The sequence below is a fragment of the Giraffa tippelskirchi genome, chromosome 13 (genome assembly GCF_054371585.1).
Source record: "Giraffa tippelskirchi isolate mGirTip1 chromosome 13, T2T-mGirTip1v1.2.pri, whole genome shotgun sequence".
NCBI lineage: Eukaryota > Metazoa > Chordata > Mammalia > Artiodactyla > Giraffidae > Giraffa > Giraffa tippelskirchi.
The window spans coordinates 3,293,406-3,412,449 of record NC_137287.1 but is presented as its reverse complement, the minus strand read 5'-3'; the positions used below and the strand labels follow the sequence as shown (position 1 = coordinate 3,412,449).

Sequence of the window (119,044 nt, the reverse complement as noted above, 5' to 3'; positions counted from 1 at the left end):
AAGGTCAAGGCTGCTACAGGACCCTGTGCGGCTTGTAGCCTGAGCTCTTGGGGGTCGCATCTCCCCAGGCCCAGCGCACAGTAGGTCCTGTGTGGGGCTTGGGGGCCTGGGTCATGGACCCTGGGATGGCTCTGAGCCAGCTGCTGCCATCTCCTCTGGAGATGAAGGAAGCCGGCTCAGACCAGGCCCCTGGGCCCAGGGTTGGGGGGAGGCAGCCGGGCACCCCAGCCTGCCCACTGCCCCAAGCCCAGCGCCCCCTGCAAAGGCCCCTGAGGCCCTGGAGCGTTTGTTCTCTGGTTGCAAAGCTTTTTTTCTTTTCCCTCTGTCCCTCGCCCGTGATTTTTTTTCTTTCTTTTTGGAAGCAGCGCTGTGCAGAGATAATAGTGCTTCTGGGAAACGAGGCTGAGAGTCTTGTTTGTTCAAAGAAAGTGTTTTTCTTCCGCACACAAGTGCTGTGTTTACGCCGTAAATCGCCCTCCTCCGCCACTGTCCTCCTGCCCCCCTTTCGTCTGGCTTCTGTCCCTACTCGAGTGGGGCCCAGGCAGGGGCTGGTGGGGTCTGCAAGCCCTCCTTCCTGGAAGCGGAGTCCTGAGCACGCTCGCCCCCACCCCGCTGTAGAGAGGTTAGGGGCCCGGGGATGCTCTGGTTGAAGGGGGTCTGTCATGGGTCCTAGAGGGCCCCCGCTGACTTATCACAGCCGGGTCCCCCACCCGGGGAGGGGCTCCCCAGCCACAGGCCTGCCCGTGAGATGCTCCGCGTACATATTTGAGATGCTCCAGGCCTGACCGCCCACAGGGCAGAGCCCTTGGGGTGGGGGGGGACCCTCGGCCTCTGTCGTCAGCCTCGGCTCTGGGGTCGCTGAGGCTGGGGTGATGTGGTGGCAAATCCCGGGGGTGTCATGGCCCCGGCCCCGGAGCAGCTGCCCCTCCTCCCCCCAGAACTCTCGGGACTCTTCCTGCTCCCAGCCCAGGCCTGCCCGGCCTACGAGGCACAGCTTCCGATTCTCTTGACCCACCAAAGCCACAGAAGGCTGCTGTGCAGTCCCGCCCACGTGCCCCACCCTCACACACACACACACACACACACACACACACACACACACAGGTCCTGCCTGCCCTGACGCACCTGCAGAGCCTGGGGTCCCTCTGGCCGTGGCCTCTTCCTCCTGAGTGCCCCCAGGCCACGTGCCATGTCACCTGCCCACATTTGTCCCTCTGTTCACCTGCTGAGGCACATTTACCTTGGTTCCAGGATTTGGTCGTTACGAATAAAGCTACTCTGAACAGTCATGTGCAGGATCTCCTGTGGATATTAGCTCTCATTTCTCTTGGATAAATAAATTCCTTGGAGGAGAATGATTGTATCACGGTAGGTGCCTGGTTAACTCCGTAAGGAAACTGCTGAACTGTTGTCCAAAGGGATGGCGATATTTGCACTCCTCCCAGCCAACTGCGATGCCATCCAACCATCTCATCCTCTGGATGGCATCACCCACTCCATGGACATGAGTTTGAGCAAACTCTGGGAGACAGTGAAGGACAGGGCAACCTGGTGTGCTGCAGTCCATGGGGTCGTAAAGAGTTGGACTCGACTGAGCGACTGAGCCACAACAACAGCAGCTGACTGTGAGATTCCTGCTGACTCATATCCGTGCCAGCACTTGGTGCAGTGACTCTTTCATTTTAGCCATTCCAGTGCCCGTGTGTTTCCACATGCTTTCCATTTGCATTTCCCTAGTGACTAATGATGTTGAACATCTTTTCATGTGCTTATCTGACATCAGTGTATCTTTGGCGAAGTGACTGTTCAAATATTTTGCCCATTTTTTTCCAGCTGGGTCTTTGTCTTACTATTGTATAAAAGTTGTTGTTTCCCAATAGCCAAACAAATCATTTGTCAGATATATCTTTTCTCCTGGGCTGTAACTTGACTTTTTGGCTTTTTAACATAATGTTTTTTGAAGAGCAAACTTTAAAAATTTCTTTTGATGAAGTCCAATTTACGGATTTTTTTCTTTTATAACAACTTTTTGTGTTGTTTTTTCAGAACTTTTGGCCAAACCCAAGGCCACTAAGATTTTTCTCTTATGTTTTCTTCGAGAAGTTGTGTAGCTTTAGTACTTGCTTTTAGTCCTGTGATCCATTCTTTTTATTGAATACATTCACATTGTTGTGCAATCATGACCACCCTCCTCTCCAGAGCATTGTCATCCCTCCAAACTGATCTCTGTCCCCATTAAACACTAACTCCCCCATACCCCCACCCCAGCTCCTGACAACCACTGTTCTACTTTCTGTCTCAATGAATGTGATACTCTAAGGACCTGACTTAAGTAGAATCATACAGTGTTATTTTGTGATGGGTTTAATTCACTCAGGCTAATAATGTCCTCAAGATTCATCCATGTTGTAGTGGGCGTCAGAACTTCCTTCCTTTTTAAAAGGCTGAAAAAAGCATTCTACCCTATGGGTGGACCACATTTTGTTAAACCATCGATGGACACCTGGATTGCTTCCAACTTTTGGCTCTTGTGAATAACGTTGCTATAAACAAATATCTCTTCAAGGACCTTCGTTCAATGCTTTTGAGTGTAGATCCAGTAGAACTGCTGGATTGTGTGGTAATTCTATGTTTAATTTTTGAGAAACCTCTATACTGTTTTCCACAGTGGCTGTATTCACCATTTTAAAATGATTCCCGCCAACAGCACACGAGAATTCCGATTTCTCCGCATCCTTTCCAACGCTTGTTGTTTTCTGTTTTTATTTGTGTTAGTGGCTATCCTAGTGGGTGTGAAGCGGTTATCTGTTTGGGGTCTTTTTTTTTTTTATTAAGTGAAAGTTGCTCAGTCGTGTCCAATACTTTGCGACCCCATGGACTATACAGTCCATGGAATTCTCCAGGCCAGAATACTAGAGTGGGTTGCCTTTCCCTTCTCCAGGGGATCTTCCCAACCCAGGGATCGAACCCAGGTCTCCTGCATTGCAGGTGATTCTTTACCAGCTGAGCCACCAGAGGAGCCCTGTTTGTGGTCTTGATTTGCATTTCTGTGATGCTTAGTGATGTCAAGCATCTTTTCATTTCTTTACTGGCCATTTGTCTGTCTTCTTTGGGAAAATGTCTATCCAAGATCTTTGCCCATTAAAAAAAATTTTTTTTAAAAATTTTTATCTTTTCCTTTGCCCATTTTTGAATCCGGTTTGTTTATGTTGTTGAGTTGATGATCTTTTCCTAATCCTACTCTTGACCATCCTCAGCTGTCCAGCCCCCAGGAAATCATCACCACCGCACTGAACACCCCTCCCTCCTTCCTCCTGAGGTTGCTGGCTCCCCAAACCTCAATTACTGCCGCCTTGTTCACCCACAGGAGTCACCTTCTCCCTGCTTCATGCAGGCATGGGAGACTTCATCTTCTGCACCTATGGAGGCCAGGTAGGGTTTAACTGGACGATATACAGTCAGCCAGTGAGGGGGTATTTCTGTCTTCATTGTTTTTCTTTGCTTCATCTAGAGTGTTTTTAATGTCAACTAGGTGTAAGATACAGTCAAAGCTATGGTTTTTCTAGTAGCCATGTACAGAGATGACAGTTGGACCATAAAGAAGGGTGAGCGCCAAAGAACTGATGCTTTTGAACTGTGGTGTTGGACAAGACTCTGGAGAGTCCCTTGGACTGCAAGGAGATCCAACCAGTCCATCCTAAAGGAGATCAGTCCTGAATATTCATTGGAAGGACTGATGCTGAAGCTGAAGCTCCAATACTTTGGCCACCTGATGCGAAGAGCTGACCCATTGGAAAAGACCCTGATGCTGGGAAAGATTGAGGGCAGGAGAAGAAGGGGACGACAGAGGATGAGATGGTTGGATGGCATCATTGACTCGATGGACATGGATTTGAGCAAACTCTGGGAGATGGTGAAGACAGGGGAGCCTGCTGTGCTGCAGTCCATGGGGTTGCAGAGTCGGACGTGACTTTGTGACTGAACAACAACCAGATGTTAATGTTGAGCCGGGATTTCAGTTATGTACTAGAGTTTATGTTCCAGAAGGAACAAAAAGAGGCTGTGTTGGCCGGCCTCCAAGATGGCCCCCAATGATCCCAGCCTCCTGGTATTTCCTCCCATGGGGACCCCTCCTGTACTGGGTAGGCCTGACCTAAGTAACAGGATATTGCAGAAATGATGGAGGCTAAGTCAGAAGGACAGTGAGGCCTGGCGTGCTGCAGTCCTTGAAGTCACAAAGAGTTGGACACGACTGAGTGACTGAACTGAACTGAACTGAAGTCAGAAAAGACATGATAGCTCATCTCCCTCCCTTGGATCACTTGCCCTGGGGGACGCCATGTGCCGTGTTGGCAGGATGCTCAAGTAGCCTTGTAGATCCGTCCACGTGGGAAAGAACTGAGGCCTCCTGCCTGCAGCCACGAGAGTTACCCATCTGGGACGTGGAGCCTCCAGCCCAGTCTAGCCTTCTGATGACTGAAGCTCCAGCCAGCAACCTGGAGGGAGAACCTGGGTCAAGAACCACACAACTGAGTTGTTCCTGGATGCCTTCTGCACCGGAACCCCTGTGAGGTAACAAATGCTTACTGTTAATTTTTCTTTGTTTCTGTTTTTTAAAAAATATTTATGTACTTATTTTTTTTAATTAGTTTATTTTCCATTTTTTAACTTCACAATATTGTATTTGTTTTGCCATACATTGACATGAATCCACCATGGGTGTACATGTTTTCCCTTCCAGAACCCCCCCTTCCACCTCCCTCCCCATCCCATCCCTCCGGGTCATCCTGGTACACCAACCCCAAGCACCCTGTGTCATGCATTGAACCTGGACTGGCGATTCGTTTCACATATGATAATTTACATGCTTCCATGCCATTCTCCCATATCATCCCGCCCTCGCCCTCTCCCACAGAGTCCATAATACTGTGCTATACGTACTTATTTATTTGGCTGCGCCTGGTCTTAGTTGCAGGATGCGGGATCTTCAGTTGCAGCAAGTGGGATCTACTTCCCTGACCAGGGATTGAACCCATGTCCCCTGCATTGGGAGTGAGGAGTCTGAGCCGCTGAGCCACAAGGAAGTCCCTGCTTATTACTTTAAGCTGCTAAGTTTCGGAGTAATTTATTGTCCATCAACGAATAATGCCTGCAGGTCTTCCTGCAGGTGGTACAGTGGATGGAAATCCACCTGCCAATGCAGGGGACACAGGTTCCATCCCTGGTCCAGGAAGATTCCACACGCCATGGAGCAACTAAGCCTGTACACCACAACCACTGAAGCCTGCATGCCCTAGAGCCTCCACACCGCAACCAAGAGTAGCCCCTGCTCGCCCCAACTCCAGAAAAGCCCGTGTGCAACTAGAAAGACCCAGTGCAGCCAAAAATAAGTAACTGAAAATTAAAACAAAACAAAACAAATAATGCCTGCAGATTTCTATATAAATAACTATTCCAAGACAGGGAGTGACAAAGTTCACCAGAGAGGGACAGATTAAACCCTTACAGGATTTGAGTGGTGGGAGAAGTGTTTTCCATGTGCAGGAATCAGGAGAGGCTTCATGGAGGAGGTGAGATGACAACTACTACTCAAAGCCGTGAATTGAAGCGTCACTTGGAGGAGAGGGCAGGGTGAAAGGAGAGAGAAGGGAGAAGGAGACAGGTACCCAGCTGACAGAGGTCACCCATGTATCCTCAGCTCTTGGCCTTTTTGTTTTGGGAGTGTTCTTATGATTGTGTGCGTGTCTTCATGCTCAGTCATGTCCAACTTTTTGCAACCCGCTGGACTGTAGCCCACCAGGTTCCTCTGTCCATGGGATTTCCCAGGCAAGAACACTGGAGTGGGTTGCCATTTCCTTCTCCAAGGGATCTTTCTGACCCAGGGCTCCAACCTCCGTCTCTTGTGTCTCCTGCATTGGAAGGCAAATTCTTTGCCACTGAGGCACCAGGGAAGCCCTGTTCTTATGAATATGTTAAATTTAAATAGCTTATGCATATGATAATAGTAGCTTATATTTATGAGTTACTCAGTACGCATTAGGTGTCCTTTTAGGCCTTCTCTATTCATGCATTTAACTCTCACAGCCTGTGAAGCGGATGACATGGTCTCCCCCATTTTTAACCAGCTGACCACCAGCTTTCACAGTAACACAGTCCATGGGGGCTGAACTGTAGGCCCCCCCGTGATACTGAGTGCCCTGCAGGTTGGCTTTTGCATTTTGTCTCTCGGCTTTTGGGATCAGCTGTACCTTTGATTAGGCGGCTTCTATGCCCTGGTGCCAATTATTCAGTGGGCCAGACCTGGATCAAGGTAGAGCCCAGTGGCCCATCTCTGCAGACCTGTCTCCAGAATGTTCATCAGTAGCCCCTGGTAGAATCCTGCCCCCAGTCTGAGATTCCAAGTCAGACAGGCATTTGCTTGTGAATGCTTTCTAAGTGCCCTCCCCTACCCCTGGGAGGAGTCAGTGTTGGCATTTCTGCTCTGTTTAGAGTTCAGGGACTTCCCGGTGGTCCGATGGCCAAGACCCTGTGTGCTCAATGCAGGGGGCCTGAGTTCCATCCCTGGCCAGGGAACTAGATCCTACACGTGGCAACTAAAGATCCCACATGCCACAACTAAGACCCAGCAGGGCCAAATAAATAAAAATAAAGAAATAAATAAGTGTCTTTTAAAGAAAGAACTTAAATATCTTCCCAGGTGGCTCAGTGGTAAAGAATCCACCTGCCATGCAGGAGACACAGATTCAATCCCCAGGTCAGAAAGACCCTCTGGAGGAGGAAATGGCAACCCACTCCAGTATTCTTGCCTGGGAGATCCCATGGACAGGGGAGCCTGGTGGGCTACAGTCTACGGGGTCACAAAGAGTCAGACACGACTTAGCGACTATGCAAAGAAATTATTTTTGCACAGGTGGGTTCCCCTCTTCGGCTCCCCGCCTCTCTTGACCTCTAGCTACTTAGGGGTGCAGCCTCTCTAGAATGAGAGAGGCCTTGAGGAGCCCATGGGCCTGTTCATGCCCAGTTGTGTCCTCGGGGGGCCGCGCAGATGCCCCGGAAATGCCAAGCACTTGTCCCTGTTGGCTCGCTGCTGTGTCGCCCGGCAACCATGGCTGCTTCTTATCAGCCCCCAGACGCACTCCAGCCAAATCCTGAAACGGTCCCACCTGGTTTTCAGTTTGTGGTTTAGGGTTTTTTTATTTTATTTTAGGAAGTGAAATGAACAACACTCGTTCTGGAAGGGGAAGATAAGGCTCGGATCCGCCAGCGTGGTGTCTGCTGGAAAGAAATCTCTTTTAACTCATGGGCAGGTTTCCAGCACGGCTCGGGTGGTGCGGAAGCTGGCGGCACCGTCGCTGCGAATTGGCCGGCGGGCAGTGGGCGCGGGCCAGCCAGGCACGGCGGCCAGGGTGGCATTCCGGGGGCCGGGGCCTGGAAGTCTGGTGAGCAAGGGGCCGGACCTCATTCCCAGGCTAGCCACCTGCTCCTCCCCTCCACCCGCTCCCGGCTACCTGGGGCATTTGTGGGGCATTGCCGGCCTTTGCTATCCAAGGGTTAAGTTTTCCAGACCTTCATGTTGCTTTTTACAATAGAGCTTGAGCCTCCCTGACACTGGAAAGTCTTTTATTGCCTTTATTGCCATATGGAAACTGTTTTGCTGTCTGGCTTCTGAGGTGGTCTCATTGCTATGTTGAGTCTCTGGGGGAACTCATTCCCACCCTCTGTGTCAGGATGCATTTGAGAGCAAACAATGGAAAAACCAAGCTCAAAATGACTTCACAATAAAGGGAATTTATGTAATAAAGAAATGGCATGGTAGACTTCAGGTCAGGATTGATCCAGCAGCTCAGTTGGTATCTCTGAAGCACTCAGTTTGGGATAGCTACTGGCAAACTGGGCTGTGGGATTCCCTATTTATTCCTACTCCTGAACTAAGCCTAAGGGCATGTGGATGAGAACACCCTGGTTTGCTCAGACCAGTCAGGGCCCGCTCAAACCATGGGGCTCCCACAGAATGGGGGTTGGACAGGTTGCATTTCTGGATCACACAGCGTTTCCTAAATCCTTTTCTGATATACAAGCATCATGACTTTTGTGGATCTGACTTGAGTGGAGCTGATTTGAGCTGCTCTCTGTCAACCTGCTAGTCTTTGTGTTCTCAGAGGGGACAACCCTGTTCTGAGCCTCACACCCCATCTCACACCCCACCCCGTACACCCTCCTCCACCATGCCTGCCTCCTTTCGGGTCTCCCAATACTTGACCCACCACAGGGCCTTTGCACAGGCTGCTCCCTTTGCCTGGGGGGCCAGAGACAGAGAGAGACAGACCAGGAGGCAGAGAGAAGTCAGATTAACAGGTTAACAGGGGCCGAGAGAGGAGGACAGAGGCCCACAGCGGGAGAGAAAGTGAGAAGTAGAGCCTGGGAGGCCGGGTCGCGCTGCGGACCAGAGCAGCTCCGGGCTTGACGTGTGGCCGTGGCTGTGGCCAGACTTGGCCTGATTTGCCTGACATTCGGCTGCTTCTCTGGGTGGGGACGACGGGGAGAGCGGCCTGGATATGCTCAGGGTCACTCATTTGAATGATGACCGGGTGGGTCCGGTTCCAGCCCCTCCTCCCGCTCCACCATGGGACCAGCCTCCTCTTTGGGGCCCGCTGAAGTTGGAGGCTTTCAGGGCCTTTCTGAACACCAGTGCAGGGGCCACCACCAGGCGGCCGGGGCAGTTGCTGGCCAGACCCCCGGGGTGGCTGGGCTTCCGCACCTCTGAGGGGTCCCGGGGCTTGGTGGCCGTCGGAGGAAGGGTGGTTCTCCCCCGGCCTCCAGGGTCTCTCCAGGGATCACTGAGTCATCAGTCAGATGGGCCCCACCTGACAAGTGCAGATAGCAGACCAGCCTGAGACTCCAGGGACCTTGGAACAGGACCGGGGCTCCAGCTTCATGGCGCTGCCCCTTCCTCTCTGCCCCTCTGGCCCACAGCTCCATCTCGAGGGATAAGGTGGCCCAACGTCCATCAACAGACCCTGCCTCTCTGAGAAGCCACCTCGGGGGTCTCCAGAATGGCCCCATAGGCTCCTCCTCTGTGTGTATTGAGGTCCAGCGCAAGGACTGGGGACAGTGGGCTCTGGTCAATGTGGTGGCTGTGCAGGGCGTGCAAGGTCAGGCTGATGGCAGGGCGGGCTGAGTCTCCCCGTAATCCCACAGGGCAGGGTCAGCAGGCCCAGGGAGACCCCTGGAGCAGGGGGAGGGGCCAGGGAAGGTGGGACTGGGCCTGGGAGAAGGAAGGGGCTGAGAGGGTACCGTGCCGTCCAGGGCGCAGCTCGGACATGGCAGGGACCCCACAGTCACGACAGTGCCGGGGGGCATCTGGCAGGGGGTGGGACAGCCCCCAGACAATGCAGGACCCGGGGAGGTCACAGCCGGTGGAATATTCTGAAAGGCTTAGCTGATGAGCCAGAGGAAGCTGGGAAAGCCGTCTGGAGTGTGGCGTGGCCCAGCCTGGGGCAGGGATCTGGGCCGTGACAAGGCATGTGTGTCTGCAGGGCCACAGAGGAGCTGGGGGTCAGCGCTGGGCAGTGACCGCCGCCCAGGTGAGGGCGTCAAAGAGGAGATGGAGTGAGGTGGGCACTGCAGAGGGGAGCCCCAGAGGAGCGGGGAGAGGGGGGAGACCGCCTTCTGAGGGGGTCCAAGTGGGGTGGGAGGGGTCACTGTGCCTGAGAGGGAGCCCTGGAAGCGGGGGGAGATGGTGACTCAGCTGGGAGTGCCGGCTAGGAGTTGGGGTAAAGACCCCCTGCACTCTGGAGAGTAGCGGTAGGAGGGGGAGGTGGGGGGGCGGGGAGCCAGGCGTGGGGGTTGGTGGGGGAGGCAGCCGGCATTTAATGGGATGAATGGGGGCTCCCTGGAAGAGGCAGGCCCTGCTGGCAGCCCTCCTCTTGGGCCTCCGTGCCCCCCACCATCCAGCCTGGGCAACCCCGCCCCATTGGCCCCTTGCCGAGGCCTGGGAAGCACGGTTGGGGTTGCTATGGTGATGGGATAAGTGGCCGGCAGGGGTCAGCAGAGCCTGTAGAACTGGGAGGAGAAGGTGTGGCTGGGGGGGGGGCCTCTCCCAGGGGCCTCCTCCAACTGTGCCAGGAGAGACCCCTTGAACCTCGCCAGGCCCGGGGGGGCCCTCAGAGTCCCCTCTGTGGGAGCCTGGCACAGCTGTCCCGCCCTCGCCGTGGTGGGGTGGGGAGGGTGCTCTGCTGGGGACAGCAGGATGCCGGGGGTGAGGTCCCGGCACCCCCTGGGAGATGGGGCTGGGAGCAGTGTCTCCCCTCAGCAGGCCAGTGAGAACCCAGGCTCCACCAGGGCTCCTGGGCAGAGTGCCCTGCTCCGGTTTGCCCACCTGTAAAATTGCCGAGGAGGGTGGTCAAGGGTTTGCCCAGAGCAGGGCCCAGAGCGGGGCTGCTCTCACTGCCTCTCGAGGCCTGGGGGCCCCTCTGGGTCAAACACCACTCTGCCCCAGGAAGGAAGGTGCAGGGGGTGCACACGCAGGGCACACACCCTGTGCACACCTGTGGGCGGCCACACGGGCATGGTCGGCCATTCACTTCCAAGGGCCCCTGCTGTACGGCAGTGCCAGTCACTGAGGCCTGGGGGCCGCCTGGCTTTGCTGCCCCTGCTGTGCCCTCGCTGAGCCTCAGGTGGGTCTCCGCCCCAGGGGCTCTGTGGGAGGGGCCCCGGAAACCCCTTCCTGCCAGCTCAGCCACAGGACCAAGGCCACATGACCGACGCATGGGGAAACTGAGGCGGGGCCTCTGGGGGGTGGGGGTGGGGGAGCTGCTCTGCTGAGCTGGAACTGGGTGAATCCTGGGGTCTTCCCCCTCTACTCCCCCCTCACCCCGCCCCCAGCACCCCCAGGAATGCTGCCAAGGCCGGGAAGTGCTGAGGCCTGCTCTTTTCCTAAACAATGTCTCCGCTGCCTGCCTCCATTCGCTGATTTTATACAGAAACAAATCAAAGAGGCTGCGGGGGGGAAGGGGGATGGGTAGGGGTGGCTCCCCCCAGTCTCTGCCCTTGTGGGGGTTGGCGCGGCGGCCTGAGGACCTCTGTGTTCCCTAGGACCCCCGTGGGACCCGTCTGGGGCCGGGAAGACCAGCTTGGCCCGGTTTGGCCAAGGGGATCAACCTCTGGATCCCCGGCCAGAGTCCCAGGGGTCAGAGGACCACGTCCCCCCCTCCCTGGCCAGGCAGGGGGGCTGAGCGCCTGGGGGTCTCAGGCTTCCTGCTGTCACCTGCCTGGAGTGCCGCCTCCCCTCTCCCCAACCCCATGCCCCTCCAGGTCCTGCTTCCTTCCCAGTGCAGTGTCCATCCCTCCAGGGTGCAGACCTTGTCTCCAAGACTCTAATTTTTCGGTTATAGAGACAACTGCTTTCATTGTAGAAATGTTGGAAAACACAGAAACCTCAGTTGGTAAAGAATCCGCCTGCAATGCAGGAGACTGCCTGCAGGAGACCTGGGTTTGATCCCCCGGAGAAGCAAATGGCAACCTGCCCCAGTATCCTCGTCTAGGAAATCGCATGGACAGAGGAGCCTAGCGGGCTAGAGTCCATGGCGTTGCAAGAGTCAGACATGACTTAGAGACTAAATCAGCAGAGATACGTATGCACAGGAAAGTGGACACCGCTGTGTCCTCTCCTGCCTTGCTTAGCTTGTGCCTGGGTGAGGTGGGAGGGGGCCCAGGGGCTTCTGGAGGGAACCATCCCCCCTTTCCTGACACTTTAGCTGCCTGAAGCCCCTGCAGAGCCGGGTGGGAGCAGCAGCGTTCTCTTCTCCCTGACCTCAGCAGGTGGAAACATTCAAGCATGTAGAGTTTGGAGGGCCCTCCCTGAAGCTCCAGATCATGGTGGGCGTGGGAAGCTGCGAGGGAGTGAAAAAGACTCAGAGGGCTCTCCTCTGTCTCCTGCCAGGGATGGGGCTCTGGGGGTGGGGGGTTGCCTACAGCTCCACCCAGCCCTGGAAGTGCTTGCAGGCTCAGTCCTGGGCAGAAAGGACTGGTCCAAACACCCCCCACCTATCCACTCATCCTTCCCCCAACCCACCTTTCTGCCCACCCCCCACCCCCGTCACCCCTCTGCCCGCCCCCCACCCATCCACCCATTCACCATCCATCCATTTTCCTTCCTTCTTTCTCTCCTTCCACTCACCCATCCAAGGCTGACGGACATCTACTGTCTTATGTCAACTTTCTGCAAGGGCTCCAGTGCGGAAGGGATCTCAGGGAGGCAGGACCGGGCAGGGGTAATGCCCAGCAAGAAGGTGACCTCGGCTGGAGCCTTCTGTCTTCACCGGGGAGCTCTGGATCATGAGTGGCCTCATGCTCAGAGGCTGGGGGTCAGCCTTTGAAACCCCCTATTAGTCCATGGTTAGCTGTAGGAGTTTCCTGGGGCCACGATGACAAAGGACCACAAAGCAGACGACTTGAAACAACAGAAACTGATCTCACAGCTCTGGAGCGATGAATCTAAAATCAAGGTTTTGGCAGGAATGCTCCCCTTTGGAATCTTTTGGGGAGAATCCTTCCGGCCTCTCCCAGCTTCTGTGTAGTGGTGGTGGTTGTTTAGTCGCTTCAGTCATGTCTGACTTTTTGCGACTGCATGGACTGTTAGCCCACCAAGCTCCTCTGTCCATGGGATTCTCCAGGCAAGAATACTGGAGTGGGTTGCCATTCCCTTCTCCAGGGGATCTTCCCAACCCAGGGATTGAACCCAGGTCTTCAGCATCGCAGGCAGATTCTTTACCAACTAAGGGCTTACCAGGTGGCGCTAGTGGTAAAGAACCCACCTTCCAATGCCGGAGACGTAAGAGACAGGGCTTGGATGGAGATGTGCTGGGTAATGATGGGGTGGGGGGGCCTCTCCAGTGTGGGGCAGCAGTCATGCCCCAGTCCATCCCTCCCGGAGCTGTTTCCTCATCAGCAGAGTGGAGGGGCCAGAGCGTGGCTGTCAGCCTCCGGGATGTCCAGAGGGACAGTCCTAGGGAGGGACAGAGGCTCCTTGCTGGCCAGGCAGCACAGGACTGGTGCTCATTTTTTTTTTTTTGGGTGCACTGGGTCTTTGTTGCGGCCCACAGGCTTAATTGCCCAGTGGCACGTGGCATCCTGGTTCCTCGGCCAGGGATTGAACCCATGTCCCCTACCTTGGAAGGAGGATCCTTAACTGCTGGACCATCAGGGAAGTCCTGGGCTCCTGCTCCTGAAAGGTGTTTTATTTTTGGAAACTTCCAAGGAAACAGGTCTCCCATGACTTATTCCCAGAGCACCTTCTTGGGGGGGGGGATTGGGGGGCCCCAGGGCAGCTCCTGGGACAGCCCCTGCATGTCCCTTCCAGTCAGGCCCTGGGTGGGGGGGGGGCCCTGGGGGAACCTACCACCTCTCTCCTCTGCCTCCTGCCCTATCCCCCTGATCTCAGAGCCCCCTGAGGGGGCAGGAACCCACTTTCAGAGGCCGCCGCCCCTGTATTTATTACAGGAAAATCAGAAAGGACAGATAATGCCAGTAAAAACGGGAAAGAACCCTCAGCCGACCACAAAACATCCCTCTGCCCCAACGCGCTGCGGCCCCCGTGCCCGCGTGTTCTCTTCCAGACTCTTTCCTTGGGTGAGAAAAATGAAATTCGGTTCAAAAGACTGTTTATGGAAAACAGATTCTGTGCCCAGCGCTGGCTGAGCAGTGGGGAGCTCAGCCCGGGAAACCCTGGGGCTGGGGCGGGAGGAGGCGCCCAGACCCCTGTCGCCCGTTCCCCGCCCCCGTGGGGTCAGGCCGCGTGCATGGTGCACGTGGGGGCCCCTGGGGTTTCCTGGGGCTGTGGTAACACATGACCACAAACCGGGTGGCTTAAAACCACAGACGTGTGTTCTCTCGCACTGTGCACGCCTGGAGTCCGAGACCAGGTGTCGGCGGGGTTGGGCCCTTCTAGAGGCTCTAGGGAGAATCTGGTCCAGGTCTCTTCTCAGCTTCGGTGATGTCCAGCATCCCTGGCCTGTGGAGGTGTGACCCATCTCTGCCCCTGTCTGCACGTACCCTGTGTATGTGTGTGTGTTCTGTCTCTTAAGTCTTTTTTAAGGATACTCATCACTGAATTCGGGCTTCCCAGGTGGCACAGGGGTAAAGAATCCGCCTGCTGAAGCAGGAGACTCAAGAGAGGGAGGTTCGATCCCTGGGCTAGGAAGATCCTCTGGACAAGGAAGTGGCAACCCACGCCACTGTTCTTGCCTGGAAAATCCCATGGACAGAGGGGCCTGGTGGGTTACAGTCCATGGGGTAGTGGAGAGTTAGACAACTAAGTACGCACCCATGATCGTTGAATTCAAGACCAGCCCTCATTGAGGACAATCTCACCTTGAGATCTTTATCTTAATTATATCTGCAAAGACCTTATTTCCAAATAAAGTCACATTCTGGGCTTCCAGGTGGACATGTCCTTTGAGGGGACACCACTTGACCCGTTGCCCGGCTTGGCTGTGGGTGGCAGGGGGACCAACTGGCCCAGGTTGAGAGGTGGCCTGGATGTGAGATGCTCAGGGATAAGAGGAACGGTCTTGGCCGACTAGCTGGGTAGATCCCGTTGGCTGGGTTTGGGATTCGATCTGATCAGCGGTGGGCTTCAAGTGTAAAGGGCTGGGCTCCAGAGGGGAGGAGGGGCCTCCTGCCTTCCCAACAGCCCCTCAAGGAGGGACATGTACTGTGGATGCTTACCCACTGAGGTCCGGGGTGCCCCACCTGTAGAGCAGGCAGCCGGTGGAGACATTGGAGATAAGAGGTGGGGGAATGGGAGCCCCAGACTCAGGCAGGCACACGTCCATTGTTCCCGCGGGCACTGTGGGAGAAGCCCGGGAGTTTTGAGACCCCCCCCCAAGGGGCTAAAAATGGTCCCAATTATAGCAGGAAGCTGGCATCGCATCGCCTCGGGCCAGGAGCTGGCCTCTTCCTTGGCAAGTCAGATGCTTTTAGAACCCCACGGGAGATTAGGTCTCCAGGGACAACTGATTCCAGGAGGAAACGAATCAAATTAAAGTTCCCATGCTGCCCCTTCCAGGCAGCCAGATGCCTGCCTGTACTAAACCTGACCCCACATGTTAGCCCCGTGGGGGGCCAGACCAGGGCTGAGGGTCAGTCTGTGCTCCGGGGACTCCTGGGGTGGAGACAGGGTGGGACTAGCACAGCTGGCTTCATCTCCAGGCCCTGGAGGCTGCCAGGTGCAGGCCTGGACAGGGTGGAGGGTGTCCAGGCCGCCGGCCGGGGCTGCTGCTGAGATTTTGCGTGGGGCATCATGGGATGCTGGTGGGGTGTCGGGTGGAGCGGTGTCACGGAGGCAGAGTGCCTGTCGTGGATGGTGTCCACGCCCACCCAGACTCTAAGCGATCTGAACCATCATCAAGTGTGCATCCGGGGGCAGCCATCACCACCATCATCTCCAGGAATTTCACCTTCTCAAAGTGAAGCCCTGTCCCCATGAAACCACAGCTCTCCACGCCCTCCCCCGAGCCCCAGGTCACCTCCAGCCCATTTTACGAGTTTGAGCTGAGATCCCTGTGACACCTGTGGTTTTCTCGGAGGCCTGCCCCTAGGTTACAGCAGCTGCTCGGCCCTGGGGCGGAGCCAGGTCCCTGGGAAGGTCCCCCTACCTCCAGGGCCTCCTGAGCCAAGTATGGGGGCTGCCCTCCCTGGGTCACAGACAAAGCAGGCTTTTGCGTGCAGCCTCACCCTGGCCTGTCTTGTCCAGTGGCTGGCTGGGGAGCCGAGGGCGCCTGAGTGTACACAGGTCAGAGACCAGGGTGGCTTGGCGCGGGCCTCATTTGGGGAAAGGTCGGTCAGTCTGGACATTCTAGGTGTCAGGGCTTTAACCAGCCTCTCCCTCTCACGGAGCCGGCTTGCTCCCTTCCTGGGCAGGGAGTGGCCTCCTCGAGGCCTAGGGGTGGGGTGTGGGGGTCAGGCCTCTGCAAACACACCTGCCCTGTGACTGTTAGTGTCCATGGCTCTTCCCTGCCTACCATGGCCCCTTGGTGGAGAGCCGTGGGGTCCCGCTCACCGCAGTGCACCCCCTCCCCGTGGGGACCGGAGCTGGAGACACATTTGCTGCAGGTGGACTGACTAGGGAGTTCCTTTACTCTGGGGTGCTCCCACTTTACAGATGGGGATACTGCGGCCCTGAGATGTGGGGCAACTTGGAGGCAAATCAGTGAGCCCAGAGCCGTGTAGCCCTGGCGGCCAGAGCTTTAGGCCCCAGGGTGGAGCCAAGATGGAATTTCAGGCAGGAGGAGGTAGCTGGAAGGCAGTTTTAGAGGTGGGAGGAGTGGGGAGGGGAGGAGGGAAGAGCAGGAGGAGGAGGGAAGAGGAGGGAGGGGAGGAAGGGGAGGAGGAGGTGGAGGAGGGAAGAGCAGGAGGAGGGGGAGGAGGGAGGGGAGGAGGGGGAGGGGGGAGGAGGGGAGGAGGGGGAGGAGGGAGGGGAGGAGGGGAGGAGGGGAAGAGGGAGGGGAGGAGGGGGAGGAGGGAGGGGAGGAGGGGAGGAGGGAGGGGAGGAGGAGAGGAGGGAGGGGAGGAGGGGGAGGAGGGAAGGGGAGGCGGAGGAGTGCTGCTGGGGCTTTTCTCTAGTTGCCATGCGCAGGCTTCCCACTGCGGTGGCTTCCCTCCGTGCAGAGGTGGGCTCTAGGGCACGCGGGCTGAGCAGCCACTGCCTCAGTAGCTGTACGGCTTAGTTGCTCCTGGGCATGTGGGATCTTCCTGGACCAGCGGTTGAACCCATGTCTCCTGCGGTGGTAGGCAGAGTCTTTAGTGCGCCCCCAGGGAAGCCTTCACCACCCTCTTAGGGTATCATTGCTCCCCCCGCCCCACTGTCCCCAATAAGCTCTCAGGTAGGAGGTTGGGCAGGTGGGAGGGAAGGAAGACAGAACCGGCAAAGTTGTTAAAATCATGCATTTCATTCATTCATTCATGTTGCTACAGCCTCAGCTGACACCAGGGGCCTGTGAGGGAAAGGAGGGTCCGCAATGCTCCGCTCCCCAAAAGCCCTGCATCTTGGCAACATTTTCTGCAAGCCCATTCCAGGACATCAACTCCCAGAGGTGGTACCATTTTACAGATGAGGAAACCAGGTCCCAGGGGAGCGGAGGCCCATATCCCTTCCTCCACAGCCTGGCTGGCCTTTGCAGGGACAGCTTGCAGACTGTGGCAGAGGAGTTGAGTGAAAGTGACGGAACCCCTGTGGGGAAGTGGGAAGTGACATAGGAATGGGAAGGAGTGTAAGTGAGCAGCTGACCACCATGGGCAACCAGCATTCAAGCCCCCTGGGAGAGAGCAAAGGTCACATACCTTCGAGCTCTGCCACCTAAAGGCTAGGGAGCAAAACACTGATCTGACCCACTAACTCCCGTTTGTCAGGATGTTAACCCTCTTCCAATCAAGCTGTGGGTGCTGAGAAATCCCTCAGATGCACTGATGCTGGAAGTTGAAAGTTCAACTGGAGCGATGTACACCAAAATGGTAAAGATAAGAGGATGTGGGATAGAATGTCTGGAACTTCAGCAACCATATTGTGATTGTGAGACAGTGACAAAGAGAATAGCATTAAAGTCTGAGGTGAATAAGCTCCTGAGCTAACCTGCCTCCCCACCCCTGCTCCTCACCAGGAACATTTCTGGGTACCATGTAGCACCTGGAGGCAGAGAGGAACACGGCCATTCCTGCCCCAAGACTCCTACAATGGGCAGGGGACACCTGAGTCCAGGCTGGGATTGGGCATCGAGGGGCCTTAGGAGTCAGGAAGAGGCACCCACAGAGGAGGGGAAGCCTGGACTCAGAACCATCTGAGGAATGTTTCTTGTTTTATTATTAATTTTTTTTTTACAATTTTTTTGATGTGGACAGTTTTCAAAGTCTTTTTTGAATTTGTTATAATATTGCTTCTGTTTTATGTTTTGTTTTTTTGGCCAAGAAGCATGTGAAATCTTAGCACCTTGACCAGGGTTTGAACCCTCATCCCCTTCATTGGAAGGCAAAGTTGTAACCACTGGACCACCAGGGGAGTCCCTGGAGAATGCTTTTGTGAGTTGAACTGTGTCCCCACAAAAAGGATATAGTGAAGTCCTAACCCCCAACCTGCTGCTCATTACCGGTGAGTATGATCTTACTGGGGAGTCAGGTCTTCAAAGAGACCATCCAGTTAAGATGAGGTCGTTAGGGTAGGCCCTAATTCAGTGTGACTTGTGTCCTTAAACAAAGAGAAGGAGGCAGAAACACGGCGTGATGACCAGGGCCGAGACTGGAGTGACTCCACGCCACTGAAGGGGCGCCGGGCACCCCCAGGAGCCGGGGCAGAGGCTGGGAAGGACCCCTGCAGGTTTCAGAGGGAGCAGGCCCCGCTGGCACCTTGATCGCGGACTCCTGGCCTCTAGACTGGGAGTGAGCTCGTTTCTGTCCTTCGAAGCTGCCTAGTGTGGGGCTGAGTTACCACGGCCCCTGCACACCGACCCAGATGTGCAGGGTGGCTGGGCGGGGGTGGGGGCTGCTCTGGAGTGACCCCTACTGGCTTCTTGGAGGATCAAGTGTGTGTGTGGGGGTGTGCACGCACGTGTGTGCACATGGGTCTTGGCCATGCTCTGGGAAGGCTCAGGTTCTCCGCGTGATGTTTAAATACCAACATCAAAGCAGCCTGAGCGGAGCCAGGCGGGCAGAGCCACGCTGCAGACACAATAAAGGCCTGCTGGCGGCTATTTTTAGCCAGGGCCCCTGGCCAGGCTCTCTTGGCCCCACTGCCCTGAGTCTGAGATGCTGTGGGCCGGGCGGGTGTTGGTGTGGTGGCGGCGGGCGTGGACATGGAGAGAACCTGGGGTAGTCGCTTGCCTAACAGGCTCCTTGGCTCCCACCGAGGCCCTGTCTGGGGTGAGGGTGGGGTCATTCTCCCAGGAGCAGCACCTGCTGAGACCCAAGAGAGATCCCCACCCTGCAGGTGTCAGCCTTGTGGCTGGCTCTCTCTCCAGGATGCTAGCAAATCAGACTGGTGTGGATTCACCCAGCCAGGGAGTGGCAGAAAGGCACTTGACTTGGCCTGGCCACCTTCGTGCTCAGTCGTGTCCAACTCTTTGCGGCCCCACGGACTGTAGCCCACCGGGCTCCTCTGTCTAAGGGATTCTCCAGACGAGAATACTGGAGTGGGTTGCCATGCCCTCCTCCAGGGGATCTTCCCGACCCAGGGATCGAACCCACATCTCTTATGTCTCTTGCATTGGCAGGCGGGTTCTTTACCACTTGGACCACCCTCACCCAGTTTTCTAGGCTGAGTGGTATGTAGGATCTTAGTTCCCTGACTAGGGATCGAACCTGTGCCCCCTGCATTGGAAGCGCAGGGTCTCAACCAGTGGACCATCAGGGAAGCCCCACCCTCACCCCATTTTCAGCCTTATCCTACACTGGGCACAGCGGTCTCTCTGGTTGCCATGGCTGTGCCACCAATCGGTGCAAAGCGTAGCACGCAGCCCAGTCTTTACTAGACTCAGGATTTTGTGGATCAGGAAATCAGGAAGATGCTGGGCAGTTCCCAGCAGTCATCTGACAGCTCTGCGGGCTGGACCCAGGAAAGCCGGTGGGGTAGGCAGGTGATGCTGGCGGAGGTGGGGGCCCAGCAGAGGCTCCGAGCTGGGGCTCCACTTTGTGGCCTCTCCATGCGGCCGGGGCTTCCTTGCAACCAATCTGTTGGCCCCAAGTTCCTCCGACTCCTCTCTTGCCTGTCCCCAACGCGTGGACAGCCACACGGAAGCATGTGGTCTCTCCCGACCCAGCCTCGGATCCCAGAGGCCACGCTTCCGCCCTGTTCTTTTGGTCAAAGAAGTCTCAGGCCTGCCCTGGTTCAGAGAGGACCACGCCCTGGTGCGGGCGTGTATTAAAGCTGACACTGGCCACAAAGAACCTCCCCAGATGTGGATGGCTGTCCGCGCTGGCCCCCACTCTGGGGCTGGCTGGGCCCCTGCCTACCTTCCTGGCCACACGCCAGGCTCCTCCAGGTGGGTGGCTCAGTGGAGGAGGGTCTGGGTGAAGACCTGGGTCAGGAAGATCCCCTGGAGGAGGAAATGGCAACTGGCTCCAGTATTCTTTTCTGGAGAATCCCATGGACAGAGGAGCCTCATGGGATACAGTCCATGGGGTCGCAAAGAGTCGGACACGCCTAAGTGACTGAGCCTACACACAAGGTGAAAGGAGGTCCTTAGGGTGGACCCTAATCCAACATGACTGGTATCCTTTAAGAAGAGATTAGGGGGACTTCTCTGGTGATCCTGTGGTTAAGAATCCACCTCACAATGCAGGGGACGAAGGTTCAATCCCTGGTCGGGGAACTAGGATCACTCGTGGCCCGTATGCTCCCCAGGCAGTTAGAAGATAGAAACTTCCAGTTAAACAAACGACATGGAAAACAAAGATGGTGAGGACTCAAAACTCATTGCTTTCTAATTATTTTCCCACAGTCTACTTTTTTTGTTTGTTTTTCACTTTGGCCACAGAGTGAGACATGCAGAACTTTCCTGACAAGGATCGAACCTGTGCCCCCTGCAGTGGAAACACAGAGTCTTAACCACTGGACCGCTAGGGAAGTCTAGGACAATTTACTCTTTTTCTTTTTTCTGTAATTGTATTTATTTAGTTTGGCCGCGCTGGGTCTCTGTCGCTGTGTGCGGGCTTTCTCTGGTTTTGGCGACTGGGGGCTGCTCCACAGTTGCAGTGCTCCGGCTTCTCATTGCGGGGGCTTCCCTCCGCAACGCTGGGGAGCATGGGCGCTAGGCGCACGGTCCGCGGGCTCTAGAGCACAGGCTCCATAGCTATGGTGCACAGGCTTAATTGCAAGTGGGATCTTCCTGGCTCAGGGATTGAACCCAGGTCTCCTGCCTTGGCAGGCCACCAGGAAAATCCCCACCGTTTCCTTTTTTTTATGCTTTTGAGGCTGTTTCCATTTACTGTGTCTGTAAATACACCACATAAAGGCAGGTCATTGCCCATCTTTGTCCAAGTCTGCGTTCAGTGGCAGCTCAAAGTCAGGAGTATTTAAGGCACAGAGATCAGCAGATGCTATGAACCAGGTCAACCTGTGCTGAACGTTCACCAGCCCTCAGCACTCACTGCCGTGGTACCCACGGGAGTCTGAGAGGTGGGTGGCCTGGGGTGCAGTCCTTCAGTGGGAGGTTTATGAAACATATCCTCATAAGCCCTTTTCAGCTGAACCCCACATTTTAGTTATCTGTGGCCATATAAGAAGCCATCCCAATCCTAGTGGCTCACCAGGACAGGCATTTATCTCGCTTGTGAATCTATAGTTTGGGCAGCTCTTGGCAGGGTCAGCTCACCCCTGCCCCACGTGGAGTCTGCAGGGACATGTCCTGGGGCTGGGAGCCCACCTCCAAGGTGACCCCTGGGGATGAAGGCCGGCGACCAGAGGAGCCTGGCATGCTCAGCCCATGGGCTCACAAGAGTCGAACATGACTTAGCAACTGAACAGCAAATTGGCTTCCCACCCTCTTCCTTGAAGGGGGGCCCCCCGTGTGCCAGGCTCAATCAGGCAGTGGGTGGCCATGTGGATGGCTCCTGGTGTGAAACACTCACATCAGTGTCCACTTGATGGATGAGAAGACTGAGGCTGACCAGGCTCACAGAGGAAAAATGGACAGAGATGGGGTTTGTTCCCCCATCAACCTCCTTTGCACCCATCCACAGCCCCATCCCTGTTGACTCAGGCCCCTGCTGCCTCCAGCCAGACTTTGCTTCCAGAACATTCTGAGCCTCTGTTGCCTGATGCTTGGGGGACAGCTGCGACTGATGGTGAATTGAGCTGACACGTAATTTGTACCTTGAGTACGAAGATGAGGTTGTCACCGGAAGAGACCTGAAACCCACCATGAATAATTCTTGTGTTCTCAACAGAACACCAATAAAAGGAGCGTTTGAATAAATAACACTCAGCCCACCCAGGCGTGAAGGGGAAGAGAGATGCCTGGAATCATCGGAGCTGGGCTCCTGTGGATGGGGTGGTAGGGTCCTGCTCCCCGGGGACAAGCCACGGCTCATGGGCAGGCGGTCAGCAGGGCCACGGTGAGCAGGCCAGGGCCGCTGTCACCTGTGGTGGCCCAGGACAGCCAGCTGTCTGGAACAGGAGGCGTTGCCCGACTCTCTCCCTTCCCCCAGGCCCTGCTGGGACACTTTTGACCTAAGCAGAGGCTGACCTTCCAGCCTGGAAAGCCTGTCTCTGCTTTTTCTGCCTAGTAAACTTCTCTTCATCCTTGAAAATCTGCCAGAATGACGTCATTCCACTCATTCATCGAGTGGACATTTCACTGCGGTCTACTGGGCTGGGCTTGGGGGCAAGAATGATAATCAAGCATAGGGCCTCTGGGATGGGCTATAGTATGTATGTCTGTATGTATCATTTTTATGTATTTTATTTATTTGCCTGTGCCGAGTCTTTGCTGCGGCCTGTGGGGTCTCCAGTTGCAGCATGTGAACTTTTAGTTGTGGCACGTGGGCTATAGTTCCCTGACCAGGGATCGAACCCACTGAACCATCAGGGAAGTTCCTGGGCTGCATTATGGATTGAATGTCTGTGGGCGCCCCCAAATTCATATGTTGAGCTCCTAACCCTGAAAGATGATGAGGAGGTAGGGGTCTTAGGGAGCTGATGAAGTTATGATGGTAGAGCCCCAATGAATGGGGTTGGTCTTGTAAGAGAGACCCTAGGGAGCCCCCTGTCCCTTTTGCCACGTGCAGACGCAGCAAAGAACAGCCGTCTGTGAACCAGGATGCAGGCCCTTCCCAGACACCAAATCTGCCGATGCCTCGGTCTTAGATTTTAGGCTCTAGAACTATTTCTAGGGAGAAATAAATTTCTATTGTTTAAGTCACCCAATCTATGGGTTTTTTGTTACAGCAGCCCAAATGAACTAAGACAGGCTGATTACCGCCCCCCGCCCCACAATTCATAAGTTGAAATTCTAGCCCCAGTGCCTCAGAATGTCTTTGGAATGTGTCTTTGTGTGTGTGTGTCTGTGTCTGTGTGTGTGCACGTGTGTGTGAGTCACTCAGTTGTGTCTGACTCTTTGCGACCCCATGGACTGTAGCCTGCCAGGCTCCTCTGTCCCTGGGATTTCCCAGGCAAGAACACTGGAATGCGTTGCCGTTCTCTTCTCCAGGGGATCTTCCTGACCCAGGGATTGAACCCAGATCTCCTGCATTACAGGCAGATTCTTTACTGTCTGAGCCACCAGGGAAGCCCTGTATTTGGAGACGAGACCTTTATTTCATTTATTTATTATCTTGGCTGCACCACATGGCATGTAGGATCTCAGTTCCCCAACCAGGGGTTCAACCTGTGCCCCCACCTCCGAGGTGGAAGGGCAGAGTCTTAGCTACTGCACCCCCAGGGAAGTCTCCCAAGAGAAGCGAACTTTAAAGAGCCAATTACATTAAAATGAGGTCATCAGGGTGAGCCCCAATCCAACAGGATTGGTGTCCTTACGAGAAGAGATCAGGACACAAAATGCACAGAGGAACAGCCATGTGAAGACACAGAGGGGAGACGGCCGCCTGCAAACCGAGGAGAGAGACCTCAGAGGAAACCATCCCTGCTGAGGCCTCAGACGTCCGGCCCCCAGAAGCACGAGAAATATGCTTCTGTGTTTTAAGTTGCCTTGTCTTTGTTGTGGGGCTTCCCAGGTGGTAAAGAACCCATCTGCCGATGCAGGAGACATAAGAGACTCGGGTTTGATCCCTGGGTCCAGAAGATCCCTTGGAGGAGGGTATGGCAACCCCACTCCAGTATTCGTGCCTGGAGAATCCCATGGACAGAGGAGCCTGGCGGACTCCATAGGGTCGCAAAGAGTAGGACACGACTGAAGCGATTTAGCACGAATGTGTTTGTTGTAGTGGCCCAAGTGGACTGAAGCAGCCTCTTAGGCTTGTAGACAATTGCAGGAAGGGTGATGGGGACCACTGGGAGGGAACAAGATGGTCAGAGACCTGTTTTTCAGCTCCCACTTAGGGGCGCAGGTTGCGTCCTGCTTCCTCTTTATCCCCTCCCTGCCTTTCGTCCTGATTGTGGAGAGATCTTCCTTGTCCTTTAGGTGTTTGAGGTCGTCTTTGCGTGTTCAGTATGTGTTCTGTGAGAACTGTTTCATTCATAAATGTATTCTTGATGGATTTGTGGGAGGAGGTGAGTCCATGTGGAACTCACTTCCTCCTACTCCGCCATCATTTTTTTTAAGATTTTTTTTTTTTTGACATGGACCATTTTGAAAGTCTTGATATTGTTTCTGTTTTATGTTTTGGTTTTTTTGGTCACAAGGCATGGGGGGTCTTCGCTCCTCGACTGGGGATCGAACCCGCACCCTCTACATTGGCGGGTGATGTCTTAACCATGGGACCATGACAGAGGGCCCTACTCTCTCATCTTGACTGGAGCCCCCAAGAGATCCGAGTCCAAGTCCCTTCTCCGTCGTCTATCACCATTCCGCCCTGGGACCTTGGATGCGTCCCTTCCCCAACCTGGGCCTCTGTCTCCATATCGTCACAAGATTCCAAGGCAGAACAACGTGCTCACCCACACCACACCTGGGCAGACTAGGAGGACCTCTGCCTGCCAGCTGCAGCCTGGGTGACCCGGGCAGAGGTGACCCTTTCTGAGCCCCTGTTGGCCTCTCGGAGGTGGAGACGATGTGACTGAAGCAGGGTCAGCAGCAGGTGGCCATGGGGAGGGACCCCAGAGGCGGATCCCTGCAATTAGGATGTGGGTGCCAGCAGTTTATTTGGGGGGCCACCCAAGAAAGATAGGGGAGTGACACAGGCAAGGAAACACAGCCAGAACAAGGTGCACAATTGGGTTTTTATCATTAAAAATTGCTTATTCATTTACTCTTTTTATTTTTTTGGTTGTGCTGGGTCTTTGTTGCTGCAGGCAGTCTTTAGTTGGGACTCGCAGGCTTCTCTCTGCAGTGGCGTTTCTGGTTGCGGAGTGTGGGCTCTAGGGTGCGCCAGTGTCAACAGTTGCGGAACGCCGGCTCAGTAGTTGTGGCACACAGGCTTAGTTGCTCCGAGGCTCGTGGAATCTTCCCAGACCAGGGATCGAACCCGTGTCCTCCACATTGGCAGGCGGATTCTTAACCACTGTACCACCAGGAAGTCCTTTATCATTTTTTTTTTAAGTTGTTGTGCCCATCTCTGTTGTACAGCCAAGTGACTCAGTTACACACATATATACATTCTTTTTTCAAGGGTGTTAATTTATTTCTTTAATATTTTTACTTATTTGGTGGTGCTGGATCTTAGTTGCAGTATGTGGGGTTCTAATTGCCTGATCAGGGATTGATCGAATCTAGGCCCCCCGCATTGGCAGCGTCTTAGCCACTGTTATCTGTGGCCGCGTAAGAGGCAAGACCACCAGGGACATCCTCATTCTTTTTTCTAATAGTCTCTTCCATTATGGTTTCTCTCTGGAGATTGGGTATAGTTCCCTGTGCTATCCAGGAGGACCTTGTTTATCCATTCCAAATGTAACTATTTGCATCCACCAACCAGCCCCAATCTCCCAGTTCATCTCTCCCTCTCCCCACCAGGGCTCAGCTTGCCGGGGACCCTGGAGGCGGTGTAGAACCCGGCAGGGGACATGGATGCCCTCACTCTAGTCCAGGGTTGCTGGGTTGGCAACTTAACTTCCTGCGCCTCCTGGCCTGCCCTGACCAAGGGAAGACCCCCAAGTCATGGCAGCTTCCGATTGCAGACCCTCCAGTTAGGAGGGGAATGTGTGCGCTGCCCCTACACTACGAGACCTCAGTCTCCTCTCCTTTCTCGCGGCCGGCTGGAGGACCCCAATCCTTCTGTGGGAGGGGCTTCCAGTTGTGTCCTGGCTCTGGGATAAGGCGGGGGTCAAGGGTCCAAGGTCGGCATTGTGGGTGGGATTCTGTGTCCCACAAAGATGTGTTCAAGTCCTGTGCTCTGGCACGTCAGTATGCGGCCTTACTGAGATCCAGGGTCATTGCTGATGTCGTCAGTTAAGAGGGGGCCTTGTGAGGAGACGAGGACTTCCCTGGTGGCCCCGCGATTCAGAATCCACCTGCCAGTGCAGGGGACATGGCTTCGACCCCTGCCCTGGGAAGACCCCACGTGCCGCAGAGCGACTAAGTCCACACCCCATAACTACCGCACCTGCCAGCCGAGACGAGAGAAGCCAGCTCCGCGAGGAGAAGCCTGCGGACACGGCAGCGAAGCGCAGCCCCCACTCACCACGACTGGAGAAAGCCCGTGCGCGGCAACAAAGACCCAGCATAGCCAAAAATAAATACACAAAATAAAATGATAAAAAAAGAGGAAGCAAGGATTCCCTGGCAGTTCAGTGGTTAAGAATGCATCTGCCAATGCTGGGGACATGGGTTCCATCACTGGTTCAGGAAGATTCCACATGCCTTGGGGCAACGAAGGCCATGCGCCACAGCTCCTGAAGCCTGTGCAGCTGGAGCCTGTGGTCCAGAAGAACAGAAGCCACTGCAGAGAGAAGTCTAAGCTGCAACCAGAGAGGAGCCCCCACTCACCGCAGCTAGAGAAAGCCGGTGCGCAGCAAGGAAGACCCAGTGCGGCCAAAATAAATAAACAAATAGAAGAAACACGGACAGAACCACACAGAGAGGGGATGCCAGGTGAGGACATACAGACCGAGGGTGGACGGCCTTGTGACGACGGGGGGCAGAGATCAGAGTAAAGCAGCTTTTTAAGCCAAGAAATGCCAAGAATGTCGGCCGCCACCCGAAGCTGGAAGAGAGGCCCAGAGCAGATTCTCCATTGCAGCCCCGGAGACAGAACCAGCTCTGCTGACACCTTGATTTTGAACTTCTGGCCTGAACCGTAAGAGAGTAAATTTCTGCTGTCTGGGTGACAGAGGATGACGACTGGACGGCATCGTCGACTCAATGGACATGAGTTTGCGCAAGCTCTGGGAGATGGCAAAGGACAGGGAAGCCTGGCGTGCTGCCGTCCATGGGGTCACAAAGAGTCAGACACTACACAGTGACCGAACAACAACAGCCACCTAGTTTGTGGCCGTTGGCATGGAGGCCCCAGGCCAGCAACAGAGTTGGCTTCGGTTGTGTCCCTGTCAAAAAGTGCTGGGGCAGTGACCTGGGGACAGGGCTGGCCACAGTCCAGGCAGTGCCAGCTGGGAACCCATCCTCTCCTGGGCACCTGCTCAGTACCCAGCTGCTAGTAGAGGGAGTGAGGCGGTGGTCACTTGGAGCACGGGGCTTCTGTGCCCCCTTGGCTACCTGAGTGCCTGCGAGTGTTCAGAACCGTGTGCATCTCAGGACCATCTGCATGGTCATTGTAAGCACAGTCCTCCTGCTTGATCCCAGGAAAGGAGCTCCACTTTACAGCCAGGTAAACTGAGGCTCGGAGAGGGGAAATGGCTTGTAAACGTCACATACCAAGTGAATGGCAGAATCGGGCTTAAACCCAGGTCGGCTGGCTCCTCAGGTCCGTCCTGCTTCCTTCTGGGGTCATTCCATCAGCACCCCCCAGCACGGGCGGCCTGGCTAGGGACGGACAGCACTGATTCGAACCCCAGCACGGAAGGGGTGACACCGCGTCTTCTTTTTCTGACCTTGCTCTGGAAGTCACGGTACCACTTCACGTGTCTGGTTAGAAACGCAAGATTCCACCTCCCCTGGGAGAAATGTCAAGGTCGCAGCGTAGAAGGGGACACATCCTTGGAGGATACAATGTGTCATGGCAGCCACCGAGGAGCCTGGCCCCAGGCCCCGCAGCCGTGGCATTTTATCATCTGGAGCTGGAACTGTGACCTGGTGATCCGGTGTGGGCGGGGTGTGGCGAGGGTTGGGCTGCGAGAGAACCAGAGAGGAGAGGGAGAAAGGGGAGGAGGGGGAGGTGAAGGCAGGGGAGTGACCGGAGACAGCCTCCAGGTTTGCGGCTGATACCAGCCCCGCCCCTGGTGAAGCTCTGCCTCTGGGGCAAGGCTTTGTGAAAAAATCTCATCCATCAGTCATTCCTCAGGTCTGATTAGATCTTGCCCTTAGAGAAGAGTGTGATGGGAAGACAGCTCATTGGCAGTCTGTCTTCTGTCCCGCGTTTCCATCTTTCCGGATGAACTGCTGGGGAATTGCTTCTTGCTGCACGTGGCCATAGCCTACCACATAGGGAAAATGGAGGTTCATAGGAGAGAATGGGGCCAATGGAAAGATAATTAAAAATTGAGAGGGAGGGAGGGGGTCCTTGGTCCCCCTAGGGCATTCGGGCTTCAGGAGTTGAGGCACGTGGACTCAGTAGCTGTGGCTTCCAGGCTACTAGAGCACAACCTGGGCGCTAGAGCACGGGCTCAAAAGTTGGGGTGCATGAGCTTAGTCGCTCCGAGGCATGTGGGATCTTCCCGGATCAGGGATGGAACCTGTGTCTCCTGCATTGGCAGGTGGATTCTTTACCACTGAGCCACCAAGGAAGCCCCCTTTTTACTGAAAAAGAGGTCATTTATTTTTGGCCGCGTTGGGTCTTAGTTGAAAACAGGAGGGATCTTCGTTGCCGCGGGTGGGCTTAGTAGTTAAGGCCTGTGGCCTCAGTTGCCTCGAAGGATGTGGGATCCTAGTTCCCTGATCAGGGATTGAACCTGCATCCTGGGCATTGGAAGGTGGATTCTTCACCTCTGGATCACCGGGGAAGTCCCTGTGCTTAGTCGCTCAGTCGCGTTCGATTCTTGGTGACCCCGTGGACTGTAGTTCGCCAGGCTCCTCTGTTCATGGGGATTCTCCAGGCCAGAATACTGGAGTGGGTAGCCGTTCCCTTCTCCAGGGGATCTTCCCAACCCAGGGATCAAACCCAGGTCTCCCACATTGCAGGCAGATTCTTTATCGCCTGAGCCACCAGGGAAGTCCCTGGGGCCCACTTAAAACAAAAAACGTCTCTTGTTTTAGGCTGAGGCCCCGCCTGACGTGGCTCCTCCCACTGCTCCTGGGCCCTCTCCTTGGCAGCGCTCACCACGCTCAGGGCTCTGTTAACCAGCTGCGCCCTTCTCTGCATTGGAAGCCCCACAGGGAGGGGAATTCTGGTTCACTGTGCTCACCACTTCATCAGCAGGCCCTAGCACAGAGCCTGACACGTTAAGTATTTGTTAAACAAACAGAAGAGAATAAATACAAGGAATGATAAATGCTCTGGCGGTGAAAGTCCTCTGTGATGATCCTCTCTTCCCCGGGATGATCTTACCTGGAGGTGGACAACTCAAGAAATCTAAGTGGCCTGGGATGCGGAGTCACCACATGGAGTTCAGCTGCCCTGGATGGTTGCCCAGGCTCAGAGCAGACCATGTGTTGGGGAGAACACATTTGTATGAGCTGTGTTGAACTACTGAGGTGTTGGGAATTTTTGTCACTGCGGCACAACCTAGCCCATTCTGACGATGCACCATGAACAACAGGAGATTGACCCCCTGGGGACTACTGGCTAGGCTGCAACCCGTTCCCCTCTCTAGATGCAGTCCCACTTCTGTTCATTTGGGTTTCCCACCTGACTCTCGTGGACACTTAAATTTGGGATGGTACGGGAATTCCCTGGCAGTCTAGTGGTTAGGCCTCCGTGCTTCCTCTGCCGAGGCTGTGTGTTCAATCCCTGGTTGGGGAACCAAGATCCTGCAGACACTGTGGCTTGGTCAAAAAAAGAAAAAGAAAAACTGGACTGGTATATTAGTTTGCTAAGGCTGGTATAACAGAAGATCACTGACTGACGCCACAGAAATGAATTCTCTCTCAGTTCTGAAGGCGGGAAGCCCCAGGTCAAGGTGCCGGCCGTGTCGGCTCCTTCTGGATGCAGGGGCAGGATGTCTTCCCGGCCTCTGCCACTGTCTGCGTCCCGTTCGTATGAGGACACCAGTCCTACTGGATCAGGGGCCCACCCTACTCCAGTATGACCTCATCGTCACTAGGTACAACGACCTGATTTCCAAGTAATGTTACACTTGGAGGTATTGGGGGTCAGGACTTGAAGACATGAATTTTTGGGGGGGTATCAACACACAGCAGAGGGGCTGCAAGAGGAAGGTCCAGGGGAGCTGGGCCAGGTGAGCTGGGCTGGACAGAGGAGGGTGGGGGAGAAGCCACATATTTCCAGCAGAAGAAACCACATAAGCAGGCCTTTTCTGGCAGGGTGGCTCTAGAAGGTTCTTAAGAGACTCCCTGCGGCTGCAGAAAGTATGTGAGTGCATGCCTGCATGTGTGTGGGGGTGGGGCTGCCTCTAGCTCCTCTCGGGGTGGAGACCGACCAAGACAGGCAGAGAAAGTGGAGGGACGGGAGGGGGTGCCTGTCAGGCTTGATCTTTGTGGGTTTGTTTTTGACTTTCTGCTGACTCTGGAAATGGACCGACAGGGGTGGGGGTGAGAAAGAGGCAGGAAGGCGAGGGAAGCTTTCAAAGCTGTAGCCATGGGAAATGTTTTTATTCTCTGCTTGAAAGAAAAATGCCAAAGAAGGATTAAAAAAAAAAAAAGGAGGGAGGGGTGAAGAGAGTGAGAGAGGCTTGTGTGTGACTGACACACACACACACACACACACACACACACACACGCATACACATCCTGGAAGCCTGGGGGGGTAGGAGGCTCCTGGGAGGCCTGGGAAGCAGGGTTTGGTCCTGCCGTCCCCTCCCTAGAGAGGCCACCACGGGCCACGGAGGCCGGGTGAGGAGCACGAAGACGCAGAGCTGGGTTGAAACCTGTCTGGCTTGCTTGCTGTCACCCAGACTGGGTGATCTTAGGAAGGCGTCTCACTTCTGTGGCTCCCGGGGACCCTTTGGATGAGTGTGTCTCCAACAGGGGCACAGACGTGTGCAACAGAAGGTGTGTGTTAAGGAGCAGAATGAATACCTGGAGGAATGCCCAGACTGGGGTGGTGTGTCAGAAACCAGGAGACCCCGAGGGAGATGGGAGCCCGAGCTCCGCAAGGTAAAGGGAGCCCCAGGCCCCCTGAACTCCTGACCAAAGACCCCTCCCAGCCGGGAATGGGGGCCAGGCTCCTTCAGTCGGCCTGACCTTACCCTGCCCCTACCAGGCCCAGGCCAAATGGGCTCCCATTAACCTCTGACCCCTGTTGCCTCCCCGTCCCAGGCGAGGGCAGGAGAGAGGCCACAGGAGAAGGTGGAGAGGGTGGACGAGGCAAAGCAGGAGGGGGGTGGCAGGCTGGGTTAGTGCAGCCGGCTGTGAACCTTCTCTCAGCTAGCCTTGGTCAGGCTGGGGGCTCTCGGGGTGCTGGGACTCCCTGTTGGCATCCCCCATTGCCCCACGCCCGTGTGGGCCTGCCGCTTTCTGCACCTCGGGTTTCTGATCTTTAAATGGGCCCAACAGCACCCATGTCAGAGGGCGGTCCAAGTGAGCTTCGCAGCAGAAGGAATTTTCAGACGGAAGGAGAGGAAGCCCGAGCATTCTGCTGTGCATGCAGGTGGGATGGGCTGGGACTGCAGGGGCCATGTGGGTCAGGGCGGTGGGCAGGGGCGGAGATGCCTCTGGGGGGCCAGGCTGCCAGCGGAATTTACTCCGGAGCTCTCAGCATGCACAGGCCTGCCGGGCGGGGGTTCAGAGGCCCAAACGGAGCTGCCAGGTGGCAGCAGAAGAGGACCTAGAGGAGACGGGCGGGCAGCCCCTCGGGGGGCACTGACTCCCCATCGAGAGGTGCAGCGCTCCTCCCCCAGCAGCCCCCCCTCCCCCCAAAGCACACGGGCTGCCAAGCCCTCCATTAGTCACCCTGGCCGCTGACATACATAAATCCCATTAGTCATAGGCGCACACACAGGCTTGTGGAACACACCCAGGCACACCCAGACAAAGAAGGCCCCCCCAGAGGCCTTGTCTGTACCGCGTGTCCCTGCCCCGGTGCCTAGAACAGTGCGGGGACCCTAGGCGCTCGATGGACACGTGGTCAGCTTCACCCTCCAAATACTGCCAGCCCCCCAAATAACCACATCCCCTGGGCACACTAGTACTGCAATAAACGCCCGTGAATGCCCTTGGCCAGTCCCTCTTCTGCTCCTCTGCGGAGTGGGAGGGGGGGCTCGCCTGGCACGCGGGGCCCCTCCCCGCGCCTGTCTAGCAGGAGATCCAGTCCCCAAGGTCAGCAGAGCTCCTTAGCAGGCGGCCCCCGGGCTGATTTATTGGCAGTTTATTTGGAGAAACACTATCGCTCTTGGATTCTGGGGGGGGGGGGGAAGAAAAGAAAACAACAACAACAACAAAACGCTCGCGGTGGACTTTAACCTTGGGCTGAAACCGCAGGGCTTTGTTTTCGGAGGCGCTTCCTGGGGCGCCGCGGGGCTGGGGCCGGGGGAGGCGCTGCCGGAATGCGGCTCGGCTGCCTCTCCACTCCCAGGCTGCGTTCCTGCCGCCGAGGGGAGCGCTCAAATTCTTCTGGGCTCGGCCCGGAGGCCTCAGTCCCTTCACTTGCGCTTTTAGAAATTCTAGGAAGGAGCCGAAGCTCCCTGGGTGAGTATTTCGCAGCGAGGTTTCCAAACCCTCCGCCTCCGGCATCTTCCACGTGCCAGTTTGCTGTCGTGTCACTGGCACAGGGAGGATCCCAGGAGGCACGGTGAGTGTGTGAGCGCGTGTGTGTGTGTGTGTGTGTGTGTGAATGCCTCCCCCTTCGGCGGCTGTCCCCACCAATGTCCAGGAGGCTGTCCGGAGGTGGCTGTCCTGAAGAATAGTGCACACTCACTGCTTGTTGGCGGATGCAGGGCACTGGTGCGAAGGCCTGTTCCCTGCCCCTCTGGCAAAGAGACAAACAAAGCTGGTGACATTAAGCGTTATTATTGCAAATCCACTCCATCTGGATCAGTCCTCCTCTACCTGCCCCGCTCCTGCCTGGGGTAGAAAGACTGCTGCCCCTACCAGGCTGCCTCCAGCAGTGGACCCATTCCTGCTTTCCCGCTGGTTCGCCTGTTTGCGACAAAGAGGGTGGTCGACGAAGGGGCCGAGCTGGGTCCAGACAGGGAATAGCAAAGAGGAGACGGGGCTGGCACCGGGTGGGGAACCAGATGGGCCCCTCGCCTACAGGCAAGGCGCCTAGAGACCCCCTGTTTGGTCCTCAATGCACACAAAAAGTCCCCCTCCCCGCATGGTGCACCCACAGAGCGCTCCAAGGGCAGAAGGATGGCCAGGATGGGCGCAGAGTCCGCGCTGGGATCCCAGGCTGAGTTCTGAGAAGCCACGGTGACCCGGCCGTCGCCCCTGGATGGCACGCACAGAGCCTGAACTGGGCTCAGGCAGGTAGCTGCGCCTTCCGAGCAGTAAGCGCGTGGGGTAGGGCGCCCCTACCCCAGGGAATGGTCAGGGGAGGCCCAGGCCCCCTCGGGGTCCCCTGGCCGCAGGGATGGAAGCTGGTGGTGCCCAGTGAACAAGGCTGTTCGTTCCCTCTCTCTGGCCAACAGGGAAATTTCTGGCTTGACTCCCTGCTCAGTCTCGGGGCCCCCACACTCTGACTTGGAGGACAGGGTGTCCAGTGCGGTCCAGAGGCCGGACTCACCAGGAATACCGGCCCAAGCAGTGGGAAGGAGGCCCCTCCGCGCCCAGATTTATGGCCCCAGCTGGCCCCCAGTGCTGGAGACTGTCTCTGTCCCCTTAGAGCCAAACAGTAGAGTGGAAGACCCGACCCGGCCTGGGGAAGAGGCCAGGGCTGGAGGCGGAGCCGAGAGCCGCAGGGATCCGCGGGACCCGGCCGGCCAGACGCTCCGTGGTCCTGGCTCTGTTCGCGGTGCGCCCTGCGGCTTTCCGAGCTCTGGTGCCGCGTCCTTGGGCTTCCTGGCGGGTCTGGACTTATCTCGGCTGGGCTGGTCGAACCTCCGCGCCGAGTCGTGACTGGGCCAGTCCCGGCAAGGGGATGGCGAGCCTGACTTTCCCGGGCTGGGTCTCTCCGGGTTTTAGCAGCACCCGGGCCAGGAGCTCCCTGGTCGTCGGACCTGGAACCTGAAAAGAAGCGCTTAAAAGACCGCGTCACGGCTTCCCAAGCGGGCAGTGGAGGCCGGCGAATTCCCGGGGCTCCCTTCACGGAGAGGCGGGTGGAGCGCGGGGATTTCGGACCCGGCTGCACAAGGCTCTTGGGGCACGGGGCGGAGGTGGCTCGGGTGTCCTCGCCTAGGAAACGATGGTTTCTTTTCGGGGGGTGGGGTGGGGAAAGGGGTCGGGGGGAGTGCCGCCCCTGCGGCCAGCCACACCAGGATTCCGGGGAGCGCGGGGTTTGACCCTGAACGAGGCCGATTGCCCCAAAGCGCGGGACGCTGAGCCCGCGCCGCGACAAAGGCGCGCCCGGGGAGCTCTGAGTCCAAGGTTGGCCTGTCCTTTGGTTTTAAAACAAAGCGAAAGAATTTTGTCAGTCGGGCCGCGTCCACGGAGACCCGGAGAACGTAGAAAAGGCCTCGGCTCTGGCGGCCCCGGGGATGACCGCGGACAACAGCGCGGGCCTGGGCGGGTTCTCTGGGGACTGAGGTTTGGGGTTGCGAGGAGGTTCCCCGCTTCAGCCGATTTTCCGCCCAGCCAGTACAAAACACACACACATACACTGCGTCAACACACTCTTTTTTGGCCACGGATCCTGCCGAGTAAACACAAGTATGTGGGGGGATGGGTGGAAGATGGCGGCTGGACCCGGAGGGCTGCGGACTCCGCGCTGGGACCCGCTCCGCGCGGGGCGCCTGGGCCCGGGTTTTATGTTGAGTGTGGCCACCAGAGCGGGGAGGGTGTTTCCCCAGACCGCGAGGTCCGGCCGGGGGTGCCCCCGAGGTCCCCTACGAATGCTGAGGGGTCTTGAAAGAAGCCTGGACTGCGCCCACCACTCCATCTGGGATCCGTCCCCCGCCCTTAAGATGGCTCCCGCCGCCTGTTTACCCGGCGACTGCGGGCGGCGAGGCGCCGGCGGAGAGGGGCAAAGATCGGGGCGCACGCAGGGCGGCCCGGCCGGCCCGCACCCCCACCCGCGCTGTAGCTCGGGGACCCGGCACTGCCGGGCACGCTCTGTCCGGCCAGCCAGGAGCCGCCGCCACCACCACCTTTGGGTCCCCAGGCCCTGCACCCGGGCAGCTCTGGCCAGGGGCTCTGCGGGCCGCGGGCGTGTGCGGGGAGGGCGGCACCAGGGGGCTGCAGCCCACAACGGTCCGGGGTATGGAGAGGGGCGGGGGCCTACGCTTGCCCCAACCTCGGCCCTAATGAAATGCAGGCTTGGTTCGCCACGCCGACCAGGCGCACACTTGGAAAATGCAGACGCCATTGGCAAATCCAGGACAAACAGGCACAATTTTTATTAGCAACTAAATGATTTATGGCACACATACCGCGCAGGCACAATTACGGCTTCTTGGAGCATCCAGGGGTGAAAACATTAAACATTTATAAAAATAGGCTTTTGTTTTTTTCCACCCCCGCAAGCCCTTTGTATTCCCAACCCCAACTCTCGACATATTTTTTTTTTTCTTGAGCTATATTAAAACAAAGAAAAACATTCCAGATTCCGGGCGGGGGTATTGGGATGGGGGAACAGTGTTTGGGGTCTGAATACTGAGGGATGGGGGCTCGGGAGTGGGAGGGTTTACTAGGAACCCACAAAGGCCTCTGGATAAGACTGGAGACACTCGGCGCCCACCCGGGCTGCGCCCCCACGCAGGGCCCCTTCCCCGGCTTTGGCTTCCAGCAGCCTCGCGCAGCTCAGCTGCATTTACTTTATTTCTGCAGTCACCCCCCTCCCCCAAGGCACACAACACAATACCTCCTTTCTCTAACCCCCTCTCCTCTCGGTCTGTGCTCCCGGCCGTCCCGGGGCTGCACCGGGAGCCTCCGGCCGCCCCGGCCGCCCCTGAGACCTGCGTGCCCTGCTCCGCCACTCCTTCCCCTCGGCTCCGGCTATTTTCGAGGCTTTCTTTCCTTCTCCCCCCCCCCCCCCCCCCCGCAGAGCTCCAGCTTCCAAAAGAGGGCAGCCTAGAAACCAGCGCAGGAGGCTCCAGGAAGGGCAACTTGAAACTGCCCTCAAGAGGCTGAACTTTTTTTTTCCCTAAAATTTATGCTGGAATTAAATTAAGACACCCCCAGTTCTCTCTCTAAGCCTACCCCCTTCTTTTTCTAAAAGTGGAGTAAAGAAAATAGAACGAATGGGCGCGAACTAGCTCATTATCCCCCTCCTCCAGAAAAGCCTTAAAAATGAGTTGAAAAAAAAAATAGAACGAACGATGCAAAAACGCTGAGTCCGCAGCGAGGGGCGAAAGAGCGGGCTTCTCTTGTTTTAATTAAAATCTAATCACCGCAGTCGGTCTCTGAGGCAGGATCGGAAAGGATTTCTAACCCCTTCGAGCTTCCTTTCGAGGGTACGTAATGCCTAGCCGGGCACGGGTTCCTGCAGGGCTGCGGAGGGTGCGGGCGCCCAGGACGGCCCCTACGACCGCGTCCGCACTCCTCGCGCCTGCAGCCAAGTAGGTTGCCGCGGGCAGCTCCCGGCTACTCAACCCAGAAAGGATTTTGCTGAAAGCGCAAAATAAAAGTACAAAGTCTGGGGGATTTGGGCTCCCCTCCCCCTCCGGCCGCTGCGGCCAGCCAAGCACTTTTTGGGCTTGGCTGCTGCTTCCTCTGAGCTCAACAGATTTTTTTTTTTCCCGGTCTCGCCCTCCCTGGAGGGGGGCGCGGCGGATGGAAGGCGAGAGAGGCCCCCAGCCAAGAGGTTTTTAATATTACACTTTAATAGGTTTCAGAAGGCCCCGTGGAGAAATGCTAATAGGCTGAAATGTCAGAATCGAGAGGGAGTCAGTTCGCGCTCAGCCGATCTAATCCTTTTTTCTGCTCTGATTTTTTTTTTTTTTTGGTGGGGGGGAGAGAGAAAGGGGGGGGAGAAAGAAAGGGGGGGGAGAGAGAAAGGGAGGGGAGCGCCCACGCAAAGAGAGCCTTTGGGGAGGGGCGCGAGGCAAAGCGCCGCAGCCCCGGCCGGGGCGAGCGGGGGGCGCGCCCTGGCCCGCGTTTCCATAGGAACCCCTTTTAGAAGATTAGAAACTCACCCGCTGCCCGCCGCCGCGGCCTCTCCAAAATATTAATCAGTAACCATCTGACACTGCGTTTCAGGGAGGAACCCGCAGACCAGGGCTAGGAAAACGGCCTTCTCGCCTGCCCATCCCACCCAACCGCGCTGTTCGGGGAGAGGGAATGAATCGCTGCTTTGTTTTAAAGCGAGGTGGGGGGAGGAGGGAAAAAGCCGCCCTTGTCCGTTTTGGCGTCTTCCACCGCGCGTTCTAGAAGGCGCGCCTCAGGGGAGGTGGGGAGCCGGGGGGCCCCGGGCGCGGGGCGCAGCCCGCCGGGCCCCCGGCCCTTGCCGGCTCGCTGGGCTTGTCACCTCCTCCCGCGAGCAGGAAGCTGACAGGCGGCCCATTAAACCGTGCCTTGCAAAGCCCAGGATTGCGGCGACAACCATCTTCCTCTATTCTGATCACTCAGCCCAGACGCTGGGGGAAGGGGGAGGAAAAGGGAGGAGGAGGGGTCCGAGCTGGTGGAGGGGGAGGGCTGCCTAGAAACGGCCGGGAAAAATTCTCACCACCAGTTTTGATCATTCAGCCCCGCCGAGGGGAGCCTGGAAACTGCTGCAGCCCCTTGGTCCGTAATTGGTTTTATAGGAATGGCCGAGGGCCAAGGTGTTTACATGCGCGTGATGGGCGGCGCGCGCGGCCAATGGGTGGCGGCCGGGGGCCGGCCTGCGGGGAGGCGGGCACCCGGGAACAATGCGTGTTTCTTCGCCGGAGAGTGTTCCCCTCCCCCAGTCGCCCCCTCCCCCCCCGCTGTTTTTTTTTTTTTTTTTTTTTTAGATCCAGCGAGAGGAACTTGAAAGGGGGGTTGTGTAATGTACCTTTTCCAATCCCGGGCTGTATATGGAGATTTGGGATTCTTTAAACCGGCGCTACCTGGATTTTATTAAAAAGCGGGGAGCTCGGCGGGAGGAAAGCTGGCTTTTCCGGGGGCTGCGGGAGCCCGGCCGCGGGAGGGCGGAGGAGTTGGCGCGCCGAGCGCTCGGCCCGGGGAGCGGTTTTCTACCAAAAAAAGGAAAGGCGGGCAAAAAGTGTGAGGCGGCTGCGGGTGGCGAAGGGGAGCTGCGGCCGCGGGATGGCGGGCAGCACGGGCGCCTAGCCGCGCAGGGAGCCGGGGCCGCCACCGGAGTCAGCGTCGCCGGAGCCCGGATCTGGGAGTCCCGCCGCGCCAGGTACGCCGCCGGGCCGCCCGCCTGCCCCTGGCCGGGCACGATGGTCTCCAAACTTCTCCAGATGGCCCCCACCCCACCTCTCCTTCGGGGTGCGCCGGGGATTCCCGCAGCTCTCCAGCTCCGGAGAACAGAATCGGGGGGACCAGGGCCGGCATGGTGGGGGCGCCCTGGGAGGAGTGGGGGCGAGTCCCTGAACCCTGGGCACCCACCTGAGCCCCCAGCCCTGTTCTAGCCCGCCCAGCCCGGCCGAGGGGCGTCGGTTCCCTTCTCAGTTCCCGGCAGGCGGCGGGGGAGCCAGGGACGCCTAGACGTTTTCGATTATAGGCTGTTTTTAATTAAAAGCCGGAATTCAGCCATTTTAACTGCATTTAAGAGGGGGAGAAAAGTAGGGAGAACGCAGCAGAGCCCGCAGATGGCCGAACCAGTTTCTCTACCAGAGCAAGGGTGTTGCGGGGGGCTTCACCCCGACTTCCCCAAAGTGGGGCGCTGGGGTCTGCCCCGAAGCGCCGGCTTTTAAAAGAAAGCTACACAAAGAACATTTAAAAAAAAATCACGGAAAGCTCATCGCCTCCTTAAGACGTGTATCTTCGGATGTGGCGATCTTAGATTTTTTCCAAAGTAAACGCGGATCTGGTAACCAGAGCCTGATGGGAGGCAGCGAGGGAGGGAGCGGGTGTTTGTAACCAAAACCGGGTTAAAATAAGCACCCTTAGCAAACTTGGGGGAGGGAGTCTGGAGGACCCCGGGGGGGTTGTGGCTGAGAGGGTCTGCAGGTCCCGGGCCTGGGAGCCAGCCGATCGCGGGGCGCAGGGCGGGCAGCCGTGAGCCCGGTGGCTTTAGCGAGATCGGCGGCTCTAGGAGTCCTGGCCTCTTGGAATCAGGAATCCGAGCTGCCGCGGGCAGACGGAGGGCGAGGGCAGGGTTGGCTCCCAGACCCCCCTCCCGCCCCCACGGGAATCGGCAAATCTTTTAAACAAACAGCTTTAAACTGGAACTACGCGGGGATTTGCCCAACGCTGGGGGAGGCGCCCCTCGGTCGGCCAGCGCCGCCAAGGTTTTCTTTGTAGGTTATTTTTGGGGTCGGGGGCAAGCTAGGGTAGGAGCGAGACCCCTGAGTGCCTCCCTTCCTCTCTGACGCCCCCCAAATCCCCCGCGCTAGGCCACGTCCTCGGGCCGCAAGATTCCCAGGCCAGGGCGTTGGAAAATGAAACCAAAGCTTGTTTTGAAGGATTCTTTCCAGTCCTCAGGCGAGAATGCCACGTCTCGGGTCCTCGGACTTAGACTGTACGACTCAGAGTGGCCCGAGGCGAGAGGGGACGATGAATCTCTTTAAAAATAAGAAACCCACTTAGTACCCTCTGTCGTGGAAAAAAAACTAATCCCGCGGCTCGGGGCGAGCGCAGGGAAGCCAAACTCAGAAAAAGACAAGGGCTCCCAAAGGTTAAATATTAAACTTTTCGGATCAGATAGTGACATAGTGTTTAGGGAGACATTTCGCACCGCTCACGGGAAGGTTTCACGGTTTGAAACCCTGGAGCATGTGACGCCCAGGAATCCAACACACTTCGGAGGTTTGTATTGACGCTCTCCGGGCGCGGCCGAGGGGCCTTCCCCAGTTTCGGGAGCACCCGTGAGCGGCCGAAGCAGAGTCCCGGCCGGCCACTTTTTGAGCCGAGTGCGCAGGAGCCTGAAGCCGCCGAAGGAAGGAGCATGGAATTGAACTTTTTATGCAAAAGGGGTTCCTCCCGGTTTCATTTCTGGCCTCTTCGGCAGCGTCCGGTCCCGAACGGCAAGACGACTTTCTGAACTTGTTTCTTTTTCCCCCCTCCTTTTTCTTTTCTCCCCCCTTCTGTTTCTTCGGCGGCCCGTCTCCTCTCCCCGCCAAGACGCCTTGTGCGCCGCCTCGCGCCGCTCCGCCTGGCCGCCCGGAGGGGCCTCACCGCCGGCTGGCCGTGCGCGTCGGGCCGCGGGCCCGCAGCCGAGCGCAAGCCCCGCTGGCCGCCGCCGCCGCCATGCACGCCGCGGAGCCCCCGCCGCCCGAGGACTCTGGGACTACGCCGACGCCCAACTTTTAGGTCCCACTGAACGAGGCCCGCGGGCCGGGTGGGGGGCTGGCCGCGGCACTCCCGCGGAGGATGGATGGCCGAGACTTCGGGCCTCCGCGGTCCGTGCACGGCCCCCCGCCGCCGCTGCTGTCCGGCCTGGCCATGGACAGCCACCGCGTGGGCGCGGCCACGGCCGGACGCCTGCCCGCTTCAGGCTTGCCCGGCCCGCTGCCGCCCGGAAAGTACATGGCCGGCCTCAACCTGCACCCGCACCCGGGTAAGTGCCCTGCTTACTGCCCGCCCCTTCTTGTCCCCTCGGGATCCTGCGGGGGAGGCCAGGTCTGTTCCCCCATCCCCGAGTTCGCACTGGGGATTCGGCCCCTCCTCCCCCGACCGGTACACGGGGTGCCCACGGGGCACGGGCAGGCCCAGGGGGGGTTCTCTCCGCCTGGAGCAGAGGCCAGTCTGGAGGCCCTGACGGACAGGGGCGCTAGACTCAGTAGCCTTCTCCAGCGCGTCCGGCTCTCCCAAGGCGCTCCAGTCGGCGAAATCGGAGCCCCCAGGGGCGATTCCAAACCCGAGGCTCCTGCAGTTGGAGCCTGGGTTGGAGTTTTGAAAATCTGGGCGAGAAAAGAACAAACCGCGCTCCACACCCTTTGGAGACGTCTGCACCAGAGCTGCAATGCTTTTCTTGGCAAATGTCCTTTGAGGCGCCGTGCGTCCGGGGTCGGTCCTTAGCTTCTAGTCTCTCCTGTGGGGTCTCCAGCTAGTACGGGCGCTTGGTGTGTGTGGGGGGGGCGGTGGGCGGGCAAGAGAACAGAGAACCCCAACTCTGGGAACTCGGCCTTCAGCGGGAGGGCCGGCTGCCCTTGAGAAGACCCCGCGTCCGCGGAGAACGGTGGCGGGACCGGTACCCCGGGAGGAGGGCAGCAACACGGGCCCTGGAGACCCCTTATTCTCCGGCAGCAAGGCCGGCGGGCCCGCCGCAGGGATGCAGACGCTGGGCGGCCGCCATCCCGAAGCTCGGGGACAGAAGCCGGGCGGGAGCCGACCGGCCCGGCAGGATCCGCGGCGGAAACACCCTGTGTCTGACATGGAAGCGCGCGCGGAGAAGGCCCGCTGGATTCTGCTGTTTCCCCAGCGGGGCTGCCCAGGCTCGGTGGGGACCGCGCGGGAGAGGGGGGACCCCCAGACGCCGGGACCCCCAGACCTGCCTTCGCCGCTGCAGGAAACCCAGCCCCTGCTCCCCCGCGGCCTCGAGCCTCTGCTCCTGGCGTCCCACGCTGCAGCGTTTAAATGAAAACCCCACCTCTCCCACTACCAAGTGTAGTGTAGGACTCTCCTGAGTTCTCCGGGACCCCCGGACGCTCCCTTGGCCTTGGGGTCTTGGAAGGGACGCCTCCGGCCGCCGTGGCCTTGCCCCACCGACCCTGCCTGCTCCGCAGCGCTCGCTTATTTTTTTTCTTTTGCCTTTTTCTTTGATTTTTCTCTTGAAACTTTTCAGGAACCTGAGTTCCAGGGCTCGGCGGGACAAAGGGCCTTTGTGAGGCGCCGGGCGGGGGAGGGGCTCGCGCGCGAAGATCTCTGCCTGCGGGGGCGGGGAGGGGGAGGCGGGCAAGGAACCGGGTCGTGGCCTTGGGGCGCGCGTGTCCCCCAAGAGCTGCCACAGAGAGGGCCAGGGTTTTCTCCCAAGTGGTGCAGTGCGGGCGACGGAGGGGTGCCGGAGACCCTAGCCAGAGGAAGGGCCGGGGCTGCCCCCCTTTCCGCGCGCCCCCAGAAGCCTTGGTCATTTTTGTGTCTGCGCTCCGGCGGTCGCTTGGCCCGGCCCGCGGAGGTGGCAGGGTGCTGGAATCAGACCTCGGGGTCTTTCTGACGGGCGGGACCTTCCCTCGCCTTCCGAGAGGCTTGGGAGAGGGCGCCCCAAACCTCTGGTTTCCAGTCTGGTCGGGCCTGGCAGCTGCCAAGTATTCTAACCAGAAGCCGCGGCGGGGGGGAAACAGCCGGTCTCCAGGGGGCCCCTGCGTGCGCGCACCAAGCCGGCGCGCTGAGTTCAACAGCAGCAGCAGCCAGACCCATTAGGTGCCCATTAGGTAGATGGGGAGACTGAGGCATGGGGCGAAGAGGCTTGGTGAAGGGGCAGGCAGGACGGGGAAGTCCAGCGGGAGGTGGCCGCAGAGGCTTGTGCCGGCGCCTTGTACGTTAGGAGCGGCCTGAGTTCTGCGTGCTCGGAGGCTGAGGTCATGGAGGAAGCGGCCGAGCGCGGGAAGCACTACCCCGGCAGGGCGCGGAGGCCGCCACTGCGGTCGCGGAGGGAAGGGTGGCTGGCTGGCTGGCTGGCTGGCTGGCGCTGGCTTTCGCTCCCCGCACCTTCTCTGTACGGTGGCCGTACTGAGACCTAGGGACCCCAGGCCAACGCCCAGAGCGAGCCCGGGGCTAATCCCATTATCCAGGCGGTGGGGAGCGGCTCCCCATTCACGGTTTGGGGTGGGGCCGCATTACAGATTCCTCCACCCAGAACCGTCCCGCCCTTCTTGCGGGGTGCAGGTGCTAAATTTTCTCTTTCAACGGGCGCATCACCTTCTTGGCTGTCAGCTCTCTTAAGTCTCGCCAGCGTTATCTGCCTCATCTTGATTTGTTTATTTTTGTACTGGGAAGCCTGGAGAGGCTGAGCTATTTGCCCGGGGTCACACAGCCGGACAGGCTGAATTACCTCTGGACTCCAGCATGGGCGGGAACTCCGGGTGGATCCAGCTTTCCAAGGCAAGAGGGAGCTGGCAGAGAGGGGAGCTCAGAGCTGGAAGGGCCCCCTGGCTGGGGGGGTGGTGGCGGTGGCTGGGACCTCATTCAGGCAGGTAGTGACAGGGGGTTGTGGCGAGTGAGGGTCTTCAGGGAGGAGACGGGGTCTGGGCAGAGAGCGGTGATTCCTTGTTCTGCTCAAGAGGAGGTGAAATCAGGAATAGATGGGGCTTGGGATGAAGAAGAGTCCCAGGTATCTTTCCCGTATCCTTGAGTATTGTGAGGTGTGGGAACCCTGAAATGTTCACAGCAGTTGGTGAAATGGACAAGTAAGTGACAAGCACCTGGTCCGCCAGCCCCTCTGCTCTGGATTTGGGAAGCCTGGATTCAGTCCTCCTCACCATTGCAATTAAAGAGCTGTTAGCAGGATTTTGTGTTTGGATGTTTATTCTCCCTGCCTCCACACCCGGGCCTGGCCCCTGGAGGCTATGTGAATGTGAAGGTAGGAACCCAGGATCAGGCCCTGCACTTTGGACTGACCAGTGGACAATAGCTGGCTGTGGGCCTTCTCCAGGGTCTGATCAGCTCTATCTCTGGAATCCAGCCTGTCGGCCTACTGGGATTGATTTAAAAAGCTTAATCAGTGGGGCTGGCTGGTGGAGTGATGCGATCCCCAAGATAAGGGAGATTTGCTGGGTGCATTCTCCTCTGGGCAGAGACCCAAGGGAGGCCTGAGGGAGGTTCTAGAATCCGGAAGGGCCTCTGCAGCCCTCCCCTCCTGCTCTCTGAGCCTCCTGGTCCCTTAGCGCTCAACCCCACGCTTTCTTCTTTCCGCACTTGTTCATTTCATTTGCTCTGCAGAGGGATTTCCAAGGGCCTCCTGCGTGCCAGGCACCGCTCCGGCCCTGGGGCTCCGCGGTGGCCAAACACAGAATCTTTGCTGTCGTTGGATCTCCCCTCTTAGAGTGCGGGGGCCAGGCAGTAAACATCAGTCAGCCGAGGAAGTCATTTTAATGAGAGATAGAGGCTGTGAAGGAAAGAAAATGCCGAGGGTCTCTTCTTGGCCAGGGTGGTGACTGGCTGGAGGAGCCCTGAGAAGAGCTGGAGCTGGGGCAGGGGGAATGGGAGGAGGAGAAGGGGATGGGATTCTGCAGGTCCCTGAAGGCCAGTAATGAGGTCTTGGAATTTCAAACTGTGAGGAGTGAGTAGGCAATGGAGGGTTTTAAATGGAGGGAGTGACTTAAACTGAGGGACATTTTATGGAACCAGTCTGGACTCTTAAACAAAACACGTCGTGGAAGGCAAGATGAAGGCTGAGGACTGTTCCTGGTTAGAGGAGAGGAAAAAAGCGACAGCAGGAGGCCATGTGTGGCCCTCGATTGGATCTTGGATCTGGGAAGAAATTGCTCTAAAGGACATCACTGGGGCAATTGACGAAATTGGAGAATGGACTGTAGATTAGCCGATAGCACCCAGTCAGGGTCACGTTTCCCGAAGTGGTAGTACTGTGATACTGTAAGAGAGCGGCCTTGCTCTTCGGTTGAGAGACGTTCAGGGGCAGGGGGTGTGAGGTCTGCAGCTTAGGCTCAGGAATGGCTCAGGAAGAGGAAAAAAAACAGTATCTAAAATGTTTAGATGTGGGAGACAACGATAAGTCAGATGACTTCAGATAACACGTAGGGTGAGAAAGCGGTTCACAGTTGCTGAACCTCAGGGAGGTCATAGGGCAGTTGGACTGTTTGGTCGCTGTACTAGTTCAGACTTCCCTTTGAAATTATTTCCAGGAAGGCGTTTAACAAAGTTAGTCTGGATTGTTGGAGACTGGTAGACGGGAGAGAAGCTGGGGACTTGTCAGTGATGGGGAGGCTCTCAGGATGATGATGGACGCCCAGGAGGGGGCTGGAGGGGAGGGCCGGGTGGGGAGGTGCCTTGGGAAGGTGGGGCCTCGGAGATAGACACCGAGGGGCTGATAAGGAGGACAACAGACGGGTTTCTGGTTGTTGCTACTTTTGTAGGAATGGGGAGGAGCAGATTTGAGGAGCCGGCAGTGATGGAGCATTCTTGATTTGAACGTGGCCAGGTCGGGGCGCTCTTGGCCCCTGGCGTGGACTGGTCTGCAGTCTGACCTTACTGACCTGCCACCAGGTCCCTTAACCCTTGTCTTTGGTCACATGGGGTCCTGTCATGAACCTCCCCTGTCCTTCGCTTCCCAGCCCAACTTTGGAGGGCATAGGGCTTAGCCCTGCCCAGGGGCTTCGAGGGGGGGGTCCCCTGACAGGTGGTCAGCCTTGGCCCCCCCAGGGCTAGGGTCCTTGCTGCACCAGCTGCCTGCAGAGGCCTGGCATTTGACTTTGGAGGAAGTCAAGGCCATTTAGTGGGGATCATAAAAGCTCACTACCTCTGCAGGCTGCGAATGCATTTACCATCTGCACCCCAGGTAACAGAGAGATGAACCCTCAGCCCAGACTGAAAAACCTGCTTCGTACACTGTCATGAGTAATTGTGCATGGTCTGGGTCTCCATATACCAGCTGGGGCTCTGTCTGCAATCTCCAGGTAACTGCTGAAGGCTGGAGGGCCTAGGGACTGAGGTTGAATTGCTGGAATTCCGATTTTTCCTCCTCCCCTTGCTGGGTGATGATTCTAAGCCTCGGTTTTCTTATCTATGAAATGGGTTCATTTAGTGGCCCTAAAGTGCCTAGCACACAAATAGCCCTCTGCAGAAGTGGCAGTAAAAGTGATTGCTGTAATTAAAATATATCATTCATGAGTGAATCACGAGTCCCCGCCTCTAGTCTGGTCCTCTCCGAGGGCCTCTAGGGTGTTGTTGGCCCCTCTGGATGGTCCACAGGCTCCTTAGACTCCAGGGTCCCAACTGGAACCCATCATTTTTATTATTCTCCTTTTTGGGTGTAGTGAACATTGTGTAAAACGCTTTGATCTCCAATGGTCAGTACTTGTCCTTTCACAAATCCTACAAATGGCTGTGTAGAACACACCCACGTCACCACCAGCCAGCTCAAGGTCAAGGCATTTCCTATATCCAGAGGGTTCCCTCTGCGCTCTTCGGGTCACTGTCCACCCCCACCCCCAGACTCATTCTGTTACCTTAGTTTTTTTGGCCTGCGTTTGAGCTTTCTATAAGTGGAATCGTGCAGCCTGTCCTTTTTGATCTCTGGCTGTTTTTACTCATGCTGGGTGTGTAAGATTCGCCCATATCTGCAATGGGAAGCAGTCATTGATTTCTGGTTGTTGGATAGTATTCCACAATGTGAATACAGCGAAGTTCACTCGCTCCTCTGTTGATGGACATTTAGTTTGTTTGCAGTATTTACTGTGAATAGTGCTGGTATGAGCATGGCCTTTTAGCCCATATAGGTGCACATTTCTTTGGAGATATATATATATATATATATATATATAGTATCTAGAACTGGAATTGGTGAGTTACAGAGTATGTGTAGCTTCAGCTTTTGTATCAGTAAGCTTTCCAATGGTTGTACCGTTGTACAGTCCATTCCCTGTCTTCCCAGCCCGTGAGATTGTCAGTTGCTTTAAATTCTGTTCATTCTGGTGAGTCAGTAGTAGTATCTGATTGTGCATGCATCTTAAATTTTTTTTTTTCTGTATTTGTATTGAGGAATACTTTGCATCCTATAAAATTCACCCAGTAAAAGTGTTTATGTCTGCATTATACTTGGTATAAACTTTAGAGTAAAGGTTAGGTATCATTTTAAAAGTCAGATGGAGGGACTTCCGTGGTAGTCCAGTGGCTAAGACTTTGTGCTCCCAATGCAGGGGGCCCGGGTTTGATCCCTGATCAGGGAACTAAGATTCTGTGTGCCGCAACTAAAAACTGGCATGATGCAACTAGAAAGATCCCTCATGCCCCAGAGAAGATCGAAGATCCTGAGTGCTGCAGCTAAGACCTGGTGCAGCCAAATAAATAAATATTAATAAAAAAATGTCATATAGTGTTGTTAGGATTATAAAGAAAACCAGCAATCTCTTGCCTCCTGTCTATCCAGTCCTGGTGCCCCCTTTTAATTCTCTTGGCTATTTCTTTTGGCCTTTTCATCCATGTTTCTGTGTAATAACCTGCTTCTACTGCTGGTTATTTTTTAGAGTTTGAGATTCTTTACTGACTCCTGTGGAAGATGAGGATTTTGCATAGACTGTCTAAGTTTCTTTTCTGACTCCCGTTGATTAATATTGGCATAAGACCAAAGGCAAGTTTCTTTACTTCTCCTACCTTGGTTTTCTCATCTGTAAAATGAGGATAATAATAGTATCCACGTCACGGATCGTTAATATGTGTAAAGCCTTAGAACAGTGTCTCGGAAATAATAAGAACTTACTAAATGTTTATTGTTTATGTTGTGTCACCTTCTTCCCTGCCTCCATTTCCGCTTCCTTTCTCCTCCCAATATTTGTGAAATGCAATTTTGTTTAAACCAGTTTTATTATTACAGCTTTGGGTTTGTAAATATTGTTGATATTTGAGTCAAGTGGTATAATAAAATTCATTTCTTTATTTCCTTGAGTTATTAATTGCACCACCCCACCCCCCCCATTTGCAGGGATTTCTTAGAATCTCTGTCTTCTCATTTCTTGGTGTAGTTTTTATTTGGTTAGATCCGTTGGATGAACTACCTCTTTCTTTTCTTGAGGATTTCCTTTCTGCGCTTTTTCTTCCTGCTCTAGTCTGGTTTGCCTGGTGCTTAGGTCTGTTTAGACTCACTCTCCCTTTGTGCTGTGTTGCGTCTCCTGTTTCCTGATTTTCATTCCTCCCTTTTTTCTGCTTTACTTCCTTGTTTTTGCTGGAGCATATCTTGCAGTAGCATTCTATGAAAGGGTACACGGAAGGCACATTTTATTGAGGCCTCATATACCTGAAAATCCCTTTACTCTACCTTCACACTTGACTGGCCGTTTGGAAATTATTTGAAGGAATTACAGTGCCACCTCCTAAATTCCAGTGCAGCTTTTTGAGGGTGTGATGTTATTTTGATTCTTGTTCTTTGTATGTGAACTTTTTGTCTTCCCTTTTACAAGTACTTAAAATCTTTTAGAACCACATGACAGTTAAGCACATGGGCTCCGGACTTCCCTGCTGGTCCATTGGTTAACACTCTCAGCTCCCAATGCAGGGGGTCTGGGTTCGATCCCTGGTGAGGGCACTAGATCCCACACGCCACAATGAAGATTGAAGATTCTGGTAATTAAGATCCGGAGCAGCCGCATAAATAAAATATTTTAGAAAACGTACATCTTAAAAAAAAAGTAGCAATGCTAACAAGTTGATGGCACTGGGATCCAAGTGTGGGACTTGTTGACCTTGGAACTTTCTGACGGACTCTGTAGGTCTTCCTTGCTGTCTTTCTCCGTCTACCAGGCGGGAGTCCTGCTAACTGGCTGCAGGGAATTTAACCCTGGCCGCCCCTCTTCCAAGAGCTGAGTGTACATTTCAAGGATGAGGAGTTGTACTCAGGTTGCATTTGCAGTTTGGTCCCCACACCAGCCCTGAGAATCTAGCCAAGTCCCTCAAGGGCTCCCCAGTGATCAACGCGTTCCCTTTTTAAACCGTGTTACTGTTATTTTTGTGACCTTCCAGCATTCCGGAGGGGATTTTTTTTTTTTTTGGAGGTGGGAGCGCTGTGCTGTGCAGCTTGAGGGATATCGGTTCCCCAACCTGAGACTGAATCCCTGCCTCCTGCTGGGGAAGCACGGGGGTCCTAACCCTGGACGGCCAGGGAAGAACCTGGGATGGACTTTGTCCTGCTAGATCTCTGTGGGAGCCAGTCCCCTGTCCTCCTGGGTGCCCAAGAGACCTGGTCCGTCTCTGTCTCCGCCTTCCCCGCCGGGACAGATGCCCCCACGGTTCCTAGAACGCCCTCCCTCCATTCCTGCCTTGCTTCCTCTCGGCCGGGACCTCAGTTAGGGGGGAAGAGAAATCAATGGGGAAATCCTCTGTAATTGCTTTCGAATTGGGAACGTCGAGCCCTGGGGCGAGGCTGGGGTGGATGCATTTGCATATCATTGGCTGGGCTGAGGCCTTGACCACTCCGGGCTGCCTGGGGATTCCCTTTATTTAGATTTGAGCCTCTACTTTGGGCATCTGGTGGGAGCTAGGCAAAGGCCTAGCCTCCGGGGGTAGGGGGCAGGTTCTGGGCTGGGGGAGGGGCTGGAGTTACACCCAGATCGCCCTTCTCTTGCTGGGGAGGGGCTGGGAGGTCTTGAGTGACTAAAAGGTGCCCGTTGGGATCTGACCATCAGGGGGTCCTGGCAGGCTCCAGACGGAGGGGAGGGAGGCTGGATCTGGGGAGCTGGATGAAAAAAGCCCCTCCTGCCTCCCTCCGGCCGGCCCTCAGGCCCAGCCGGACCCCTCCCCACCTAGAGGGGGCGGGGCAGGTTGATCTCGTGGCTTGTACGCCTCTGCTTAGGTTAGAGGAGAAACAAGATTCTCAGCCGGTCTACCATAGGGATGGGAGCCTGGGGACGTCGGCCGTGGCCACAGGTCCTGTGGGCCAGTCACAGCGGCAAGAATGTGCAGGGTAAGCCCCCCACCTACCCTCGCTCTGACACCAAATGGAGGACACAGGCATGGCCCCAGTCACAGATTCCTGCCTTTCCTGCCTGCCTTTCAGTTTACTTTATTTTTAATTTCATTTTTTAAAGGGGAGAGCTTTGCATGGTTATTACTAGCCACACTGCACAACTTGCGGGATCTCAGTTTCCCGACCCAGGATTGAACCCAGGCTGTGGCAGTGAAAGCCTGGAGTCACTAGTCCACAGGGGGACTCCCCATTTTACTTTGGAGGAAAGTTAGGTTCAGAGAGGTTGTGTCACCTCCCCAAGGTCAGACAGCCAGGAAGTGTGGGATCTAGGGGCCAGACCTGAGCTCTCTGGCAAGAGAGCCAGGGGCTTAGCAGAAGTAGTGGGTATGAAAAAATTTTTTCTTTCACTTCCCCTTTTCCTTTCGATGGGGGGGGGCGGGCTCATTTTTATTTATTTATTTGTTTTGGATTTTGGAAGTTCTGTCCAGGTCAGAGTTCCATGGAAATTACTCAGAATGTAACACTTTGCACGCTTGTGTTCAGATCCACTCTCTGCTCTCAATTTTTTAAAGGATTATTTTTTATTGGGCCTTAATGGACACACAGAAGTAAGCAGAGATCATAAACTTCCAGTTCAGTTAGTTTTTTCACCAGCGGAACCAGGTTAAGAAAGAAACCCAGGCGTCCTGCCCCCTCACCCTGTCCCAAGGTGACCCTTACTTTGGCTGAAACCTCCAGCTCTCCGAGTTGCCTCTTGGTACCCTTCACGTGTGCGGAAGCGCATAGTGTGTCTCTTTGGTGTGAGGTCGTGAGCTTTGTCCTGCCCTGGTCGCTGTGGTGCCTTCTCTCGCTGAACGGGTTCCCTCCTATGACATCGTCACAGTTTATCCAGCTCATTGTTGGAATTTGGGTTATTTCCCAGTTTTGGCAGTTACTAGTAGGGAAGATCTCTGAATTCCAACTTGCAATCTTTTCTCCACATACCTGAGAGGGCGTTGCTGGGTCAGAAAGGTGTCTAGAATCTGCCAAACTGTTTTGAGAATGGTTGTCCTAATAATTTATGTCCTCTCTGGTTGTGTATGTTTAATGTTGTCTGTCCATTTTAACTTTTCTGACATGTTAACTCTTCCAGTGGGTGTGTAGAAGTTTTCATTCACACTTCCTCCATGGTTTAAGAGGCTGAGTCCCTTGTCGAGGATTTATTGGTAACTCAGACGTACTTATTTGCCATCCTCTTGTTGAATCTTGCCAGTTTTTACATTGAGTTGTCTGTCTTTTGCTTATTGATTTGCAGGTGTTCTTTATATATACAAGCCCTTCCTTGGGGGCACAGGTCTTTTTTTTTTTTTTTTTTTAATGCAGACAGTTTTTAAAGTCTTTATGGAATTTGTTATAATAATTGCTTCTGTTTTATGTCCTGGTTTTTTCGCCATGAGGCATGTGGGATCTTAGTTCCCCAACCAGGGATCGAACCTGCACCCCTGCATTGGAGGCGAAGTCTTAACCCCTGGGCCGCAGGGGAAATCCCAGGGCACAGGTCTTTTTCCACAAGGTGGTTCACATTTTCATTCTTCCAATAGTGTGACGTGACAAATAGATGTTCCCAATTTTCATATACTTCAGTATATCGGTCTTATCTTCATGGCCAGTGTTTTCTACTAGGAGCTTGTGCCCTTCTTGTGTGGCTCTGCAGTGCTCCTGGAGTGGATTTTTAGGTGTGGTGTGAAGGAGGGGGTCGGGATTCATGGCTTTTCCCAGATGGGTGGCCAAGGGGCCCAGCAGTGTCTATTGAAAAGACCATCTTTCTCCACCTCGTGCGCTGGTGGGCCTGTTTCTGGACTGTCCAGTTGCCCTAGTCCTGTTTGTCCCTACCCACACGCCCATGCCACAACGGCTGCATTGTTGGCATCTGATAACCTAAGTCTCCATGGGGTCGCAGAGTTGAACACGACTGAGTGAATGAACAACAAAACTGAAGTCCTCCCGCCTTTTTCTTCATCTTGAAGGCAACGTTGCAATTGTTTCTGTATCACTTTCTCTTTTAACTAGTAAAATACATATAACATACGCTTACCATTCTAACCATTTTTACATGGACAGTTCAGTGGCATTAAGTGCTTTCACACTGTTGCATGACCGTCACCCCATCCATCTCCAGGACGTTCCTGTCCCAAATGGAAACTCTCTCCCCCTTAAACATTCCCTTCCCAAACAGAACCTCTCTCCCCCAGCGCCTGACACCCACCCGTCTACTTCCTGTCTCCGTGAATGTGACTCCTCCAGGGACCTTCTAGATGTTCAATCATCATAACAACATTTGCCCTTCCGTGCCTGACTTATTTCGCTTAGCATCCTGTCTTCAGGGTTCATCCACATTGGGTCAGGTGTCAGAATTTCCTTTGTTTATAAGGCTGAATAAAGATCACATTAAAAATTTTTTAATCTGATAGGCCCTTGGGTTGCTTCCACCTTTTGGCTGTTGTGAAGAAGAATAACGTTCCTATGAACATGGGTATGCCGGAATCTCTACAAATTTTCACCCTGCTTTTAATTTCTATGTCACTTTAGAGACAGGTGTTCGGTTTCCATCCTTCCCCACCCAGCACACCCCTCTGCCCTGCTGAGGTTTGGCTTGGGGTTGCTTTTCATCTCTGGATCAGTTTGACTGCAGTGGGCATTCTCAGGAGGGTCCCCCGGAAATGGGTCTGGGCTTTTGATAATTTGCTGATTTATTTCCAAAAGCTGAGGATGTTGGCTCCGTCCTTACTCCCCCTGGGTTGCTCCCCTCCACCCCCATCCTCCCCACAACTGAACCAAAAATATGCTGATTTGGTAGATAAATATGATGTCATCCTGTCTCCATAGTGATACTTTTACCTGAATTCTGATGTTATTTACTGTTCTTCATCTGTGAATTGCTTGGCTTTCTTACTGAATGATAAGGCTCTTTCTTTATAAGACAGAGCATTAACCCCTTCTCCCGCCTAGATATTCCAGAAGTCCCTTGGGGTGAGTGGGAGTCTGAAGGTCATTTTATCCAGAGGGTCCTCGAACTGTTTTCCGCTGCTGTCATAGAAACGGCTAAGTCACATGTCCATGCTCTGGGCTAGAATGGGCTCTTTTTTTCGGGTGATAACCCTGATCGGATCGTACTCATGAGGTGTTCTGATAGCCTTTGGTGACATCTTTAAGGGATGTAGTTTCCTTTGTGAGGCCAAAACCTTTTAAGATAGGAAGGGGGGAAAAAAACATGTTTGTTCTGTGTTTGGTTGGGGAGGGTTCTTGATGAGTAAAAAGATGAAAACAGGGTCTTGAGTCTGGGTGGTGTGGCTGAGTGGAAAAGTGTAGGTTTCGGGGTCAGAGCCTATTTCTTTCTCTATAAAAGGGATAAGAATCCGCCCTACCCCAACCCAGAGTTGATGGTGGGGTTGGGGGGTGGTTTAGAGACAGAAATGAAGGGTGGAAACTGTCCTCTGGCTGTAAAGTGGGACCTGAGAAAGTCTCCTCTTCGTCCTTCATTCAGTGCTAGCTGATCATGACCTTGCCCATCCCTCCTACCCATAAATATTAATTGAGCACCTACTGTGTACTGTGGGGGACCCCGGGCGGGGGTGCTTCCGGGATGGAGTAAACCTTCACTGTAATGCATGGGTCTGCAGACTGCAGCCAAATCCGGCCCATCTCCTGGTTTTTGTAAATAAAGTTTTATTGGGACAAAGCCCAGTCCTTGTAAGTATTGTCAGGCAGGCAGAATAGGCCTGCAACGCCTGAAGTTTTTGTTATCTGGCCCTTTCGAGAAAAAGCCTGCCGACTCCTGTTCCAGTGGGTGGAGAGGGACAATAAACAAGGAACTTCAGTAAAGGAGGAACTAGCTTGGATATGGTCTGATAAGTGGCGATAAGCAAGGTGGAAAAAATAATTCAGGAAAGGGCGTGGAGGGGAGGGTGGGTTGCAGTTCCAGACAGCCCTGGTTAGGGAAGGCCGCATCACCTAGACTGTAAGAGAAGGGGTGAGGTGTGTACAGATGGGAGTAAACGGATAACTCAAGCTTATCTGGAAGGAGGAATGGATTCCAGGCTGAGGTGCAAAGGCCCTGGGGCCATGGGGCTTTTCTGGTCCATGTTCCAGCCTAGGCTCTGATAAAGTCCTCTGAGCCCTTCTCTGTTTACCAGACCTTTGTACCCACCGTGATCTCATCCCCATGATCTCGTCCCCTCCCCGCCCCCCACCAGCCAGGACTTCAGGTGCCTGTTATATAGTCAGCTTCTGGAAGGATCCCTAGGGACTCCATGCATTGCAGAGGCGCGATCCCACTGGCCAATCCCACCGGCCGGCTCAGGTGGCCTCACCGGCGTCCTCTCTGGGGACTGCCGGCAGGTGAGCTCCGTGCAGGCCCTGAAGGGGTGCATCCTGGTGGCCTTGTTCCCCAGCCCCGAGCATCCAGGAGCTGCTCCGCCTGAGCTGTGACGGGAGGAAGGAGGCATCTTTTTGGGATTCGAGTTCTGTTTCCTGGTGACCTGGGGCCAGCCTTGGACTTGGACAGCCCTGAAGCCCACCCTGTGTTCTGGGTGTCGACAAGGGGGGTGGGTGGCGATGGCGGAGGACGGGTTGGCCCCACACTCACAGCTCTCTGCTGTGTTCCTGGGATGGTGGTGGGTCCCAGCGAGGGGCGGGCCTGTTAACTCAGGGCTGGAGGGGACACAGACGGGGTTGAGGGGCGCTGAGGCTGGGTGGAGTGCCCAGCTCCCTGCTGCTCACATTCCAGAGGGACCCCCGGCCCCTTCCAGCGGCAGGAGCGCTTTGCCCCATCGCCAGGCCTCAGTGTCTCCTTTCTCGCCCCTGGGGGTCCTTCCTGTCTCACTGGGGGCAAGAGAAGACCTCCAAGGGCCAGGCCCTGCGTGTGTGGGGGGCTCCCTCCCCCAGAATCCAGCTGGGTGGGACTCCTGAGCTGAGGCCTTGGTGTGCGGTGTGCTTGCAGCATCACCCAAGGGACTTGATTGCCCAGGCTTGGTGATGCCGGATCATCTCTCTGAGCCTCAGTTTCTTAGTCTGTAAAATGGGTGTAACGAGATTCCTGTACTTTGAGGTCTGTGGGAGGGTGTGGCAGGATGGGAAGGAGCCAGTCTGGGGACCCCTGAGCCCCGAGGCACCCTGGGCAGTGGGGTCTGGGCAGTGGGGTCGGGGAGACCCAGGGCTGGATTCAGAGGCAGAGAGGAGCTTGTGTGCATGCGTGTGTGTATGTGTTTCAGAATGGAGGTGAAATTCACACAGTATGCAGTTCATGACTTGAAAGCGTGTGGTTCATTGGTAGCTGTGTGTGTGTGTCCAGTCCTTCAGTCATGTTTGACTCTGCGACCCCGTGGACCGCAGCCCTCCAGGCTCCCCTGTCCATGGGACTCTCCAGGCAAGAATCCTGGAGCGGGTTGCTGGCTCCTATTCCATGGGATCTTCCCGACCCAGGGACTGAACACGTCTCTCACATCTCCTGCATCGGCAGGCGGGCTCTTTACCACTGCGCCACCTGGGAAGCCTTTGTCGTAGCTAGTGCATTCATAATGGGCAATCACCGGTTCTCTTCAGTTTTAGAATTAAAATTTTACTTTAAGGAATGACAGATGGAATTTGGGTAGAGGTGGTGGTTCTGCTTGGGCCCTGACCTTTTCATTTTAACATTTGTTTGGCTGCTCTGGGTCTTAGCTGCGACATATGGGATCTGGTTACCTGACCAGGGGTGGAACCTGGGCCTCCCCGCATCGGGAACACTGAGTCTTAGCCGTTGGACCATTAGGGAAGTCCCCAGACCCTGACTTTGAGCAGTTGCTGGCCTTCTCTGAACCCCAGGTTGTTGCTGTTCAGCTGTTAAGTCATGTCTGATTCTTTGTGACCCCATGGCCTGCAGCACGCCAGGCCTCCCCGTCCATCACCAGCTCCTGGAGCTTGCTCAAAGTCATGTCCATTGAGTCAGTGATGCTATCCAACCATCTCATCCTCTGTCGTCCCCTTCTCCTCGCGCCTTCAACCTTTCCCAGCATCAGGGTCTTTTCCAGTGAGTCAGTTCTTTGCATCAGGTGGCCAAGGCATTGGAGCTTCAGCTTCAGCATCAGTCTTTCCAGTGAGTATTCAGGATGGATTCTTTAGGATGGATGGCTTGGATCTCCTTCCAGTCCAAGGGGCTCTCAAGGGTCTTCTCACCACAGTTCAAAAGTGCCACAGGTTGTGTAACTATAAATAACGAGGCACTTCATGAAAGTATTTTGCAAATGTGAGCTCATGTAGTCTGCGTGCCCCCTTGGAGGGGTCGAGGTTCCTGTCACCCAGCTCTTCAGCCTGGGGAGGTAAAGGCAGCCTGCCCAGAGTCCCAGAGCCCTGGGCGTTGGGGACAGGGTTTGTCTTTCACTGTCTCCTGGGGGGGCCCCCTTGTCAAGCCGTGTTCTGGTGGGGGCCTGGCCTGCTCTGGTTTCCGGCAGGGAGGAAGCCTTCCACCCAGGCTGTGGCTAAATTAAGTCTAAATTAATTAAAATTTAATAAAATTGAAGATGCAGTTCTTCAGTCTCATCAGCCACGTGTTTCAAGGGCTTGGTGGCCACGAGGGGCCAGTGGCTCCCGAGTGTCCAGCGAAGATCTGAAACAGGTGTGGGCACTGCAGGTCACCGGCTGGCGGGTGTCACTGGTTGACCAGGTCCTGGTTTGTCTGGGGTGGCGGGCAGGCCATTGGGAAGGCTCTACCACGGGGGCCCTGGGGGCCACACGTGGCCGCCCTGTAGGCGGAGGTGTGGGCTGCAGGGCTCCGCTTCAGCCCTGGCTCTGCCCCTCAGCCCAGGGCTTTGTGTCTTCGGGGCTGTCCTCTGTGCCCCGCGGAAGGCCTGGGAGGAGACTCTGAGCATCTTCATGAAGCCTGCAGTCTGTCGGAGTTGGGCTGGGTTCCCCTTTCTGATTGTGAACCATGATACTTCATGATGGGCGCACTGTGTCTTCCACAGGCCTGGAGTTAAGACACTTGCTTGGGCGGGCAGGTGGCACAGAGGCCTCTAGTCACCAGGGGGCATCCAGGGACCAGGCAGGGGGACCAGGCCCCCCTCAACCTCAGTCTGTGATGAGAGAGGTGGAGACCCCCCGAGCCCCCCACTGCAGGCTGTGCTGGAGGATCTCCAGTGGAGTCGGTGGGCTCTTGCTTGACTCTCACGGCCCACCCCCGCCCCGGAGCCCTGGGGGGCCCCCACCCTTTTCGGGGAACCCAGGAGGCATGGCTGTATCCCCAGGGGGTGGGCGTGAGGAGTGGAAGACGCGTGCTTAGACTCAGGAGAGCTGAAGGTAATGCTGGGGGGTGTGTGTGGAGCTCAGAGGCAGTCTGGAGACGCTCGTGGGGTGGGGTGAGGTGGGGGTCAGCTGCCTGACCTCGACCCCAGGGGGACCAGGTGGGACGCCCTGGCTGGCACTCGTGTCCTCGGGGATCAGGGCTGTGTGTGCCCTCTCCCAATCCTAACATGTGTCCGTCTGCTTTTGCCCTGAGCGGGTTACATACAATGCGGCCCCTTAGGCCAAGAGTTGATGCCTGCTCTGTGCCAGGCCTTGGGCACCCCTGGAGAGCCAGCAGCCCCGCTCACAGGGAGGGCATCCTCCCCGGGGCTCACGGCATCTCCACTGCCAGGTTATCCTGGGCAGGGGGCTTCTCCGAGGCCCCGGCGAGGCCCCCGAGGTGGGAATGAGCGGAGCTGCTACTGCTGCTGCTGCTAAGTCGCTTCAGCCGTGTCCGACTCTGTGCGACCCCCTAGATGGCAGCCCACCAGGCCCCCCCGTCCCTGGGATTCTCCAGGCAAGAACACTGGAGTGGGTTGCCATTTCCTTCTCCAAATGAGCGGAGGGTCCAGTGGAAAAGGAGGTGGCAGCCGGGTTTATCTCCTGTGGGCCCTGAGATCTGCCTCTTTGCTTCAGGGGCGTCATTGGAGAAGCGGGTAGGGACACTGAAGTTGTGCAAATGAACGCCAGTGTCCTGGGGCTGGTGAGCCCATTTTACAGAGTTGCACACCGCTCTGGGGGGGTGGAGGACACAGGCCCACCTGTGTCTCTGTGCCGGGGCCCCCGGAGGAGGCAGTTTGGGGTGCCGTTGAGCCCTGTGGCAGGCGGGAGCCGTTGGTGGCATCCGGGCCCCAACGCCCTGCCGGGCCTGGGGTGCTGCTGGGCGGGTTTCACAAGCCGGGGCAGGGGCAGGCCCGGGGCAGGAAGAGCTGGGGGCTGATGTAAGCCCTTGCGCAAACCCCTTCCGGAGCCGGCCGCCCGTCCGCCTGCAGAGGAGGAAGCCCGGGGCCTGGCCGCCCCGAGGCCCCGCTTCCCCGGGCTGGGGCCACACGGGTGGAGGGACCGGCCACCATGGCCCTGGGGCCTGAGGGCTTGGCGCTGGAGTCCGGTGAGGGGGCCGGTGGGGCTGGCATTGGGGGGCCCCAACGGGGTGGTGGTGACGCCACGTGTGGCCAGAAGGTGTCCTCCCATAGCTCTGGGGGACAGGGAGGAGGCCTTGCCCCTCGCACCCTGGAGGGACGTGGTGGCCATTCGGGGTGCCCTGTGCCCCCTGGGAGGTGCTGAGGAGGGGTCTGCAGGCCCTCGGGGTGGGTTGAGGGCTCAGATCGGGTGGGGTCTGCAGGTCCCCAGGGGCTGAGCTGGGGCCCCCTGGGTACCCCGAGTCTTATATCGCCTGTGTCCCCTTGGCCACTTCACTCTGGGCCGATGTAAACAGCGGGCTTGGAGAGGTTACCTGGGGGGCACACGGGGAGCGCTCATCTCGGATGGCCAGAGCTGGCGCTTGGTGCCTTCCGTGGGCAGCGCTGCTGTTTATTGCCATCATTAAGTGCACCCTTCTTGCTTCACTGCACTTCTCAAGGGAGGTCTTATTCTCTCCATTTTGCTGATGAGCAGACCAAGGCCAGGGAAGGGAAGACCCCGCCCAGGTCTTGTAGGCATCCCCCTGGGCTGTGAGCAGGGGGCCTGCCAGGGTCTCCCCCTAGGGGCGGGTGCAGGGCAGGAAGGAGGAGGCCTCCCTGCAGGTGGGGGCCTGGCCGAGAGGGGCGTGGCCGGGGTGGGTGTGGTTTTCACCCAGGGCCCGGCTGCCTCCCCTGGAGGGACCCCAGTGGAGGGATCCCCGGGCTCCCTTGCCTGCTGCTCTCATTCCTTCCCCAAATCACTGGCTCATTCCTGTGGTTCTGGGCTGCCTTCAGAGTCCCTGCTTACAGGCTGTGGGGGTCAGGCACGTCCCATCTCTGAGCCTCAGCATCCTCATCTGTTAAATGGGCACACTGTTACTCCCGCACAGGGTTGGCTGAGAGTTGATCCCGGCGCCTGTCCAGGGTTGCCGTGGGGTCCTCGGAGGTCCTTCTCCAACTGAACCAGGGGTTCCCCTGGGTCCAGGCACTCAGAACCTGAGTCCCCTGCCACCTCCTCATTCTATGTCCTCTGGAGGTCCCTGCCCCCCCAACACCCCCTCCCCAGCCCCAGCTTTCAGCTGCAGATGGGGAGAACCACACCCCCTGGGGTCTGGGGAAGATAACGCCCTTCTGCCAAGGGTGCTGCGTGCTCTGGAGGCACCTGGGGTGTCTTTCTCAAGCCCGGAGTCTTGCTGAGTTGACCCAGGCTGGTCCTAAAGTCCAAGGCACTTGGGTGGGGCGGGGCAGAGGCGGAGAATTCGGGGCGGTGGGCTGGGTGGCGGGGGCCTGCTGGCTGCCTGATGGGCCCCCTTCTCTCTGCAGGCGAGGCCTTCTTGGGCAGCTTTGTGGCCGGCGGGATGGGGCCGTCGGCCTCATCCCATGGGAGCCCGGTGCCCCTGCCCTCTGACCTCTCCTTCCGCTCCCCCACCCCCAGCAACCTGCCCGTGGTGCAGCTGTGGGCCGCGCATGCCCACGAAGGTAAGGAGCGAGCCGGGCGGGCGGGCCCGGGGCCGCTGTCCCCAGCACTTCTCAAGCCTGCCCTCTCCCCTTCGCCCCACGTCGCCCCTCCGTGCTGCGTGTGGCCTGCGGGGCCCAGCCCTGAGCCTCCGGCCTCGGCTCCATGCTTCAAGCGCTCAGCGATCCCTCCGGCTGCAGCCACAGGGCCTTTACCCGTGCTGTTCCCTCGCAGCCCCTCACCCCAGCTCAATGGCTGTCTCCTGTTCCTCGTCCAGGGCTTGGCTCACCGCCCCCACCCCCATTCCTGTTCTCTTACTCACTTGTGACCACACATTTGATCTGTGTGCTTTTTCATGAAATACCTGTCTTCCCACCGGAGTGAGCTCTGAGGGCAGGGCCTAGTTTGTTCCGCTCACTGCCGGCCCCCTGGCGCGAAGCTCAATGGTGACTGTAATTGTGGGAGCAGTGGGGCCAGGTGCCATGGGGCTCTCTTGCTGCCGTTCTGCAGTGACGCCCCTAAACGTGGGGGGCAGGTGTCTGCCGGTTGGCTTTCTGCCGGGCCTCCCTGGAGCCTCAGTTTCCCCTCTGTCACGAAGGGATGGGCCTGGGGACGCTCCATTCCTCCCTCCCCTGGGGCTCGGGTGGATTTTACATGCTGGGTGCTGACTGGCTCCTGCTGCCTCCTGGGCGTCCTAGGGTGCGCTCCCGGAAGATCGGGGTCTTGGGAGCAGCTGCTGCAGTTCAGGCTTTTCTGGGCCTTTCACCGCCCGCTGTCTCCCCGCTTCCTCCTCCGTGCCTTGTCACTGAGCGCTTCCGTCACTGTCCTGACTTGTGGGTGCCCCGCACAGAGGGGGCCATCTGCCTCTAGGTCTGGGGCGCTGGGCAGTCCTTCCGGGCTGGGGTCCCATCTGAGCTTCCTGCCTCCACAAGCCCCAGGGGGGCGAGGGCGAGGTGGGGGCCACCTCTGGTACCTTGTGCTATCTGCTTGCCCCTCTGCTTTCCCTGGGGCTTCCCAGATGGCGCTAGTGGTAAAGAAACCCCGCCTGCCAATACAGGCGACATAAGAGATGCGGGTTTGATACCTGGGTCAGGAAGATCCTTTGGAGGAGGGCATGGCAACCCACTCCAGTATTCTTGCCTGGAGAATCCCCATGGACAGAGGAGCCTGGTGGGCTACATACAGTCCAGAGGGTTGAAAAGAGTCGGATACAAGTGAAGCAACTGAACTCTACCTTCCCTGACTTGACTCCTTTTTCTCCTTTGCCAACAAATACCAGTAACCATAGTAACGATACCGAACACACAGTGTGCTTCCTCAGCACAGAGCACAGCGGCACACTTGAACGCTATCCTCAGAACAAGCCGTGAGGGAGGGACTGTTACGCCCATTTTACAGATGCAAAAGCAGCAGGACCAGCGCTGTTTCAGTGATGACGGACCTGTATCATGTTCCTCATTGTTTTGTGACTGTCCTTGTGTCCTTGCCAGTGGGGCTGCGGGAGGAGAGGCGGGCTCAGTGTGGCTGGGGATAGTCTTGCCTTCCTGGCCTCGGAGGGCGTGACGAGGGGGCATGGGAGACCCAAGCCCCTCAGGGGTCGCCAGTGGGCGCGGGGTCCTGTATCACCCTCAGTCCCAGTGGAGAGGCTGGGCCCGCTCCCAGGGCCCCAGCACCTGCCCGCCTGCCTGGCCTTCTGGGCCTCCTTTCCTTGTGTACCCTTTTAGGCCTCTTGTTTCTTTCTCCGTGGCCACTCTTTTCCTGTCTTCTGTGCCCCGTAAGGCCCTGGTTCTGGGCATCATGGCTGGGAGTGGAGGGGGTTTGAGAGGTTAGGAGGACCCCCGGCAGGAGGAATTCCTTCTTAGCAATACCTGCCTGGGAGACCCAGCAGCTGGAGATTATGCTGGGTAGGCTGAAGTTCAGAGAAGGCAAACACGACCTGCTGGGGTGACACAGCAGAGAAGTTAAACCAGTACACCCTTCAAACAAGGTCCATGTTGGGCTGAGGTTAAGAGCCCTGGTGACCTCAGTTCAAAGGCAGGCTCCTCTGATAAGGGTGGGATGGGGAGAGGGCCTTGGGCAAGTGGGCCATTCTGAGCCTGTTTTCTCATCTGTAAAATGGGGATATTAAGAGTATCTGCCTCACAGAAATTTTTTTTTTTCCTCTCTGAAACGTGAATGGGAATTGAACAAAGGCAAAGCAGTTGAAAGGGCTTGGTCTCTGATGAGAACTGCCATCTGCATCATCATCATCATTGCCCTCCACTGGATCCAATTTGATTGCCTTCCCGGGGGATTCAGGAGTCCCAGGGGCTGCCTGGGACCGGAAGGAGGCCTGGTGTGCCAGGATTGGGAAGGGGCAGTCCTCGGGGTGGGGAGCTGGTGCTAAACCTCAGGGCTTCCAGCACCAGGGGGCGGGGCCTGACAGCCAAGAGAAGCAGAGAGGGTGGAGGGAGCCCCCTGGGGGAGGCACAAGGGGTCTCAGCTGCCTCTTTTTCTCTCTTGCAGGCTTCTCCCACCTGCCCAGTGGGCTGTACCCATCCTACCTCCACCTGAACCACCTGGAGCCCCCCAGCAGCGGGAGCCCCCTCCTCAGCCAGCTGGGCCAGCCCAGCATTTTCGATACCCAGAAAGGTCAGAGGGCAGGAGTGGTGGGGAGACTGGGGGGTGGGCTGTGGAAGGGGGTTGGGGGGAACCATTATCCCAGCACTCCAGCCCGCACCCTGGCTGTGTTTCCCAAGACTCCAGCTCGGAGAGGCCCCCACAGGCTCCAGGGCCCGCCTGTAGCCTTCTGGGATCTCCTGGCTGTTCGGCCCTCATATAGTCCTATTGGGCCCTCCGGGCAGCTCTTAATTCTGGCCTCTCCCCCTTTCACAGATGAGGAAACTGAGGCTCAGAAAGGTTAGTAGGTGGCCGAGATGAGGTTTCAACTTGGTTTTTATCCATTTCCAGAGCTGCCCTGTCCCAAGCCACACTGCAAGCAGCGCGTGGTCGGGGGTCAAGGGTACCCTTCGGGGCCTCCCTTGGCTCTGGGCCAGGCAGTGGGGGCACTGGCTCAGGCTGCGCTCTTTCTTTGCAGACGGCTTCTACCTGCCTGCCCCGGGGGCCCCGGGTGCCCTGCACTCTCACACGCCCTCCTCCAGAACCCCCGGCGGCCACTCCTCGGGCGCCTCGACCAAAGGCTCTTCTCGGGAAGGTCCTGCCAAGGAGCGGACAGGCCGAAGTGGGGAGCCGCCCCCACTGTTCGGCAAGAAGGACCCGCGGGCCCGCGAAGAGGCAGCAGGGCCGCGGGGCGTTGTGGACCTGACCCAAGAGGCAAGGGCGGAAGGCCGCCAGGACCGAGGGCCCCCGCGCCTCCTCGAGCGCCTGTCCCCCTTTCTGGCCGAGCCGGGGCCCCCGCGGGCGCCGGGTACTGCCGCCGCCGAGTCCAAGGGCAAAAACCCGCCGCCGCCACTGCCGCTGAGCCTCTGCAATGGCACCGGGGACGTGGGGCTCCCTGCACTGGTGGCCGAGGGGGCCCGTGGCACCAAGGACATTGTGCGCCAGGACGAGAGTGCGCGGCTGCGGCGCGCAGAGGTCCTGCTGCCCGGGCCCTGCCCCTGCCCCTCGCCGCTCCCGCCGCCCCCACCGCCGCCAAGCAAGGGTCCACCTGCGCCCCCCGCCGCCTCCGGGGCCTTCGCCGCACCGCAGCCCGCCCCCACCGGCGTCTACACCATCTTCCCCGCGGGGGCCGCCCGCGAGCCGGGCCGCGAGCACCGCGTGGTGGCACCCACCTTCGTGCCTTCCGTGGAGGCCTTTGATGAACGTCCGGGGCCCATCCAGATCGCGTCGCAGGCGCGTGACGCCCGGGCCCGGGAGCGCGAGGTGGGTCGGCCCGGGGTCCTGCAGGGCCCGCCCGGGTCTCCGCGGCCACCCCTGGACCGGCCAGAGAGCCTCCGCGAGAAGAGCTCCGTGATCCGCTCGCTTAAGCGGCCGCCGCCCCCCGAGGCCCCACCGGCGCGCGCGGCGCGCGCCTCCCCAGACCCCCGGGCCTACCTCCCCGCTAAGGAGCTGCTCAAGCCCGAGGCAGAGCCCCGGCCCTGCGAGCGCGCCCTGCGCGGCCCCGCCGTCACCGCCGCCTCCCAGCAGGCCGCCAAGCTTTTCGGCCTGGAGCCCGGGCGGCCGCCCCCGCCTGCTGGCCCTGAGCACAAGTGGAAACCTTTCGAGCTGGGCAACTTCGCCACCACGCAGATGGCCGTGCTGGCCGCACAGCACCACCACGCCAGCCGCACCGAGGAGGAGGCTGCCGCTGCGGCCTCCAAGAAGGCCTACCTGGACCCCGGGGGCGCGCTGCCCCGCGCCACGGCCACTTGCGCCAGGCCTGGTGCCGACATCCATGCTGCGGCCCACGGGCCCGGAGAGGCCTCCGCCATGCAGAGCCTCATCAAGTACAGCGGCAGCTTCGCCCGCGAGGCGGTGACCGTGCGCCCAGGCGGCTGCGGCAAGAAGAGCCCCTTCGGAGGCCTGGGCACCATGAAACCTGAGCCAGCGCCCATAGCTGCCCCGCGCACCCAGACGCGCCTCCCGCACCCGGGGGGCCCTGCAGCATCCGGCGGCCGACAGCTCAAGCGGGACCCCGAGAGGCCCGAGAGCGCCAAGGCGTTCGGCCGTGATGGCTCCGGGGCCCAGGGTGAAGCGGAAGTGCGACACCCGCCCGTGGGCATTGCTGTGGCTGTGGCCAGGCAGAAAGACAGTGGCGGCAGTGGCCGGCTCGCGCCTGGGCTGGCGGACCAGGAGCGGTCCCTGTCGCTGAGCAACGTCAAAGGTGAGTCCTGGGTCCCACCCCCACCCCCCACACCTTTAATTCCCCTTCTCCTCCCCACCTCTGAGCTCCTTTCTCCCTGCCCACCCCCCCCTTCCACACCCTTCTCTCCCAACCGCCCTGGTTCTGTCTTTTATCCCCCTTGTGGGCTGTGACTGCTATTTAGGGTTTATAGCTTTTTCTGTGGTGCACGTAGAAGAATGTGTAAAATTCAGGAAAGGAGAGGGAAGTAAAGGGACCGTTAGATATTTGTTTCCGTGACCCTGAACCTTAGAGACCTTCTGCCAGGTTCATTTTCCCGTCTGATCTGCAGAGCTCCCAGTGCACTGCGATCTTCGCTTCTGCTTCTTTTCTTTTTTGCCCAGGCAGGTAGGCTCTTGCTTTTGCAAACTCTTTATAAGTAGCAGTATTAATGGCCTCTGTGGTTCTGTCCAGAGCACTCACCCTAGCTACTTTCGCCATTCCCTAGTGGCATTTCAGTGTTCCCTCTGATGTTTTTGTGTTTAGGAAGTGGCTCTGAATATTTTTGTGCATGGCGCCTCCCTGATATTTTGAGTCATTTTCTAAGAATAGATTAGCTTTAAGCTTTCAATTCTAAGTCCTTGAGGGAGGTAACCGTGCCTTACTTACCTAGTTCTGTGTTCCCAATACCTAGCGTGGGGCCTGGTGCATAGTAGGTGTCTGATAAGTGGGGGAATGAGTGACTGAGTGTGACCAATGGAAGCCAGGCCCCCCCCTCCGGCGTTCCCGTGGTCTCAACATTGAGTGCCTTTGTGACTTCTTAGGTAGTTAGAGATTTTATATGCTTGTTTGCAGTCTGTTTCATTTTAGACTACTCAGAATTGTGTTTTATTAAAAAAAAACGTCGTTAAGCTTGGTAGGGAGTAATGGTACATTTCTTTTAATTACTGGTGAAGTTGAATATCTTGTCCGAAGGGGGTTGATTGGTTACATTTAGTTTTTTCCCTTGCATATTTTCCCTGTTGGATTCTTTCCTGGAATTTTGCATAGTTGATACTTTCGGCATTTTGGTTGGAACTCTGGCTTGGGCTACCCAGAGAGAGCCCAAGTGAAAGTGAAGTTGCTCAGCTGTGTCTTAATTCTTTGCGACCCTGTGGACTGTAGCCTACCAGGCTCCTCTGTCCATGGGATTTTCCAGACAAGGGTACTGGAGTGGGTTGCCATTTGCGTCTCCAGGGGATCTTCCCAACCCAGGGATTGAACTCAGGTCTCCCGCATTGCGGGCAGATGCTTTACCATCTGAGCCACAGGGAAGCAAAGAGAGAGCCCAGCGTTGAGCCAAAGGCCCCACCTGCAGGTTGGGTGACGAGGCCACTCTGCTGCCCCACGTGTGGTTAGTGTGTGGAGGTGTGGGCGTGGCTGGCCGGGGTCAGAGCCCCGGAAGGCTCAGAGCCAGTGACGCTTAGGGAACCTTTGTTAAATGACCGACTGAAACCATGGCTCTGTGTGGAGCGCCCCTGCCTGAAGCCAGACAGGCTCCCCTCAGACCCTAGGGGCTCCCTGAGGCCTTGCCTTACTTAGTCTGCAAGCAGAGGTCTGGGTATCAGCCCTTGGCTTGGAGGAGGCTGTCTGGGTGACGGACAAGCCCTCTTACTAGGTAGATCCTTCTGGGAGAGAAAAGACCTGTTGGGGGTCCTTTTTGAGGAGAATGCTCATGAGACACGATACGGCCCTCCTGCTGGGATCTCCTCCGGATACCCAGCGTGCCTGTCTGTGCCCCAGGGGTCTGCGTCTGTGGTTGTGAGTGTGTGTGAGAATGTGTCTGAGGGAATGTGTGTGTGTGTAAAAGAGTATGGGTGGGAATGTGTCAGTGTAGGTGAGAATGTGTGTGTTTAAGTCTGTGTGTGTGTGAGAGAATGTTTGTGTATGAGGGAATGTGTGTGTGTGTGAGAATGTGTATGAGGGCATGTGTGTGAGTGTGTATGTGAGAATCTCTCAGAGTGTAGGTGAGAATGTGTGTGTTTAATTGTGTGTGTGTGAGAATGTGTATGAGGGAATGTGTGTGTGTGTCAGAGAGTATAGGTAAGAATGTGTGTGTGTGAAAATGTTTGTGTATGAGGGAATGTGTGTGTGAGAATGCCTATGAGGAAATGTGTGAATGTGTATGAGGGAATGTGTGTGTAAAGAGGGTATAGGTGAGAATGTGTAAGAGTGTAACAATGTGTGTGTGTGTGAGAATGTGTATGAGGAAATGTGTGTGTGTGCATAAGAGAGTGTAGGTGAGAATGTGTCAGAGAGTGTAGGTGAGAATATGTGTGTTTGTGTGTGAGAGAGAGTAGGGTCCGAGAGCGAGGAGGGGACAGTCTGGGGACGAGACCTTCAGGAATCATGGAGCTGAGGCTCTTTTCCTGTTTCCTGATGACAATTGGAAAGTAGGTGATCGGAACCTTGACGTGAAAAAAGGTGAAAGTGTTGATCACTCAGTCGTGTCTGACTCTTTGCGACCCCATGGACTGGAGCCCACCAGGCTCCTCTGTCCATGGGATTCTCCAGGCAAGGATACTTGTGTGGGTTGCCATTCCCTTCTCCAGGGGATCTTCCCGACCCAGGGGTGGAACCAGGGTCTGCTGCATTGCAGGCAGATTTTATTTTTTACTGACTGAGCCACCAACTTTCCTTAAAAAGAAGTCCCCATAAGAAGTGGGTTTTCCCCTAATCTGGATGACCTCGAGGGAGAAAGGAGTTGGCATTATCCTAACTGAATGGTAGTTGTCAGCCTGGTGCCACTGGGTCTTCCCAGCCTCCTGGCTCCTCCTGGTGGAGTGAGCCCTTTCCCTGACAGTGGGTTCAAGTCTAGACTTTGCCTCTTGCAGCTGTGTGACCTTGAACCAGAGGCCTAAGCCCTCTGAGCCCTGGTGTCCGCATTTACTACGAGGCGCTAGGGAGGGCTGCCTCGTTCCCTGGCGTCAGGTGGGCTGATGGGCACGTAGTAGGTGCTTCATACACAGGTCTACCTTTTCTCTGCTCATATTCAGAGTCTTCAGGGCTCAGAGCTTCTGCCCTAAGCCTGATATCTTTTTTGAGAAAAGTGCCAAGGGGGCTCACTCAGGGTCTGGTCTGGCTTCAGGGATCTCGGACCCTGAGATGGCTGAAGGACAGGCATCGTGCACACCTGTGAGCCCCAGACAGCGGTGCCGATGCTCGAGAGGCCAGCAGACCAGCACTGTCCCTGCCGTTTAGCCGGGGGCAGGTGCAGGCAGCCCCACGTAGCCCTGGCCAACATCTCCTCCCACAGCCTCCCAGCGGAGGATCTGTTCGTCCCCAGCTTCCAGACGGGAGAATAGGGCCTGTGGAGGTGGAGTGATGTGCCCTGGGTCACTCGGGCTGGAACAGGCGGGCTGAGCTTGAACCCGAAGCCCAGGGCTGTGCCTCCCGCCTCTCCCCCTTGCCCGTTGTCAACTCTGTGGTGGCGTCAAACTGGGGACCAGATCTGGGGGGCTGTGATGGTGCCCCCCCCAACCCGGCTCCACTGTCCATATCACCCAGCAGAGCTGGGGTTGCACTGGCGGTAAGCGGTGGTGTTGACCCCAGACTCAAACGAGCACGGAGTCAGCCGGAGCCGATGATATGTGCAGATGGGTGTCCAGGAGGAGGTTGCCATGGGAACCGGGCCTCAGCCTGGGCAATAATGGCTGGGATTAGAGGCTGTGACCCACAGAGAAGCTGTCACTGCTGGGGACGTGGGCCCCGGGGCAGGGATGCAGACAGGCAGTGGCTATGGGGCTGCCGATTCCCTGGTGCTCACCCTGTATGGGCGCTCTGCTTGGGGGCCGTGCACCCTGGGGCGGGGCGGGCAGGACAACTCACTCAGACCCCGACGCCAACCTGACACCTCCTCGGCAGTCAGGAGTGTGACCTGGGCAATTCCTCTGCCTGTCCATGCCTCGGTTTCCTCATCTGGGGTGGTCGGGGTGAGGGCTGGAACCCCTCTCCTGGGGTGATGACCACTGGATGAATGTGGGCATGGAGCGGCCCTCGGACCCTGCTGGGCACAGGGGTGACTTGAAAATCACCAGAGCTCATGCCTCGAGGGCTGGGGAGAAGGGGTCTTCTGTGTGTGGGGGACCTTGGGCTTGGCTCCCCTCTGCCTCACACACTTGCCTCCTGGAGGAACTGGCCTCCCGCCAACCTGGAGCTCAGCACAGTCAAGCGATGGGCCCTCTTGGTTTGCTTGTTCTCAGGTGGTTTTCAAAGCGTTAGTCAGTTCATGTCTCATGCCTGCTCAGCACTTCCTCTGGCTTCTCCTTTCACCTTGGACGGAATCTCAACCACATTCCCTTCCACAGCCCGCAAGGCCCTGAGTGCGGTCTGCACCCCGCCCTTCCCCTGCATGCTTTCTTCCTTGGTGTTCTCGCCTTGATGAGGCAGGCACACGCCTGCCCCAGGGCCTTTGCACCTGCTGCTTGTTCTCTCTGCATTGCCCTCTAGATGTTCTCATGAATTCGTTCATTCACTCCCCGTATATATGCTGAGCAGCTTCCTGTGTCAGGCGTTGTGTAAGGGGAGAGGTAGATACTTCCGAGTGGTACTGCTCAAGCCAGAGCAGCGCACCGTCTGATGGAGAAGACGGACAATGAATAACCAACAGGCAGAGTGGCTGTGTGATGTGTTCAGTGCAGTGAGGGAGACAAATAAGGGAGCATGATAGAGGAGAGGTGGTCTGGGAGGGCTTCCTGGAAGAGCTGACATATGAGCTGAGGTCTTACTGTGGAGACTGAGTAGTACAGGGGAGGGGCATGAGCACTCTAGGTAGAGGGAACAGCGTGTGTGGCCCTGAGTGTGACTGAGGGTGCACTGGACGGGGCAGCTGGGCGGCCTGGCACTCTGTAGGAGGGACGGGGTGAGCAGGGTTAGAGGGAACAGGTTGACGCAGGGGGTCGAGGGTGGTGTCCTAGCCGAGGTGGTGGAGGGCATGTCACATTTCTTTGGACACCAGCTGAATTTGGAGGGAGTGGTCTGGGGCTCTGGCCTGAGTGACCCTGTGGGTGGTGACTTCTCCAGCTGGGCGGGTCTGCCTGCAGGTGTCTGGTGGGGCCTGCAGTGGGAGGCCCCTGAGGCCTGTGCAGTGACAGCCAGGGTGGGGGAGAGGCCTCAGGCCTGAGGACTGAGGTCTTGGGAACAGGCCACACTCCAGGCGCGTGACCCTTCTGGGAACACCAGGAGCTCTTTGCCAGAGCCTGTCCCCCACTGCAGGGTGGCCCCGTGGACGGAGGGCCCCTGGGGCCTCTGCGGGCCTGGGAGCCCCTTCCCGGGAGAAGGCGTGTGCTCTGCTTTCTCAGCTGCAGGACTCTGAGTGGCCCTGCCCAGAAGTGTGGCTGCCCTTTAGGGCCTCATTCCTGGGGTGGGGCCCGTGAGCAGAGCCCCTTCCTGTCCTTGGTGAAGGGGGTGGGTGGGTGGTGGGCGCGGGGTCCCCTTTGACTTGGAAACCGCACTGACGCTGGTGGCCTGGGTACCCTGGCTGGGTCTCACCTTCTCTCCCACCGCCCACCTTTCCCCTCTGCTTCCTGGCCTCCTGCCACGAGCTGGGCACAGTCATGGGGAATGAGCGCTGGCACAGAGGGTCTGCTCTGGATCTGCGTGTAGTGAGGTAGAGGGTGGCCTGGGACTCGGCTCTGTGACCCCCTGGGGCCAGGTGGGAAAGACTTCTTCCCCATTCTCACCCCGCCCGCCCGGTGCCGCAGCTCGCTGGTTCTTCTCTGCTTAACTTCGCATGCTGGCATGCTGCTTCCTCGTTGCCCCAGGGACTTCTGGAACTCCTGGGCCCGCCCCTGGTGGCCCCCAGCCCATCTCCAGCTGCCTTGAGGGGTATCCCCTCCCCGACCTGCTTGGTCCATTGGGCATATGGGCTCATGGCTGTCCCTCCTTGCCCGCTCGCCTCCTGTCACTGGCGGCAGGCTCTCACCTTCCTGAAAGGAAAGGAGAAGCCGTCTGCCTCCCAGAGCCTCTCCTGGGGAACAGTTCTCAGGAGGTCTTTGGGAGTTCTTGGTGTTGGGGGTGCAGGAGGGGAGAAACGAGGGGAGAGGCTGCCGATGGCAGCCTGCCAGGTTGGAGCCCTGCCCCCGGGGGCCATGTGGGGGTGGGGGGCATGCTGGTGGACCCCAGAGAGGGGGCCGGGACGCTTGTCTGCAGCAGAGTAGTAACTGACGGGGTCCATGTGCCGGCGGCCCTGGGGGCAGCTTCCTCCCTGAGCGCATCTCTGGCCCCGGGTGGATGGTCACCGAGTTTCTCTCTTGTGTTTGGTTGCTGCGCCGGATGTTCTCGCGTTGTGACTGGTGGGGGCTTCTCTCTAGTTGCAGAGCACAGGCTCGAGTGTGCACGTGGCCTTGGAAGCTGGGGCTCCCGGGCTCTGGCGCATAAGGGCTCGGTAGCTGGGGTGCACGGGCCTCGCTGCCCGGCGGCATGTGGGATCTGCCTAGCCCAGGGATCAAACCCACTTCCCCCGCATTGGCAGGTGGATTCTTAACCTCTGGACCACCAGCAAAGTCCTTGGTTTCTCTTTTGAGAAAAGTCTCAGCTGCCTGGTCTGCCTCCGCAACCGTGCACGCTGTGAATTTTGGCTCACGGTGTGGAAGACACCCGAGGAAGAGGGGTCGGGGAAGGTGGCAAGTGAGGAGGGCTGAGCTCCCGTGGGATTGGTCAGGGCTTTGGGGACCCGCCCTCTCCGCTTTGGGAAGCGCGAGGAGCCCAGGGGAGGTGCAGCGGGACCAGCCGTGGGGGGATGGGGGGGGCCTCCTGGGCACCAGGGCAGGGATGGGCCTGCTGGGGGGCAGCCCCACACCCTCTAGTCGCCCCCCACCATGTGCATAGGGTTCTCCAGTTTCAGTTTTCCATCTTGCTTTTGAAGAGATCGGCCACACGTGTGCCACCACCGGAACCATGGCGGGGCCTCCGGGTGGCGGCTGGCTCCCCGTGACCCGGGCTTGGCTGCGTGTCTGCATGGCAACCGCTTTTCTGGGTTGTGGTTTTCCCGCCGTCTTGACCCGCCCCCAGCACCTGCCTTTCCGGCACTAAAGGAGGAAAACCCTGGCTGCCAGCGCCGCTTGGTTCACCCTGGGTTACGGGCCGTCTGTTTTACAGCGTTTTCCTGCAGCTTCCCGGTTACCTGGGAGAGTTACAGGTGGGCTCTTTGAGGGCGGTGGAGGGTCATTTCTGGGCACGGAGGACGTCTGGCCAGGGTGAGGGACCCACTCAGATGCTGAGGGCTTGTTGGGGGCCCTGAGTGGGGCTTACTTCCTGCCCTCCTGCCCACCCAGGGCATGGCCGAGCCGACGAGGACTGTGGTGATGACCGGGCCAGGCACCGGGAGGAGAGGCTGCTGGGGGCGCGGCTGGACCGAGACCAGGAGAAGCTGCTCAGGTGAGGGCCTGAGGGGCCCCCGGGGCGGGGTGGGTGGCCCTACGTGGGCGCGGGGTGGTCCTGAGCATGTGGGACCCCTCCCGAGGAAGGCCCGGGGCCCTCTGCTGAGCCCCCGCCGGCTCTTCTGTGCCCCCGAGTGCCAAGCAGTGGCCTGGTATCCACCGGTCCCTTGGGGCTGTCCCAGACTCACCGACGACTCCGCTCCCCTTCCAGAGAAAGCAAGGAGCTGGCCGACCTGGCCCGCCTGCACCCCACCAGCTGTGCTGCTAACGGCCTGAACCCCAACCTCATGGTGACGGGGGGCCCGGCACTGGCTGGCTCCGGCCGCTGGTCCGCCGACCCTGCAGCCCACCTGGCCACTCACCCCTGGCTGCCCCGCTCGGGTAGCACGTCCATGTGGCTCGCTGGACACCCCTATGGTGAGTGGGGGTTAGGGGTGGGGATAGTGGAGGCCTGAGTGTTTCCGACGGAGCGCGGTGCTGGTGCGGGGCGGGGCGGGACCCCTCCTCTTGTCCCTGTAGTTCACCTCTCTCGCTTGTCCAAAGCGAAAAAGTGTTAGTCGCGCGGTCATGTCTGACTCTTTGCGACCCCGTGGACTGTAGCCTGCCAGTCTCTCCTGTCTATGAGATTTCCCAGGCAAGAATACTGTAGTGGCTGGCCATTCCCTTTTCCAGGGGATCTTCCCGACCCAGGGATCGAACCTAGGTCTCCTGCATTGTAGGCAGATTCTTTGCCATTTGAGCCACCAGGGAAGCCCAGGCAGGGTCATTATTAGTAGCCCCAGCCTCGTGGGGTTCCTCTGCCAAGCCTGTTGGTGGACAGTGGTCAGAAGGGGTGATGGTGGAGGGTTCACAGTCAGTCAGCCCTTATTCTCGGCTCTCTCCATGGAGACCCAGGAATGGGGGGGGAGTGGGGAGTGGCCCCCAGCACTGACTTGGGCCTGGGTCTCTCCTAGGCTTGGGTCCCCCTTCTCTGCACCAGGGCATGGCGCCTGCCTTTCCGCCTGGCCTGGGGGGCTCCCTGCCTTCAGCCTACCAGTTCGTTAGGGACCCCCAGTCGGGCCAGCTGGTGGTCATTCCCAGCGACCATCTGCCTCACTTTGGTAAGTTCTGGTCCGTGGTTGGGGGCAGGGGCTGTGGTGGCCTCGTTCAGTGAGACTGTCCCAAACGCCATGGGCCTCCTGTGGTGGGGAGGAGGTGTCCATGCCACAGAACGGGGTGGGGGTGTCACGGAGCCACAGGGTCCCTGTTCTGATGAGTTCCTACCCAGAAAGCCCATGTGGAGAACCAAGGCAGGGCTGCCTGGGGTTGGGGGCCTGGCCTCCGCCATGGTGCCCCCCAGCCCTCAGGAATCCAGTTTGCAGAACACTGGGTGTAGCGGGAGGAGGTGTGGAGTCGCCACGTCGGCCACTCCCGCTGTGTGGCCTCCGGGACCCCTTGCGTGGGCCGCGGGGACTGGGGTATGGCTGAGGAGGAGGAGGACCGGCTTCCCGGCCCCCAGGAAGCACCCAGAGGCCCAGCCGAGCCTGGTTCTGCCACTGTGTGAACGCGCAGTCCCTCTCTGGGCCTCGGCTTCCCCGTCTGCGAAGTGGGGTGATGGGCGTCGGGCGCTGGGTGCAGCCTCACGGTCCTCTCGCCCGCAGCGGAGCTGATGGAGCGGGCTGCCGTGCCGCCCCTCTGGCCCGCCCTGTACCCACCAGGCCGCAGCTCCCTGCACCACGCCCAGCAGCTGCAGCTCTTCTCACAGCAGCACTTCCTGAGGCAGCAGGAATTCCTCTACCTGCAGCAGCAGGCAGCCCAGGCCCTGGAGCTGCAGAGGAGCGCCCAGCTGGTGGTGAGTTGGGGTGAGGGCGTGGTCACATGGGGGCCGTGGAGACCGTTCCCGGAGCCCCTTCCCATTGACAGCGAGGCGGAGGGGTCAACCTGCAGACTGTCCAGTTCTGGACTGGGAGGGAGAAATGAGAGGCTGGTGCTCAGGGAGGGCCCCCTGGAGGAGGTGACGTCTGCCCAGAGACCTGAAGAAGTCAGTTGTGGAGGAGCCCTCTGGGCAGAGGGGATGGGGTGAGCAAGTCCGAGAGGCGGACAGAGCCTGGCGGGGTTTGGGAGCCATGGGGAAACCAAGGCAGGAGAGGCGGCCCCTCCTGTGGATGGGAGGTGTTTGCCTGGGAGCTGAAGGGATCTCAGTGGGCTCCTGCCGTTTGCTGAGCCCAGCCTGGCCCAGCTGGGCACTTGATGGCCTGGGCTCCCCTCCTGGGCCAGGGCTGGCTTCCACCCATGTTGCCTGGTCCCATAAGATGGGTGACACTTGGTGTCCCTGTGTGGTGACTCCCTAAAGCCCACGGCCCTCTGCCTTCTTGAAGGTGTTCCTGGACACTTGTCCTCTGCTTGGCCGTGTCCCTCCTTTTTCGTGCGGCAGCTGCTCAGGAGTCAACAGAGATGACATACAGTGAATGGGGCCCAGGTTTTGAACCTTTTAGTTCTGCCATGCCTGGCTGTGTGCCTTGGGGCGAGTGAATTCACCTCTCTGGGCTCCAGGTTTCCTCTTGTGGAAACGGAGTGGCTGTTAATTTCTGTCATCGAGCTCCTTATTGAGACTTCACAGTGGTGAGAGTGGGGGGCTTGGAGCCCTCCTTCACGATGTATTTGTGTACGGACAGCCCGCTGGGCCCTGGCTGATCTTGAGCTGTTTCCTCACAGCCCGGGAAGGGCTCACCATCGGAGATGTCTGAGACCTCGCTGTGATAAAGCGGGGGGGGGGGGGGGGGGTTCTCAGGTAGCGAATCCTCCGTGCAAGCAGCTGCCCTCGTCCCACGATGGAGCTGGGGATGGGACAGTCCTGTGTCTTCAGGGGCCTCCCCAGCCCCGTCTGCTGAAATTCTACAAGGAATGCTGTGCTTGTTACGCAAGCCGGGACGGAATGTCCATCTCAGGCAGGGTCCTGCAGCCCCCGACCCTGCCTGGTGTTCTCCATGGGCCGGGGGAGCCTGGGGGGCCGGGGCAGGTGCCGGGTGATGGGTCCTGCTGCGCTGACCCTGCCTGCTGGCCCCCCCACAGCAGGAGCGGCTGAAGGCCCAGGAGCAGCGGGCGGAGATGGAGGAGAAAGTGAGCAAGCGCAGCCTGGAGGCCGCGGGCAAGGCCGGCCTGGGCACCGCGGGCCCGGGGCTGCTGCCGCGGAAGCCTCCGGGCCTAAGCACCGGCCCCACGGGCACCTATGGCAAGGCCATGAGCCCGCCGCCTTCTCCCCGCGCGTCCCCCGTGGCTGCCTTGAAGGCCAAGGTCATTCAGAAGCTGGAGGACGTGTCCAAGCCGCCCGCCTACGCGTACCCCGCCACGCCCAGCTCCCACCCCAGCAGCCCACCGCCCGCCTCCCCACCGCCCACCCCGGGGATCGCCCGCAAGGAGGAGGCCCCTGAGAACGTCGTGGAGAAAAAGGACTTAGAGCTGGAGAAGGAAGCCCCCAGCCCCTTCCAGGCCTTGTTCTCAGGTAGGAGCTGGTGAAACAGGTGTCCCGTTCATCACTCACTCATTGGTCCAGCCGGTCGTTCCTCCTTTCCCTGTTGAGCACCTGCCTTGTTGGGTCAGCCAGGAACTTCTGGTGTTTTGGCTGAACCAGTACGTGGCTTGCTGTCAAGCTCTGGAACGAATCGTCTGCCATCGTCTCTCTAGTCTTCCCTTGGTTGTAGGGTCGGGGGAAATGGGTCTAGATCCTGAGTTCAGAAGGCCTTGTTCTGAGCATTGAACAGAGCAACGCCCGTCAGGTATTCGGCACCACGCCGCCTGGCTCATAGGTGCCGCATCGTCACACTGACAATGACAGTATGTTCCGGGTCGTACCCCTGCCCACGTGCGGCACGCATGCACGCACGCGCCCTCTTCCCGTGTCCTGTGTCCATGGGGACGCTCAGCGGGTGGCCTTGACAGGGCCTGAGGCTTGTGTTCCTCGTCCCGTGGGAGGACGTGAGTTCGAATTCCAAAATTCAGATTTCAGCCCCTAGAGTGCTGTGTGGTCTTGGGCCACTGGCGTCCCTCTCTGGGGTGAGCCGATGTCTTGGTGACAGTTGAGTCAGATGTGGAGCGCAGGCCAGGCTGCGGGGCGGGTGGGGGTGCTCTGTGTATCTGTCTCCCCTGGCTGGCTCCTGTTCAGCCCTTCCTGCTCGCGTCCCCCCGCCCCCGACGGGGCCTGATGCTGCAGAGTCAGCTGCATGCCACCCTGCTCTCCGGGAGATTACACTTTTTGGTGGGGGTGGTCAGAGGTAAAAAGGTGGGGGCAGCGCACTGTTACTATCAGTTTTTGAACAACTTGAATGTCCCACCTCTGCTGAAAAAGAGGCGGGGCTGGTGGGTTCTTGTAGGACGGACGGCAGAGTCCGCGGGGCTGGGTGGGGACCATTTATGGTCTTTTTTCTTTTTAATAACTTGTGTATTTTGGCTGTGCTGGGTCTCTGTTGCTGCGTGGGGCTTTGCCCTAGTTGTGGGGAGCGGGGGCTACTCTGTTGAGGTCCACTTGCTTCTCATTGTGGAGCATGGACCCTAGGGCGCGTGGGCTTCGGTCGTTTCGGCTCCCCTGCCCTGGAGTGCGGGGTCGGTAGTTGCAGTCCATGGACTTAGCTGCTCTGTGTCACGTGGGAGCTTCCCAGACCTGCATTGGCAGGTGGTTTCTTTACCACTGTGCCACCAGGGAAGCCCCCTGCGTGGGGTCTTATTAGCAGGTCCTTCTGGTCCAGCTTTGTGCCGGGTGCTGAGTTTGGGGGCACCAGAGACAGAGCCGTGGATGGGTTCTACCTTTGAGACCTGAAGACCCTCGGGGACTGCAGGGTGGCCAGTTTTTTCTCTCTGGGGCCCAGATGTGCAGAGAGGCCCCGGGGTTCGTCAGGTGCCGTCGGGAAGGGCTCCCAGCCCTGCAGGGCAGCCGAGGAGAGAGGGTGGCAGGCGGGTGGTTGTTGATGGGGACATGGGCTGTCGGATGGGGCCGGAGGGGGCCCCCACTGACCCACGTGTCCTCTGCAGATATCCCAGCCCGGTACCCGTTTCAAGCCCTGCCACCGCACTATGGGAGGTCCTACCCGTTCCTGCTGCAGCCCACGGCGGCTGCCGATGCCGACGGCCTGGCCCCCGACGTGCCACTCCCAGCCGACGGGCCTGAGCGCCTGGCGCTCTCCCCTGAGGACAAGCCCCTGCACCTGTCCCCGTCCAAGGTCCCAGAGCCGCTGCGTGAGGTCCCAGACGAAGAGCCGCTGGTGGAGCGGGAGGTGAAGGCGGAGGTGGAGGACATGGACGAAGAACCCGCTCAGCTGCCCTCCCTGGGGTCCCCGCTGACGCTGCCCCCCGAGGAGGCCCTGGCGGCCCCGAGCCCGGCGGGAGGCCGACTGGAGGCCCAGGCGCTGAGTGCTGGTGGCCAGGGGCCCGAGGAGCCCCCTGGGCGCCCAGACTTTGCCGAGGGGGCCGAGGCGCGGGTCGATTCACCGGGCCGGACAGAGTCCTGTGCTGCCGCCCCAGATCTGGGGCCGCGGATGACGCCGGAGCCGCTGGTGGAGGCCAAGGAGGAGCCGGTGGAGGTGCCTGTGGACGTGCCCATGGCCGTGCCCTTGGCGGAGGCGGTGCCTGGCGAGGAAGACCTGGCCCAGGCAGCCCTGAGTGAGCCCCGACCCAGCCTGGAACTGCCGGACTGTGATGTGCCTGCTGGGGAGGGCGAGTGCCCGAGCCTGGAGGCCCCCGAGGCCGGCCCTGTGCCCAGCGGCGCCTGCTTCCTGGAGGAGGCGGGCTCCGAGGAGTTCCTGCCCAGCCTGGAAGACCCGCTGGCCGGCATGAACGCCCTGGCGGCGGCCGCAGAGCTGCCCCAGGCCCGGCCCCTGCCCTCCCCGGGCACCGGAGCCCCAGCTCTGGAGACGCTGGAGGCTGCGCAGAGCCTCGTCCTGGAGCAGAGCTTCCTGCACGGCATCACCTTGCTGAGCGAGATCGCCGAGCTGGAGCTGGAGAAGAGGAGCCAGGAGGCGGCAGGTGAGGCTTCTAGAGGTTGCTTTTCCCCCCTTGGCCTATTTTTTAATAGTTATTTATTTTTGGCTGCGCCACCGGGCAATGAAAACCTAGCACAGCACCCCCCAAAAAAACAAAACAGTTAAAGTGGTAAAGTTTACAGTAAATGTATTTGACCACAATTTTAAAAAATTAATTCACAAAGGGGAAAAAAGTGAATAGAAATAAACCATATTCTAGAGATTCTGAAACTTTAAAAATCCCACTTAAAAAAAAAATTTGTTTATAGGAAGGGAAAAAGCAGGCGTTTCCCGGTGGCCTGATGGTTAGGATTCTGCGCTCTGGTCGGGGAACTGAGATCCCAGCAAGCCTGGTGGCGCAGGCTTGTTGGGATCTCATGGGGGTCACTGATACTTCCTCCCAAGCCCACGGGCCCATGGGCTGTAGCCAGCAGACACACAGAAGAGGCCACCTCTCTCCTGGTAGCTCTGGCGAAGATGCTGTGATTCACTCATTAGTTGGCTGACTGTGGTTCATGCTTTTTGCAGAAGCAAAGCCTGTATCCCAGGAGATGGGATGGACTGGGCTGGTCTTGCCCAGCCCTGGATGGGGGAGCAGTCACTTCCAGGCTGTAGGTGTGTGTGTAGGGGGGTGGTCATCCTCAGAAGGAATGGAGTGCCTTCAGCAGAAGGAAAGTGCCTTCAGTGAATTCTGGGCTGGCACAAAACCACTGACGTTCAACATAGAAATCGAAGTGCTCCAAGAAGTATGTCAAGAGCCAAAGGGTCAGGTGCAGCCTTGCCACCCCACACTCCAGCCAGGGCACTCGCGCGGGCGGGGGTGGTGCACAGCTGGGGGGAGGTCATAAGAGCAGTGCCGGGTGTTCAGCTGTATTTCCTTTAGAACTTTTTCTACACTTGCACAAGCTTCTAAAATTAAGATCATTCTGTAAGCAATGTTTTGTTACCAGCCTTTTTCACTTTGTTGTTGTTCAGTCGCTATGTCATGTCTGATTCTTTGTGACACCAGGCTTCCCTGTCCTTCACTATCTCCCGCAGTTTGCTCAAACTCATGTCCATTGAGTCGGTGGTACCATCCAACCATCTCATCCTCTGTCGTCCCCTTCTCCTCCTGCCCTCAATCTTTCCCAGCATCAGGGTCTTTTCCAGTGAGTCAGCTCTTCGCATCAGGTGGCCAAAGTATTGGACCTTCAGCTTCAGCATCAGTCCTTCCAATGAGTATTCAGAGCTGATTTCCTTTAGGATGGACTGGTTGGATCTCCTTGCAGTCCAAGGGACTCTCAAGTCTTCTCCAACACCACAGTTTGGAAGCATCAGTTCTTCGGCGCTCAGCCTTCTTTTCCCCTTAGTATATCCCTTATTAAACATTTTCGAAACTGTGCATTCTTAAACATTTTTTTGAGCTACACAGTTTTCTGCCCGGTGGAGGCCCCAGCCTTCAGTTGACGCAGTCCTCAATTGTAAGGCATTTTAATTTGCCTTCTTTTCTATAATTTTCCTTCCTTCCTTTTGCTGTTGTAAGTAATGTGATGATTACTCTTGGAGAAAAATCTTTGCTTGTACCTCTGCTTTCCTAGGGGTTTGTTCCCAGGGGTGGAATTGCTGGGTCAGAACTGGGCCTTTTTCATCATCAGGGTCCAGTGCCCCCTTTCCTGGAAGCTTGGATGAGTAACACCTACTTCCCCACAGGCGTCTGTTGTTTTGTGGGTTTTTTCTTTTTTTGGTTGCGGTGCTTGGGCTTCTCACTGCGGTGTCCTCTTGATGGTTGAGCACGAGCTCTAGGCGAACAGGCTTCAGGAGTTGTGGCGCATGAGCTTAGTTGCTCTGCGGCATGTGGAATCTTCCTGGACCGGGGATTGAACCTGTGTCCCCTGCATTGGCAGGTGGATTCTTAACCACTGGATCACCAGGGGAGTCCTGTTGTTCAAGTTCATTGTTTCTTTTCTTTCATTTAAATAGTTCAGTACAAAATTTTTTTTTTTTTCCCCAGAAGACAAACCCCTCTTGATCATGCCAACTGGTGAGTTTTCAGTGGGGACCACACAGGCCAAGGGGCCTCTGGAAAGGAGAGGGCTGAGGATGGGTCACCAAGTTTGGGCCTCCGCCTGCTCTTGCCCCTCTTCACACTGCTGCCTGATTCATGCACTCATTCAGCTCCTCCTGTATGCTCGGCAATGCAGGGCACCAGCGGTGAACCAGGCCATCCGTGTGCAGCCCTCAGCACTGTTGGAGCGACAGGCGGAAGGCCCAAACAATGGGAGGGGGAACAGGGCATGGATGGGAAGGTGGTCTCCCGTAGCAGATGGCCAGGGAAGCCCCTCTCAGTAGGTGGGGGAGGGAGATTCTTCTGGGGAAAAACCACACCAGGCTCAAGGAAGAGCAAGTGCAAAGGCCCCGGGGTGACTGTTTGGCCCAGGGTAGAACAAAGGTGAGGAGGCCATGGGCTGGAGGGGAGCCCAGAGGAGAGAGTGGTTGCTAGGAAGTGGGATCACTTTGGGGGAGTGGTCATCTTTCATTCACTTGGAGTGAAATGAGGGGCCGTTGGAAGGTGGATTTGAGTTGCACTGATAGGATCAAACCTAACCGCAGTCTCTTTGGGGGCTGTGCGGGGGTCTGATGCCGGGGCGAGGGCCGGGCTGGGGAGACCCAGTAGAGGCTCCTGTCTGCATCCGGGCCTAGGTTGGTGAAGGGCGCATAGGTGCGAGCAGGTGGGTTCTGGGTGGAAATCGGAGCCGGCAGGCTTTGTGAAGGGACTGCAGTTGGGTGTTTAAGGACGAGGCTGAGGGTTTTGACCGAAGTTGCTGGAAGAGAAGAAAGGTTTCTGAGGTGGGGAAGCAGTGGGAGGGGCGCGTTTAGGGGGAGCCCAGCAGCTGGCGTGGACATGGATGCTCCTGGTGGCGCTCTGCAGTGCTGGTCAGGCGGCCTGAGCTCTGTGATCCTGGGGTGGGAGCGGCGTCGGGCTGGAGTTGGCGCATGGGGGCGCCCGTGTGCAGGGGTGCGGGCACCACACGGACAGGGGTGGGCCTGGTGGCCCTTTGCCTCCGACAGTCACGGATGGAGCCTGAGCATCGGTGCCCTGCAGAGTGCCTGCAGGCTTGGGCCGTGCGTGGTCCCGGTCCCACAGCAGGCCCAGGGCTCCGGAGATCTCCCCGCGGCCCAGCCACTTCCTGGCACCACTGGCCCTCCCGCTTCCCCAGTCCTGCCCCACCCAGCCACCCCTGGGCAGCAAGCCTGGTGTGCCAAGGCCAGCAGCCGTCCTTCCCGCCCTCCGGCACCGTAGGCTCTGTGATGGACCCTGGTCCTGTGGAGGTGCCAGTGCGTGTCGGGCCCGTTGCCAGGTCACCTCCGCGTTGCTACAGCTGCAGGGCTGAGGTATTAGCTCGGGCTGCAGGGCGGGGGGGGCTGAGTCTTGAGTAACAGGAGCGTGTGTCCTCACGGTTCTAGATCCAGGTGTCAGCAGGGTTGGGCTGGTTCCTCCTGAGGTGTCTCTCCTCAGCAGCCTGTGGACGGCCATCCTCTCCCTGTGGGATCCTTCCATGTGTGTCTGTGTAGCCAGACGTCCCCTTTTGTGAGGACGCAGTCTTGCTGGATCAGACAGAGCCCACCGTGACGCCGTCATGTTAACTTGATTCCCTGTTTAAAGGCTCTGCCTCCTGAGATGTGACGGCGTTAGGGCTTCCCACGGGGACTTGGGGGCACGCCGCTGCTGCCCTCGGCTATGTGTCCTGGGGACCCCAGCGAGGCTGGCGCGTTGGAGGGTGAAGCAGGCGACGGAGTCGCCGTGCGGTCCCTTCTGACGGAGCAGCTCTCCCCCGCCTTACCTGGCAACTTGAGAAGCTTACAGCTTGGAGGACCTCAAAGGGATTGGGGTGGGGTGTGTCACCTGGGGGGTGGGCCACAGGCTTCAGTGTAGTGCCTACTGCTTGAGGCTGGTGGGGTTCACTGCTTCCTGGCCTCAGTGTCTGTGAAGACAGAGCAAAACAGGGCTCTCAGCTCACACTGGGAACACGTGGCTGTGACTTGAGGGGAGCACTGCTGACACCTAGTGGTGAAGGCGGAGACGCCTCCGTGTTCCGGGACGGTGCCCAAGAACTGCCTGCAGCGGAGAGACGAGCCCGCGGCGATGTGAATGGCGCCAGGGTTCAGAAGCCCTGATCTGGGCGATACGCTTGTTGATGTCGATGTCAGGGAATTCTGCACGTTGGTTGTAAAGAATATACTTTTCCGGGACTTCCCAGGTGGTCCAGTGGCTAAGACTCCACTCTCCCAATGCTGGGGGACTGTGTTTGATTCCTGGGCAGGGAGGTAGATCCCACATGCCCCGACTAGGAGTTGGCATGCCACAACTAAAGGTCCTGCAGCCACAAGGAAGATCGAAGGCTCTGCGTGCCACAGCTAAGACCCGATGCAGCTAAATTAATAAATACTTTTAAAAACTTTCTCTTTAAAAAGAGAACATACTTTTCCCCTCAGATACACACGGACCGTTCTCAAAAATTGATCATATGTTCGATCACAAAGGAAACATCAGTTGGAAAACGAAAACTCGTGTCATTTTGGTAGAAAGACTGTGGAGAAGTAGGTTCTCAGGTACCACTGTTGAGATTCTGAGTTGCTGCAGCGTTTCTGAAGGGCAGTCGGAATATTCATCAGAGATAAACACACATACCTTGATCATGTTAATGGCACAGACAGGAATTTTCTGGAGACAGTGCTTATCTGTTCACTACCAAAAAAAAAAATCTGGAGCCACCTGAATGCCATCAGCGGGAGATTGTTTAGGTAAACTAAAGCTTATCAATCTGAGAAAAAACTAGGCTGCTGTTACTTGGTTTCGCCGTATAAAATTGCTGATATTCTAGTGGTTTTGACTTACAGAAATGGCACTTTGTGTTCAGGTTCAAGCTACAGTTTGAATGCGTGTATATATTTTTGTGCTAATGCGGAAACACGTTGAGTAGCAACGAGCAGAGTGTGATGTGGTGTGTATTGATTGGTGCTGATTTCTGCTTGTGAAGGATGCCTGGGTGTTACCCATGTTTGAATGTGTGTAAAAGTTTCTAGAACCACCTGCCACGCAGTGTCCGCAGAGGCATCTCCAAGGAGGGGCCTGATGGTGGGAGGAAGAAGACTTGTGTTTTATGACACTTCTCTGCTTGGTTTGTGGTTTTTATCATGTGCATATGTGACTTTCGCAATTTACAGAACTTATCGTGGGGTTCTTTTTTTGCTGATCGTGAAAACCACGCATAGTCCTTGTGGAAGATTTTCAGGACAGATACGCAGAAAGTCGCCTTGTTAGTGAGCGCCCTGCCGCTCTCTGGTGGCCGCCTGCGCGTCTGTGCACGGACGTGCTGTGAGGGAGTCGGGCCTGTGTACTCTTCCCAGGTGGGGGTCTGAGGCGGGTCGGCCGTGGTGCCCCTGAGCCTGGCCCCCAGAGCGCGGGCTCACCTGCCTCCTCCCGCAGGTGCGGAGCGGGGCCCGGAGGTGCGGCCCTCGCTGGAGAGCCTCCTGGTGGCCAGCAGCCACGTGCTGAAGGAGGTGCTGGATGGCCCCTTCGTGGATCCGCTCAAGAACCTGCGGCTTCCGCGCGAGCTGAACCCCAACAAGAAGTACAGCTGGATGCAGAAGAAGGACGAGCGGGTGAGGCATCCCAGGCGTGGCTCGGGGGAGCGGGGTGGGAGGAGGGCGGGGTGCGCCCAGAGAGGCCGCCTGGCCTGGACCTTGGCAGGCTGCACGCTCGGGGGAAACTGTTGCACGCCTGGCTTCTGCCACCACCTTGCTGGGCGGTCCCCAGCGAGCTGTCACCTCTTCCCTGGCCTCAGCGTATCACGTAATCACGTGTCAAGGGTGTGTCCCGTGGGCAACGGCTTGGGGGCTCGGGGAGAGCAGATGTGCACATGACTGATACCAGCCCTGCCTGAGAGGTTCTTGCGGGCCACCTCGGCCTGGACACGGCCCCGCAGCGCTGGCTTTCCGGTCCCTGGCGTGCACAAGGGGAGTCGGTTTTGCGCACGGCCACAGCTGGTGAGGGTCAGGGTGGCATCCCTGCTGCGAGGCCCCACGCTCACCCACCGCTCCCCGCAGATGTATGCCATGAAGTCCTCCCTGGAGAGCATGGACGCCATGGAGCTGGACTTCCGGATGCGGCTGGCGGAGGTGCAGCGCCAATACAAGGAGAAGCAGCGCGAGCTCGTGAAGTTGCAGCGGCGCCGTGATTCCGAGTGAGTGCGCCCCGCCGCCCGCGGCCCAGGCTCTGTAGGCGCCGCGCTCAGGAGGTCAGCCGTGCAGGCCACCAGGTGTGCGTGGCCCCGAGTGGCCCTTCTCCGCGCCCCCCCACCCCCGGGTTCACAGCCCAGCGTGTGATTCTCTTTAAGGGACAGGCGCGAGGAACCCCATAGAAGCTTGGCACGCAGAGGCCCTGGCAGGCCGCGGAAACGGACCCACGCCCTGAGCGCCCTGTCGCCCCCCCGCAAGAGAGGGAAGAGCCTCATCCATAGCGGAAAGTAAGGCTGGCCCCTCGGTGGGTCGGGGACTGGCACAGAGCTCGGAGGGGAGGCACGCGGGCCCGCGCGGGGCCTGTGTCGGTGCTGGGGACCTCGCGTCCCTCAGGCTCTGACCCACCGGGATCGGCGGCTCGTGGGCAGCACGGCACGCTGCCCCGGGCCGGCCAGGAGGGCGAGCGTGGAGCGGACAGGCACACCCACCCCAGCCAGCAAGTCGAGCGTCACCCCAGCGTCAGGCCCGTCTTCCTGCCGCACCGGCGTCTTCCACGGCTAGGGCCCGCTTCCCTCTGTGCTGGACAGCGTCACTCCCGGTCTCCTGGTGCATTGTGCCCGGGGTGCTCCCTGTGACTGGGGCCTCCGCGTCCACGCACGCTGGGGAGAGGCTCCTTGGAGCCACATGTGGCTGGAGCGAGAGCGCTCCCTCTGGGTTAGGTGTGGATAGAGGAACGATGTCGCGGTTTCCCCGGGCCTCCGGAGCGCGCCTCAGCCTGGGCCAGCAGGGCAGGCGGCCAGCAGGGCCTGGCTGAGGAAGCAGAGGGGCCACAGGGTACCTTCAAAGCCGCAGGAGAGGCTGTGGGTCTTCTCAGAAGACAGCTCCAAGAGCCCCCCCGTCTTGCATTTAAGCTTGGATGTCCCTGACTGACCAGAGGATGCAGAGAGAAATACCCTGTTACCAGCCACAGGCAGGTGGGGAGAGTTGCTCCTGGAGGAGAGAGCAGAGGCTGGGGCTGCCCGCACGTGGAGCCGCTGGGTAGGAGCGCGGACCCCGGAGGTGGGTGCGCCTCCTGCCTGAGTCCCAGGTCTGCTGTGCCTGACCTTGGGCCAGGTATTAGCTCTTCTGGGTGAGCTCGTTCCTTTATAAAGAGCAGTATGTGGAACCAAGTGTTGTTTTGTAGTTAAAATACAAAGCACAGAGATGGAATGAGGCACATGGTAAACACCAGGTAAAAATTACTTCTGTCTTATTACTTGCGAGGGTTTAGCGTAAAGCTGGCGGCCGGGACCATGGCCTGACCGCTTGTGCTGCTTGGGTGCAGAACAGCAAGTCGCTCCTCTTTCACAGCAGCTCTCGATCGTAATCCCCTCCCCCCCATCCTGGTGGATGTCCATGGCATTTCTGATCCGTGTTCTTGGCATGCTTGGGTTCAGAGGTCTTCTGACCGTGACAAGATATGTGTGTATGTGAAGGAGCACGAGAGAAAGGGGGCAGCAGAGACACTGCTTTCGAGAAGTTCTTTTTTTTCCCCATTAAATGCTCATTCTGCCTCCTTCACAAGTGTCCCAGAGTGCTGGCACCACAGTGCTTCAGACTCGTCTGCCATCAGTCTGTGCTTCAACATCCAGAGCCCACCCTTCAGGGCCACGAGGGTGACCCCGGCCCCTGAATGCTGCCTGACCGGGGCACTGACTGGTTCCACGTCTGGGTTTCAGGCTGAGCAGCAAGCCCCTGCTGACCTCAGACGACTACGAGCTGGGAGCGGGGATGAGGAAGAGACACAAAGTGCCTGAGGAGGACCACGACGCCCTCGGCGGAACAGGGAAAGCCAGGGGGAGGAACCAGCCTTGGGACGAGCACGAAGCCTCGTCAGACTTCATGAGTCAGGTTGGTCGCCCCACTTTCAGGTGTGCTGTCAGCTTGGGGCAGAAGGTCTGGAGGGGCTGCTGGGGCTCACACGCTCCCTTTGTGGGTCTCCTGGTCCTGTTGTGCAAACACTTTTGGGATACGCTTTTCCTAAATTAACTGTGGAATCGCTATGGATAAAATGGAATAGTAACCCGGGCACAAACCCTTTTGCTGAGGGTGGTTGCCTTAGTGGCAGAGCCACTCCTCCAATCTTGGTCATTGTGCAGAGCGGGAAAGTAAGGCCCAGGGGAAGTCAGAGAGCTGGCGAAGTAACACAGCCCCAGGTGGAGCTGAGGCTGAAAGCCTATCCTCTGTGCGTGCTCCATGACCCTCTGCTGAAGCACAGAGGAGAGACTGCAAGTTCTTCACCCAACAGTGCAATTACTCAGTTGTTTCATGGTATAATTATTTAATGAGCAGCTTCACCATTCTGGAGTTTGAAGAAACAAGGGCTTGATGCCATTGTAATTTCCTCTGGGAACTCTCTTGAGGTAAAGGGGCGAGCGCCAATGCCTTGAATTTTCTTGTTTCTGCAGAGCATTAAAATCACCCACTTGAAGGCCCTCATCGCTGAATACTAACATACCTTGTCGTCCCTCCCGGAAAAACGCTCTGGGAGGGGGCTGTTACAGTTGACTCAGGCATCAGAGAGAAGGACTTACATAGGGGAGAGTGGGTCCGTGGGGAGGGGAAGAGAGCCAGTTTGTAGTTTGTACGTCAGCATCCTTTGTACTCTTGAACCGTGAAGGGCACTCTTTTTGTCTAATTGACAATATCCCAACTTTTTCTCTCCTTATGAAATGTTACCTGATTAGAGAGAAAATAGCGATGAAGTGTTCAAATGAGGGCCATTGAAGCTGCACGTTTCAACAGCAAATGACTCCAGCTGACAGGAGACGCGCAAGCAGGAATTTATCTGTGAAATCTCTAATCATTCTTTCTGCTTCAGGCGTCCAAGGCACACTCAAGGCATTTTCTTGGCAGCTTCAGCCCACTTAGCTGGATGGCCTGGTTTAGGCTGTGAGGCCATCTTCATCACCTGCTTTAGGCAGCTGAGATAAGCAGATCAGCTGTCCTGTGATCTAGGTTTTCCATCTTTGGGTTCATCCCTCCTCCCTTAATCCAGCCACCTTCTCCCCCTTGGCTCCCCGGCAGCGCTGTTTGTTTTAGGCACTCCCCCCTAGGAAGCACAGCGCCACAGCCAGCCGGTGGCACTGATAACTGTAACCACAGTAACAGCTCTTTAATAAGTGCTTCACATGCCTTTTCTCAGTTCATCTTCAGCACAACCCAGTGCTGCCTGTGTGTAATCGCCCCCATTTTACAGAGTAGAGGAACTGAGGCTAAGAGGAATTCAGCAACGTGTCAGAAAGCCACAGAGGCAGGGAGAAGGAGCCCGGGTTTGTCTGAGCTCATGCACTGAGACCCACTGTGTGTGTCAAATGTCTTAACCCGTGACTTCCCAACTTCCCTTTCTAGCTAAAGATTAAGAAGAAGAAGATGGCTAGCGACCAGGAGCAGCTGGCAAGCAAGCTGGACAAAGCCCTCTCCCTCACAAAGCAGGACAAGTTGAAGTCACCCTTCAAGTTCTCGGATGGTTCTGGGGGGAAATCAAAAGCGAGCGGAGGCTGCGGCAGGTACTTGACGCCCTACGACAGCCTGCTGGGCAAGGACAGGAAGGCGTTGGCCAAAGGCCTCAGCCTGTCTCTGAAAGCCTCGCGAGAAGGTAAACACAAAAGGGCCGCCAAAGCCAGGAAGATGGAGGTGGGGTTCAAGGCCAGAGGCCAGCCCAAGTCGACCCACTCCCCCTTCGCCTCGGAAGTGAGCAGTTACTCCTACAGTAAGTAATGGGCCGCGCCGCCTCAGGGCTGCTCTTCCTCCCTTTCCTTCCCTCCTCTTTCGGCCTCGAAAGCTGGACGGTCTCTGGTGATGGTCTCTTTTCTGCTTTGGAGCGGGTACCAGGCCGGAAACGGAAGTGGTTGTGATAATGGGCGCTGTTCTTTGGGCGGCCACCTGTGATTGGTGGGCGCTCGTGATTGGCGGGCGGGTGGGAGCGGAAGTCCGCCGTCCCTCCCATACCCGGTTTCCGTTGCCCAGCGCTGAGGCCGTCGGTGTGGTTCAGGCCTTGTGCTACAGAGTTGGCGGTTGCTCAGCCCAGAGCGGTTGCTCGTGAAAACCATAGAGCTGGCCAGGTCGCTCCCGCCCTCAGGCGGCTGCCGGTCCTCGAGCGCCGTGTTGGTGAGGAAAGCGTCTATGGAGCGCACGCCAGGGCGGCCTTTCCCGTTGTCTTTGCGACGGCCCTCCACGTGGTTACCCGGTTTGTTTCCGAGGATAGATGCTGAGGCAGGGCCCAACCTGTCAGATGCAGCGGCGCGGGATGGCCCATCACGATGGGCGCAGCCTGTTTGCTGCCCGGACGGCAGCTGCCAGCCCCATGCGGCTTTCGGGCCCTTGAAACGTAATAGCTGGTGGCACTGAGGGACCGAATTTACCCGGAGCCGGCGGCCTTGGTGCTTCTTGTCTGGGAACTGGGGGAGCGTGGGTTGCCAGAGCCCGGACGGCCTTGTCCCCACCTCCACCCCTGACGCCCGTCCGCTGGCCCAGAGCCCGCCGCCCGGCACCTAATAGGTGCTCAGTAAGTACTTGCGGGCGGAACGCGTAATGCCCAGGATGGGTGGGTGCCAAGGGCTGTGGCCGCCGCAGCAAGGCCGGAGAGGGGCTGTTTGCCTCCTGGCATCTGTCCGCTGGTTTCTTCGAGGGGGACCCCAGGCCGCGACTTGGGTAGAAAGCTTTCTCTTTGGTGACTGCATGCATCTGTGTGACTGGGCCTTTGATCAGCTCTGCTTAGTTCATGGGGTTAAGGGCAAGACATGGTGTGTGTTCTTAAGGAAAGAAAGTCTCTATGGAGTTAAGATACCATGGCCTGCCCCCGAGCGCTGTCGAGAGCCCTGAGTGAGCTCGCTGTGTGGGTGAACAACTGGGAGAAGGCACCTGGCACCAGACGAAGCTGCTGCTGGTGTCTTTGGATTTTAACGTTCCTGGTTTTGGTTGCTCTGGGTCTCCAGCCTTGATGCTCAAATGGGTGTGGGGGCGAGGATCTGCTTTTGTGCCTTATGTCCCCTGGGTGGGATTGGTGGCTGGAACTCCTCAGATTCAGTTGGGTGTGAGCTGAGCAGCACTGCCCAGGCCCCTGGCTGCTGCGCGCCAGTTCTAGAGATTTGTAGCTCCACAGAAGAACGGAAGGGCTTTCCTTTGCTTGTTTTGGAATATCACAGAGAGAGCAGGGATTGCTTTTCCTTTGATATTTCAGTGGATGTGGCCTGGCTGGTGGCGGAAGGATCCTCTGCTCTCCCCACTTATAGAGGGATGAGGTGGGGTTCAGGCTAGAGTCCAGAGATAAGCTGAGGTCTTTGCGGGGTTGGGGGGGGGCTCTAAGCTGCCAAGTCCACTGTGGCAGATGTGTGTATGCACGCAAAGCAGGGTTCAGATTGCTTATCTCTGTTACGCTCTTGTCTAAAACTGCACTGTTCAGTTGAGAAGTGGGTTAATGCTGCCACAGGGTGGTCAAAAGCCTTGTCTGCAGTTAGCTGGTGGCTACAATGTGCTGTTGGCTGTGGAGAGAGTGCATCTCTTCTGTTTTTCACATTAGTTTTTCTACCTTTCCCGTAAATGCGTGCACGCAGGGTCCCGAAGAGGCCACGGTGTTTCCTAGCCTTGAGATGCTGTACTGGCAGGAGATGGGCAGAGAGAACGTCGCCCTCCTGCGTTTTCACTGTGGGTTGTAGGGATCCGGTGTCTGGCTTGGTGGGTTCTGGTGGGAAGCCAAGTTGGTCGTTGTCATGCACAGACTTGTCCAGCACGGCAAGTGGCTTCAAGAAGGACAGGATGGAGCGCACGGGAGGGAGAGCTGTGGCTGGGTGACAGGCGGAGGCGTGGCCTCGTCCCACCCACAGTTGCCAGACCACCCTGCAGTTGGGTGTTGAGAGTGGAAAGCATAAATGTTGGAGGAAGCACCCAGAGGACCCCCTGCCCCCCTAGCACACACTCACACGTGCGCACACACATTTTCACTCCTTCTCTTGATCTTGGGGAGGGCGGCTGTGTTCATTAACACTCCCTGTGTTTGGAACGGATTTGATGAAATGAAGGGATTACAGCCTTTGGCTGCAGAGCCTTTCCGTCTGATGGAGTCTTGCTCACCAGCCTCTTATGTAAAACAGACCAAAGTGGTGTGTGTCTGCCTGGGGAGGGATTGGAAGAGGCCAGAGCTGTGCCCACTTGACAGCCCCCTCCCCAAAGCCTCATGCAGCTCCAAGGCTGAAAGCTTGTGGGAGGCCAGAACCAGCGTGCCGGTAACCCAGCTCTGATAGGAAAAGAAACGGGGTAGAACTGGGAACCGCAGTATCATTTGTCAGACGCCACTGTCCTGACATTGCCGAGCAGGAGGCTGGGTTGTGAGTCTTTACACGCTCACCCTGCATATCACTGGGAGCTGGTGTTCTGGGAAAGGAGGGCCTTTACCTGAGTCCTTCCCCTCTTAGGCTGCTTACCTCCCCACAGGGAGCCTGTGGGCTGGCTGGAGTCCCGTGGGGTGGACTGGACTTGGCAGTGACCTCCCCACGCAGGGCAGAGACCTGCCTGAGAGTGGGGCTCCCGCCTCCTGCGGGGCCGGGAAAGACTGTTCGCCCTGTGGCTGTGTGGTGGGTGGTGCTGGCAGCAGTGGCCTAGCCAGGGCCTGGGTCCAAACCATGCAAGATGGGTTTTGTGGGGCCTGCGGCTCAGAGGCCTCCCAGGTGAGAGATGAGGCCCGGATGGGGAGGAGAGCGCCAGGTGGTGGAACTCTACCGGTTCCACGGCCGGTGGGCGTTTGGACCTCGGTTCTGGCACGTGGCAGTGTCCTCAAAGGCGCCGAGGCTAATGGAAGAGACCCCAGCCCCCTCCCTCCCCCGGCTCTGTGACTTATCTTTATTAAAAACTACTTTGACTGCAGATACGGATTCAGAGGAAGAGGAGGAATTCCTGAAGGACGAGTGGGCTGCCCAGGGCCCCTCCAGCTCCAAACTGACACCTTCCCTCCTGTGCGGCATGGTGGCGAAGAGCAGCAAGCCGGCCGGCGGCCCCAAGCTGACCAAGAGGGGCCTGGCGGGCGCCCGGACTCTGCGGCCCAAGCCTGCCGCCGGCAGGAAGCAGCCGTTTTGTTTGCTGCTTCAAGAGGCCGAGCCCCGTTCCTCCTTCAGCGATTCCTCGGAGGACTCGTTTGACCAAGGTTACTAGCTCCAAACACAAAATAACCTTCCGTGTTTCCTATCGAGCGAGTGAGTGCGAGAGCGAGAGCGGAGCGCGAGCGCAGGGAGGGCGGCCGGGAGCCGCCCGGGATGGCCCGGCCAGGGCGGCCGTCTGGTTCTTGGCAGCGTAGCCTGCTGTATCAGCCCGAGTCCTTTTATTTTTGTTTTTATTTGTACCTGTATCATTGTGATAATACCATTGGCTGGCTCTTTTTGAGCTTTTACATGGACTGTTTTTAGTCTTCCTCCCCCCTCCCCCCTCCGCCTGCCCCCCTCCCCTGGCCTCCTCGCCCCCTGGACCGCAGGCCTGGGTGGGTCCTCCTGGCGTGGCCGCGGAGGCCTCCCAGGGGACAGTTTGTAAATGGAATTCTGTCGTGTGGGCGTGTGACTTGATGTTTGTACCGCGATTTTGGTAATACCAAGCTTTATTAAACATACCGAGTTCATTTTTAACTAAACCCGTGTGCCTTGTCTCTCTTGCTGTGTCCTGACCGGACCACTAGGTTGCCGCTTCCCTCATTTGTTCCCCCCTCCCCCCTCCTCCCTCCCCCTCCCCCCAACCCCCCCCAGGGGTAGATGGAATAACGCAGTCTTCGCTCTCTCTATTATTCAAATATCCCTGGTAGCTGTTGGCATGCCTTTCATTTTCCAGGTTTAAAGTAAACTGCTTTCAACTCAAGCTTCATCATTTTTTTTTTTTTAAGCTGCTTGTTTGTCTTTTGTTTTCTTAAAGCTTCTTATGCAACAGTGGTTAAAAAATACTTGCAAACATTCATTTTCTAACACATGTTTCTGCTTTGAAGGGCGTGTAGGCAGTGCAGGGTCAAGACCACTCTGCGTCCCCGAGTTTTGTTGTGAAATCCAGAGGCTTCATTGCCGTGTTAAGGGCAGAGCTCAGAGGAGTCCCAGGAGTCCCAGGCTGGTCTGCCCCCCGCCTCACTTAGGCAGAGAGGATTGATTTCAGGGACCCCTGTGAGCTCCTTGGTAGACTGACTTGTCTCAGTCTTCCAGGACCTCCACTCCCAGATGTCCTGGGGTGGGGGTGACGCTTTCCACCCTGGTTTAGGGTTTGCTTCAGGGCGGACCCCTTTCAGGGGCCCCAGAGCTGGGGGGGGGGTCGCAGCACCCCAGGGGTCCGAGCTTGCATCCTGATGCCCTGAAATGGGAGATGATCAGGAGAGGATGAAGCCGGGGCCTCAGGGCTCAGTCCCCCCCGTGCGGCCGCCACACCTGAGCGAGTGCAGCCCCGGCCACTAGGTCTCCCGCTGGCCTCGCCTTGTGAGGCCTCTGTAGCCCGGGCCTCTGGACACGTCTGGCTGGTGCCCCATTCCCCTCTGGCCTCCCCGGGGCGGGGTCCCCACGCCTCCTCCCCGTCAGAGGCCAGAGTTCCAGCTTCCAAGGTTTGGAGCTCTCCTACTCTAGCCCAGACCCTGTAGAGAAGCAGGCATCATCCCAGATCTGGTAGCCAGGGGCCCACACACCAGGGCCAGACTCAGCACAGACAGAGCCCACGCAGGGGGCAGGCGGGTCCCCGCTGCACCCAGACCGCTTGTCAGGTCTCGAAAGGGATATTTGGGTAATAGGGCCTTACTGACGCCTGGTACTAAAACCTAACTGGCTTGGCTTTTCTGGTGTGTCTGCTTTCTCCCCCCAGCAGCTTGGCCATACCTTCACCCTTGACCCCTCCCCATGACGCTTTGAATGTCTGTTTTGGTCTCTCGCATTTGCTCTCACGCTGCACTCTGGACGCACAGCGAAGGCTGGGAGTAGGGCAGACGCGCAGCGGGTCACTGAGCTTGGGTTCGAGCCGGGCTCGTTGCTCCGTAGGTAGGCACAACCCCTTTCTCTGTGTCCCCTCTGCACCCCACCCCCCCTCGGGGTTTGCCCCCATCGGCTATGGCAGCAGCGGATCACTTTGGCATTTAAGGATCGGGTTTTGAAAAACCAAGTGACAAGAGCCAACTCCCATGTATTGACCCAACAGTTTTTTTTTCTCTGAAAAAAAAAAAGTTTTTTCTGCATTTCCTCGGGTTTCTTTGTTGGGACTTTTTCCTCCCCCTGCCCTTGGCAAGCTCTCTCAGCCTCAGGTGTGGACAACTCCAGAAAGGCTTCCTTGGTCCTGAGACACCTCCCCTCTCTCAGCTCCTCCTACCCCCTTGCGCTCTGGTCTGCTCAGACCGGCCACCAGGCCACCACGGGAGGAAGCCAGGGAGGGCCCGCAGGCTCATGGGAGCAGAAGGTGGGGAAGGGTCTCAGGAGACCAGGGTGACCCCGTCAGCACGTATTTTGTGGGAGACACGCCTTTTTTTGGCTTCTCATTTCCAAACATTCTTCCATCTTGCGGTGCCGGGTTTGGGCCACTCTTGGCTTTCTGGGATCCAATGCAGACATTCCAGACATCCAGAAACCCAGAGCCAGACAGAGAATCCTGGGTGGGAGAGAGAGCCCGAGTTTCCACACCTGAGCAGCCCCACGTCCCACCCTATGCCCCCCCAGCCCAGCCAGCCCCCTGCCTGCCACCCTGCTCAGATTGGCCAGCCCCAAGGGGGGGGGGGGCCTGCCCGAAGCGGGGGACCCAGGCGCTGCCAAAAGTCTGCCTACACTTAGCCTGCTTTGCCGCTGTGGCCCACTGGGCGGAGACAGAACCATGTGACGTCCGCAATGTGAATGGATCGCAAGTGTGCACTGCCTGCCTGCCGCCTGCCCGCCCTGCCGGCCTCCATCCCGCTGCACCCATCGCTCAGGGAGCCGGGTCTCCGTCCGCTCACCCCTCCTAACAGCCCTCCTCCCTCTCTGCCTCCTTCCTCTCTCAGCCCCTTCTGGGTCTTCCTCGAGCTCTCGTCCGCCTCCCTCACCGAGGGCTCCCTCGGCTGGGACAGGCAGACTAGAACCCCCGCCCCCCCGCACCCCTGGGGCTGCCTCTTTGGGCTGCTCACTGCGGTGCAGCAAGCAGGTGGCGTGGGGGCATTGGCAGGAGAATGTGGAGTTGGCTACCGTCTAGGGCTCGCTGGCGCCCGGACCCAAACTCCCGGCCCCCAGTCAGTGCAAAGAGGTGGTAGCTCATAGTCCTCCTTCCTCCTCTTGTTGGTGAGTCCCCTTCAGGCTCCCAGCGCCTCTGGGCAGACAGGCACCTCCTTGGCCACAGCACCTCGCAGGCAGACAGGCCGGGCACCCTCCCACCTACCACCCTGGTGGGGTCAGCTGAGCTGTTTCCCGAGAATGGCAGGGAAGCTGGCCTGTACCTCCAGGCCGTCTCTCTTTTTGGCGGAGGACTTAATTCACGTGCACGGAAGGTCACCTTCCTTGTTGCGGCCTCCAGCCCCACTGCCCGCCCCTTCTTTGTGCCCATGGTCCGAGCTGGGCTCCGGGCTGCAGGGCCAGTTCTTGGGGGGAAGCAGGTTTCTGTCTCACCAACCAGCAAGACAGGCTGGGGCTCCCTGAGAGTCTCTTTTCCACTAGACCGTGGGTGATGAGCTGCCAGCCCCGGGTTCAAGTCCTGCTCTGCTGCCTGAGCACCTGACCGTGCAGAGCAGAGTGGGCCGACCTGCCCGGCTGCTCCCTTCCCGCTTCCTGGCCCGGGAGGTGTAGCCGGCTTGTGGCTCCCTTGGCTGAGCTGAGCTGAGATTCTCACAGATAAGGGAACAGCAGCCCAGGGAGGGCTGTGCACCTGCCCCAGGCTTCCCCCGGGTGTTGGGCCTCAGCTGTGGACCCCAGAGCCTGTTGAGGGTTGCCATCCTGGGAGCCCCCCGCCCACTCCAAGATGAGACCAAACTCCACCTTCTCCTGCTGCCAGCCAACCCCCAGGCCCCCCATGGGCAAGACTGCCCCCTGCCCCCCACACACCCCAGGGCCTGTGTCCAGAGCCCTGGCCTGCGCCCGCAGGGCCCTCCGCCCCCTGCCCCGGCCTTGCCTCCCCCTTCCTCCTCCCGCCTCCTCCCCCAGCTTTCATGTTGTGTGTCGGGCTGTGTGTGCGCGTGTGTGCGTGTGAGACCGTGGAGAGCGCTGTCTCCAGTCCTCGTCCGTGTGTCCGTCCCCTTCCCCACAGCACAGGTGCATGTCGGTGCTCCCCTGCAGAAACACTGGACTCCCAAAGCCGCTGCCCACCTCTGGGCTGCCCAGGATGCCCAGGTCTTGGGCTCGCTTTGATGGCCGGGGGCGGGGGGGCGGGGGAGGCGCGTGGGCTGGTGAGGAGTCAGGAGCCGGGCTGGAGCCGCGGCCCCCCCTTGCTGGCGCTGCGGCCGCGTGGGGGGCGGCGGGGGGCGGCGCCGGCCCGGGCCAAGGCTCTGACTCGCGCCCTGTTTTCTGCACGCCAGATGAGAGCTCCGAGGAGGAGGACGAGGACGATGAGCTGGAGGAGGATGAGGCGGCTGGCGGCTATAGGCTGGGGGCCCGGGAGCGGGCCCTGTCGCCGGGCCTGGAGGAGAGCGGGCTGGGCCTGCTGGCGCGCTTCGCAGCCAGCGCCCTGCCCAGCCCCACCGTGGGGCCGTCCCTGTCCGTGGTGCAGCTGGAGGCCAAGCAGAAGGCCCGCAAGAAGGAAGAGCGGCAGAGCCTGATGGGTGAGTCCCAGCAGTGGGCTGCAGGGCGGCAGGTCCCACTGCCCAGCCTGCAGGCGGGGTTCAGAGAAGGGAGAAGGACGGGAACTCTACCTCCGGGGCCTGGCCTGGGCGGACGGCCCCAGTGATGGGGGCCCCCCGGCCTGCCGCTCCACGGAGAGGGGTCTCCAGAGCTGTGCAGTGACCTTCACTGTTGACACTCCAGCAAACAGGACCTCAGGCGCCCAGTGTCAGGCAGCTCTGGGGTCTGCAGAGGCCTTAGATCTGCACCCTGGGGGCTATGGGAGCCCACAGGAGGCCTCTCACCCAGCCCGGGAGTGAGGGAGACCAGTGCAGGTTGGCAACACGTAGGCTGAGCCAGGAGAGAAAAATGGGAGCTGGCTAAGGCGATGTAGGAGAAATCGAGGTGCCGGTGGAAGCAACAGGCTGCACAAAGCTCTGGAAGAAGGGGACGCTCTTTACACTTAGGGCAGTTAGAGGGGGGTGGTTTATTCAGTGAGATGCGTTGGCCCAGAGAGAGCAGATTTCGTGGGCCTGGGGTTGCAACCCAGCGGAGGTCATTAATGGGGGTGGCCAGGTGCTGGCTTACCATCCCGCTGCCCGGATGGGCAGACAGAGACAGCAGGCAGCAACACTCGGGCAGGAGGCCCAGCCGTGTCCTGGCCCCACGTCCCTCCTTTTTCTGCATCTCCAGTCTTATCTCTGCCTTCTTGGGATAGACACCTTGGGACCATCTCCTGGGCTCACTCCGATTCTCACGGGGCCACTTGCCCCACGTGGACCCAGCTCACCTTCACCGGGGGTTGGTGTTTGAAACCGAGATGGCTCCACGTGTGTTTGGGCTTGAGCGCCCCTTGCCCTTTTCTGAGCCTTGGTGGTACACGTGAGGCCCCCCTGGCAGGGGCTGCGGCCCAGGAAATGGACCCTGCTCGGTACCCTGCCCCCCCGCCCCCCCCCGGCCTCCCCCAGCTGCCCCAACTTCATGCGCTCCAGAGCCCATTCCCAGTGGCTCGCACCACCCTCCCGGGACCACGTCTTTTCAGGGCTGGACGGCCCAGTGCTTTCTATGCTGAGTAACATTCCATTGTCAGGACGGACCAGTTTGTTTCTTCATTCACCCGCTCAAGGGCTTCAAAGGACATCTGGGTGGCATCCTAGTCCTGGCGGTTTTCACTGAAGCTTCTCTAAACTTCTGTGTGCAGGTTTTTGTCTGGACGTGTTTTCAGCTCCTTTGGGTAAATACCAAGGAGTGTGATCACTGGATTATATGCATATGTTAAGATCACGCTTAGTTTTTTAAGAAACTGCCAGACTGTCTTTCGAAGTTAACTGTACCGTTTTGCAATCCCGCCAGCAGTGAATGCGAGTTCCTGTTGCTCAGCATCCTCACCAGTGTTTGGTGTTAGTGTTTCGGATTCTGGACATTCTCATTGTTTTAATTTGCATTTTCCTAATGATATGCTGTAGAGCATATCTTCATATGCTTATTTTCTATCTGCATATCTTCTTTGGTAAAGTGTCTGTTAAGGTTTTTGTCCCATTCTTAAATTAGGTTATTTAATTTAAGTCTTAATGCTGAGTTTTAAGGGTTCCTTTTGTATTTCAGATAACAGTCAGATATGTCTTTTGCAAATATTTTCTCCTAGGGCTCATCTTTTCATTCTCTTGACAGTACCTTTCACAAAGCGAAAATTTTAATTTTACTGAAGTCCCGCTTATCAGTTCTCTCTCTCTCTTTTTTAATGGATTGTGCCTCTGGTTTTGTATCTAAAAATTTATTGCCATACCAAAGGTCATCTAGATTTTCTCCTACATCATCGTCTAGAAATCTTGTATTTTTGCAGTTTAAGTTTAGGCCTGTGGTCTACCATGAATTAATTTTTGTGAAGGGTGTAAGGTCTGTGTCCAGGTTCTGTTTTTTTTGCATGTGGATGTCCACTGGCTCCAGCACCGTTTGTTGAAAAGATTCTCTCTTTTTCCATTGTATTGCCTTTATTCCTTTGTGAAACATCACGTGAGAGTTTTTATGGTAGTCTATTTCTGGGCTCTGTATTCTGTCCCATTGACCTGTTTGTTCTTTTGCCAATATCTCCCTGTCTTGATTATTCCACCTTTACAGTAAGTCTTGAAATGAGCTACCTTCAGTCCTCTGACTTTGTTCTTATCTTTAAATATTGAGTTGGCTGTTCTGGGCCTTTTGCCTCAATATACAAACTTTAGAATTGCTATTAGAAAATAACTTGCCGCAATTTTGGGTTTATTACACTGAATCCATAGATCAATTTGGGAAGAAGTGACACCTTGACAGTATTAGTTCTTCCTGTCCGTGACAATGGAATATCTTCTTTGATTTCTTTTATCAGATTTTTTTTTTATAGTTTTCCTCATATGGATCTTTTACATATTTTGTTAAATTTAACTTCATTTTGGAGATTGTTAGTGTAAGTAACACCATGTTTTAAATTTCAGATTCCCACTTGTTCATTGCTGGTATATAGGAAAGTGTTTGGCAGATTCTTATCCACTCTACCACCAGGAAAGTCCTTTTGGATGCTATTATAAGTGGTATTCTGTTCATTTTTGGAGTGTTTGCTGCTAACGTATAGAAATGCAACTGATTTTTGTAAATTGATCTTATATCTTGCATCCTTGCTAAACTCATTTGCTCTAATAATTTTTTTTTAGTGGATTCCTTAGGATTTTCTATATGTAAGATCATGTCACCTAAAAATAGAGGCAGTTTTATGTTTTCCTCTCCAATGTATATTCCCTTCATTTTCCTTGCCTAGTTGCTCTGGCTAGGATCTTGCGTGCGATGCTGAGCAGACGTAGTGAGGATAGATATCTTTGTTTTTTCTCCTGTCCTCCCTGCCCCATGGATACCTTTGTGAGAAACCATTCATACTTTTACCTTAAGTATGATGTTGTCGTTTAGTCGCTCAGTCGTGTCCAACTCCTTACGACCCCATAGACTGTAGCCCACCAGGCTCCTCTGTCCACGGAATTTCCCAAACAAGAATACTGGAGTGGGTTCCCACTTCCTTCTCCAGGGTATCTTCCTGACCCAGGATCTATTCCTTGAACCCAAGTCCCCTGCTCGGCAGGTAGATTCTTTACCACTGAGCCACCTGGGAACCCCAAATATAATGTTAACAGTGGTTTTTTCATTTGTCAGATTAAGGAAGTTTCCTTCTGTTTTTCATTTGTTGTGTGATTTTATCACGAAAGGGAACTAGATTTTGTCAGTTGCTTTTTCTGTGTCTGTTGATGTGTGGTTCATGTGGTTTTTATGTTTTATCCTATTAATAGGGTATATTATATTGATTTTGTAACGAGTGTCAAACCAGCCTTGCATTCCTGGCCTATGTCTCACTTGGTCATGTTGTATAATCTTTTCTGTATGTTTCTGCAGTGTGTTTACACTTGTTTATAATTATGTCTTCTTGATGGATTGCAAAACGTCCTTCTTTGTTTCTCGATTTTTGTCTTAAAACCTATTTTGTCGGATAATAGTAAAGACATACCTCAGATAACGTGGGTTTAATTCCAGACCAACACAATAAAGCCAATATTGCAGTAAAGTGAGCCACACAAATTTCTTGGTTTCCCAATACATATAGAGGTTATGTTGTAGTCGTAAGGATGCAATGGTATGTCTTAAGAGAAAAAGTACATGCCTCAGTTAAAAAATATTTTATTGCTAAAAATCGACAACCATCATCTGAGCCTTCAGTGAGTTGTAGTAGTAACATCAAAGATCACTGATCACAGATGTAACAAGTATAATAATATAGTATGATAATAAGTTGAAATCTTGTGAGAATTACCAAAATGTGACACAGAGGCAGAGAGGGAACAAATGCTGTGGGAAGACTATCGCCCATAGACTTGCTCGACGCAGGGTTGCCACGGACCTTGAGCTGGTAAAAAGGTGCAGTTTCCACAAAGCACAATGAAGTGACACGTCTGTAGAGCCACTGTAGCTCGGCTTTGGTTACTATTCGTATCGCATGTCTTTTTTTTAATCCCTTGACTTTCAGCCTATTTGTGTCTTATTCTTTTCTCTACAATTTTTTGTCTGTTTTCTTGGCCTGTTTCTTTGTTCCTTTGTTCCTCCTCTCTGCCTGTCTTTGGGGGGAGGAGGCATTTCACTGGACGTTGGCTGGGAATCAAGGGTGGGTATTCTATTCCCTGCTCCGGCCTGTCCGGCGGCGAGGCTGCGGCAAGATGCTTCCCTCTCTGCGGGCCTCATGCTTGTCCCCACCGCGGGGTCCTGACAGAGGCCACTTCCTCTGCTCCGGGCCCTGCTTGTGCTGCCCCACTGGGCTCGTATCTGTTTGTCTTCCTACCCGATCTTACCGTGAGCCAAGAGGCTCCGGCCTCCGCTCTTCCAGGCGAGTGTCCACTCCTGGTCACCCCCTGTCCAGCACCGGCTCCCTGGGCCGCGCACCTGCAGTGTTCTGTGTGCGTCCAGGTTTTCCGGTGGCTTTCTGCAAGGGACCCGTCACCAGGTGGGCTCTCATTCCCTCATACCTAGAAGCGGAGCTCACAGGCCACGAGTGTTTCATGGCCTGCACCCTAATCAGCCATGAAAGCCCCAGCTGCCTCCCCTGCAGCAGGAAGTCTGTTAACAAAAGGTGAATTAATAGGATCGTCATTCTTTGCAAGTGGTTCCTTCCCCTGGAGTGTGGCCCCTCCCCTGGCCCTGCCCTTGCCACTGAGGCGGCATCTGTTGGGGTGATGGGTCTCAGCCTCCCACGAGAGCCTTTGTGGCCAGGCTGCTGGCTGCTCCAAGGGTCAGCAGGCCTGAGGTTCAGCCCTGGCTTCTCGGCTGACCCAGGGCAAGTTCTGGGGTGGTCAGCCCAGGACTGTCACAGACATCTTGTCCCTGGGGTCTGCCTGGAGGAGGCAGGCCCTCTTCATTCCCCTGATGGGGAGAAGCACCACTCATGCCCATTTAGAGTCTTTTCCTGGCCACCAGCTCTGGGCCGTGCTCTGCGTTGCACCACGCTGGGGGCTCCAGAAGGTGGGGATCTACTTCTGGGGCGCAGAGCACGCCAAGAGAGACGCACAGACAGGCCTCCGCCGTGTGCCATGTACCTGTGGTGAGGGGGGGTGGCCCGAGGACTCCCCGGGGCCGGAGTGGGTCTTCTCAGAAAGGAGGCTGCAGTCGTCCAGGTGGAGGGCAGGGAGAGATGGCGCTCTGGGCAGAGGGGTCAGAAGGCGCGGAGACCCGGGGGCTTAAAAGGACAGAGGACGGCGGCTGTTGGGGAGAGGTTGTGCATTCAAGGAGCCCAGGAGCTGGGCGGAAGCTGGGGGCTGCCCTGCGGCAGAGGGCAGAGGCCCCCTGGCTGTGGGGAGGGGCTGGGCGCCAGGTCTGTGTAGGTTCTGGGGAATCCTGTCCTCTCGAAAGGGGAGTGGGTGTCTAGGACCCCCCCAACTCTGAGAGGTGAGGCCCTGCTGGGGCTTGGGGATTTTGTGTGAACTTTCCCTCCCGCCTCCCCTAGAGCTGCTGCCCATGCAGGTGTGGGCCCTCTGTGGCTCACCCTCCCAGGGCTCCGGGATTCCCGAGGAGGCCCAGGAAGAGCTGGGAAGCTCACACGTGCCCAGGCAGGAGACTCCACATTCCCAGACGGTGCTTCAGGGGCGAAGGGTCCGGAGCAGAGTCTGGGCAGCCTGAGGGGATTCGGGACGGGAGTGGGCCACAGTCCTGACCTTGGGCCTCGGGCTCCTCCCCAGAAGCGGCGGAAGCCTCCCCGGGCAGCCTGGTTCCTGCAGCAGGGATGGGGTGGCCAGGGTGGGAAGTTGGGGCGCAGAGCGCCCCATCCACAGCCGTCCCCCTCACCTGCACGCAGGCACGGAATTCGAGTACACCGACTCGGAGAGCGAGGTCAAGGTGCGGAAGCGGTCACCCGCCGGGCTGCTGCGGCCCAAGAAGGGGCTGGGGGAGCCAGGTCCTGCCCTGGCTGCGCCTGGCGCGCGGGCCCCTGGCCCCAGCAGCCCCGACAAGGCCAAGCTGGCAGCCGAGAAGGGGCGCAAGGCCCGCAAGTCACGGGGCCCCAAGGAGCCGGGCCTGGAGGCGGGGCCCGAGGCCAGCGATGACGACCTGTGGACGCGGCGGCGCAGCGAGCGGATCTTCCTGCACGACGCCTCAGCCACTCCCGCGCCCAGCAGCGCTGCGCCCGCCGCCACCAAGCCTGGCCGCTGCGCCAAGGCCGGCCTGCCCAGCCCGCGCAAGGATGCTGGCCGCGCCAAGGACAGGAAGGACCCCAGGAAGGTAGGCCCGAGGCGGGGCCCCCTGGACTGTGGGGCTCAGCAAGGTGCTCAGACGTGCGGGGGAGGCCGGGAGTCTGAAGGGCAGCGTGATGCTGAAACGCAGTTACCCACCGAGACCTCCGTTTGTGGTGGGCACTCCTCTGGGTGCCCCTCGACTGGCGTCTTTGATAAAGATACCCGGCAGCCGGGCTAGTAAGTGCCGTTGTGTGAAGCGATGGGCTCAGGTGGTGTTCCAAGGCCTCTATGGGAACTGTCAAGCACTCCACGGCAGTGACTGCTGTCGGTGACCAAGTCTCACCCCTGAAGGAAAACCTCACTTCTTGAGAGGTTAGTGAAAATAGAGATGGGATTGTTTTTCCCCCTGTCCAAGGAAACACCTACTTTTTGAGAACTCTGTGAGAACTCTGTAGTGATGAGACCTGTGGCCCTTCCACCTTCAGGTGGCTGCACTCAGACCTCACAGCCAGCTGACAACAGTGGTCTCTGACTCAGGCCCCACTGCCCCGCATCCCCCAAACCACAGCGTCATTCTAGAGAAAGCCACCCAAAGGATGAGCCTCGGCGTCGGCTGGTAGTGAGGAAGGGGCTGCGTTTGAGCGGCATCCGCAGGGACCCCTTGTTCGTGACCCCTCACAGCTGAAGCCAACTCGGGTTTTTCTGGTCCCTGGAGAGAAGGTGCTGTAATAATGTGTAATGATGATGACCGTACCAAGGGGTCCACGGTAGGGGCCAGGCGTGTCCTAACCGCTCTGCCACTAGACTGCGTGTGCTGGTGGGGGGACGCTCATGTCCTCTGCTCACAACATGTCTGACTCCAACTCCCCCGGGCTGGCGCAGACTCCACGGGAGAGCCCCCAGCCCAGCCCACCCCCGGGCCAGGCGCAGTCCCAGGCAGCCACCTGCGCTCTCGGCCCGGCCGGCTGTGAATCAAGGATTTGCGTGACTCCCCCTCCCCACACCCCTCGGGTCGATATCCCCAGAATGACAACTCGGGAAGACACTTGATTTACTGGTCCAGTTGATCGTAAAGGATGCCGCTCGGGAACCGCCAGGCAGAGGAGACGCGGGGCAGGGTGTGTGTGAAGGGGAGCCGATCCTCCGTGCCCCCTCTGGCTCTCCTTGGTGTGTGGACCAGCCCTCCAGTGCGCGGAGCCCTAGCGCTGAGGGGTTTTCGTGGCCACTTCGTCACGGAGGCACGATGGAGCGGGCACTCAGGCTCCATCCAGCCCCTCGCTCCTCTTCCAAGAACGGGGATGAGGCTGCAAGTTTCAGGCTTGGGTCGTGGCTGGTCTTTCTGCGGACCAGGCCCCATCCTGAGTCCATCCACGGGCTCATCACACGTCACCTCCTTAGAACAGAAGATGCGCCTGTGACTCCGGAAATGCCAGGGTGCATAGAGCGCTGTATCAGGAACACGGCGGGGGGCGGGGAGAGACCAAGTACCTACTGCTTTTGGCATCACAGTTGAGTACTTACAAAGCCATGTAAAGAGGGTTTTACAAGCCATGTAAGGAAGTCTTACAAACTGCACCTCACAGGTAGCCTTGGAACCGTCCCAGTTAGCCCAGCGGCTAATGATCATCAGAGTTGAGCTTAAAACACTGGAGGTCTAGCACCCAAGCCCTTAACCACAGGGCCCCCAGCCTCTCTGAGCCTTTCCCCAAACGGCAGCTTCCGTTAGGAGAGGCCCAGTGCTCATCTGACGCCAGACTTCTGACGATATGGTCAGAGACGGAACGGAACAGATTACTGTCAAAGAAGTCAGACGTGAAGGAAACCGCTCTAGGGCCAAACAGAGTTCACAGTTTTGTGAGATACCCTTTTGTATCCTGCTTTTTAAGATTTGAGTTAGATCTTGTGCATTCCCATATGCCATGAACTTTTTAGTTTATTTTCTTTCTGTTTTTTTGAACTCACTCTCTAAGTGATGGAATAGCATCCCACCATGCAAACCACCATCCCGTGGTTTTCAGTATCTCCTGCCAGCAGCCACGCTGGCCATCAGTGATCTGGTTGATGATGGTGTTTTGCCGGGGTGATCACTGCAGCAATGATCATCTCTGCTCTGGGTACAGACCCTGTCACCTTTAGAATTCTTTTCTTTTTTTAAAAGAAGAAATGTTTCTTAGAAATGGGCTTTCTGGTTAGTGGGAAAGAAAGAGTTACCAGTTTTATCTGATTGTAACAGTAAGTGGATGATAAAGAAAAAGAAGAAAATTAAATTCCACACAGCGATAACTTTTTTTTTTTGCTGTCAATTTCCCTTTCCTCCTGAGTGTGCAACTGCAAAGACATGCCCCATAAGACAAGCTGTCTATTTAATAATAGAAGTCAGGTGGAAAAAGAGACATAACCACATGAAAAACAAGTCCTTCCACCCCCAAGATGCCTTCTGATTTCAGAAATGGGAACAGGATTACAAGATGCATCAGAAATAAGAAAATATAGTGTGTGTGTGTATGTGTGTGTGTGTATGTATGAAAATATAGTGTGTGTGTGTGTGTGTATGTATGCCAAGTTGCTTCAGTATATATAAACCTGTATATATATATTTCTCCCCCCAAACAGATTAAAACGGACGCATTTATCCTTGTAACATTCCCCACTTTGTTCCTTTTAACGCTGTTGGCTTTGAATTTCACTCGTCTCTTGTAGAAGCTGTGACTTCTGCTGCTGTCTTGGTAACATTTGCCCAGTCTTCCTTTTTTCTCTGTCTTAATTTCCAACTCCCCTGGCCCATGACTTGGTGATTGGTATCAGGCACGTCTCTTCTAAAATGCACAAAGTGACCCCCACCCTTGCCTCCCATCACTTCTGTGGCCTGAGCCTGCTTCCTGCCCCAAATATCATCACCTTTTGCCCCTGGGATAGAAGCTTGTAACTGTATCTACAGAGACACCGGGTTGCTGGACATCTAGGTTGTTTCCACTCCTTTGCTCTGATAAGTGGAGCCTCGCAAGTCCCCGTGCACTGGCCCACTTTCCATGCCCCCAGTGGAGGGAGCATCCCAGATCCACCCTGGGGGCTTTGAGCTGGGGTGGATGTGGTGTGCCCCACTGCTGGGGCGAGAGGAAGGTAACCGCTGGTCCCCAGAAGCACCCCAGGCAGTTGGGGCATGGTTCTGCATGCTCCTTCCAGGACTGTGCCTGCCTCACTGAGCGATGCTGTCGTTATTCTTGGCATCCTTCAGCAGAGGGAAAAGCAGGCGGGCAGTCAGATGAATTTCAGGTCTCCACATCAAGGCACCTTGGGCGGCTGGTCACAATAAAAAGGGAGGCCTCACCTCTGTGTCTGCCAGAGGGTGGGGGGGAGGGAGGTTGCACAGCGGAATTTTCGGTAAATTCCCATCTGTGTTTAAGAACAAAAAGTACCGTGTATGCACAGATGCATTTGCATAGCCCATGAGTTTACATGGTTGTGTGTGCTTGTGGAAAGTTCTGGAAAGGACACGCCACGCTGTTATCATTCCCTCTAGTCACCTCTGTGGTTGGTGGGATCGTGGGAGAGGAACTCAGTTACATGCACGTCGATATTCTTTTTTTTATAACAAGTAATACATAGCGGTAATAAAGCAAGATTAAAACCAGAAATGCTTGGCGGGGGTGGGAGGGCGCTGTGTGCCTCCCTCTGGAGGGTGAGTGCGGGGCCTGGGGCCACGCCGCCCTCTAACGGCTGCTCTCTGGCTTCGTCCCCAGAAGAAGAAGGGCAAGGAGGCCGGATCCGGACCCTCGCTGCCCCCGCCCCGCGTTCCCGCCCTGTCCACCGAGGCCCGGGCCCCTCACACCAGCTCTCCGGCCTCCGCCAAGAGGAGCAAGGCCAAGGCCAAGGGCAAAGAGGTGAAGAAGGAGGTGAGGTTCCCCCGGGGGCCCAGGCGCGGTGGAGTTGCTTTGCTCGGTTGACAGATGGGGGCAACCCTGCATGCACCCCCCACCCCAAGATCCGTGTTCGGCTGGAGGTGCTCCCTCAGCCTGCTTTGTCCTCCCTGTGGTGCCCAGGTGGGACCGCCCCCGTGCCACATGGCATGGCAGCCTGATGGGGAACCCAGGCTTCCAGCCGGGCCTCAGCCGTCTGTCTGTCTGTCCTGTTCTGTCCTCAGAACCGGGGGAAGGGGGGAGCCGTGAGCAAGCTGATGGAAAGCATGGCCGCTGAGGAGGACTTTGAGCCCAACCAGGACTCGAGCTTCTCTGAGGATGAGCACCTGCCCCGAGGCGGGGCAGCAGAGCGGCCGCTGACGCCAGGTGAGCACCTGCAGTGCTGCATTGGCTCGGGCCTGGAGTATGGGGGTGTAGGGGGTTCCCCGGAGGCGGCTGCCGGCAGGGCCTGAGAGGGCCAGGCCGGGCTCGCACAGAGAGGGGATGGGGTGATGGAGGGGATGGCGTGTGCAGAGCCCCCGCGGTTGGACAGGAGCACAGTGCCCGGGGTAAACTGCAGGAGGGCCAGCGTGAGTCTGGGTTGCTCAGTCAGGGCGAGAGAGCGGCCTTGGACGGGGGGCAGGCAGAGCAGACCCCTCTGTCTCGAGGGTCTCGGTGGGGGTTTGGACTTCGCCCTGAAAACGGTAAGAGGGAGGTCAGTGTGGTCAGGTTGGTTTCACGGTGAGCTCTTTGGCTGCTGTGTGGACAAGGAACTGAAGGGCTGGGGCAGGGAGTGGGGGCCAGGAAGTTGAGTTAGGAGACTGCTGGGGGATCCAGGTGGGCAGCGGTGGGGGTGGGCCAGGGAGTGGGTCCAGGGGTGGTGGGACTCCTGTGGGGGAGCCGGGGGCACATGGACGGGTTTGAGCACGTTAGGATGCAGAGCATGGGGGCTGTGAGCAGATGAGGGGGGGCAAGGCGTGTGGACAGGTATTGGCAGGTGGGGACAGCTATCATCGAGGTGGGCCACAGAGGGAGCCACTGGGCTTTGATGGCTGGTGTTTGGGGTGCTTGGAGGACATTCCAGGGAGGTGACATCCCAGGGAGAATACTTCCAGTAGGCACTTGGACCTGGGGGTCTGGAGCTTGAGATTAAAGAATGTGAATTGGTGGGGGGAATGCAGTGAGAAGAGCCGGGCCAGCCCCGAGGAGCTTTGTCACCTGCTGGGGAGCGTATCTGTCAGCTATCGCTGTGTAACGACCAAGCACGCAGACTCAGTGATGGGTGGGAGTGGGCTGTCAGCAGGACAGAGGAGTGACCTCAGCTGGGCTTTCTCCCGGGATAATGGGATGGCTAGCGGCCTACTGGCACCAGGGGCAGGTCTGCCCCACCTGGACCGCTGGGCTGCTCAGGGCTTGTTCTCTCACGGCCCTGCTGTCAGGCTCGAGAGGGACCCGAAGGCCTCTGGAGGGAGGCCTCCCTTCAGATTCAAGTGCTTCTCCCCTCATCCACTGGCTAAAGCAGGTCACACGGCCATGCCCAAGGTCAAGAGGTGGGAAGTCCATTGCACCCACGGTGAGGCTGTGGCAGGGGAGTGGGTGCAGGCGGGGACCAAGACCTGGGCCCGTCACTCCGTCCATCCCAGCCAGCGATCTGGGTTTCTCTGAGTGAGGTGACGGCAGTGAGGAGCTAGGTCCAAGGTCTTACAGAGAAGAAGATTGGGTCCAGGAGGCTGAAGCAGCGTGGGTGGGCCTGGAGGAGAATGGAGGGGAGTCGGTGGTGGGGGTCCCGGGAAGAGGGAGCAGCAGCCTCAGGCCAGGGCCTGGTCTGGCCAGGGAGCCCAGTTGTGGGGGTGTTGGCGCCAGAACAGAGCGTTCCCGGTGAGGAAGGAGCTGATGGGAAAGGCCGGGGTCTGCGGCTGAGGGACAGCAGTGGGGTCTGATGGCACTGAGCCTCCAGCTGAGGCTCAGCAAGTGCTGGTCCTTGAATGGGTGTCACCTGGGTTCCCACCTGCCTGGGATCTTTGCAGACGCTGGCACGGGGGGCTGTGTGCTGTGGGCGGCGTGCGCGGCCTCCCGTGAGGCCTGCCAGCAAGTGCACTGCAGAGAGGGGTGACGGTGTGGCCAGGCAGGCCTGGGGGGGGGGGTCTCATGGCCGCCCTCTGCTCCAACCCCGCCTCACCGCCCGCCCCGCAGCCCCTCGCTCCTGCATCATCGACAAGGATGAGCTGAAGGACGGCCTGCGTGTGCTCATCCCCATGGACGACAAGCTGCTGTACGCGGGGCATGTGCAGACCCTGCACTCGCCAGACATGTGAGTGGGGGTGGGCGCCTTGCTTCACCTCTCTGAGCTGTGGCTTCCCTGCTTCCCCCATAGGATGGGGGCTCGGGCAGGCTTGGAGGAAGCACACTCTGTGGGCGGGGCCAGGGGGCAGGGCGGACTCTCAGGTGGCCTCCGGGTGGACAGGGCTCAGTGGGAAGGAGCAGGAGAGGGCGTTCTGGCCTTCCCTGGGTCTGTGACTCCGCCTGGTTGTGTCGAGGAGATGGGCCCAGAGTGGGGAGACCCACCCTAAGCTTGTGCGGCAAATCAGCAACGCTTTGGCTTGCACACCCCATCCTAGTGGCCTGGGAGGTAGAGCTGGCGTGGGCCGGGGGTGCCCGGGGGGACCTCACGTCACCTCGCCCCGGCTTTGCAGATACCGTGTGGTGGTGGAGGGTGAGCGCGGGAACCGGCCCCACATCTACTGTTTGGAGCAGCTGCTGCAGGAGGCGGTGAGGGCAGGGCAGCGGGGCTGCTGGGAGGGGGCAGGGGGCTGCTGGCTTCCAGCCTGGCGCTCACTCCTCCCCTCCCCAGATCATCGACGTGAGGCCGGCCTCCACGCGCTACTTGCCGCAAGGGACCAGGATTGCAGCCTACTGGAGCCAGCAGTACCGCTGCCTCTATCCCGGCACTGTGGTCCGAGGTGAGACCCGCCCCCAAGGCCCTCCCGGTACCCCCGTCTCCCAGCATGTCAGCATGGATCCATTTGGTTCCTGAAGTCCAGCTCAGACAGACTTAAGCATAGAGTTTTACCGGCATTGGGCATAGTTGGAGCAGGGACTGTTCCCCTGGGGTCATCAGGACTCAGGGTCCCCGTGTCCATCAGCTGTGTTCTCAGCTGTGCTGGCTTCACTCCCCACTCCTGAGGGCTCTCGCACCTTCTGAACAGACCCTGTCCTCATGGAATGCCCCGCTTTCCCATCTGAGTCCCAGGATGGAGTCGCACTAAACTGGCCTGGGTCACCTGGGTTACAGGTCTTAATGCTCCTTGCTAATGAGTGAGGTGGCTTCTTGGTTTTGCCCGTGGACTGGAAGAGACGGGAGGGCTGGTTCCCTAGGGAAGTGGACGGTGTGAGCAGAATAAGAGATTGACAGCTGGGCAGACAAAGGGTAACAGTAGCCCAGAAGACGTGGGTGTGGATGCAGACAGACAGAACTAGCAGGTGGGCAGATGGTGGACACTTAGCTCGTGCAGAACACCTGGGAGCCAGGAGTCTGGGCGTGTGTCACACCCCCAGGCCAAGCTCGGAGGCAAAGGGGTCCACCTGGCGGCCGCCTGACACCACCTGTATGTGCCCAGGAGATGGGCACGGGGCGCTGGGCAGGAGTCCCCTGACGAAGGGGGCCGTGCGTCCCCATCCCGCTCTCCTGGGGCGCTCTGGCCTCCTGAGCCCCGTGGGCTGGCGGCTCCCCAGGCCTGCTTCTCAGGCGTCGCTCCCGGGAGCTGCCCTTGCAGCCCTGCTGAGAACTCCACCTCTCTCTTCCTGTGCTGCATCTCGTGTGTCTCTTCCTGTCTCTTTCCCTCCTTGGGGCAGGGGACCTTCTCACGGCTTCTCGAGAGAAAGGGCCCATGGGAGGGAAACTCCTCGAGCACACGCACGTCTGAGTCTCCTTGTTCTCTCCCGGTCTTTAGAGGTAGTGGATCTGGGTATAAATTGTACATTGGAAGTCACCTTCCCTCGCTTTTTCTGAAGTCAGCGTTCTATTTTTATCTGGATTCTGATGTCGGAGGTATCCTACACCAGCGTTATTCCCAAATCGTCATAGGAGACTTGGCACCGTCCCCTTATTCCCAGATCTGGAATCTCACGTGGTCTCTCTGTCTCTCTCTCTTCCTATCTGTCTTCTTTGGTCTCTTCTGTGTCTCTGTCTCTGTCTCTTCGTCTGTGTGTCTCTCTCCCTGTCTCCCTCTGTCTCTCTTCCCCTCTCTCTGTCTCTCTCTGTCTCTGTGTCTCTCTGTGTCTCCCTCTGTGTCTCTGTCTCTTCCTCTCTCTTTTCCTCCCTGTCTCTCTCCCTGTCTCTCTCTGTCTCTCTGTGTGTGTTTTGTTGGGTATTTGGGGGAAGGGCGCTTTGGTTTGGAAGTAAATTTCCAGTTCCTGGAGATTTGTCTCATCTCTCTTCTTGGAGAGCCTCCTCCCTCAATTGCCATCTTTCCTTGGGTCTCACACTTGTCTGGTGGCCCTCTCCTGCTGTCCTTTCCCCATTATCATCTTTATCTTTTTCTACTTTCTGGGAGATTTCCTCACCCCTGCCTTCTGGTCCTTCTATTCTGTTGAACTTTTGATGTGTCTGCTATTGTTTATAAATTCCTAAAAGTTCTTTCTTATTCTTTGATTTTTTCTGTTTTTAGTAATTTCTTTTTGTTTCATGGATTCCTTTTTTCCCTGAGGACACACGGTTTCCATTTTAGGGCTCTTCAGCCCTGACTCCTTCTGCAGTCCCCTTCCCCTCTCTCCGCGGGCTCCTGTCTGCACCTCTCTGTCCTTCAGCTGTCTTTTGCTGGAGGCTGTTCTTTCATCACTGGCGATGCTCAGCAAGGGGACTAGAAGCTGTGTGTGGGCAGGGGTGCCAAGCACCAGCACCGGTGGCTCCTCTCCCGCCAGCCCGCCCGTGGCGCCATCCTTCGGGGCTCGGGGCTCCGCCTCTGGCACCTGCGAGTGGGGCTGGGAGTCACCAGTCAGTGTCGCCCTGGTTGGCGTGGTGCCCACCCCCTCCTCCGCTGTGCCGTGTCCTGGCGTGAAGCTCGCAGCTGCGTGTGACCCCCAGTCTGCCCAGTGACCGCTCGGCGCTCAGGAGAGGGGACCCCGGGGCTCCCCTGTGAAAGCTGGGTTCCTTCCCATTGGCGCAACGGGCCCGGAATGGAGGCGTCCCGCTCGTCCACTCGGGTGTCATTCTTGCAGCCGCTGTCCTCCGGCTCCCTCTGCTCTGTGGTCCCACGCTCGCTGTTCGTCACTCTGGGGAGGGCCTTGGATGGGTGGACACGCCACATGCCTGGCTGGACCAGGGGAGCCTGTGCTGCCAGAACTGCCTGGCTCAAAGCCCACGTCCTGCTCCACTGTCCACTGCCTCACGCATCCTGCGCCCGGGGCTGCTCGCTGGCTGGTGTCTGCTCCCTTTGCCCCGCGCCTGCCAGGGGGCGCGGGCCTCCCCTGACACCGCCCTCCTCCAACAGGCTTGCTGGGCCTGGAGGACGACGGGGACCTGATCACCGTGGAGTTTGACGACGGGGACACCGGGAGGATCCCCCTCTCGCACATCCGCCTCCTGCCGCCGGACTACAAGATCCAGTGTGAGTGCCGGTCTGGGGCTCCCCTGCCCCTTGACCAGTAGGAAACCCGGGCCTCGGAGGGGAGATGCCTCATCCCGGCTCCCTCGACTAGTCCGAGTCAGGATCGGGACACCGACCCAGAGCGGCCGGGGGTCCAGGGTGCTCGCTGAATCCTCCAAGAGGACCAGTAAAACTAGTCAGCCCCGCCCTGCTCATTTATTCGAGGAAGCCCCACTGCACGCAGGTGCAGACTCCCGAGCTGCGTCCCTGCAGACGGGCCACACTGCGCCGTCTGGTTCCCCTCCGCCCCTCTGCCCAGGGCAGGCGGCACTCTGGCAGCGGGGTGGCGGCCAGGCCTGAGCCACAGTCTGTCCTGCGCAGGTGCGGAGCCGTCCCCAGCGCTGTTGGTGCCCAGCGCCAAGCGCCGCAGCCGGAAGACTAGCAAAGACGCCGCGGAGAGCAAGGACGGGGCCGCGCCAGCATCCGAGGAGCCCGGCGCCAAGGCTCGGGGTCGCGGGCGGAAACCCAGCGCCAAAGCCAAGAACGGTACGTTTTCGGGCCCAGCCCCCCGGGACGCGGGGCCTGCCGCACTCTTGGGGTGTTTGCACAGAGACCCCCCAGCCCGCCTGTGCGGGATTGGAAACAGGCTCAGAGTGTTCGTGGGTCTCTGAGAGGCAGAGCTGAGGTCCAGGCAGGTGTGTCCTTCTAGAATCCAGTGCAGGGCGCCTGGGGCAGTACCACCCTGCGGCCAGCACGTGGGGACCACGGGGTGTGAGAGCTGCTGCTCCCGAGGCCCCGAGAGGCCACGCAGCCCCAAGAGGCCACACAGCCCCGCCCGGCGCTGCAGGGCCAGGATGGACATGGGCTCGCTGGCCAGGCAGCCCTGACTCAAGGGGCTGCTCCTCCTCTCTTGCAGACAGAGCTGCCGTCCTGGAGGAGGGGGGCTCGACAGATGACGTCCCCGGTACCCCACTGGCCCTGGAGCCCATCAGCACCACAGGTTCCAAGAAGAGCCCCCCAGAACCCGTGGACAAGCGGGCCAAGACCCCCAAGGCTCGCCCGGCGCCCCCACAGCCTAGCCCAGCACCGTCCACCTTTGCCAGCTGCCCGGCTCCCGAGCCCTTCGGGGAGCTGCCGGCCCCTGCAGCGGCCCTGGTGCCCGCCCCCCTCGTCACTGTGCCCATCACCATACCCGCCACCCGCCCCAAGCCCAAGAAGGCACGGGCTGCCGAGGAGTCAGCCAGCAAGGGCGCCCGGAGGCCGGGGGAGGAGGCCGAGCTGCTGGTCAAGCTGGACCACGAGGGTGTGACGTCGCCCAAGAGCAAGAAGGCCAAGGAGGCCCTGCTTCTGCGAGAGGAGCCCAAGGGCCTGCTTGGCCTGGGCAGCTACGCGCCGGCGGCCGGGAGCCCTGAGCCCAAGGCCGCCCGGCCCAAGGCCGCGGATGGCGACCTGGCCCAGGAGCCCGCGGTCGGGCTTGCATTCGAGGACTCGGGGAACCCCAAGAGCCCGGACAAGGGCCAGGCTGAGCAGGACGGGGCCGAGGAATCGGAGAGCAGCAGCAGCAGTGGCAGCGGCAGCAGCGATAGTGGCAGCAGCAGCAGCAGCTCCGAGACGGAGGGCGAGGAGGACGGCCAGGGCGGCGGTGGACGGAACTGCAGCGCCTCCAGCTCCCGGGCCTCGTCCTCCTCCTCGTCCTCATCCTCCTCATCCTCCTCCTCGTCCTCCTCCTCGTCCTCCTCCTCATCCTCCTCCTCGTCCTCGTCCTCCTCGTCCTCGTCCTCCTCCTCGTCCTCCTCGTCCTCCTCCTCGTCCTCGTCCTCCTCGTCCTCGTCCTCCTCCTCGTCCTCCTCCACCACAGACGACTCCTCCTGCAGCTCAGATGACGAGGCCGCCCCCGCCCCCGCGGCCGGTCCCTCCGCCCCGCCGGCCCTCCCCAGCAAGGCGCCCAAGCAGGCGGGCAAGGCCCGCTCCTCGGCCCACTCCCCCGGCAAGAAGGCGCCGGCACCCGCAGCCCAGGCCCCCCCGCCGCAGCCCACGCCACCTCTGCCGCCCAAGGCCCAGGCCGGGGCCAAGAGCCGGCCTAAGAAGAGAGAGGGCGTCCACCTCCCCACCACCAAGGAGTTGGCTAAACGGCAGCGCCTGCCGTCCGTGGAGAACCGGCCCAAGATCGCCGCCTTCCTGCCTGCCCGGCAGCTCTGGAAGTGGTTTGGCAAGCCCACCCAGGTAGGTGGGGTGGGGGGTCATCTTTCTCTGTCGTCCCAGCAGCCCCATGGTGGAGGGTTGGGTCACGGCTGTGGAGTCCATGTGACTCCCGAGTCCCGCCCGTCCCGGAGCAGCGCTGCCCCCTGGTCCCGGGGACCTAGACCCACTCTCGGAGGCACCCAGTTGACCCACACAGTCCTGTGGCAGCCTGTAGTTACCGTGCGGCTGGTCTCAAAGCCACGTGGCCATGTGGCCTGAGTTTCTTTGTCTTCATTTTCAGGCCGGCCAGGTTAGCAGTCGTAGCAGAGGCAGTTCTTTCCCTCTTTGCAGGTCGAAGTCCAGGGCTGAGTCTCCTGGCCCTGGCTGGGTCCCTGCCCACCCTGAGCTAGTCATGGTGGCCCTGAAGGCCCAACGTTCTGGCTGACGGGGTCTGAGGCACGTGGCCACCCCTGGAGTGGGTGGGGGTCGGTTCTGCAGAAGGACCCCTCCTGGCCCACCCTGTGCATTGTGCACACACAGACACACTTGTACACGCACATGCACGCACCTGCATATACATGCACATACGTGAAGCTTCTATATGTAGAAGGGGAACAGCCCAGAAGCCATCAGTCCATCTCACACCCCTGGGCAGGAAGAGCTGGGCTTCTGGTCCATGCGTACAGCCAGTCAGGTCAGGTTTGCCCACAGCATCCGCCGCCCTGAGCCAGGGTCCTCTGAGGCCACGCAGGAGCCAGGCGCCCTGCTGGGTGCGGACCTCTGTAACGCCGGTGCTGCCAGGCAGGCAGGCTTTAGGGGTTCAGTTCTCTGGTGATGTATCGAGACTAGCTTGGGGGTTTCTGTCTTGGCAGCAGCCTTTTAGGGCTAGCCACTGGGCCAGCCAGGGGCGGTTGGATCCCCTGGGGCAGAGCAGACAGCTCCACCTGGCCCCAGGCTGCACCCCCAAAGGCTGTTTAGGATAGGGTGGGGGATCCCCCGTTTGTCAGATAAGGGGGCGTCCTCCCCCACTCCCACAGCATGTGCTTCGTCACCTGGGGTCATCTGGGGCAGAAGATCTATTTCTTGACCCTGCAGGGCGTGAGCTATCTGACTTTCATCCACCCTGGATTGCGGGCTTCAGGCTGAAAGCGCCTCTCTTGGCAAGGCCACTACTTGAGACAGCGAACGGGGGTGTATGGATTCTTTTAGGGTCTTTGCTGATGAGCCAAACTTAGACATTCCTGAATAGGCCCCGCCAGAGCCTGATCCTGGCAGGCACTTTATCCAGGGACGTGTCAAGGAGCAATGGTTTCTGAGCCAAGGACAGGCCCACCCTCGCTGTCCTTTCCCCGGGGCGATTGGCCAGTTCCTTATCTTAGCATCTGCTCTCTGCACATTCCAGGGTTGCTGTTACTGACTGCACTTTCTGCTCCAGAGGTCGGAGCACAGGGCCAAAGTCTTAATAGAAAAGTCTGCGGGGTTCAGCTTCAGGTCCAGCTGGATCCAGCAGCCCAAAGGCTGTCTTCAGATCCCTCTTGGCCCATGTTCCCAGTTTCAGTTTTTCCTTTCTCTCTCTGTCCTGCTCTCCTTCTCTGGCAGCTCCTCTCCTCTTGGCGGTAGGCAGCCCCATAGCTTTCAGCTGACCTGCTAGCTCAGAAGTGTCAGAAGGAAGTACCTTTTTTTAGGGTTCCAGTTAAAGTGGGTGGAGCCTCCTTTGGCTTAGGGCCTGAGCACACCCCTGAACCAATCACAATGGCCAGAAGGAGGATGGGCTGTTTGGATTGACCAGATCAGGTCCCGTGTTGGCCACAGGGGCAGGGTCAGCCCCACTGGGCACTCCATGGATCAAGGGGGCATCTCTGAGTCTGAGGAAGGTAGCCATGGAGGCCTGAAAACATACCTGCTGTCAAAGATGAGCCGGCTTAGAGGTCTTAGCCATCCATCTAACCTTGAATCAGTTTGTACCATGCCTTGAGCTGAAAATAATTTGAGCAGTTTACAGAACAGGTTAGAAAGTCTGTCATGGACTTCCCTCCTTATCCAGTGGTTAGACCCCTTGCTTCCACTGCAGGGGCACAGGTTCGATCCCTGGTCGAGGAACAAAGATCCCACATGCTGTGATGTGGCCAAACAAACAAAAAAAGTCTCACCAGGGACTCAGTGAATTAAAAGTAGAAAAGGCCAGCTGGGTAAGGTAGGAAACTAGCATGCAGGTTTTCCTTGTTTATCCCACAAAAAATAATAATAACCGTTGGCGCCGCCTAGTGGCCAATCCGAGAAGGGAAAGGCGGGTTTTACGCCTCGGCTTGGAGGGAAGGAGCGCGGCCTCCACTGGGGGGCAGAGCCGAGCTGCGCCGGCCTGGCTTCTGGGCAGGATGGCCTGGGGGCAGTGACTGGTCCCGGGGCTTTGCACTCCGATGGCTGGTCTGTTTCCTCCTGGAGCCTGCACACCGGCCTCTCCCAGCGCCAGCCGAGGCAGGAGCACTGAGAGGGCGTCAGGGAGTGTTGCGTGAATTAAGAGAAATCCCGGGGCCTGGCAGCCACCAGCCCAGGGCTGGATCTTGTTGGCCAAGCTCTGATCTCAGTCAGCGGCTTTCCTGGGGTAATGTGGGGGGCAGTCGGCCATGCCTGGGGGTTGACACTGCCCAGGCCCCCCTCCCTGGCCCTTGGTAGGGCCGGCTGGTGCGGAGACCCGGCGCTGCTCGCTGCTCGGGGTAGTGTGTGTAGATTGAGGCTGCCCGGTAGGTGATGGGCGCTGGCTGTGTCGAGTGGAATCTGTGTCCAGTGGAGCGGAGAGCACGGGGCTGGGGTCAGGACCCCGCGGGAGGAGCAGGGGTCCTGCTGGGACCCAGCAGTGGGTGTGGCGTCTGCAGCGCGGTGGCTCGTGTGGGTGACGTCCCCGGGGCCCTCCCTCCACCCGCCTTGTAGCCCACGCGGCTCTCAGCACAGTCTTAGTTCACGTGAAGTCCCTCTTGGAGGCCCACTCTGCCGCGGGGGTGAGCCAGGGCTCCCGATCAGGGCCAGCAGGGGCCGCCCCCTCCTGCCGCCGCTGCAGAACCCGGGGCCTGGGGTGGGGGTGGCGCACCAGTCCTGACCCGCCCGCCCTCCCGCCCGCAGCGCCGCGGCATGAAGGGCAAGGCCCGCAAGCTCTTCTACAAGGCCATCGTGCGCGGCAAGGAGATGATCCGCATCGGGGACTGCGCCGTCTTCCTGTCAGCCGGCCGCCCCAACCTGCCCTACATCGGCCGCATCCAGAGCATGTGGGAGTCCTGGGGCAGCAACATGGTGGTCCGCGTCAAGTGGTTCTACCACCCCGAGGAGACCAGCCCGGGCAAGCGCCTCCACGAGGGCCAGGTGGGCCAGGCTGCCTCGCTCTGGGGTCTGGGGGCCGGGTTAGGGGCCACGGGTCAGGCAAGGCAGGGCCCAGGCTCACGGCAGCCCCTCATCTGCGCACACAGCCCTGGGACCAGAAGTCCGGCCGCAGCCTGCCTGCCTCCCTGCGGGCCTCCAGCCAGAGGAAGGACTTCATGGAGGTAGGAGCGCGGGGGTGGGGCCTCCCGTGACCCCGCCCACTGGGTCCCCCGCGTCTCCGCCTCCCCGGGCCTCGCACCCTTGCTGTCTTCTTCCTCGGGTCCCTGGGTCTCTGTGTGCGTTTGCCGCTTCCTTGATGTCTGTCCGCCTCAGTCTGTATCCCTGTCCCAGGGGCTCTCTCTGGGTCTCTGGCCACCTTCGTCCTCTGCCCCCCGTGTCTCTTGGGATCTCCCTGGGGTTCCCCCTGATGCCGCCTTGTGCCCGCAGCGCGCCCTGTACCAGTCCTCGCACGTGGACGAGAACGACGTGCAGACGGTGTCTCATAAGTGCCTGGTGGTGGGCCTAGAGCAGTACGAGCAGATGCTCAAGACCAAGAAGTACCAGGACAGCGAGGGCCTCTACTACTTGGCGGGCACCTACGAGCCCACCACCGGCATGATCTTCTCCACCGACGGCGTGCCCGTGCTCTGCTGAGCCGGTGGCCCGCCTGCGCCCCCACCGTCCCTGCCAGGGCTCGGCGGCCACGTGCGTGGGTTGTGTGCATGCAGGTGTGCCCGTGGACGCCCCAGCGCGTAAGTGTGTACATGTGTGTGCCCGTATGCATGCACGTGTGCGCTCACATGTGCACACGTCCAGACCCCTCCCGAACGAACCCCTCGGGGCCCCCCCTGGAGGGACTCCTCTCCGCTATCAGGGTATGGCTCTGCCGGCCCCTCAGGGCCCCCCAGCACCTTGTAAGCACTTGGCCAGGCCAGGCCCCGGGACCCTTAGGTGGATGCCAGCTGGGGATTTGGTGGGAGGGGGTGTCTGAGCAACCAAACTCATGCTTGCTCGGAGGTTTCCCACCGCTGGTGGGTCCTCCTGGTGCCCAGCCCCCTCAGCACAGCGCCCACCCTGAGCCTCCTGCCGTGGGACAGGGGCGGCCTCCTGCCCCCAGCCTCACTGACCCAGCTGGGCCCGCGCGGGCGCCTGCCTGGGGTCCGGCCTCCACCCTCTCAGGATGGCCTGGACTCGGGGAACAGAGCCAGGTGAGGGGGTGGTCCAGCAGCATTGGCCAGGCGCCAGGGGAAGGGGGCTGTGTGCCCTGAGGCCCCAGAGAGGGCCCACCCTGCCAGTCCAGACCCTCACACTACAGACAACCCCATGGTGCTGAAATCTCGTCCCCATGCCCGCAGGGAGGCGGCAGTTCTTAGCCTGTACAGTTTTATTGTACCAAGAGACTCTCCCCTGTATCATACGCCTTTAAATGGAGTCAACTTTTTAATTATATATATAAAGATAAATATATATAAATATATATAAATATAAACTTTTTAAAACTGTGAAAAAATAGCTACGAAATTATAAAAAAAAAAGCGAACACATTCTGACGTGCAGAATATTATTTTTTATTTCCTGTTAGATTGTGAGTGTCTAGCACCCTGCTTCACAGGCCCCCTCTTGTCCCAAGCACACCCCCCACCCGCCCCCCGGCCCAGGTGTACTGTACTTGCCCCCACGACGGAGAAGGACCTAGGGAGAGCAGAGGCTGAGAGCGGAGACGGCCCCGCTCAGCCCACAAAAGCACTTAGCAGCCCCCGCGCCTTCCAGGGGACGGGAGGCCTCGTCCAGACAATCTTAAGGGAAGGAAAAGCCAGACTTCGGTTTTGTTTTTTGGGGGAATTGTTGTTTTCCTTTTGTTTTTTTTTTTAAGTTTCTTTTGGAATTTTGTTTGTTGGCGAATTCTGTGTGATCTTTTTCATAAAAAAAAGAAAAAAAAGAAAAAAGAAAAAGCTATAATTGGAAAAGTACGGTTGTCTGGCGTGGTTCATTTCAGGGGCCAGGGTGGGCTTGGCGTCGGGACGCAGCTCCTGGAGGGAGTCTGCAACTGTTGATGTACGAGCCAGTCTAAATGAAATGGAAAGTTTCTTAGTCACACCGACGCTGTCCTTGCTGACAGTGGTCAGCAGACACAGTGGCTACCGGGCTGAGGCTCGCCTGTGTCCATCAGTGCAGAGAGTTCTCCCGGCCAGGCTGGAGTGGGCCAAGATG

The 119,044-nt window shown here is 57.9% G+C and overlaps 1 protein-coding gene and 1 long non-coding RNA gene across 6 annotated transcripts; one reads left to right on the top strand and one right to left on the bottom strand.

The window, feature by feature from the left end:
• Positions 1-37,829: 37,829 nt before the first annotated feature.
• Positions 37,830-117,865, top strand: TNRC18 (trinucleotide repeat containing 18). 5 transcript variants are annotated; one of them, XM_081552739.1, is made up of 30 exons: positions 37,830-38,247; positions 40,134-40,569; positions 59,322-59,477; positions 61,960-62,085; positions 62,531-64,255; positions 71,527-71,629; positions 71,843-72,048; positions 72,585-72,731; positions 73,272-73,462; positions 74,686-75,112; positions 76,636-77,625; positions 83,089-83,264; positions 83,709-83,845; positions 83,999-84,127; positions 85,559-85,730; positions 87,231-87,591; positions 90,742-91,017; positions 95,350-95,592; positions 101,445-101,866; positions 105,561-105,713; positions 105,962-106,103; positions 107,910-108,027; positions 108,410-108,485; positions 108,568-108,676; positions 111,206-111,322; positions 111,683-111,847; positions 112,218-113,524; positions 116,600-116,836; positions 116,941-117,015; positions 117,281-117,865. In XM_081552739.1, exons 2-30 carry the CDS (start codon positions 40,383-40,385, stop codon positions 117,485-117,487), a joined length of 8,880 nt encoding a protein of 2,959 aa, XP_081408865.1. In that variant the 5' UTR covers positions 37,830-38,247; positions 40,134-40,382; the 3' UTR covers positions 117,488-117,865. The 5 variants fall into 5 exon arrangements, with proteins under 5 accessions (XP_081408865.1, XP_081408864.1, XP_081408868.1 ...); XM_081552738.1 differs by having other exon boundaries at positions 74,683-75,112; XM_081552742.1 differs by lacking the exon at positions 59,322-59,477 and having other exon boundaries at positions 74,683-75,112.
• On the bottom strand, positions 86,144-87,716 carry LOC145531117 (uncharacterized). The gene is made up of 3 exons (XR_014072198.1): positions 87,591-87,716; positions 86,414-86,558; positions 86,144-86,281 (listed from the first exon to the last, which is right to left on the bottom strand). It is a non-coding gene; the product is annotated as an uncharacterized LOC145531117 (long non-coding RNA).
• Positions 117,866-119,044: the final 1,179 nt, after the last annotated feature.

Excerpts from the sequence above, each read along its gene's own strand:
- TNRC18 (XM_081552738.1), top strand. The coding sequence starts at position 40,383 with ATGGATGGCCGAGACTTCGGGCCTCCGCGGTCCGTGCACGGCCCCCCG. Across the intron at positions 101,867-105,560 it reads ACAGGAAGGACCCCAGGAAG|AAGAAGAAGGGCAAGGAGGC; the intron begins GTAGGCCCGAGG and ends CTTCGTCCCCAG. Across the intron at positions 108,028-108,409 it reads ACCCTGCACTCGCCAGACAT|ATACCGTGTGGTGGTGGAGG; the intron begins GTGAGTGGGGGT and ends CCGGCTTTGCAG.